General features: G+C 34.0%; 3 protein-coding genes and 6 non-coding genes across 10 annotated transcripts; 8 read left to right on the top strand and 1 right to left on the bottom strand.

Annotated features, from left to right (window-relative positions):
- Nucleotides 1-44,174: 44,174 nt before the first annotated feature.
- Nucleotides 44,175-57,540, bottom strand: LOC129901636 (ubiquitin carboxyl-terminal hydrolase 27). Of its 2 annotated transcripts, none has more exons than XM_055976887.1 (10): nt 57,207-57,540; nt 56,877-57,000; nt 52,094-52,194; nt 51,788-52,018; nt 50,844-50,912; nt 50,630-50,758; nt 50,263-50,400; nt 49,922-49,984; nt 46,447-46,785; nt 44,175-44,727 (listed from the first exon to the last, which is right to left on the bottom strand). In XM_055976887.1, the coding sequence occupies exons 1-10, from the start codon at nt 57,462-57,464 to the stop codon at nt 44,458-44,460; spliced, it is 1,722 nt and encodes a 573-aa protein (XP_055832862.1). In that variant the 5' UTR covers nt 57,465-57,540; the 3' UTR covers nt 44,175-44,457. The 2 variants fall into 2 exon arrangements, with proteins under 2 accessions (XP_055832862.1, XP_055832869.1); XM_055976894.1 differs by lacking the exon at nt 57,207-57,540 and adding an exon at nt 55,295-55,483 and having other exon boundaries at nt 56,877-56,953.
- A 34,856-nt stretch (nt 57,541-92,396) lies between these two features.
- Nucleotides 92,397-92,520, top strand: LOC129903796 (small nucleolar RNA SNORD14). The gene has a single exon (XR_008770293.1). It is a non-coding gene; the product is annotated as a small nucleolar RNA SNORD14 (small nucleolar RNA).
- Nucleotides 92,521-92,606: 86 nt separating this feature from the next.
- LOC129903813 (small nucleolar RNA SNORD14) lies at nt 92,607-92,729 on the top strand. Its single transcript, XR_008770296.1, has one exon. It is a non-coding gene; the product is annotated as a small nucleolar RNA SNORD14 (small nucleolar RNA).
- A 248-nt stretch (nt 92,730-92,977) lies between these two features.
- On the top strand, nt 92,978-93,078 carry LOC129904070 (small nucleolar RNA snoR99). The gene has a single exon (XR_008770366.1). It is a non-coding gene; the product is annotated as a small nucleolar RNA snoR99 (small nucleolar RNA).
- A 49-nt stretch (nt 93,079-93,127) lies between these two features.
- On the top strand, nt 93,128-93,251 carry LOC129903802 (small nucleolar RNA SNORD14). The gene has a single exon (XR_008770294.1). It is a non-coding gene; the product is annotated as a small nucleolar RNA SNORD14 (small nucleolar RNA).
- Nucleotides 93,252-93,465: 214 nt separating this feature from the next.
- LOC129903806 (small nucleolar RNA SNORD14) lies at nt 93,466-93,589 on the top strand. Its single transcript, XR_008770295.1, has one exon. It is a non-coding gene; the product is annotated as a small nucleolar RNA SNORD14 (small nucleolar RNA).
- Nucleotides 93,590-93,728: 139 nt separating this feature from the next.
- Nucleotides 93,729-93,852, top strand: LOC129903790 (small nucleolar RNA SNORD14). Its single transcript, XR_008770292.1, has one exon. It is a non-coding gene; the product is annotated as a small nucleolar RNA SNORD14 (small nucleolar RNA).
- Nucleotides 93,853-101,104: 7,252 nt separating this feature from the next.
- LOC129901629 (protein S-acyltransferase 8-like) lies at nt 101,105-108,483 on the top strand. The gene is made up of 5 exons (XM_055976876.1): nt 101,105-101,269; nt 105,148-105,333; nt 105,766-106,056; nt 106,676-106,906; nt 107,702-108,483. The coding sequence occupies exons 1-5, from the start codon at nt 101,222-101,224 to the stop codon at nt 108,080-108,082; spliced, it is 1,137 nt and encodes a 378-aa protein (XP_055832851.1). The 5' UTR covers nt 101,105-101,221; the 3' UTR covers nt 108,083-108,483.
- Nucleotides 108,484-112,047: 3,564 nt separating this feature from the next.
- On the top strand, nt 112,048-120,352 carry LOC129901619 (26S proteasome non-ATPase regulatory subunit 12 homolog A-like). The gene is made up of 12 exons (XM_055976869.1): nt 112,048-112,165; nt 112,251-112,445; nt 114,993-115,100; nt 115,182-115,286; nt 115,430-115,486; nt 115,608-115,804; nt 116,318-116,417; nt 117,778-117,890; nt 118,794-118,947; nt 119,081-119,158; nt 119,738-119,981; nt 120,060-120,352. The coding sequence occupies exons 1-11, from the start codon at nt 112,163-112,165 to the stop codon at nt 119,954-119,956; spliced, it is 1,329 nt and encodes a 442-aa protein (XP_055832844.1). The 5' UTR covers nt 112,048-112,162; the 3' UTR covers nt 119,957-119,981; nt 120,060-120,352.
- Nucleotides 120,353-144,179: the final 23,827 nt, after the last annotated feature.

The raw sequence follows: 144,179 nt of genomic DNA, 5'->3' as shown, positions 1-144,179 counted from the left end.
AAAAAAAGTCCTAGATTTGTGAATGATACTAGATGAATGTATCTGTTACAAATCTTTACTAATATTTGAAACAGTCATGTATCAAGTAAAAAATCATACAAATAATACATATAATTTTATGATTGACAAACTTAGGATTATGTATTAATCCTACGCTAGTGAATAATACTAGTTGAATGTATCTGGTACTAACTTGTACTTAATTTTGCAGCATTTGTGTATCTAGTACAGAACCATACACATGATACATAGAATTTCATGATTGACAAACTTAGGCTATGTATCAAAAATAACCCTAAGTTTGTGAATGATACTAGTTGAATGTATCTAGTACCAAATTTTACTTAAATTTAAAGAAGTGTGTATCTAGTACAGAATCATACACATGATACATGAAAATTTATGATTCAAAAACTTAGAATTATATATGAAAAATATTATTTGAACACGATACATTACACTATAAGTTGTAGTGTCTCACAACGCTGAAAAGTACAAATTAGACATGATTTAAAAAGTAAAAAACACTAGATACATTAGAAATCAAAACTTTTGGTAAAGAAGGACTTTTTCATAAAATTACAAATCTAGCTTTTCTACCCCCTTCCCTTTTTTTTTTTGGGGGGGGGGGGGTGAGGGGTTGCACATTAATTTTACTTCGACTTCTCCTTATCAACTTTCAGATTCACCATTGCTAATGTAACACCCCCCCAAATTCTTTAAGCTAAGACCGGGCCATCATTCATATGTGTATAAGGTTGTACCGGATGATTCATAATTGTTTGCATGTGCGGAGGTTAATTCTTTAGTTTGATAATAGATTTGGAGATAAATTAAGGTCAAAAAGATTCTCTAGCACTAACTTGATGACATTGAAGTCCCCAACTGTGCGATTTGGACGTCTTACGGCGACATTCGAGGTGGCGCACCACCTGGGGTTTGTAACCCACCTCGAAGCGCCCCTCATACTAAAAGCCCAACTCCATAGGATGACGGTGGCGTCGGCGATACACTGTCGAACTCCGACGTCGGAGTTCCGGCGACATTCGAGCTTCCAGACCAATGCCATCTTGTAGAGAAGCTCAATATGAGTACAATCATGCAAAAATCGCCAACATCCTCTAAGTCAAACTTGTCGAATATCAATTCGAATAACTCTGGCGGTGAGGCGATTTCAGGCAGTGGCGGCGCCGCCGCATGTGATGGTGAAAACTCGAAATTGTCAATGGGTTTTGTGGATGATCATACAAGGAACACCATTAATCAAAAAGCCCCATCATCCACAACTCCTAACACTTTGAATTTGGAAATTAGGGTTGCACCACCACCTGCAGGAGGTGGCGCAGCGGCGGAGCCCCAAACTCAAAATTGGCAATGCCAAATTGCTCAACACAATGAGGGGAGTCCACCAATGCAAAAACCCCATCAGGTATGCCTCATTTCAATTCGAATTTGACTTTTAGGGTTTCCAATTTGTCTAGTACTGACAGCAGTGGTGGCGCCGGAGCTCCGGCGACCGGAAAAAATATTTTTGAATTGAATTTTAATCCCCAGCATCAAACTAACCCACAAGAACAAAAATTTTCCAAAAAAGATCCCTCCAACAATTCAAACGTCAATTCTAGTCTTGAACCTAAAGAAAAAACCACCGGAACCATCTTTCCGGTGAACGCCCAAAATAAGTCTCAAAGTAAAAGTAACCCTCATACTCTTAGGAATGAAATAAACCAAACAACACAATTTTTAGGCACCTCCAACTCAAATTCTAAAATTCCAACTTGTGTCACTAGGGGCGAAAACAGTCTTATCTTGCCCGAAGCTGTTTTGGTTGATCGTATCACCACCATGGGCAATCCTAGCACCTCCACTAATCCTAAACATACCAACCACCTTCCCGTTTCAGACTTTCCCCCCATCTCATCCAATTTCCAAAAATTTGACCCAAAAAACTCTAAAAATCCGATAGTGTCCTTTACCCCCAGTGCGCTACCTCCTAAGACTAAGTCCCCTAACAACCAACCCACCACCACAAATCATCCTCCACCCCCTATAGAAAAGCAATCCATGGCCACAAGACTAAGAGCTAAACAAGCCGAGCATACAACCAGAATTGACCTAACACCTCCAAAAAGGGTGACAAAACAAGGTTGTCCGGCTATCATATTTAAGAGAGAAGACTACATGGTTAAGATGGCTGAATCATGTAAGTATACTCTCATAGGCAAGTTCTACAGTCCAATGCCCAAGATGGAGGTAATTCGAAAGAAGTTCATTAGTCAAACTGAACTTCGAGGCAAGGTCAAGATTACCCATTTTAATTCTAGACATATATATATTGACCTTGATAATGAACACGATAGAACTACTGTACTAGATAGAAAGCGAATGTATATTGATGGTGTCTTTATGAGATTTCAAGTTTGGACCCCTACTTTCGATCCAAACTATGAAACCCCCATTCTCCCTGTGTGGGTCATACTCCCGGAGCTCCCATGGCATTGTTTCCATAAAGAATTTGTTACGCTACTGCTTGCGGACGTGGGACAAGTGCTGCACTTGGACATGGCCTTCATGCAAAAGACGAGGGGGAGCGTGGCAAAAGCAAAAGTCCAAATGGACATCACCAAGCCTAGAATCCAAAGTGTATGGATTGGATTCGATGAAAATGATGATCCAAATGGAGAAGGAAGATGGCAGGACATCGAATATGAAGATGTCCCCCTTTACTGTACTTACTGCAAACACCAAGGTCATACTCCTCTTGCTTGCCCCGTCAGCAGAAGAGATACAGAACGCAACAAGGCCAAAGACAAGGAAGAAGAGCCAAAGAAAGATGCGTCGCCAAAAAACACAAGTATGATCTCTACTCCTATTGTCTTAACTAATGCTATAAGTTTCAGGCAACAGGTACCACTAGAAGAAACCACCACTACAAATCAGGAAGGAAGTCGCAAAGCACAGGAGGACTCAACCAACCAAAACAGGAATCAAATCTCAAACAACCAATGGGAAACCCAAAAACGAAGAAACTTCAAAGGTAAGACTCAAACTGTGCAAAACACCCAAACGATACAAGGCAACACTCAACAGGTATATAGACCCACTCAAGCCATAAATACAGGTATTGATTGTAATATTGTTGCTATGACTGGTGCAATTCAAAATGGACAGCATGAGCATCAACCAGGTATTGACTCAATGCTCCCAATCCCCCATGGCTCCCCCAGTAGTTTTAATATATTGAATGTTTTAACTGCTGCTGCTGAAGTAGTTAACGGAGGTGAGGATGGTGGGATTCAGGAGAAGCCAACTAACCTGTAGGAAGGGGTATCCAGAAGGGGGGTTGTGTCTCATATTTTGCATGAGAACCTTATGGTTGACCCTAGGAATGACTTTAGAGCTCCTTCTACCACTTCACATATTCAACATTCTTCTTCCCAGCATGTTAATAAAAGAGATTCTGTTGATGCTCAAAAAATGGCCTCCAAACTGACCCCTGCTGTGACCATTGGATGTGAGACCGCAGTTAATTCTGGAAGGCTTTCAAGTCCTTCTTTGAGAACTGAGCAGCAGCAGTTCAGGAGTGTAGATGTAGAGGCAAACTAGAGCCAAAAAATGACTGAACAGGTTGCTCCGAACCTGCTAGTCTTGGGAGGTTCTGCAACTGTTGGCTTGAGGGAAGCTATACATGTCCTGGATGCTACTTCAGCTGCTACTATGGAAGAAAATAGGGTGCACAATAGGGCCACTCAGATGCAGAAACAAAGACCTGCAGATGCTCCTATTCCCACCAAGAAAATGACCAATACTGCAGTCCCCTATCAGCCTCAAAACTCCCAGGAAAATAGGGTGCACAATAAGGCTACCCAGATGCAGGGATCAAGACCTGCAGCTGCAGGTTTGGAGCAAATTTTGCATGGTTTCGGCCCTATTTCAGCTTCTACTCTGAAGGAAAAGAGTGTGCAAGTTGTGGCCCCTAAACTAATATCAATTCAGCACCACAGTCAAGGTGTAGATCACACTGAAAATGTTAAAAATGACCAACATTATGGTTGCAGTTTCAGCATTACTTCAAGTGATCAAACCTCTAGTCTTAGTTCCCACCAAGTGCAATATTCTAACTCCAAAAAAAAGACAATGCAACCATTAGTGGTATAGAATTCTCAGCTAGTCCTAGTCCCTATAACCAGCAAGCTACCTCTAAAACACTACGGAAAAAGAGAACTAGAAAGAAGAAACAAGAAAAAAAGCAAGAAGCTTCAACCCCTACCCCTCCAACCACTGCTGATATAGGTGGAAAGATAACAATGGTGAGGTGTTTTCAAACTCTTGCTCACAGTATGTACTCTTAGATCAAAGCACACCAATAAGGAGCCCTGATTTTAGTTGTGAAGACCCTCTTAATCTTACCCCTTTGAATATTCAGCCAGCTCCTTTTACGCAACCTAAAAATGCCACCAACATCCTTAGCACTAACAATGATGCTCAAACTTCAACTCCTGATAGTGATGATGAATATGGGGTTATTCATTCGGAGGATGAATATGACCAAGACTTTCAAGGTGAGGTTGAACTTGAGAATGAAGAAGAGACTGCTGAACAGTCCAATAGTATAGCTGCACCATCTAAGACCACTACTAAGGTCATGAATGATGAGATGAACCAGCTAGCTAATGAGCAAGGCCTATCACCTAGAGGCATTCATCACAATCCAAAATTTACAACTATTCATGCTCCTATTAGCAGACCAAACACTAGGCTCCACAACCTTAGATCCCATCAATGATTAACACAATTGTTTGGAATGCTAGAGGTATCAATACCAAAGGAGTCATAGACAGACTTAAGTCACTCAAACATATCCATCAAACGTCCATCATTTACATCCTAGAACCTTTTTCCAACAATGCTCATCTCCAAACCTTTAGAATCAACCTTGGTATGGATAAGTCCGTTTGCAATCCTAATGGCAAGATTTGGATCTTCTAGACTCAAGATGTTGATTGTAAAGTTATTGATGTTGACGACCAACAGATCACTTGCGAGATAAAATACGTAGAGCATCAAAATACATTTCTCACGACTTTTGTTTATGGAAAATGCAAAGATTCTCTTAGAAGACCGCTTTGGGATAGGCTCCTGCACCACGCTTCCACTAACCTTCCTTGGTGCACAGTTGGGGACTTCAATGTCATCACCTCCATTACTGAGAAACTAGGTGGAATCCCTTACAACATGCAAAAAAGCTTTGAGTTTATAAGCGTTATTGAAGCATGTGGCCTAATGGATTTGGGGTATCATGGCTCAGACTACACTTGGTGTAATCAACGAGATATGCATAAAAGAATATGGAAGCGACTCGATAGAGCTATAGTGTCCGATAATTGGTTAGCCGATATGCCTCACACTTCAGTCACCCATCTTCCCTCTACTGGTTCTGACCATAACCCTTTACTAATAGAGATGAATGCTAGGCAGGATTCTGCTATTAAATATTTTAAATTCTTGAATTATTGGGTGGCTAACCCTACTTTTCTCGAAACTGTAGAGTCCTGTTGGGACAGACCCCTAACTGGGAATCCAATGTGGTCCTTCCACCAAAAAATGAAAAGGTTTTCCTCCACCCTTAGCAAATGGTCGCGAGTGGAATTTGGCGACATTTTTTCCAAGGTTAAGGAATATGAAGAATTGGTGAAAAGTGCTGAAGAAAATATGTTAGTGTCCAATAATGAAGAGAACAGGATGCAATTGCATGCTCTCAACGCCGAATACATCAGATTTCTTAAAATTGAAGAGAACATTCTCAAACAAAAAACTCAACTACATTGGTTCAAGGATGGAGATGCTAATACCAAGTCTTTCCATGCTTTAATCCGTGGTAGGAGAAGGAGATTGTTCATTCACAAGGTTACCAACGAAGAAGGGGATTGGATTCAAGACGACGAACACATTGCTAGAGCAGCATGCGATCATTTTCAGAAAATATTCACAAGTGATGAATCTCGGATTCCGGAGAACATCTTGAATTACGTTCCTAGAATGATCACAGATGCTCAGAATGAAAGCCTTCAAGCCACGCCTACCATTAAAGAGTTGAAACAGGTAGTCTTCTCTATGAATCCTAACTCTGCAGCTGGTCCGGACGGTATGAATGGAAAATTCTTCCAAGCTTGCTGGGAGATTATTTCGGAGGACCTACTAGCAGTGGTTACTTCTTTCTTCGGAGGGTATGCTATGCCTAAGTTCTTTTCTCATGCTTGTTTGGTCTTGCTCCCAAATGTAGATCACCCCAACACACTCTCTGACTATAGACCCATTAGTCTCAGTAACTTCACCAATAAGATCATATCAAAACTCATTTGCCTCAGGCTTGCTCCAATTCTCCCCGGTCTTATTTCTCTCAATCAGTCCGGGTTTGTAAAAGGAAGAAGCATCTCCGAAAATATCATGCTAGCACAGGAGATTATCCACGATATCCGAAAGCCTGTTATTGGCAAAAACGTGGTTATCAAGTTAGACATGGCCAAAGCATATGATAGAGTCTCCTGGTCCTATACTTGTCTAGTATTGAGAAGGATGGGCTTCGGTGAGACCTTTATTGATATGATTTGGCGAATCATGTCTAACAATTGGTACTCCATTATCGTTAATGGGTCTAGACATGGTTTTTTCCACTTCACCAGAGGGCTCAAACAGGGTGATCCTCTTTCTCCCGCCTTATTCATTTTGGGAGCGGAGGTGCTGTCCAGAATGTTGAATAGTCTTCATAATTACCACTTCTACCATGGTTTTCATATGGAGAAAAGAGGCCCACAGATTAATCATTTGAGTTTTGCGGATGATGTTATCATCTTTTCCTCCGGAAGGAAGGAAATTCTCCAGATTATTATGAAGACCTTGACTCTGTATGAAAAGACATCAGGGCAGCTTATAAACAAGAATAAGAGCCACTTCATGATGCATCCCAATGCACTCCAAGACAATGTGGAAATGGTGAAACAGGTTACGGGTTTCACTCAGAAGCATAGTCCCATCACCTACTTAGGATGCCCTCTGTACATTGGCAGTCAAAGAGTCATGTACTACACGGATATGGTCTCTAAGGTTGTCAACAGAATTAGAGGGTGGCACTCCAAAATCCTCAGCTATGGCGGTAGAGCCTACACTCGTGAAATACGTACTTCAGTCGCTCCCCATTCACCTTCTTTCGGCCATTACTCCCCCCTGTACTACTCTCAAACAGATTGAAAGAGTCACCGCTGATTTTTTCTGAGGGTGGAAGGATAACAAGAAAAAATACCATTGGGCTTCATGGAAGAAACTTTGTTACCCTTATGACGAAGGAGGTATTGGGTTGAGAAGAACTATAGATGTGTGCAAATCTCTCCAGTTAAAGCAATGGTGGATCTTTAGAGCTAAACCAACATTGTGGGGTGATTTCCTTAGAGCCAAATACTGTCAAAGAGCGAATCCCATCATCAAAAAATTCCATACTGTCCAGTCGCTTGTGTGGAAACACATGATGCACAACAAACACATTGCCGAACCTCACATTCAATGGAGGCTTCACTCGGGTTCGTGTTGTTTTTGGTGGAACGATTGGCTAGGTATCGGACCCTTAGCCAACTATAGGCAGGAGTTGGGAAGAGCAAACAATGCGAGGGTGGCTGATTTTCGTATAAATGGCCAATGGAACATCGATATGCTAAATCAGTTGGCACCAGCGCAGCTCGTTCCTCTCATTACTTCTTCCACACTTCAGCTGCAAGGAAACACACCGGATCAGGCCATTTGGAAGCTGAATACCAATGGGAACTTCACATGTTCCTCGGCATGGCAGCTTGTGAGGGAACACCGGACCAAGACACTTTCCGACCATTACACTTGGCATAAAAACATCCCCTTTAAATGCTCTTTTTTGTTGTGGAGGGCTTTTAGAGGCAAGCTGCCAACAGAGGAAAAGATCACTGCATTTGACTATGTTTCCACACCATGCTATTGCTGCCACAGTCCAGGTCCGGACACCATAGAGCACATTTTCAGCACTGGCCATTTCGCTAGGAATATTTGGCACTACTTCTCAAATTCCCTAGGCATAAGGCATGAAGCCACACCCCTCAAACCTCTTGTTATGAGCTGATGGCTTCGCAAGTACCGCACATAAGCTCACAAACTTATCCTCCATTCCACCCCAATATTTATATGTTGGAATTTGTGGAAGAATAGGTGTGCGAGCAAATACGAGGGGAAGAATTCTAGCTTGGCGAGAGTGAAATTTGCAGTTTTCAAGGACATCTCAAATCTTCTTAGAGTCGCGTACCCCTATATCCATTGGCCCTCGAACTGGATCCACACCATCTCCTACATAGATAAGTGTACTCATGAGATGAAGATCACTCAAGTCTCGTGGATTAAGCCACAACTCGATTTCGTCAAGCTGAACACTGACGGCAGCGCGTTGGGTAATCTGGGGGCAATTGGGGGGGTGGCAACTTAAGAGATCACATGGGTAAATTCATCTTCGCCTACACCATACCGTTAGGGGAGGGAACCAACAATCAAGATGAACTAGAGGCGGCAGTTTATGGGCTTAAATGGTGCATTCAACAGGGTTTTCAGCACGTTATCCTAGAAGTTGACTCGGAGTTGCTCACTAAATGGATCAATCATCAGACTAAACCTCCGTGGAGCCTTCACCAGGTAACTCAGGACCTTGTTGGTATTTCCAAATTATTTGTTCGCTTTTCTTGCAGGCATGTATACAGGGAGGCAAACTTCACTACGGATGCTCTTTCCAAGCATAGTCACACTCTTACCACTCCAGGCCACTACACCACCCTCCAGCAGCTACCTCGTGGTACTCGAGGTTACTACATGCTAGATAGAGTCGGCCTACCCAGCTTCAGACGGAGGAAGACCAAACGGATTAAAAAGCCTCCATGATCTACTATTTTGTGTTGCATCCTTGGATTGAGCACCCAATTGCAGTGTTTATGATTTTCCATGTTATATCTTAGCCATGTTATTTGATGTTCATCGTCTACGCTAATTTTGTTGTATATATAGCATTTATGAGGATTCATCCCCAGTTTTATTTAGATTTTTCCTTTATTTTATGTAAAGGGAGAGTCTCCCTTATTTATGCTTTCCTAGTTTCTTTGTATCGAGAGGAGTCATTTCCTTTAGGTGCATAGTTTCTAGGTTTTCTTTTCAGGTGCTTGTATCGGGGATGAGTTGGCTGTCCTTAGTAGGATGGTCGGCTTATGAACCACCATAGGATTGGAGGTTAGGTTTATGTCCCCCTCCGTGTATTTTTCTATTTTTATGTATAATACAGCTTGGGGGTGAGCGGCTCAACCTCTGGCCGCGCAAGAGAGGTGGGAGCCTCGTGTAAGGTCTGTTCCCATAAAAAAAAAAGCTTTCTTACTGATTGAGTTTCAGTAAAAAAATTACTTGGGTCAACTTCATACAATCATATATCTTATAATATTAAGAGTTGGGTGACCCACGACCTATTAAATTAAATATCTACGTGTTCTCTTTCCAACTCCACCAAGCTTGCCTCATTTGAAGTTCGGAGTAGAAAGTTATGATCGTTTTACTGAAGTATGTCCGAATAGGACAATTTGGGAGCTCACTAGCCAATTTGGCAATTCGTCGAATAGTTCGGCGAGACCCCGATATAGCTCGCCAAATGGACTTAAAAACCTCCACAAACTGTTATTTTAGGAGATCTAAAGCACCCTTTTGGTGACTCACCGAATAGTTCGGCGAGGAGACCTCTAGCTCACCGATTTGGCCGACGAGACTCATTAAAAGGACATTGTTTAAATTTTTATGGTTTTTTTTATCTTCCCAGAAGGGTATTCTTGACCTTTTACCCTTAATTAACTTCACTAAGCCTATATTATAGTCTTATAACCTCCTAATTCATTCCAAACCCTTAGACAAATTAAATTCACACGTTCTAAGTTATTTCAAGAAGAGAAAAAAGAGCTATGGTTTCAAGAGCATTCATTGAGTTCTTCAAAAATTTTCAAGAATCTAATGCTTCCAGGTATGTAAGGCTACCCATAATATGGATTTAGTCCATCAACGTTCCCTACATCTTTATTGATTTGAGTTGAGTTGAGTTTTGAGGTTTCATGAGTTGAGTTCTTGAGTTATTTATAATTTCTATTGAGTTTTGTGTATAAATCCCATGTGTGTTCTTGTATATATTTTTATATTCCTTGACGATTTTCTTAAGTTGAGTCTTGTTGAAAGTATGGATTCATGTTTGCATTCACATGAACCCTAATTGAGATTTCATTTTTTATTTTATTTTATGCATTGATGGAGTTTTTAAAGAATGATTTGTGAACGTTTTTGCATTAATTATTTGATGCACTATTTTGAGTTTAAAGAGTGAATATTTTCATCTTTGATTGGGAAAGAGTTTGAGCATGAGTTGAGTTTGAGAAACCTCTTGATTATTATTGTGAGCATGAGTTTGAGAAATCTTTTATTTATTATTTTGAGCATGAGTTTGAGAAATCTTTTATTTATTATTTTGAGCATGAGTTTTATGAGTATAAACGAGTTGAGCATTATTACATTAAAACATCTATTTTGAGATTGAGTTGAAGAATTAAACTATGTTTTTAAATGCATTTCTTGAATTGAGATTAATTGGCTTTAAAGAAAAGAGATGAGCTGATAAGAGTTAAGTTTTGAGCTAAGTCCAAAAGAGACTAAATGATGTATTTTGAGTATTTTCTCACTTGACGTATATGAGCATAATACAATATTTCGGGAGTAGTACTAAGCACCGATATGCGTTGAGCCCATAAACTACGTAGCCAACGTAGGATAGGATCATGATCGTTAATTCAAGCGACTCCAAATTAGTCCCAAAATGATGGACTTTGAGAAATTTTGGATCCAGAGATGAGTTTGCGTCCCTTATCCTGGTAAAGTATTGGACGGCTATGGCAAAGATAGCAGTTCGTTGTATCATCACTAGCTGATAAGTGTGGTTGTCGGTTATAGAAACTCCCCAAGAAGTAAAGTATTATATTTTTATATACTGAGTTACATTTACTTATTCATATATTATAAAGCACTCTTTTACATATATTACATGTTTTATTGAGTTGAGTTATTTTCAGAGTCGATTCCTATGAGTTGAATTGAGTTGATTTGAGTAAGTTTTCTTTCAGTTATTTTACATACCGTACATTTTATTACTGACGTCATTTGGCATTGAATCATTTTATGGACCCAGGTGATAGAGATCCCAATAGGTACATCGTTGGAGATCAGAATTCCATCCAGTTTTAGTGAGAGCTCTTTACATTCAGAGGCGCTCTTGAGTATTTAACTTTCAATCTTTATTTACCAATGTGAAGTAGATGTGGGCCTTTACCGATACCTATTTCAGAGTCAGTTTTAGAGGCTTTATAAGTTATTCACAGACAGAGTTTATTCAGTTATTTTTAGAGTTCATAGTTTTAAAATATTGAGTTATATTCTATATATATTTGAGTATTGAGATTTTATTTCCAGAAGTTAGGTTTGTGTATACTATTTGTGCTCATCTAAAACCTTTTCATGAGTTAAGTCTTCCGCTGAGTAAGTTAGCCAAGACAAGTGATTCGCTTGGGACCATCAATAGTATTTGAGTACCGTCCATGTATAGGGTATCCTCTTGAGGCATGACAGCTAATTGATGTAATTGATCATGCACTTGTTTGGATATGTTTTTAGCCCAACGATCATCATCATAATCATAAACACGATCAATGTTAGCTATGTTTAACTAGATAAGTGCTAAAAAAAGGAGTATCATCCATATGTATCAGAGCTTTCAATATGCAAAAAGAAAAAAAAATATGAATTGTAAGTTAAAGAAAGGAAAACACTACCTATTGAGGAAGTTGATATAGATTGAGTGGAGGGAGAACTAATTTAAATTTCAAACTTGTAATTAACTACTAAGATTGTAGGAGTAAAAATGTGAAGAAATTGAATTAATGAAAAAAGAAAGAGGGAAACGTGGGTTTGGAGGAGAGAGAAGCAACGTATCCGATGGAATTGCATTTTGGATTAAAAGAAGGAATTTTTGAAATATTTTGAAATGGTATAGAATAATAGAAAATATGGTAAATAAGGATGTGTAGATAGGTAATTTTTAAAGGGAAAACTAAGCTCATGCCCCCATAAAATAAAATAATTACAGACAAATACCCTTTTACAATTCATACCCATAAAGCATGCGATTCGCCGTCATGATACCATCACAGTATCAAAATACTGACTCGCAATCATGATACCATCGCAGTATCAATATACTAACATGGTATCATTAAGGTTTGCTTCAATCCACAATGATACCACTACAGTATATTTATACTATCATAGTATCATTGATGTCTACTTCAATCCTTTAGCGATATATCCGTGATATCGTTATATACTGACATTGTATCATTAAGGATTGTTTCATATAATTAGTAACACTACTCAAATCATGTATGATACCATCGCAGTATTTGAATATACTGATGTAGTAGCACTAAGGTTTTCTTTATTCATTCATTTATAAAACTACTCATTCATTAATGATACCATAAAAATATATTCATATACTGCTATGATATTATTAAGATTTTCTACATTCATTCATATACAACTAAGTCAATCCTTAATAATGCAAACACATTATATATATGATAACATGATATCATTGACTAATGAACAGTCTTTCAAGCTAGGAATTCATAATTTCTCAATTATGCCGTCATATAATATCATATATAATAGCATGGTATCATTCACCAATAAATAGTCCTTCAAGTATATATCATATACTGACATGTTACCATCACAAATGTTGAATGATGCCTTCATAGTATATATATACTGTGATGGTATCATAAAGGTTTTTCTAAGTCATTCGATATTATATGAATAATGCTACCACCGTATATTCGTATATTATCATAATATTGAAAATCCTTAATGAGGTACTTTAAAATCTTTAATGATACTATAACAATATATTGCATATGTTATGGTATCATTAAAAAATCAAACATTTAGGAAAAATTGCATAAATACTGAATGATATTATCATAGTATATATATACTGCGATGGTATCATAAACTCGAATAGGGCCTAGACTAAAGGTGTACAAGGGGTAATTAGTTTGGGCCGAACTGATACAGAAAAGAATTATTTAGGGGTGGGGTATGGGGTAGTAAATAGTTTATTTAAAAAGTTCATTTTGTGTATTTATCTCGTTTTAAAAACTATTTATCCAAAGTGGACCCAACCTAAACTATTTGCCCTCTTACCTACTTTCTCCTTTCTTATTTTGCCCATGACATCAGCATCACTGCTATGAATTAATCATCTATGATACTCCATCGGTATATTGATTCCATAACAGTATCATATAAAATTGAGCTTAATTCTCTGTGATACTCCATCGATATATTGATACCCTATCGGTATCATATAGAATTAGACTCTTTTTTCAAAAAATAAAAACAAACAATTAAAAGAATTATTAAAGTCACAATATTATTTATTAAACTCTAAAATAGTAGAAAATATATTCTTTGTGATACTCCGCCGGTATATTGATACCATATCGGTACCATATAGGACTGAACTTAATCCTCTCTGATACTCCGTCGGTATATTGATACCCTATCAATATCATATAGGGTGGTTTAAAATAAATTTACGTCATTTTGAATTAAAAGGAGGGTATGAAAGTAATGGGGCATGTAAAGGTAACTACTTTCCCTTTTTGAGGTATAAATATTCTTTTCCTAAATTAATTTAGAAAAAACTACCTAATTAGACAAACATCCTTACCATATCTACTAAATCTCACTATATTTTAAACTAATTACATTATTTCTTGTTCTCTCTCTTTCTCCACCCCTTTCTCTCGTTCTTTCCCTCTTTCTCTCACTCTTCTCTCTTTCTTCTCGGTGATGATGGCACTAAGAGGTAATTGAAAATATCAGATACATGTATCTTTGATCCTAGTTACATGTATCTATGCACGGATACACTAGATATTTGGTACTAAATAAACTAATGCAATCGGATACATTAAATGAAATTGATATTAGATACACCGGATGAAATAATTTTGAATTAACACATACATGAAATTGATATACACAAATACACGACATTCTGAAACTCATATACAATATGTAATTTTTTATATCAGATACATGTACACTGACGAAATTGATATTGAATACATTAGATGAAATTGTTATCGAATACACTGGATTAAATTGATACCGAATATATTAGATGAAATTAATTTTGAATACACAAATACATGAAATTGTGAGATACGAGATACATTCATAGATACAGTGTATCTAGAGGCAAATTTGTGTATCTAGAGGTATCTTGAACAAGATATATAATTATTAAAACTATTAATGCATTGAGTAATTAGCACTTTGGATTTTTATTTTTTATTTTGTTCAACCTGTATATAGTAATGTGCAATTTTTATAATTTATCTCAAGTCATTTTTTGAAAATATATTTTTCATAAAGAAGTCATTTTTGGTATTTAGTTAATAGAAGTTGTTTTTTTTGAAAAATATTTTAAGTGAGACCTCTCTTTCAGCAATTATTTTTTATAATAACATTTTATTACAATGGTCAATTTCTTTAGATTATTGCTATGTTATATATTCTGTATAACATCATTTTACTATAGCAATTAAAAAAATATGAGAACAAACAACACCATTATAGAAAAATTTGATTGTACATCAAATGAGAGAAAATGACTTTTCACACTTGTGAGCGTAAGATAATTTTCGTAAGACTCTCAAGCTTTTAACTTAACATTATTTTTTCTCATACACCCAATGGCCCCATAACTCGAATTTCATCCAAAAATAATCTCCAATCGACCCTCAAATATTCAAATTATACTATTACAAGGCTTAGGACAAAACTCACAATTCTCCAATTCAAAACATGGGCTAAAACGACATTGATATATGAAATGATGAATAATCACTAAAATGAAGGTTAGATTCTTATCCCTTTGTAGAATCTTGAAAATTCCTCCAAATTAGAAAAGTCAAGTGCAACAATTTTCTCATTGTGATATTTGGAATTCATCAGAACCCCTCAAGATCTAATTCAAATATACATTTTACTTTTAAAAAAACAAACTCTATGAACCTGTTGAAATATTAAAATCACTGATTTAGGGTTGTTTGGATAGTGGTTAAATTTTCAACTTAAGCGTTCGAATTATTCTTAAGCCCTCTTAACCTATCCAATTTAGTCCTAAATTATTATATGAAACTATAGGAACTTTCAAACCTAGAATTCAAGTTTGTTAACCCCAAATGTTGATTTTGGTCTACCCTTATTTTATTTTTAATTTTTCTTTCAACCCTCTACTTTTTATTTTCTTCTCCAAACACACTCGATTGGGTCCCTCAAGACATCTGCTATTTGTCTCTGTTAGTCACAAATCACATATGAAACTTGCAAAAAAAAAAATCATTTAGGAGAAAAGGATTCTAACACTCAAAACAATCAGATGGATCGTTACATTTAGGGAATTTTGGGTCGTGGCATATGCCATCTTATTTCGATGGAGTTTATCTTACGTTTATTTTAAATGCGGCATTATTTTTTTAAAATTCTATTTTAAGAAATAAGATATTTTTTTATTTGAAAATAAGTTACTATTAAACTTCTTATTTTATCTTTAGTGACATAATTTTATTTTTATATCAATATCATGACATGCTTAAGATCACAAATTCTAAAAAAAATTAAAAAATTCTTTCGTTCCAATCAAACATGTTCATATAAGATTTTATTTGTTTCTTCAGTTAAGATTTTGTTCAACTTTTGCAAATGCTAATATCCTAATGTTGTAGAATTCTCATAAAATCCAATTTTAGTGTCATTTTCTGATTCTTTGACATATTGAAGTGTCCATGTTAATGGGAACTCAAGACATTGAAAGGGAGGCAAATATAATCTCACATGCTTATGTTGGGGATGTACAACACTCTATCTTGACAAAGCGTGGCCAAGAAAAGACATGATATATGATATGAACTTTGTCTTATTTGGAGAAGAGACCCTTCAATGATAAGTCATGTCTACTATAAATTTTGAGCAAGTCTTCAACCTAATGTCATAGGTATATATTTGGGGGAATTGTACACACCTTTTTTAATCATTATTTAGGTATTGGCCAAATCCATCGGTGGCTCCTTAAAGTTGACACCAACTTTCACTTAGACACCTAAATCAGGAGAAGTTCATTTTAGATACCTAATGTAAGGGTCTGATGTGTCATTTTGACACTTTTTAAATAATCTGAAGTTGGAGTCTACAACGTGTATTACACTTTCCTCCACATAGATTAGTTGACCAACTATATCCTGCCAACACTATCAACTTTACACGTCATATAACTTTAAGATTAAATGGTCAAAAGTTGATTTTCAACACTGTCTCTCCATTGTCTCTTAAGTTCAAAGGTGAAACCCTCTTCAATTTCACCGATCAAAACCTAGATAAGTGTATGAAAATTCAATCTTTCTTGATTTTCATTCAATTCTTAGTTAGTACTAACTATTATGTTAGTTTATGTTGCCAATTTCCAGGTTTAAAGGTTGAAATCAAGTGTTGGAGATTGCATTTTTGTTGGGCGTTTTGACATTTCTATCAACCACTTCTTGTGTTTGTATGGTTCTTCCTTGAAGAAGAAGGTGTATGTTCTGGTTGTGTCCACTCTCTGTTAGCATTTTGTAATTAGTTTTTTTTTTGGAAATTGCACTGATAAAGTAAGGGGCTTTTTGGGTATTTCCTTTTTGAGATATGGATGACTATATATTGACATGTTTTCATCATGGGGGTCATGTTATCGCAGACCCTAACCCTACTTACAGAGGAGAGGGAGATGTATTTGCCTTTGCCATTGATAAAGATCATTTTAGACTTGTCGAGTTTCTTTCATACACTGAAGACCTTGGGTACACAAATGTGAAGGGTTTTTAGTGTCAAAATAAAATTAACAATGAATTTGTCCAAGTTACTTCTGATATTCAGTTGTTAGACTATGTGAAAGACTTAATAGATGGTGATGACTTTCATGTTTATGTGGTCCATAAAATTGATGAGTTAACAGAATTACCAACTCCAGTTGGTCTTTTACCATGGCCAGATTATGTTGATGTTGGAAATGTGGAGAATGAGGTTGCTTCAGATATGAATGAGACTGAGGATGTTTCATATGTGAATGAGTCAGATCTACATAGTAGTGACTCAGATATAAATTTCATTCCTGATGAAGATGGTTCAGATGTTGATGAAAAATTGAGATCCATTAGATCTGAAAGGAGGAACAAAAGAAATCTTAATCCTAAGAGAAAAAAAAGTACCTGAAGAAACACCAGTAGGTGAAGCTGGTATTGATAGAGGCTTTGAAGATATTAGAAGAAATAAGAAGGATAGATATATTGGCAGATTAGGAGGAGATGAACAGTATATTGATAGCTCAGACTGTGATAGTGATAATAGCACATATGTATTAGATGTAGAAGCTGTTAGGGGTGTTGATCAACTAGGAAGAAGGAAGAGTAAAAATGTCAGGTATGATGTTGAATGTGAAGTCTCTATTTTTAAACTTGGAATGATTTTTGAAACTAAACAATTTAGAAAGGCTTTGGCAAATTATGCAATAGAAAATAATTGTCAAATTAAGTTAAAGCCTAATGAAATTCATAGAGTGAGGGCTAAATGTAAATTCAAAGAAAAATGCAAATGGTTGTGTTATGGTGCAATTGATAGAGATTCTGGTAACTTTTTTGTCACGCCCCGGGAGGGTACCCTAGGCGTGACCGGCACTCGAAAGCCATTTCTGACCTTCAAGCGAACCACCTGGTTCAGTTACACTTTCATTCAATCACATTCTCTCTGCAGAAAACTCAATCACAGTAATACTATTCATAATTTAGGGCCAAAGGCCAAACAACTATCAAATCAACAAACAACTTTAATAGAACTACTCAAAAGAACAATCCAACATTCCCACACTCTAGTCTATGAAGCCTCTATCAACAATCTAGGAGGTGTCGATAACAAGCCCATGGCTACCAACAATCAAAATAAAAGAGACAAAATAATGCTATGAAGACAATCTCGGCATCCTCTGGAGACTAGGAGGACTCACCAACTAGCTGGGGGTGGGTAGATCTTCAACGGTGCGCCGGTTGATGATCTCTAGTACCTGTCTCTGCATCATGAAATGACGCAGGCCAAATAGCATCAGTAAATGAAATGTACGAGTGTGTAAAATGGCCGAATGAAACAAATACCAAGGAAGTATCAAATCAACTCGGAATCTCGACTCAAGAGAAATAACAACTCAATCAAGTGCCCTAAGTCTAAACAAGAATATGGTTTAGACGGGACCAATCACATATCATTCAACTCAATCCGACTCAGAGTACTATCAAGACCTATATGGGAGTTTCTCTTATCCGACAACCATCACTTATGAGCTAGTGATAGTACAACAAACCTACGTTGTTGCCGCGTCCATTCATACTTTGCCAGGGTATGAACGAATCAACCAATCATGGATTCAATCCAACCAAGTCCTATAATGTCAGGATAATAAATTTGGGGAAGCATCCGACTTTAACGGTTCAATCCCCTCCTACGTTTGGTGACGTAGTTATTGGATTCGAGTTATTACTTACTCTTACCTAATTTGGTGCTCGATACTCCTCCCAAGACTCAATGCTCATAAAACTCCATCCAATCAACTCAATCAAATCATATCGATAAGTCTCATTTACAACCTTGTCAACTCATCAACTCTATCACAATCAGACCTCTCCCAATCATACAATCCGATCAATCCCAATCATATCTTTCAAGAGTAGATTAAATATGCATTTATAACAACATACAAACCTATCCAATCGTTTCTCTATTCATTTAACAAATCTTTTGGGACTCATCACAACTCTAAGGTTCTAAATCAACAATTCAAAGTGAGAAATCACATATAAGAAAATTAACATATTTAGCATAGTCAATGTAGTTAAGAAACAAATCAACGAAATATATATATTCAACCTCTCATCTCAATCAACTCATACCAACATCACTTTCTTGGCTCCACAACATCAACATAAAGAAAAATTAGGATAATAGATGAAAAAGACCTAGTTGGACATAAATCTATCATTAAACTCCATTCTTAAAATCTCAAGGAAGATGTAGGGCACATGGATGGACTCAACCCATATTTTGGGTAGCCTTACATACCTTATTGAAGACTTTAAAGAAGACCTTGATGTTGGGTCTCCAATGGAAGACTTGAATTCTTGAAGCTCTTTGAGGCACTTTTTGTTGGAGAAGGATTTGGAGAAGAAGAAGAAGAAGAGAGGGAAATGTTAGGGATTTTAAAGAGAGAGAGAGGGACTAAAAATGGTCCCAAAAATGTCCCAAGGAAAATACATATATAATTCGGGAAAATTCCCAAATTGTCCTTTCTCCAAAAATCTGGAATATAGGCCAAAAACACTTTTGGCGCGATAGTGGTGCGTCGCGCCACTGCAGTGCCAAGTTGAAAGGCTTAAAAATCCTGCAACCCAATAGTAGCGCATCGCGCCAAGGACCAAACTACTGAGGCTGTTTTGTGGCGCGATAGTGGCGCGTCGCGCCCTTGTAGTGCCAAGCCCATATTTTTTGGGTTCTGGAAAGTAGGCTTTAAAACCCTGCACATCTCCTAGTGGCGCACCGCACCAGAGACCAAACTACAGAGGCTTGTTCCTAGCGTGATAGTGGCGCGTCGCGCCACTGCGGCGCCAAGCCCAGGTTTCCAGCAGTTGTCACCCAGGCCTAAAATTCCTGCAGTACCCGTCCGTCTTAGGATCATCATATATATTGACTCTGAACTCCAAAAATTACAATCTTGGCGGTGTTGGAAAGAAGACTCGAAGACCTTTAATTTAATAGGTCGTGGGCCACCCAGATCATCATATTTCAAAAGATATGGCCATTAGAAGTCGACCCTTATACAAACTCCCTCAACAACTTACCCAAGACGAATCCTTTTGGACTTAGCTTGGCTCTAAGGATCCCTTATGACCCCACATCACCTCTAACACTCTTTAATTACTTAGGAACTCATCCTAACTCATGCATACACTTCACAATAGTCGAGTTCGACCCTACACGTATACAAGAAAGGTCCGAATCTTAGGGAAAAATTTTAGTTGGTGTTACATTTTTTATCAAGAACTACCATCCTATACATAAGTGTTCTCCATCAAATAAGAAAAAATGTGTACAAGTAAATTCCTAGCAAATAAATTCAGGGATGAAATAACTAAACAATCATCCATAAAAATTTGGGAAATACAAGAATTGTGGAGGGAGAAGTTAGGATTGTATGTGGGTAGGACCATCTGTTACAAAGCAAAGCTAATGATTCTTAAAGAATCTATGGGTGATTGAAATATGGAATTTGCAAGATTATGTGATTATGGTGAAGTTATAAAACAGACCATTCCTAGTAGTTCTATTTTTTAAGAATGGATAGACAAACTGCATCAGGAAAGAATTTATTTGTATACTTCTATGTGTGATTGGATGCATTAAAAAGGGGGTGGAAGGAAGGATGTAGAAGAATAATAGGATTTGATGGATGTTTCTTAAAGGGTGCTTGCAAAGGTGAACTTCTAGTAGCAGTTGGCAAGAATGGAAATAATCAGATGTTTTCTATAGTCTGGGTAGTTGTAGATAAGAAAACTAAGCATATTTGGAGTTTCTTTATTAATTACTTGAAATAGGACCTACAGTTGGGTACTGTACAGGGTCTTACTATGAAGGAAGATATGCAAAAAGTAATTATATATTACATTTGCTAAAGCTATTAGATTATCTATTAAGTATTGAATTGCATTTTGTTTTCTTTACAGGGTTTTCATGCAGTTGTTGATGAACTCCTACCAAATGCTGAAGTTAGAAGGTGTGCTAGACATATTTGGTCTAATTGGAATCAAACTTGGAAGGTAGAGAAAAGGAGAAAACAATTCTAGAGATGTTCAAAGGTAAGTTTTGAAGTGAAGTTCAAGGATGAGCTTCGTAAAATGAGCAAACTTGGTAAGGATATTTGTGCTGACTTATTACATTATCCAAAGGTGTCATGGGTTAGGGCATTCTTTCAAGAGCATTCCAAATGTGATGTAGTTGAAAATAACATGTGTGAGACCTTTAACTCATGGATCATATCATGTAGACACAAATATATAATAACCATGTTGGAGGAAATTAGAAGAAAGATAATGACAAGAACTGTGGACATGATTAAGTTTGCCAACACCTGAATATCTGATATTGTACCTATGGCTAGACTTATCTTAGAGGAGAATAAGGACAAGTCTAGGACATGCAAGATGCTTTGGAATGCTAATATTGGGTTTGAGATTGGAGAAGGGGAGTACATGCATACAGTTAACTTGGCTGATAGAGTTTGTAGTTGTAGAACTTAGCAACTGAGAGGCATTCCATGCCAACATGCTATTGCTGCTTTGTGCCATATAGAACAAGAGTTTGAACCTCTTGTGGAGTATTGGTATAAGAAGGTTACCTTCTTAAAGGCTTATAGTCATTTCATCCAACCAATTCCAAATATGAAGATGTGGCCTGAAACTAACAATCCAAGGATTGAACCTCTTGAACCTAAACCAATACCTGGCAGACCTGCAAGAAATAAAAGAAAGGACAAAGATGAACCAAGAAAGAAGTATGGAAAAATATCCAAACAAGGGGTGAAACAGACTTGTTCCATGTGTAAACAACAAGGTCAAACAAGAGATATTGCAAGGTAACATAATTTATACTTGCTTGTTTCTTTATCAATCACTCGTTGAATTTTTAATGAACATATATTTTATGCTTAAATATTCAGGTTGCTGGTCAAAGTTCAGAAACAGCTACCCATAATTCATAATTTACTGGTCAAAGCTCACAAGGAAATAGCCAACCTGACCAAAAAACTTCAGTCAACCTGAACTAAAAAACTTCAGCCAACCTGTATCAACAACATCAAACAAGCATGCTTCTTCAACAATAGTTTGTGCTGATACAAGTAGAGTTAAGAGGGTGAATGATACAAGCTCAATCCAACCACCATCATATGTGTATAGAAGTATTTCTTTTACAAGAGGAATAACAAGTCAACTACCCCAAAGGAGAAAATAGACTATTGGACAAAAGAGATGAGTTGCAGCAATTGGAGAAGACTCTGCAAGAGGGGGGACAAAGAAGCCATCATATGGTAGATCAAGTAATGTTGGATTTGGCATATTCATAAGTGCAAGTGGAACCCAAATATTCAATGTATGTTGTTTTCTCCTTTGGTTACATACTAACCTTCACTAGTGTAGCTTACTTACTAATTTTGGTTTCTCTTTTTCTGTAAAAACAGTCAGGGACTTTAAGTCAAAGAATTATACCAATAGGTTCAAATTTTAAGGATACAAGTTCAACATGCATAGACCTTGGTTTTAAGTCGGGCCTTGAGATGGAAAAATAGAGATGTTGTCACTACCTCCTAGTTGCAGCAAATGGAAAACAAAAAGAAGAAGTAACAGCAGCTTGAAGTTTTGAATACTTTTTGCTATGTAACGTAATCACTTTTGAGAATTGTAACCTTGTTAAACCAGTCCACTGATCGTGGTATTTAGCATAATGCTAACTTTGAGTTCATTGTGGATTATGTTTTTGAGTTACATTGTGATATTGTTAAATGTTTTTGGTATTAAATTATCATGTCACATAATGCAATTGTCGCCTTGTTTCTCAAATAGAGATGTTACAGAATACCATTGATGAAGGCAATGAAAAGCTACCACAATATCCAATAATTCGTAGAATTTTGAACTTTTAATAAGTGAAATATGTATTCACTTCAACAAGATGTGAATTGTGAATTGTATACAACAATAACATCAAATACATACAAATGTGGTCTAGCTAGAAATTTACAACAACAACAACAACATGAAGATTCATTTCATCCAAACATAGACAACTTTATAGCAACAACAACATCAAAATAATACTACACCACCACCTATACCTAATGACAGACCACTACCTATACCTGAACAACATAACACATTTTAACAATTAGGCTTCAATCTCCATATTTCAAATATTACCAACCCAGTAGCGATCACACCAACAATAAATATATTTCTTGCTTGATTTATTTTTTCATCAAAAGCCTTGAATTTCTTCAACAAACCTCAGATCACCTTATTTGCTTGAGGAGGGTGTCGATCTTCATACCAATAAAAAAATTACAGCCATCCATTTTCTACAAAATCAATCAGAAAAAAAAATTAGAAGCCCACAATTAACAGAAAATACTTATTCCTCTTTTGTTGTACTTATCGAAAATAAATGGAGCTTTAAGATTCACATTGAATAAAAGTTGCAATATATGAGTAAAAATATTAACATAAAGAATTACTTTACCTTTGAAAGTTTACAAGTAAAAAATCTACGACCTGGATTTAGTTGGGTCCAAGAAGTCTTTAATAGTGCTTCATTACCACATTTACAATATCAACATTCATCCAAAGAGGCCACGAAAGAGTTGGAGAAGCTCGACATGGAAGTGTATAAGAAGAGTGACATGAAAGAGACAAAAACAAAAAAGAAGAGAGAACTGATTTTTGCCTTTTTCTTTTTCCAAATCAGAGAAACAAGCTAAGAAATTAGGGCAAAAAATGAAGAAGAAGGGGCATAAATATATAGATAAGAGAGATATGACCGTTATAGGCCTTGTTTGATGCTACATCAGATGAAAAAATAGCTTCTACGAGTCTCAGGTAGGTAAAAAACACGCGAGGTGCCAGCTGTGTAAAAAGTGTCAAAATAACACATCAGACCCTTACATTAGGTGTCTAAAATGAACATCTCCTGATTTAGTTGTCTAAGTGAAAGTTGGTGTCAATTTTAAGGGGGCACCGATGGGTTAGGCCTTAGATATTTGATATTCTAAATTCACTAGTTTAACTAATTTTGATTTGCATTGAATAGGCTTATTAAGGTGGCAAAATGCTTCATGCGAAAAAAGTTATTCATTTTCATTTCTTAGGATTTGAAATGAGATCTATGAATTAAAAATGTTTTATTCTATTTTTGAAGTTTTATTATTTATTTTTTATCTAATTTAATCACGATTAATTAAGTAATAGTAACATTTTAGGGGGGAAAAGAAGAAGACGACGACATCGTATATGTATTTATTGATTTGGTAAATACACTAAGGCCTTATTTGTTTTATCAAAGATTAAGACGACTGAATTTGAATATTGAGTAGATATATTAAGGATCTAAATATTATTATTTTTTTCAAAATTAAGGGGTAGGGGGAAGGAAAATGGGGAGGGGATTACAAAGTGGAGAATCGAACCTTCACTAACAAGGTGAAAGTTCAGGTAGCCAACCAACTGAGCTACTAAAACTCCCTAAGATTTGAATATTAAATGATTAAGAGAGTTTGTTTTTCAACATGTATCTGAATATATAAAACTTATCGTTATTTAAATTAATAAATATAAAGTCAATAAGATACTATTGACACTCAATTTTGGCCTGACTTTCTAAAATTAATATTTTTTATTTTTATTTTGTTAAATAGTTCAAAAGTGCATTTTTACAATTTTAAATTAATTTTATCGATAATTATCCTTAGATGAGGATTTTATCAGTTTATTTTTTAAAAATTTTAGTTATAGCTATTTTTTATCATAGTTCATTAATTTGCATATTTACATGTCATTTGTTATATTTGTTCATATTTATTTTAGTATTCTTAGCACAGTTTAAGAATACATTAAAATACAGATAAATATTAAATTTTTTTCACAATTATACCTACCACACTAATCACATAAATTTTCTACACAATTATACCTACCACACTAATCACACAAATTTTCTACACAATTTTACCTACCCTAATTATCACACAAATGTTTCCTACAATTTTACCTACCCCACTAATCACACACAATTTTCTACACCTATATAACCATTTTTAAACTATCTCTCTCTCCTCTCTTATTCTTTCCCAAAAAACCACACCCACCAACAATTACAACAAAAGTCCAACACATATACACTACAATTTTCTACACCTATATAATCATTTTAAACTCTCTCTCTCCTCTCTTATTCTTCCTAAAAAAATCACACACATCAACAACTACAACAAAAGTCCAACACATATACACTACAATTTCCTACACCTATACAATCATTTTCAAACTCTTTCTCTCTCATCTTTAATTTTTCCTAAAAAAAACACCCATAATATTTATTCTTCTTCTCCACTCTCTGCCTCACCCTCACAATTTTAACTCTTCTTCACCGCTTTTATTCCTTTTCTTCACATTTCTCTATTAAAACCAACCAACAACCATCAAAATTCTCTTCTTTTCCAGCCAAACACACTTCATTTCTAGTGAGGTGTTGGAGCACAAACCGACTGATATACAGTCCATGTATATCTGATATACAATAAAATTGATGGCTATATACGATGATATACAGTGTATATACAGCTATGATATACAACAGAATTGGGCTAAAAACTCAAAACGCAGGTGGCCCAACAACTTAGTCCAGGCATACAGAAACTAAGTGTCGGGCAATATTTTTATGTTTTATTTATTGTTTATTTATATTGATTCGGGTGTAATAATTTATTTACCTATGTTATTTATGTTTGCTTAGATATTAATTTTAATTTATTTAACTTAATTAGATTTCCCTAAAGATAAACCAATTCATGTTAATTTACTCTTTAAATGATTTTCTACCTTTACTTAGTCATTTGATAAACTTTTACTTTTTTTTATATACATATTTATTATTTTCAATGTTTAAGTTTGATCATTTTTTAAAAAAATAATTTTAAAGTCTTCATTTTCTTTTAAATTAATATTTTCAAAAGTTAGTCAAATAATTTTTTAAATCGTCGGATAACCGCGCGTTAGCGGCCACTTTGAATGCTTAACACTTTCTCAAAGTGGAAATAAGAACCTCGTACTTTTTTCTCTGAATTTTTAAAACTTAAATCTGTTAGGGTCTTTTAAATTAAGTTTTCTTAATTTCTTTAAAAAATTAAGTGGCGACTCTTCTTTTTCTAAAATTGATTTTTTCTCTATAAAATTGAAATTAATTTTAAACCGTATTTTTCCAATATAACACATACTACATTAATCTAATTTTATATCAACAAAATATGTTCTAAAAATTATATGTAGTTGGGGGTGGATATAACTGATAACAAATGGTGGTAATTGTGAATGCCGATTAAGAATAGTAATAATTAAGGAAAAAGGCATAAATTCCCTCTCAAACTTGTCTCGAAAAGTCAGTTACACACTTAAACTGTCATGACGATCTATTGCACACCTTTACTACTTAAAAGTGAATTTATTTACCCCCTAAAACTAACGTGGCAAAAAAATAAAAATAAAAAATAATAAAAGCAAGCGCGTCGAATAAAAATTAAAGTAATAAAAAATAAAAAAATCAAAATCCTCCTTGCATCCACTCTTGTCTTCTTCTTCTTCACACCACCCATTATCCTCATCTTCTTCATTCTCTATTTTTATCACAATTCTTTATTTTTCATCACAACTTCAAAGTGTGAGACAACAAAATTACATCGAATAATCTCCCTTTGGCCACCACCACCATCGTTGGATGAAACTCGATGGAAACTTTCCTTTTCTTCATTTACCATTTTGAATCTTGATGTTTTCTTCAAAACTCAAAAAGATAAAGAAGAAACCTAGTTGAAATTCATAAAGAATTGAACTTTAATCTAATGGGTTGATGAGAAAATCAAGATTCTTTTGTAAAAAATAAAAATCTAGTGCTTTGTATTTGAGATTTGAAAATGATGGTGGTGATATTTGGTGGTGGTGACGAAGAAGAAGAAGAATTGAAGGTGATATAGTGATGGTGAAAAACAAAGAATCGATAGTGAAGGTAGTCGGAAATGATTTTTCCCGTTAGATGAAAGATGAAGTGTGTAGAATTTAGTGATGAAGAAGATATAATGTCACGACCCGAATTCGGGTGTGATGACACTCATCTCAACCCACCGAGACAAGTCAGCCTAATACCCAGCAGAAAGTAGATACGGAAGAAAAAGAAATGAATCAAAATTTAACTTAACCGAAAATACGTAAAATAAACTCAACTCCCCCAAGATTGGTTGTCATGTGTACAAGCCACTAATATATTATCAAAGTACAAAAAGAAATACAGTCACAATGTCTTTGTCTCTAGAATAGGACTAAAACATAATAAAAGAGTAAGAGGTGTCTACTAGATGGATGTAACAACTACCTCAATATTCGAAATGATAACCTCGGGTGTGGTGGAAAACATTAGGAGATCAAGCAGGTCCGGTCTCACAACCTAAACAAGTGTAGAAGCAAGGGGTGAGTACCAAACAACACGGTACTCAGCAAGTGGATAACTAAAACTAAGCAAAGCTCAATAGATACAAGTACTCCTGTCATTCCAATCGAACCTCCTTAACTACAACCTGCATAAAATCAGCCCAACTCTACACTCTACACAATAATAATAATACAGTCGACGAATACTCATCAGTAGTCTCATCAAGTGAATCATATCAAGTCAAGTTCAACATATACAGAGCAATAAGTGGTAAACACGAATTCACAAATATCAACAAAATGCGATGCAATGCAATAAAGATGATGCATGTCTGTCCTATCGATACACGTCCGCTGAATTACAGTCCGAAATCCATGGGGTACATTTTTGTCCATGGTACCTGCCACGAAGCGTGTGGCCCGACCCCTTTATTTCATAATACCTGCCACGGAGCGTGTGGCCCGAGTCCTTTGTTTTATATCATTTTCAGTCTCAGCACAGTATGTCAGAAACAATAATTTTTTTATCTCACATCAACATAGTCATTTCAAATGTCCAAAATAAATACATAATCTCATCACATCAATTCCACCAATACATGTCATTAGATCGTCATTTTATACCCTTAATCTCCACTTTTAAGGTCAATCCTACAGTCAATAACTTAGTCAAATTTTCATTACTCCCCATTGCATGTAACAAGGAAATACAAGCATCTACAAGCTTAAACTAAGGTTTAGAAATTCACATGCCTCAAATAATCAAGCAATTACTTCGGGACTTGAGTCTTCCTTTATCGTTGGGTTTCCAAATCAATGTAATCTAGTCAAATAAATAATCACGATAAGATTTCGAGACTAACAACACCATATTACTATATGTCTAGCCTAGACCCAAAACTCACACAAATCTATAATCAAGTTTACAAATCTTGATGCAAATTAATAAATCAAATATTGTATTTTCTAAATTTCAAGCCTAGGGTTAAGTCTCAATTTTCTCCAATATCATAAATTTAATGAAATTCATATAACACAATACCTTTATTATTTAATTACCTATCTCAATATATTAAAACTTGAATTATAATGTGATAATTAGAAGAACAAAATTTAAAACGGAAACTACTATTACGAACTAACGTGCAGAACCTTACCCCTAGCACGAAAATAATACTTTACTTCTAGCAATTGCAGACATGAGCCACTATCATAATTGTCTCCATGATTAATAATCATAAAAAAATTCATCACGTATGACATAATTCTTATTCTAATTCCTATCAATTGCTAAAGACACTAGAAAGAATAATAAGGCACACAACTCCCACATCCTAACTTCCAATCACCTTCTCATTGGTATTGATACAATCGTAAGAATAAATTCATTTAAAGTAGAACCTGTTGTTGTCGAGAGCTTTGGTGCGGCGCCTTAGGTATGAAAATAATGTTGTAACCTCCGTTTACCATCAATTAATTTTCATATATATGGGATACGTGGTATAAGATATTAAATAAATTATCAATTTAGCCCATCAACTAAATTAATTTTCTAAAATTACCCCTCAACTAAATAAGCGGGATTATCAAATTGTCCAAAATAACCATGAAAAATTTATGGACTGAGTCTTTTGTGAAAAAACAGGATTGGTTCTCAAAATGACCTAACAGGTCATTACATATAATTATTAGAGAATTTTAATAATTAATTAAAAATTAATTAGTGTAAAATATAATTAACAAAAGAAAGTTAATTAATAAAGAAAAGAAAACAAAAAGAATACAAAAAATTATAAATTCTGACATGGCGCTGACGTAGCACTGAATATTGTGAGAGTGGTGTTACATGTTTTAGGGTGGTATTAAATTCACTTTTAACTTTTTGGGACAAATTCAAAAGAAAATTTATGTTTTTTCCCTAATAACTAATGATGTTGTTATGAATAGTAACTAGTGATATTAATGATGACTTATAATAGTGAAAATGTTCCTATTATCTCACCACAACCATTGAGTTCCCAAAAAAACTACTCAACCTGAATTGGTTATTAGTTAACATCAAGGATGATATTGGGCACGTGACAGAGCATGGCCTCTGTCAAGTTGATACACTTTGATAATTGAATTTCTCTGTTTTAATTAATACTATTGTTATTAATAATTAATATGTGATTATTTTGGCCTTAACTGTGTTTGAAGAGACAGCTCAAGTCTGATGGCTAATTAATATTAATTTTTCAATGTCTATAAGATTTTTATTTACTAGTTGATATGAAGTAAAACTATAATTATTGTAACTCTGTTTTACAGAAGCGATTCTCTCGAGTTTTCGTCATTAAAGTAACATTTTATCGCCCTCCAAAAAAGCAAGTCACAATCAATTGGGTGATGATTTTTTTTTATATATATATATATAAAGTCTAGCTAATATGGAATTAATAATTAATGTCTAATCACAAGATAATTTTTGTATAATCAATATGTATATAAATTATATACTTCATATAATATTTATTATATATTGAGTATATATCATCAACGGCGATCCCTTCTTGTTTTTCTCCTTTTTCTATGGAGGCTAGATATAAAAGTTTGTGCTAACACAGGTTCAATATATGTTACTGTATATTTTTGTGTCAACTTATTGACATAGATAGAACTTGGAGAATCAATCAAAAAAAATTAATATGATTTTTAGATATTTTAAGTTGTTACTTATTGTGATTTATAATATTTTTATGTAATTATTTCAAATAATATATGTTACTCCCTCTATCCTAATTTATATGACTGTAACATCTCAAAAATTTCTATGCCAAGACTCGAACCATTCTTTTTAGGCGTATAGGATCGAACTCGATGACTTTTAGTTGTATATATGAGTTGGAATCAATTCCTAAGTATTTTAAGAGTATTAGATGTGTTTAAGGGTCATAAGGGATCTCTAACACCAAGCCGATTCCAAAGATTTTTTATCGGCTAAGTTTTCAAATGAGTTCGTATAAGGGTCAACTTCAAACGACCATATCTCCTAGAATATAACGAATTGGGTGTCCCATAATCTATCAAATTAAAATTCTTTGAGTCTTCTTTCCAAGCCACCAAGATTGCATTTTTCTGAGTTCGGAGTCAAAAGTTATGCTTGGTTGACCAGAGAGGTCCGCGACAAGTCCGCGTCGCAGACCTGCAGCGAACTTGAGACAATTTTTCCAGATTTTATTTTTTGTCGACCAGAAAGGAGCGCGACACGTCCGCATCGCAGACCTGTCGCGGACTTGTCCAGTTTTTCATATTTTGTAGGGATATTTTAGGAAAATTACCTAATATCTATATATACGAACTTGGACGCGTTTTGGGTCATTTCTTTTCAGTCTTTCCTTCCCAAAACCTTAAACTTCATCCTCCTCTCTCTCTAATCATCCTCTCCAATTTTTATCTCAAACTCAAAGGATTCAAGGCTCCTCATAGAAGACCAAGAATCAAACTTTCTTAAAAGCTTCAATCTAAGGTATGTGAGTTTTCATTCATGGGTTCTTCCACCCATGGAGCCCAAATATTTTATCAACTTAGTATATCAATTTTAAATGATGAAATCTTATGAAATTTTACATGATGGTTCCAAATGCATAGATTATGGTATATTTTAAGTTTATTTACTCCTATTGATATATATATATATATGTATATTGACTCTTAATTTCAAGTGATGAGTTTCTATGAATTTTCATGCTACGATTCCAAATGCATAGATTCTTGAATATTTGAAGTTTATTTACTTATATTGACTTATGTTGATTCTTATTTACATGAAATGGATGGATTATCAATGTTCTTATATGAAGGTTTGAAAGGTAGTTTTAAAGTGCATATGGTGGGTTGTTTTTAAGATGTTTGATTGGATGCATTCATATCACTCTCATGCATACAAGTATCCTTTAAATGTATTTGAAAGTCTTTTTGAAATGAATCCACCTGGTTTCCTATGATAAAGTAAAGTTGAAATGAAGTTTGACTTCAATGAGTGGTATGAAGTAAATGCTTAAGAAGGGGAGTCTTTATGAAATGATTGATTGATGAAAGGGTTTCTTGACCAAAGTAAGGTTTCAGTGTGAAAGGACAATTCTCACATTGAATCAAATGAAATGTTTAAGGTTATGATATGACATGTATGACATTCCTATAGGCCGTCAACGCCTTTGAACATTTTTTCAAAAAGAAAGGTCTGATTAGCATGGTACCTGAAATACCATCACTAATTGTAGACCTAATTTTCTTATAAATCAAGGTTCATTAGTAAAATGGTAAATAGGGCATGGAAGCCATGATGATATTATAAACCAAAGGTTTTAATGAGCTATTCCATGGAATGATGATTTTATGTTAGAGTTATATAAATGCTTATGTTATTATGATACTTAAATGTTATTCTGCTGAGAGCTTACCTAGCACCGAGTTGGACTAGAGGCGAACACCCACGTCCCAGAACTACGTACCACCGTAAGTATAAAGGAGATAGAGGCGAATACCCAATCTCTAAGAGGTGAGTACCCGAAATATCAAGGCTTAGTGGTGAGTACCCGAAATATCAAGGCTTATAGTGAGTACCCGAGTCTAAGAACTAGGGGTGAGTACCCGGTTTACACAATAGCTTAGTGGATCCACTTAGTCATGACGGAGTCTACCTTGGCAAGTAGTCTCCCCTTTTTCTTCAGTGTAGGGGTAACATCGGGATTCCATGTTATAGCTCACATGGTTTATGTCGGTTAATGGTTGCTCTCACAAAGGTACAAGGTCCCTCTTTCAATGTTTAAGATATATCATATGATGTCTACTATGTCTATCACAAAGCAAAGTATATGCTCTCACAAAGCTATAGATTCCTTTCAAAAGGTTTATGGTATATTTACTTACGATTCATGGTATTTTACAAGTATATAGTTTCTTATAATGACTCATGATTTTCTCTATAATGTTTAAGTTTCTTTTATGATTCATGATAGTTTCTATATTTTATTGACTAAGTTTCATAACTCCAAATGGTATTTCAAATGAATACAAGGTTCTAGCATGGTCCATTGTATCACCTTATTGTATAATGATATATTGCATAACATGCTCACATACTTAGTACATTCAAAGTACTAACGCATACTTTTGCCTACATGATATCACCATGTAGGAACCGACATCGCTCCTCAACCTCCTCCACGTGGCTAGCTCGAGTTAGTTTAAAGATTGCTTGCGGTGAGTTCCCATGGTTCGGGAACAACATCCATTTTATTTTAAGCTTATGTTATGTAGAACATGAAGACTCTTATTAAGGCTTTTCTTGAAACTTATTTTGAGGGTGAGTTAGGGACATGTCTTAGCCCCCGCCAAGTCTATTAGTAGAGGTATGTTTGGACACAAATAGAAAAATATTTTTATTTCCGCTTGTTATGGTATGTCATTGCTTATGAAAAGCTAAATGAATGCTAAGAGGCTTGAATGAGGTACCTCCAGGTGTCTCATTCGCCATTTCACGTCTAGGCCCTAGGCTTGGATAGTGACAATGACACTGATGAAATTTCGAGAGTCAATTAACTTTTTTATATGCCTTTGAAATTTTTAAGTTGTTAGTTATTGTCATTTACAATACTTTTTATATCATTTTCAAATAATATATATTATTTCTATTGTCCCAACTTTTGTGCAACTGTTAGAATTTCGAAAGTCAATCAAATTTTTTATATATTTGTAAAATATTTTAAGGAAGAATGAATTAAAAATATTCTATGTCGTTATTTTGAAATCATAAATAAAACATCTAAGGTCACAAATTAAATCAATACAATAATAGTTACGATGGATTGGTATTGTGAGCCTAGATTATATTGCAAAAAATTAAGGCTGCATGGAGATTTGAACTCAAGACCCCACTCAAGATGGGATTTAATTAGAAAATTAAACATTTCATAACAGATTTTCCTAATCATCCAATAAAATATTATATGGTCCATAGCTAATGACAGACTTCAAATTAAATTATTGGTCTCAAATTATTGGAATCAAATGTTCATTCATCACTTACAATATTCATACGTGATGTGCCACAAGCAAAACCATACAAAAAATTGTATCATTGGATGACTCTACACAACAATTAATTATTTGGGAAAATTACGCGAATAATTAAACATATACTAGTTAATTAGTTAACATAGTTATAGTTTAGCTAATTTACAATTCGCCACAAACATTTAGCGTTAATTACGGTTCAAGTTTGTATAATTCGCACGTGTATATAATTCAAAATTTGTATAACTTTGGTATAATATAATTTATGTAACTGTATAAAGTTCAGATGTTTGTTTTTGTATAAATTCGTTATTTTGAGTTCATACAAAAATAATTCAATTATCCGCGAATCATACAAACCCATGAATTATATAAACGAGACAACTTAAATTATAGCTACGGCTCATAAATATGCAAACTATAATTAAGAAGCCTAAATAAATTTATTATAATGGTTATTTGCGAAATTTCCTCTAATTATTTTAGCTCTCTCCGCTTGAGTACTACAAGCTCTTTACATTGTTTACATAAAATCACCTTTTGTTCGAGAAATCATATCATTGTGACAAGAAAATACATGTTGGGTTTTCAAGTTGAAAAATTGAGTTTTTGTAATTTTTGGAATTTGAAGTTATATTTGGACATATATTTTATTTTAAAGTTTTATTAGTGAAAGACTCAAAAACTCAAAAACTGGTTTGGGCCAATTTTTGGAAACTTAAAAGTATCTGAAGATCAGATTTCATGGCCAGACGGATATTTAGAAATAAATTTTTGAAATCTGATTCAAAATTTATGGTCAAACGCTAACTAAGTCAAATTCCAAAAGTATATAAAAAAGATCAATTACTTTAACACTTTGTTTGGATAGTTGTTACATATTATTTTATAATGTATCGTATCGTATTGTATTGTGTTGTATTATATCATACTATATTATTTTAATGAATACAGTGTTTGAATAGATTGCATCATTCTTTGTCGTTACATAATATCACACTCCCATGATTTGAATGATAAACTTACATGTTTGATTGAGATAAAATCTTGAAAATAACTTATTCCAGAATTAATTATTTTGAGATTGTAATATTATTTTTAACCCACGAGCCACATTAAATTTGGAATATCAATCCTAAAATATTGAGTATATCCTTTAAATTCAGTTGGGAATAAATGCAGTGATTCTTCCCTTTTCTAGCTTTTTATTTACTGGCGCAAATATAGAGATCATTTGACACATGTGAATCTTTAATAGCACAAATTTTAATATTTAATTCAATTGTAGTTTATGCAATTAACGTGTACATATTAGGTAATTATGGAAATTTTCCATTATATTATTCTCACATGAAGGTGTGATCGACTTCAACGAGTTTTGGCCAAAAACATTTTAAAACTATACTCCCAACAAAAACTACATCTTTATATTATTCTTTTTTGCAAAATACATTATCTAAGTAATTAAAACTTATAAGTTTTTATCCTTCTATTAAAATTTGTCAAAAAATTAACGGAGCAGTTCACACCACACATGCTTTTTTGTGGAATTCGTTAACTTTTTTGACAAATTTTAATAAAAGAATGAAAGTTATTAAGTTTTAAATATTTGGGGGATATTTTATATGAAATAATATTTTAAGAAGGGAAACTTACATAAATATACTATATTAAGAAAATATTTACCATTTATAGCAATAATATTTTTTTCACTGGACATTTATAATACAGTTTTAATACATATTATCGAGAATAATTTATAAAACACATATAATACATGTTTTATTTATGGATAATATATTTATCACACACTTTAATACACTTATAATACATTGTGTCAATTTCTTACCAAACAAGCATAATATATTTTTAAAAACTTATAATACATTTATATTGCATGCATAATTCACTTTTAATACATAACAGATTTATCATAGCATTGTTATATGTTGTTATAAATGATAATAAATAAAAAGTATCGCTAAAATCAATAATTTTTTATTAAAAAGTGATCACCCATTTAAGAATGTATTTTAAGTTGGAGGCTTAGTGTAATGATGTTTTTGGTCAAAAATTCGACTTGCAACATCTCTGCAAGCTCAGGCGTGATAACCCGGTAAGAATAACATATTATGAGGGCTCAAAATTGGATAAATGAAGAATTATGATGAGCTTATACTCTGTTATTATGATAAGAAAACGTAAACTTTGAACCTAGCTCAACTTTAAAAATTAATTAATGAGTGAGAACTATACAATATCATTAAATGAGTGTTTAAATTTCATGAGTGTCATTTTGAATTCTTTGTTTTGAATTTCATCTTTTTACTCCCTCAGTGACTCGAATCTACATTCTTAAAATTGGAGGTAAATAGTGTTTCCATACTTAGCAGCTTAATAGAATAATTACTTAAACTTTTACTAGTGAGGATTTGATTTTCCACTATGTAATCCCTTTATCTATTGCCCTTTCCCCTGGCCCAACTTTTTTTTAACAAAAAAAATTAAAACATATTTTTGGACCTATGCGCTACTTTTCGGCACTCCATTTTCGATCAATTTATGTCGATTATAAGTCCAAAATAACGATCATTTTTTTTCCATCGATAATAAACATTTTTTAAGTCCTTGTCCAAGATGGTCCACAGATAACAAATGTCTAGGGAGAGGGGCGGAGGCACCTAATGATCAGTGGGTTCATCCAAATCCCATTCGATAAAAAATTATACTATTTATATATGATTAAAAAAATTATGTATATATAGTAGATGTCAAACCAATTTTAACAAATTCATATGTCTAATTCTTTAAATTTTGAATTCTCTTAGTTAAAAAAACTGGCTCCGCCACTGTCCAGGGATTGCATGAGTTTCACTGCAGCATGTTAAAAGGAAGCAGTATGTTGTAGCCATATATTTTTGAAATGATTGAAAGGAAATGTTTGTTGATGTGTATGTCGTCCCCTTTAAATCCTACGTCTATCACGTGAAACTCACAAGGGTAGTTAGCCATATATTTCAGAGCATGCATGACCATGTCCAAGATGGTCCACCGATAATAACAAAGGCGGAATATTTAAAGATTATGAGTTTGAAATTTTACTTCTACAACAACAACAAACCCAGTATAATCCCATAATGTGGGGGTTTGGGGAGGGTAGAGTGTACGCAGATCTAACCCCCACCTTGAAAGGTAGGGCGGCTGTTTTCGAAAGACCCTCGACTTTAAGAGAGGACAAGATAAAAGGTCAGGGGCAAGCATATAGAAAACAAGATGAGAACAGGAATAGCAGAAGGTTAAATATATTTTTAAGATTAATAAATTACACATAATATATATGTATTTTTCTTTTTAAAAAATTAGATTATTGAAGAAGATAAATTATTGTAATGTATAAATATATATCTCTGCAACATAGTTATACATTATATATACATGATTATACAATATCGATATATTACATATACATAAGACCATTTTGTTGAGTTTTTTTTTTTGTATGTATGTATGTAACAAGCCCTAATTATTCAGTCAAGTATAATTAACCACATATTATTTTTACTCACAAGAATAATAGTACCTTTTTGGGCAAAAATTAAAAACAATCAAGAAATTCGCATTCGCTATTTATATTACATTAATTAATAAATATACGGTACACGTTTTCATATATAATATTAAAATTAGAAGTAATAATATATTTTAATTTAAATTTATTACTTAATCATATTAATAGTAAGTTGTTGCCTTAGGATGTGTAACCTTGACATGGATTTGATTGATAGTAAGTTCTTAATGTATTGATGGAAAAGGAGAGATGTAACGTGTGTATGATTATTATTATTATTATTAGCTTAATTAAGCTCCTTTATATGATAGGAATAGAAATTAATTAATAATTGTGGAAAGGAAATTTCTTACCATTTTCCCAATTAAAATACATGTATGTATCTTAGCAGGGAACATACTATTTTGATTTTCAAGCCCCCCACCCCACCCCACCCCACCCCCCCAAGAAAAATCAACTGGTTGTTTGCCATGTGAAATTTTATACACTTCCTTTTCAATTGCCTTATCTCAAAATAATAGAAGGTCCCTTTTGTACAATTTTATAATCTCTTCTCAAATAGAAGTAGAATATGATGAAAAGAAAATGAGTTGTGATTGGATTTGTAAATGGAATTGAGTATTTAAATTTAGTGATGAGTTATTTATTTTTAAATAGATTCGCCAGGTAATAGTCAATTAAAGACAAGGGTAAATTAGCATAAAAGTATAATAGTGAAAGGGGTATATTTGAATCGAAAGTACTATAATAGGCTAAGTATAAGATAATTATAAGTCACGACGAAGCTAGAAATATCAGAATAGATGGTAGGGTTCCAAACCTCGCCTGATTAGTCGAATGAGCCCATCTCTCTGACCTATCATTTGTTGGTCGATCCGGCTGGCGGCTCCTGCATAAGGATATATAAAATTACATATATACACTTTTGGCCTATATATAGTATTTTTCAATAGACTTAGCATAATTTCTTCATGAACGTTGTTCAATTGACCATCATTCACTCTATCAGCACGGCTACACTAATCACTACTAAAAAAAACACTATTTTTCTATTGAAATTTCACATTGAAAAATGTTTAGTAGTTGTCCCTATGAAAAAAATAGTAGTGTTTTCATATAGAAAAATTAAGAAGCTTCAGTGTTTCAGCAAGAATTTTTTTTTCATCATGCATTTGTGAGTTGATTCAATGGTGATGTCACAATCCCGATCCGCCGTGACTGACACCCACTCTAAGCCTTCGGTGGGAGAACCATTTTTACATCCCAAACTAACACTGGTGGGATATACACAATTTAAAGATTGTGGAAGAAGGTTCAATCAATGAATAATACTGAGTTCCATAAACTCAGAACAATTTAGTCAACAACCCAAATGTACGCGAAATTTAATTCATAGGAACTGAAAGTCGAATGTACCAAAACTCTAGTAACATCAAGTCTAACAAGGGAATGCAATCCCAAAAACATAGTCATGAAAACTAAACCAATGTTTGACATCTTAATCCTGAAAAAAAAACTAGAAATAAAGAAATAGTCCACGGCAGCCTGAAAGAATAGCTCACCGTTGAACTCGAACACAACTGCTCCTCTAGACAAGGTCTCTCCGTAGCCGGCTGAATATGTCATATCTTCAACAAAAGACAAAGCAAGTGTAGTATCAGTACACAAAATCAAATTCAACAGTGTACTGGTAGGATCACGTAGCTAGCCAGTAAGTGGATCATGGACAAGTAAACTCAACATAATAAGCACATATATACAAAATAACTTAACCAGTGTCATCTCAAACAATATTCAGCAAGATCATAGTTCAACAACCTCAAAATCATATAACATCACATAAGGGTCCTCTCATGGGACCTACAAACACTCAACTTATGTCGGAACGTGACACCCGGTTTAAGATTTGTGTCGGAATGTGACACCTGATTCAAATATGTGTCGAAATGTGACACTCGATCCAATCTATGTGTCGGAACGTGACACTCGATCCCAAAATACAAAACAACCATAATTATATTCAGTATGCAACATCATGTTACCAAGAACAAGTTCATCATAAAATAGGCCAACAAGTGATCATTTCACATAAAATCTAGCACATTTTCCTATTTATATACACATATGCATATCATGAAGCAATTTAGCAAGTACATGAAACACATATGGGAAACAAAAACATCACCTACCTCAAATTCGAGCTTCAACAACTCTAAAGTGTAAGAGTTTTCCGGATCTGGGTTCGTTCCGCTTGTTCTTGATCTAAAAACATTAAATACATGTAAAGAATCAATAAAATGGCCTAACTAACATGAATAATAACACAATTATCATCCTAGGCCAACCCATGATCCTAACCCCCATTCTAGGGCTACTTTTCACCGTTAGTTTTTCAAACTAAAACCCTCCCTCAAGATCACCCGCCATAGATTATGGGTTCTAGGAATCAATTTACAAGTTTAGGGAGTAAATTACTTACCTTTGGCACAAATTGGGGTGGAAGCCAGTAGGAAATTTCCCTAGGTCGTTTCAGGTTCTTCAAAAATGAAGTGGAAATGAAATAAATCGTTATAGGATTTTTTTCCGTCTTAAATTCGCAACAGTCCCGCTCTGGCGAGAATAATCTTGCCCTGGCTATATATGCGAAAACAGTGAGCTCGAAACTTGAGCTCCAAACCCCCATTTCACAACACACCCTCTTCCAAAGACGTATTAAATTATATCTTTCACGCCAAGTCCAATTCCGGAAGTTTTACTCGTTTGAATGCGATTCCGCGAAGCCTTAAATGCTTCTATCGTCTTGGCTATCAGCTTACCCAATCAAATTAGAGATTCGATCCCCCATCATTTACAAGGTCATCCTAGACCTCACCTGACTCAGAATTTGTTCAAGTCTGGCCTAGACTAAATTTTTCCGAAGTTACTACCAGAAGTTTTTTGGCCCAAAATCCTTCCCCATTGGTCTATCCATAACGACGGAGACAGATCATTACAGATAAATAAATTTAAAAATTATGTTTTATAAAATAATATTTTCATTAATTCGTGGCGAAAAAACCATCTAATTCCTTTTCTTCTTTTTTTCAACCCCTTACAAACAAGAACAGTACAAAGAGCAGACAAAGCATATGGGTGGTCTTCTAGATATTGTTTTTAACCTCATTATTCATTTGCACAAACAATCCCAATTACATGCAAATTAAGATTAATTTCTCATGCAAAATGTTGATATTGATTATTGACTCCTATTGTCACCCCCTAAAGGGCCCTCATGTTACTATCCAAGTACAAAATTTGCAACATGAATTGACTTCTTTACATTGATTGTCCAATTTTTCGAACTAGCTATCTTGTCTGTCTATAAATAAAGCAAGAGAATTTGTATAAATCCCACAATACACACAAATCTATTCCAAGTTTCATAAAAAATTTACAACATAAAAAATGGCTATTGTTTACCACAAAACACATTGGTTCTTGGTCATTGCTTTCATCTTCTTCTCCTTGATCACTTGTCAAGGTAAATGATTAATTATCTCTTTAATTAGTTTCTAATAATCCATTTATATTATTTTTTTACCTTATTGTTCATATACTAATTTTTTTTTCTCTATTTTTGCAGCAAGGAATTTGCAAGTGGATCATTATGAATTAATTCAAAAGAGTGGCAACCAACAAGTTGTTGTAAGGAATAAAGAGCAATCAAAGTATGAAGATTCAGTAGCAATAGACATAGATTATACTCCTGCTCGAAAGAAACCTCCTATTCATAATTAGGATTTAGAATTATCGAGTTGACGAATTCAAAATTTAGAGTGAGTGGATTTTGTTTGTTTTTTCATGTGTCATTTTTATACACATATATATAGCCCGTTTGAGAGAAAGATGCAATTGAATTCTGTCAAATTCGTTTCTAATCTAGATCCCTATGTCACAAGTTTTATATATGATGTAATACTTTCGTTTCTAAAACACACATTGTAAGAAAAACTAAGAATTAAAATATTATATATAATCATAGAGGGAGAAGATTTTTGAGAAATTTCTTTGGGAATATATATAGAGAGAGAGAGAATTAATGTTGAGACTTTGTACATATATTATACAGTTTTATAAAAAGCTTCAAATGATAATGTTGTGAGATGTTTGTAATTTGATATTCCCTCTGATTTATACTTACTACGCAGTTTAAGAAAGTACAAAAGATTTTTGAATTTTATGATCTCAAACTAAAGATGTAGAATACGTACCAAAATACTCTTTAATCTTAATGGTTGTAAATATCTCATGAGAAAAGTTAAAATTAAGGAATTGTTAAGAAAAAAGATATTTTTTTTAAAATGGGTTAAAAAGAGAAATAAGATAAATAAATTGAAACGGCGACTATATAGATTTAGGAATTTCAATTTATAATGTAACTTTTAAGTTTGGTGATCTATATTTTGGGCAATGGCTGCAACTTTTTTGAGTAATTTTAGATTTATTTCTTATTTCATCCCTTTTTTTTGTTCTCGTTTTTAATTCCCTTAGGGGCTGTTTGGTAGCTAGTTAAGGTCAAGGTAATATATAAATAACTTTGGTTATTCATGTATTAATTTTACACAATGTTTGGTTGGTAGGTTTCCAAATATTGTATAAAAATTATTCATGCATTAATTTTATATAGTGTTTGGTTGCATTTTTTGTTATCCTACATAATTAATACTTATATAACTGAACTCTGCATAACTAAACCCTATATAACTAATATTTGCATAATTTTAATCAGTAACCAAATGTCGCTTAATATTCTTTTTATCGGTACGATATTCACGATTAAAAAAAAAAAGCGATCCTATATAAAAGTAAGTTTTATTCTTCAATCCTTTTCTTTGTCATCTTTTATAATTAATTTCATTCTGTTTATTCTGTACTAGGCATAAGTGAAATTCGAGTTAAGATGCAATATTTTTTGTTTTCGGATCCAATGCATGAATAATCAAAATTATTTATGTATTAGCTTTGATTAATTAATTGATTGTTGAGTGAGTACTTTTTGGTTTCTCATTCTTCGATCTTGTGCCTTCTTTTATTTGCTTGTCTTCACAGATTTTCCTTCAATCTTCAACTTATGCATCATGTAATATTTAAGGGGTCAAGTACCCCTTAACTATAATCGAAATCATTAGGATATACTTTAATTATATATGAGTCTTATTACTTTTCTAAATTATTTTAAAGTGTAATACACACCCCCTAAACCTATATAATCACTCACATGAAGGGAGGTGTTTTATACTCGCCTCCACATCATTCTTACGTCAGCGCCCCATCACTAAATCGTCAGATCTAAAGATAAATTAAAAAATTCATGAAAAAATCATGTCATTTAATTCCTCCTCCTCCATTACTATCACTACACCCACCATAACCACTAAACCCACTATTTCTACCATTAAAACTTATAATAACCACCATGAAAATTGTAACCCACCTCCAAATTCATTCCTTCACCACTACCGAAATTCTATATTTTATCACATCCAAATCTACCACAAAATATCACTCCAATGGTAAAAAATTCAAACTATTTAATTTGAATTTAGAAAGTTGGATCTCTTGTATCCAACTAAAATATGTGACCTAACAAAAAAAGTAAAAAATAAATCTCATAAAATTTGATCTAAAATCTCCATCGAAGAAGTTACCTCAAAATTGAAATTCCAATTTGAGAAAAATTGAACATTGGGGTCCTTTTGTTGATCGAATTTAGGTTATGAAACACAATTATTCTCATTCAAAAATTATTTGGACAAGATGAAGTAACTGACCAATTGAAGTGGAAAAAAAAAAGAGAAGGAGGCGAGGTGTCACTATATTAGAGAATCAGACCGGAACTGGAGTGGGTTGGAGGTGAGGGTGGGGGTTCTATATCAACGAAGATTTGAAACGGGGGTGAGGGTGGGGCTAGGGGTGGTGGTGGGGATAGGTTGGGATATGACGTAGATAATTGATGAATGAGAGGATAATTAAAAATTACTTTTTTTCAAAACGGGAATTTAATTTAAATGTGCACACTATATATTGCCTAAACTAAATCTCTAATATGCAAATTTTTTTCGAATTTCATGTTAAGTGTTTGAGTAAAAAATAAAAAGAAAAAGAAAAATTCTTCCGATATTATACAAATTGATGAAATATCTGAAAAAAGATCACCGGCAATTTAAGTATGTTATGAAAAAAATATTTATATTTCTAAAAATGATAAAATTGGACTCTATTTCATAATTAAAAAAAGAATTTTTTATTAAAAAGATATCAACTTAAGTTTTAATGTTAACCACTTATGTGTATTAATTAATAATGAAAATGTCCAATTGAAAATGAACATGTGTCCTAATTAATCAAATTTTAATACTTCATTTTCGTCTCTCACATGCCTCAAAGAAAGTGGACACGCTCTCTGTGTCACCTCAGCCCTGAAGGGTGTGTTTATTACACTTTAAAATAATTCAAGGGAGTAATATGACCCATATATAGTTAAAGTGTGTCCTAGTGATTTCAATTATAGTTGAGGGGGTACTTATGTATTATCCCTTATTAGAATGAAAGGTTTATCATCACATCATTGCATGTAATGGGAGTTTGTTTGATTCGCAGATTGGTCTGACTCGTAATTCACTTTTGACCACGTGTTTGATAGCCTGACCGTAGTGATATTAATTGTGGTTGCATTCACAAGTAGCTTGGTCCATCTTTATTCCATTTCATATATGTCTGAGAATCCACTTAGCTCTCGATTATGTGTTATTTATCTATTCCATACTTTTTTATGTCAATGTTAGTGACTGGAAATTAATATGGCGTATTAACTAGTAATGTTGAAATTATTTCTTATGCAGTGTTTGATTTAGTGTATTAGAAATAATGCGCATGCTTGCATAATTTTCAAAAAAAAAATTGTTTAAAAAATATTTCCCACAAATATGGTGGAAAGGATGTGAAAAAAGTTTAGAGGCAATTTTAACCATGCTAATACATGCATTAAAACTCCTTAAATTGCTAATACCATGCATGATTTCCCATGTATTAGTTATACATAGATTGAAAAAGTATTCCAAACAAATTACTATAATTTTCTAATACTGCGAAACGACCTCTAAAGAAAACAAAATAAAGTATACTGAAATTTGATTATACTCAATTGGTCTGCCAGAGCCAGTTCTCCAGGCAAAACACAAAATGCCCTTAACAAAAGACTCACAGCTTGTGAGTTGCTACCACAAATTATTCAATTCAAGCTACTACAAACAGCTATAACACAACAAAAGTTTAGCAATCAGAAACTTTTTCATAGAAAAGTAAGGTTGCTTCAGCATCTAGAACATCTCTCTCGGAAACACTATACACGTCGGTGTCTGAGATGCAAAACCACTTATCAACAGCAGATCCCAGTAGTCCTGCAGGATTGTCTTCACTTATTTTGGCTGTCACTCGTCTGTAAACGGTGTAATGCCCGCTACCAACTATTCCAAAGTGTTGCACCACAGAGGCTAGTCGGTACTTGTGACTTTTGGAAGGTGTTATCCGGGAACCTCCACCCTGCAATGCAAAAAAGGATAGAGGAACAACATCATGTGAAGTTCAAATTACACGAATAAATGCAGCATTGTCCTCCATGCTCTAAGATTAGTCTCCATCTGTTCCCACGAGGTTTGTACTATGAGCAGGCAACACGGTATTCTGTCTGATCCTTAGAATGTGACTATGTTCGTTCAATCAAGGAAAGGAACCAACAGAATGGATGAGAACAAAAAGAAGACGGAAGACAATAGGACATAACATGGAAAATCTTCCCTGCGACTATATTAGTGTCCATCTGTTCCTAAGAAGTTAATACTGTAATTAAACACAGTGAAATAAGTGATCAATTATCTTCTACTGGTTTCCTTCACAAAAGCTTTATATGCCTAATTGTGAGCAAGATTCACAACAATTTTGTTGAATAAAAAGGATGGTCTCTACTCTAACTTACGACATCTGTAGAATCATTGCATAAGCACGCTAGTCCAAACCATGTAGCACATGTCCATTACAACTTATAATTTCCATTTTCACAAACTTCACCTTAATGATTTTGTCCAATGGTTAAATTTAACAAATACAGACTTGAATAAACCGCCTGCTATCAAATATTGACACTGATCTTTGATTGCAAAAAGAAGTCACAATGATGGAAAATAAAAGTTCAGGGGTTCCAACGAGCACATCTAATCAAATAGATTATTAGGGAGAATGACTTGGCTGGCTACAAGGTAGAAATGCTGATGTCTAACGAGCCAACTGAAAATCCTTTTTTCACTTGCAGTACTTACACCTACATTAAAGTTTCCCTTTATGTGCCCCAACTTTTCTAGATGAACAATATAAAGAATTTCTATCATCTAAGAGTAGCTAAAGCAGAATCAGCTGCCAGTCTACAGACCTATAAGATCCCGAATCCAGACAGTAACTAGAACTTGATACTCACGCATCTGCCATTTTAACAAACATGGAAACTACAGTAATATATTGTACGTAAATGCATGAACGATTTAAGTCGCTTTGGCGTGCATATCATGAATGCACATATGCCACAGATGAAAAGACATTTTAAGAGTAACAACGTCGTGCAACAAACACTAACTAGTACTATATATATTTCCCTAATCTTTCTACAACAGCACATTGAAAGGTCTGGCCCTGCAGTTTGACCAGTCTTTCACAGCATTGCTTAATTTCAAGAGAACTTATGGCTTCAAACCTGAAGTTACAAAAAATACCATGACAAGAGGGACCCCTGTACGGCTGTACCCTTGAACTGTTTTTCATATCCCTCCCTCCCTTCGTAGATTCTCTATTCGTTCCTCAAACTACACAAGGCTTAAATGAAGTGGACATGGACGGTTAGGATTCAAATAGCGGATCCCAACTTGCTCGGAATGAGGCATCGTTGTTGTTGTTTGTATTCCTCAGACTATCACAAGAAACAATAAGCAACCAGCATGTAAGTAAGAGACGCCTCAGGGCCTGATCTGGGTTTTTCTGGATGGCTAGGAAGAGATATATGAGTACTTTACTCAGGAATAGGACTACTTGTAAGTTTTCCTTCAGCAGTAAAATCCTGCTACACAACTTATGTTCACTTCGAGAGTAGGTGAAAATCTCCAGTCATGGAATGGATAAAATCATTATACATATGATATGTTATGTGAGAAAGTTCAAATACGAGTAAATACCATGTTGCCCAATCATTAAGATTATCTACCTAGAGAAACCAACCTGATTGCCAGAATGTGGAGGCAGCTGATTTAAGCTGACCTCCTTGTAGCCTCCAGCCTCAAACAAACTTGATTTTGACTTTGGTGCTTTAACATCATAATTATCTGAGACACACAAAGCAGCTGTATCTTCTACTTCTGTAGAAATTTTTCTTTCACTTCTGGTGATGCAAGTCAACATCTCCTTATTATCTTGCAGATTTAAGTTATTGAACAAAGGGAAAGGCTGCTGCTGATGCTTTATTTGCCCGATGTGCAGATTCTCTTCCCAACTCTTTGTTCCCACTCCATTCTTCACGAAGGGAGCCAAGTCCAAAATCAATGGAAATGAAATATGGCCCTGAACACAAAATTCAAACATTGAGGGTTTACAGCGCAGCAGAATGCACTAAAGCATAGAATAAGATTTGAATATCAAACAACTCATCCATATTAGGTTGTCCATTAGGTTCAGACGAAAATTACGTAGTAATTGAAGTCATGTAGGTCCAAGACTACAGTCAAAATGTAGCAGCCAAAAGTTGTAGTTCTGATAGTCTGACGTTGGTCCTATTCCATTAATATGTTGATTTTGCATTCAAACAAAAGAATTTGATTAGGCAAAATTGTGAACAAGAAGTTGGTTCTTGTCTTGGATTTTCTGTCTGATAGTTTGATAAATGCTCAATAATCTACTACAAAGAATCACATAATCTTGGGACAGGCAAAAGTAGAAGGGTGTCCTCACTATCTAGTGGACGATTCAATTTAAAATAAATTGTGAAATAGGATACAGAAAATATGCCCCCAGGACTATGGTTTAGTGGTAAGAGTGCAGTGTGAGATGGATGGGTTAGGCGTGCGTCAAGGTTCAAATCCTGCCGAAGTCTAGTATTTAAGTGGAAAAGGGTTAGGGGCAGACCAATTATCCACCAAATGTGAATCATGCGCCATTGACCCTTGGTGATTTCTCAGTTATAAAAAGAAAATCTAGTATTAACATACTTTTTTTTGATAGGTAACTACAGTTTCTCATTAGAAACATCTCTTACACAAGAAAATTCTTTAGAAAATGTATATAGAGTCATTCTCTTAGATAAATTGCAAATCTGAAAAACATAGCTAAGGGTAGTGTTAAATGTTAATGTTAATGTATGCAGGGGTGAGCTCAACCCTTTTTTTGATGAGCAGTGAGCTCAACTTGAAACACAAGAAAAAGAAAAAGAGTAAATAACATGACATAGTGAACGCAAATGGACAGGCGAATATAGTCAGCTAGGAAAATGGTAACTTCATAGATTCTTGATCAGAGAGACCGTGAGACCTGTAAGTTAAAGGTGGCCTGTTTTCAAAGAGGACCGCTGTTCTCTGTACCAAAAAGAAGATAGTCCTTTGTGAGAGGCATATTGCAAAGAAATAGGAAAGGTATCTGAATGCTTGAGGAACATTGGGTACTAGTACACACCGCTTTGGTGATTCAAGCAGCTGATACAGACGAATACTTGCATGGGGAAGGCATGTGGATGATTTTACTAACAGCGAGCACTCAATGAAAAAAAATTCATAATAAACATAATCCACCTCAACCAAAATGGATTTATAACATTACATGACATGTCCACCAATCTCAAGGTCCATTACTGAACCAACTATCAATAAGTTTGAGATTTTTACAAGCTGATGCCTAGATAAAACAAAATTGGCCATGACACTATTAGTCTGTTTGGGCAAGATTCTCAGTAGCCAAAATTCTTTTTCTTTTTTCTTCAAAAAGTGCTTAGTTTAGCAAATTGGTTTTATCAGAAATAACCTCTCTACCTTACCCAAGGTAGAGGTAAGGTCTGCGCACACCCCACCCTCCCCAGACTCCGTTTATGGGGTCACACTGGGTATTTGATGTTGTTTCTTATTTTAGCAAATTAAGGTGCTTGGCCAAGCTTTTAGGGGGAAAATAAGTGGTTTTGAGTAGTAGTAGAAGTTATATTCCATTAGCTAAAAAACGTAGCTTCTCCCCATAAGCATTTTTGGAACCTTAGCCAAGCACAAATTACTACAAAATATTGGCAAAGTGCCTTTAAGATTGATTTGACAAACACAAACTGCTACTCTCCAAAAGTTTTTTTTTGAAAAGCACTTCCCAAAAAAGACACTTTCCAACATAAGCAGATTTTGAAAGCTTGACCAAACAGGCTATAAAATGACATGGAAGAAAGGACCAGAGTTCTAACTAAAGGTTCAAATCAGTCTAAAAAGAGTGGAGATGAGGCATTGGACATGAATTAGAACAAAAAACAATAAGATCAATCACGGATGGCACTGAAAGTGGCAGAAATGAATCAGGACTAAGAGATGATCAAAATAAAAGGCAAAGTACATGATGCATGCAAGCTGCAAATCAATCCAAGTATATGCTATATGATAAAATCAAATAAGCTTTCTCTTCTAGTCTTGGTAGAACGGAGTCGGCCACAACAAAGTCTTGCCTTCTTGCCAAAGACATTAGCTATAATGGGAAAAGAAGGAATGAAACTCACTAAGTAGAACGACGGAGATGGATAGTTATGGAGACATGTGATTCATTAACCAAGACTGAATACAAATTGATTTTAGAGAGAGATGTTATAAGAAATATGGAGACTACTCCACAGATGAGGATTCTGATGATTCCAATTATACACTGGAAACACAGAAAGCAGCTATAATGGGAAAAGAAGGAATGAAACTCACAAAATAGAACGACGGAGATGGATAGTTATGGAGACATGTGATGCATTAAGCAAGACTGAATACAAATTGATTTTGGAGAGAGATGTTCTAGGAAATATGGAGACTACTCCACAGATGAGGATTCCAATTATACACTGGAAACACAGAAAGCAGCTATAATGGGAAAAGAAGGAATGAAACTCACAAAATAGAACAACGGAGATGGATAGTTATGGAGACATGTGATGCATTAACCAAGACTGAATACAAATTGATTTTGGAGAGAGATATTCTAGGAAATATGGTGGCAACTCCACAGATGAGGATTCTGATGATTCCAATTATACACTGGAAACACTGAAAGCAGCTAGCTCAGATATGGAAGATAGAAATTTAAGGACTTGGAAAGTTCATAGGCATCTCGTGGGGATCTGACAAGGAAGGGCAGAGGAATCAGTGACGCAACTAAAAATAGATGGCAAACAATTGAACCGAAAAAAGGAGGGGAAGTAATTAACAGGAACAGGAATTAAAATGGTTGAAGTGGAGAATCAGCAATGATGGGAAATAGGTGAATGGAAAATAAAAAACAGTGAATGAAATCGTACTTTGAAGATAGGCTTCCTATTGCTTCTATGGTCAAGTGCATTATGTTTTCTAGTGTCTACCAGAACCTCATCCGGGGTATTTTTTAATTAAAGGTGAAATTTACTTCATCTGGCAGCGTTCTTATCTAATAAAATCTACTTAATTATGTAAAGAACACAACCTGGTTGCAAAAATATCAGTACCTGAAGTTTGTCCTGTTCTCCAAATACATTTATAGAAGCGCGTTGTAAATGAAGACATAGAACCTGCAAGGTGGCACAACTGTAAGCACATGCAAAAAAGTCAACAAATAAAACACATGACAAAACCATTAAATCACAGAGCGCTGAAGCACCAAGTGTTGAAATTGAATTCTAATTGCACCAAGTGGCATGTAAGCATGTAGAAATGTTACTCCTTCCCCGCCCATTATTTTCCTCATTTTTTAAATTTTGTAGGCAGCTATATGGTTAATCCTTTTAATTAAGAAGAACCTGATTCTAGCACCTTTAATTCTTGAAGAAAATGATACTAATAATCATACCTTAGGACTCCGGCCAATACTGAGTTGCTTGAAAGTGCGTGAGAAGCTATTTGACCATGGAAATCTTGCAAGGCACGCTAGCTGTTTGCAATCACATGAATCTTCCTCGTTGCACAGCTTAAGTTTTTCAACAATAGCCTGATAACAAATTGCTTCTAATTATACAGATACTAGGATGGCCATAAATATGTTAAAAACAGAAAAACGGAGGTGACCATTGACCAAATTGCTGCCAAATCGAGAAATATTGACATGATGACACATAAATTTTGCCTAAACCATATAAGCTCTCTGAACCTATAGACTACAGCAACAAGCTTCAAGGTTAAGGTAGTATGCTAAACTACGATTTGTAAACAGAGATTACCTCATTTTCATCCATGGCAGAGATATACATTACGGCAGCAGTATGCCAACAGTGGCTGCATTTATAGTTTTCAAGTTGTTCGGCAACAAAGAACTGCTTCAGACAATGCTCCACGGAACACCCAGGCATCTAACATCATGTTTCCAGTATACATCATCGTGAATATGGAATCAAATTAGGGAAATAACATATGACAATTGAGTTTTAAACGTACAATAACCCCACTGCTGCTTGACACTGGCACAAGATGCAAGCTATGAAACAACTGAAAATCCAGAGAGATCTGAAGAAAAACAACACAATATGAATAATTCAACTATGAATGAAGATCCAGAAGATAGAGCGCGAACCCAAAACTGAAGAGAGCATATTACATGAATACAAAATATCACCTATTTACTGCTTACTTTACAAAGTAAAAGGTCCAAACTTGAACTCATACAGCCCCACAAGCAAAATAATGATCTAAATGATAGAGATTTGCCATATATTATGCATGCGAGGACTAAAAACTAGTGAAGAGACATGTTGATAAGAATATAAGAGAACTTGCATGATCATATCCTCCAAGAAAGTTAAAGATCAAAGCCAGCAAAACTAGAGACAAAATCATCAAAAAGACCTAATAAGATGGTATAACATGTACTCCCTTTGTTTCAATTTGTTTGTCGGGTTTTGACTCAGCACGGAGTTCAAGAAAGTAAAAAAGACTTTTCAATGCTGTGGTCTTAAACTAAAGATACGTAGAATGTACCAAAATGTCCTTCAATCTTGTGGTCTTAAACATGTCGTGTGGTAAGTTGAAATTAAAGAGTTGCCAAAAGAGGAAAGAGACATTATTTTTGAAACTGACTAAAAAGGAAAGTAAGACAAACAAATTGAAACAGAGGGAGTAAAAAAGGACTTCTCACTTCAATGTACAATAGATAACAATTAGTTAATTGTTTTAAGAAATTATCCATTAGTTAATAGTTTATTCATTTTTACAGCAACTTGAAACCAATAGCACAGATTGCACACGTGCCTAAGCTAGCACAGCAAAGCAACTATAGAATTTTCCTTGTAAATGTAGCAAACAAGTTCTATGATGTGCAAAAAGATACAACAGTCAATAATTAATTCGTATGATTGTAAATGTTCTTTCAAGTACCATTCAACCTGAAACGAACAACTTTGGCAGGTTAAAAAGCTACCAAGAATCCCATCAAAAGGCCCAAGAAAACTTTGCCTCCATCTCTCCTGTTCACTTTCTCCTTTCATCCTTTGTGTAACAATCCTACAATTAGGAAGTGTAATTACATCCGCCAAAGAGCTGGGATCACGAACATAAGATTCTGACAGTTCGGCTCTTAAAGAAGATAAAAGATGGGAGAGTGCTTCCTCTGCATCCTACACTTGGGAATTATGGAAGTTAAAACACTAGTACCAGTGACGATTGTCCGCACACTGTGAAGAAAAGAATACCTGCTGGCTAGTTAGATTGAAATTAGGAATGTGACTAGTCATGGCATGCATCAATCTCCTTGGACTTAGAACAGCTCTTCCATGTCGCGCAGTACATAAATCTGCAGAACATCACACCAATCTTCTCGTTGAGTATTTAGACATTACTTGTAATAAGGAATAGTCCTCCACTTCACGTTTATTTCTTGAAGAAAACATAGTTCTTTGATTAGGACTAACATCACTCTTCCATGGGTAAGAGTGAGCATGTATCTCTAATACTTTTTAAATCAATATACCATGTAGGGGTCTATGCCTAACTACCTTACCCAAAACCTCAAGGCGGCTTTTGCTAAAAATTGACTTACACATAAGAACAATTGGTTCCAACCAGTGTTATCAAAAGCGAAAAGCACAAAAAAGCTCTAAGGTCCATTGGGACTTTAAGCGCAAAGCGAAAATAAAACGTAGACATATTAAAAAAGGCACAAATGGAGAAAAAGACAAGCATACATGTTTGGTTCGAAACTAATAATTATAAGCATGAATAACAAATATATGGATAAGAAAATTGAATTTTCTACGATAATGTAAAATATCAATTGTTTAGTGTCGCCTCTTCAAAAACCGCTCATTCCCAAGGAAACGTTTTTCTTAGAGCCTTGATGACGACACTTAAGAGCACATTAAGCAAGGTGAAGCGCTCAACATGTTTTAAGCGTCGCTTCAGGGCTTAAGCGCGCTTTTGAATCACTGGTTCGGTGGTTCCAACTTATATAGCAAAGCAAATGCAGATTAAGTATTACAACCAAAAGATAAAAGCTTTCAAATTCCTCTCCTGAATCTCAGAGAACTAACAAATTGAGATAAATCATATCATATCATCATCGTATTATACTAAACGTGGAAAGCAACAAAATAACCTTAAATTGTTGATGGACATTAATACCCTTGGAATGTTGGACGCTTTTACCCATTCAGCATGCATTATTCCCTTGGCTTTAATGTTCAAACACGGAAAATTATTTAGAAATAAATAAAATTAGGTAAAATTAAAGTTAATGTATCTTTAACATGGAATCAAATGTCAATAGCAAATTTACTTCCAATCTAAAGACTTTTGGATAAGTGCAACGTTTAGGAATCAGTATTGTTTACATAGTCTTTTGTTAAAATAACTGACATTGTAGCCATTATTTAGATTTAATAGGATTCCAAATTAATAGCCAACTTAATTTTTTGTGCATTTATCTTGCCAAATGATCAATGACCATATTTGTGAATTGTGGAAACAAAACTTACATATCTGAAGGGTGGAGAAGGTGAAAAATTACTAAAATTAGATAGTAGTCTGACATTAAAGTAGGGCTAAAATCATTCAATGTATGTTTATCATAACATTTTGGCTAAATACGAATATTAATTCAAGATAATTAATAGCAAATAAAAACTAAAATAATAAATTAATATTGTTTGTAATATATATTATCTATTATTTTCTATGCTATTCTAAAAGTGGGAACCTCCTAATGTTAAACTTGAATTACTAAATTACCCATTAATAGTTGAGTGACTATTTCATCCTTTACCTAAAAAAGGCCTTCTATTAAACAAATATTTTCAGCAATATTTTCGAATATAATTAGGAATACAAAAAGTACCATCAGTTTCTAATGCATTAATTAGTTATTGAAGTTACAAATTTGTAGAGAAAGACGCTTAACAACATAATTAAGGCAATTATTATTTATCAAGAGTGCTATTAGTTTCTTACAATACATACAATGATTAGTTGTTGAAGTTAAGAATACATATAGAAAGTCTTAATTAGTTGTTGAAGTTTAGAATACATATAGAAAGTGGCTTACCAACATAATTAAGGCAATTGTATTATTTATCAAGAGTAAGAAACGGTAAAATTTGAGGACCCATTAACTAATTAAATATAGGCTAATCCAATTAATAAATATGTGAAAAGGGAAATCCAAAGAACATTAATCAAGAAACAACTATATAAAGGCAAGAAATGGTTTCCATTTTCCTCAAGGATGTTTTTCGGCTTAGCATATTCTTTTAAATCTTTCCCTTTTGTTTTTTTTAACTTTTTCCTTTCCTATTTTTCCCTAGAAGAAAAGTTTGCAAAAACTAAATGACATTTAAGATGAAGAAATATGTAGAGTTAATGGATGATGGATGTTGGAATAAGAACAATCGCCAGATTCAACTCCCATCATCTTCAAACTTCACAAATAATGAAGATCACCATCTCCATCGGTGGCGCTAGCGAAGATTCGTGAGCTATGGAAGGGAGGGGGTTGGTTTCTCTAAAAGATTGATTTTAGGATTGACACAAATTAATTCGTCCTTTATAGTGTATCATGATTATAGTTTTTTTAATGAAAAGACAAATATATGATATAATTATATAACTATTTACAGCCAAAAATGGTGTTGTTTGTCCTTTTCTGTATGCTATAAATTTGGGTTTTAAACTCAAATACTTTAGAATATGCATACAGTTTAAGTAAAAATATTATTTTTGCTACACGTAAAGTATGCATGTTGTGGATGCGTTTGTGGGCAAGACGTATGCCCCAAGGAAAGCCAATTAAATTAGTATTTAATTATATTTTTAGTAGCTTTTTTTACTATTATAGAATAGGATTTATGTTTCCTATCTTCATACGGATTAGGTTTCGCTATCATTATTATTCTAGAATAGGATTTATGTTTGCTAATTTCACAAGGATTAGACTTCCTATTGTTGTAATAAGACTCCCTATTTAAACGGGGATTTGAGAAATCAAACAGCAAGTCGTATTTAACCAAAAGCAAGAAATCAGAGTTCTCTCTTCTATTGAACTCTAAAGTTTCAGCTTCCCTTTAACGAGCTGAAGTTATATACAAAATAGGTTGATCTAGGAATTCAAACAAAGGCAAAGGAAAGTTGAAGTCAATTGATTTAGATTTTTTTGTTCATCGTCTTTTGACTCGATCCTTCTCTAAAAGTTCTAACAATGCATGTGTCCAAACTCCAAAACTAGTTATCTATAGATACCTCCTATATTCCCTTAAGGACAACAACTCCCTTCATCATAATAACTATTTCAGAATAAGAAGATTATCTTAAGAGTTAACACCAATTTCAATGACACAAACTCTTGTTTTCCTGATCAAAAATCAAACATAAAATGCTGGAATGAGATAAACAGTAAAGCTTACATGTTCCAATTTGCAGCTTTTTGGTCCTCATATAACCACAACTCCACAAGCATTCATTCTCATCTTTGTAATGCTTGCCATACCTTCGACGTATAACCATTTTGTGCATATTCAGTTGTGCTTCATCATACCATAATCCACTAAAATGGATGGCTCAACCCGTTTCTATTTGTCTTGGCAATGGATAAACTGACATGGCATATCCAAGGAGAGATGTGTCATGGTATATGTTATTTGCAGATGACATAATTTTAATTGATGAGACACACGGTGGAGTTAACGATAGGTAGGAGGTTTGGAGACAAACCTTGGAGTCTAAAGGTTCAGGTTGAGCAGGAATAATACTGAATACTTAGAGTGCAAGTTTAGTGACGTAACTACTGTGACAGATGTTAAAGTAAGGATTGAAACACAAATCATCCCCAAGTAAGGAAGTTTCAAGTATTTGAGTCAATAATCTAAGAAAATAGGGAAATTGACAAAGATGTTACACATTGTACTGGAACGGGGTAGATGAAATGGAAGCTTGCTACCAATATCTTTTGTGATAATAATGTGCCACCAAGTTTTAAAGGTAAGTTTAATAAAATGATGGTTAGACCAACTATGTTGAATGGGGTAAAATGTTGGTTGGCCAAGAATTCGCATGTCTAGAAGATGAGAGTAATGGAAATGAGGATGTTGAGATGGATTTGGGGGCATACAATGAGAGATCTAGAAAGAAGCTATTCAAGAAGAGATAGGAGTGACCTCCGTAGTGGACAATATGAAAGAGATGAACTGAGATGATTAGGGCATATGAAGAGAAGATGCAGGATGCCCTAGTGAAGAGGAGTGAAAGATTGGCTATGATGGGTAAAAGGAAAGGTAAAGGTAGGCCGAAGAAGTCTTGTAGAGAGGTGATTAGACAAGACATGGCTCAGTTGCAACTTGCCGAAGACATGACCTAGATAGGAAGATATGGAGGTCGAAGATTAGGGTAGAAGGTTAGTAAGTCGAACATTCTCTAGTTTCCTTTTCAGTATTGTTATTATTACTCTCCTACTATCTTAATCTTCAATTTCAATTTTACATATTGTTTCCTTTGCTTCGGTGATCGTATTATTTTGTCATCGCGACTATTCTCTTCTTCATTGTTTTCGGCATGGCTTTTTTGTTGTTGTATTTGATCTACGTACTTATCTTTTTAAATGTTTTTTTTGAGTGGAGGGTCTATTGAAACAATTTCTCTACCTTCACAAGGTAGGGGTAAGGTTGAGTACACACCACCTACCTAGACCCTACAAGTGGGATTACAATGGGTATGTTGTTGTTGTTGCAATTAAATTATCTTAAAGTTCATGTTTTATTCCATAAACTCTACCTAGCTATCAGTTCTACCAACACAAGCTCTTCTTCATTTTCATTTAGTATCCACGTTTGCATTAGAGTAGAGCTTAAACAGGTATTTATCCATTATTTTTCTTTTAATAAGGATGGTGTCCAGGCCATCTTGCGAGCACCTCGACTGATTCCACAGGACATAAACCTTCCAATATTTATTCATACGACCAAATTCTACCATGACAGATTTCAAGCTCACCTTCAACAAGCGAAGCCAAAGCAGCAATGACTGGCAAGTCTTCACTTCCTTCCATTGATGAACCCTCACATTCCTCCACAACTTGCTCGAGAAAATTGCTAAAGCTCTTACAGCTAGCCAAAGCCTAATCCAAAAATCAACATATACCAAAAACAAAAAATCATCAAAAAAAACCTCATATCATCAAACATTGAGACCAATCACCAATCAATTTACAGAATTCAAGAAAGTCTGAATTAAAAAAAATGACATTAAATTTGCTAAAGCTCTAACATCTGATCTTAAAAAAACAAACTATCAACAAAAATCAAGAAAAGATGTTATCTTTACCTGTAAAACAACATTCAAGAAGCAATTGTTACCAAGATTTTGCAATCCAGGTATTGTCAAATGATTTTTTGAACTACTTTTTTCTGATGTCACCATGATGTTTCTGAGTTTTCCACCATCTTTCATTGCAAATATTAAACCACCAGCAATACTTAGTAAAGTAGCAGCAAGTGAAACTTGAACCCCATGATCAGTAACCCAATGGGACTTAAACCCATGTTTGAATTTTTGTACAAGTGAAGATGAGTGAATTTCCATTGCTATGGTAGGCGTCAATTTCAAGAACTCAGAAAAGTAACGCCCACAGCGGCTGCAACTCTCATGGCCGCTTCATTTTCCCCTTTTTCCGCCTATTTATAGTATAAATAGTATAATATAATATAAATAGTATAAAGAAACATTTTCTTTTATCATTTTTTTATTTATAAGCAAAAATATCACATAAGTTTGTGTTGAGATTAGGGGGTCGTTTGGTACCTGGAATAAGTATATACTAATAATTTTGAGATTAACTTTATGTTTGATGAAAGATATTAGTTAATTTTGAAAATATTTTATCTCGTTATTTATATTAAAATGATAGAATTATTATCTCATATAAAAAGTGGGATAAAATAATTATGTTGAATGTCCATACTTATCTCATCACGTAGGGATGTGCAAAAAAACGAACCGACTAATAAACCGAATCGAAAAAAATATTATTAGGTTATTTGATATTGGATTAATAGTTTTATTAAAAAAAAATTATCGGGTTATTAATTCGATATTGATTTTTTAATATTAGGTTATTAGGTAAACTGATAATCCATTAAGACAATAGTAATTTATTACCTTATTCCTATATAAATATCAAAGATTAATATCAATACCTTATTGGTTACTACCTTTGCCCTTTAACCATCAATTCACATTATTATCCTAGCTCTTTTATTTGTATTGCACTTGTAAAGTTCTTTTCATATTAGTTACTACTCTTTTATGAGCATTTCATAAAGTTACATTATTGTCTTGTCATGTCAAATTGTTAGAGAATGCAAGATAGTCAAAAAGGGAACAAACGCGTTTTGAACGCGTAGTCAAAAAGAAATGTGCAATACGCGAATTTTACGCATTTCTAGTTTCCTATAAATAGAGGGTCTCTTGCCCTCATTTAGATTATTCCAAAAATCCAAAAGAGTAAGAACACAAAGAGAGTTATACATCAAGATAAATATTGTAGTCTTGAGTATCCTCTTTAGTGAGTTGTTTCTTTTACAAGAGAGAAGTGTTAATTGTTGTTTTCTCCTTGTATTTGAGAGCAGTGTACTCCCATATTATCATAGTAAGATCCTTCTAACCCGTGGTTTTTTTTCTCTATCTGTTGGAGAGGTTTCCACATAAAATTCTCATATCCAATTTATTTTCATTATTTATTATCATATCAAATTTTAGTTGTAGTGTTTCCTCCCTCCAACAGTGTTATCAGAACCCTCAGTTATTCTGTCTGTTTAATGCAAAGATACTATTTGTGAATAGTAAATTTTCGTAAATAGTAAATTTCAATGACGGTACAATTTATCATGATTGTTCGCAAAAATATACAAAAATTATCTAGAAGGGTGTGAAGCAAATAACAGTGTCGAGTACAACAAAGTTTGACGTTGAGAAATTCAATGGGACTAATTTCTCATTGTGAAAAATGAAAATAAGAGCGATATTGAGAAAAGACAATTACTTAGCTGCAATTGAAGGCAGACCCACAGAATTTACTGATGAAAGCAAGTGGAATGACATAGAAAGCAACGCAATTACTGATCTATACTTGGCACTAGCTGATCAAGTGTTGTCTAACGTGGCTGAAAAACGGACGGCGAAGAAAATATGAGATACTCTTACGGGATTATATGAGAATAAGTCTTTGCATAATAAAATCTTCTTAAAAAGAAGATTGTATACTCTTCGAATGACAGAGTCCATGTCGATTACTGAACACATCAATACTTTGAATACTCTGTTTTCGCAACTTACAATAATGGGTTGCAAAATAGAGGGGACTGAACGTGCGGAGTTTCTACTTCAAAGTCTGCCTGACTCGTATGATCAACTCATCATCAACCTGTCAAACAATACGGATAGTCTAGTTTTCAATGAAATTGCAGTCACTGTCTTAAAAGAAGAAAATCGGTGCAAAAATAAGGAAGACATACAAGCAAGTTCGTAGCAAGCTGAAACTTTGATGATGGTGAGAGGAAGACCAACGGAATGTGGCCTCAGTGGGAGTCACAATCATGGTAGATTTCAATCAAGAAGTAAGAAGAATATCAACTGTTACAACTGTGGCAAAAAAGGACACTTCAAGAAAGATTGTCGGTTCAAGAAGAAGAGTGAACACCTTGAGTCATCAAATGCTCAAAGGAATGTTGCAAGTACCTCGGGTGATGGCGATATTTTATGTAGTGAAGTAATATCAGATAATAAAGGCAGAAAACGTTTCACTGATGTCTGGATCATGGACACAGGAGCAACATGGCACATGACTTTCCGGAGAGAATGGTTCCATCAATATAATTCTATCTCAGGAGGGCCTGTGTTCATGGGAGGGAATCATGCTTTGAATATTATTGGTATTGGGTCCATCAAAATAAAGATGTATGATGGCACGGTACACACCATTCAGGAGGTACGACATGTAAAAAACTTGAAGAAGAATCTATTGTCTATGGGACAATTAGATGATAATGGATGTTCATATATGACTCATGATGGAGTCATGAAAATATCAAAATGAGCGCTTGTAATGATGAAAGCAGAAAAACTTGCTGCAAATCTATATGTGCTTAAAGGTGAAACACACCAACAAGGAGAAGCATCAACCACATCAGCAAGTTCATTTGAAGAATCAACGATGATGTGGCATCGTAAACTTGGTCATATGTCGAAATGAGGTTTGAAGATTCTTTCTGAGCAAAAACTTCTTCGAGGGCTCGAAAAGGTTTCACTACCCTTTTGGGAGCATTGTGTTACCAGTAAGCAACATAGACTGAAGTTTAGTAGTTCCTCTATTAAAAACAAGAAAATATTAGATTTGGTCCACGGTGATGTCAGGCAAGCACCGGTGGAGTCCCTTGGAGGAGAGAAATATTTTGTGTCATTTATCGACAATTACTCCAAGAAAAGTTGGGTGTATCCAATCAAAAGAAAGGCTGATGTTTTTCCGATTTTCAAAGAGTTCAAAGCGCGGGTGGAACTTGAATCTGAGAAAAAGATTAAGTATTTGAGGACAGATAATGGAGGAGAATACACTGGTGATGAATTTGATAACTTTTGTAAACAAAAAGGTATTAAAAGACAGTTTACGGTGGTATATACTCCACAATAAAATGGAGTAGCAGAGCGGATGAACAGAACCTTGTTAGAACGAACAAGAACTATGTTGGCAATTGCAGGGTTGAAAAAACCATTCTGGGCAGAAGCAGTCAAAACCGCCTGTTATGTGATCAATCGATCACCATGAACCGCAATTGATCTGAAAACACCAATGGAGATGTGGATAGGAAAACCAGCTGATTATTCTCGCTTACATATATTCAGAAGTCGTACTTATGTTATGTACAACACCCAAGAAAAATCAAAGTTGGATTCAAAATCCAAGAAATGCATTATCTTAGGGTATGTTGATGGAGTTAAGAGGTATCGCTTATGGGATCCCACTGCCCGCAAGGTGGTAATCAGCAGGGATGTTGTGTTTTTTGAAAACAAGATACAAGCAAAAGAAGGTAGCACTTCAAAAAAAAATCAGAGACTAGTACAGTTGAAGTTGAAGAAATAAAAAAAGCTCAAGTTTCTTCTAAGGTAGCACCAGAGCACGAAGAACAAGAGCAAGCTGAGATCAAAACTCCACAAGTTCAATGGTCAACTAGGGAAAGAAGAGAACCAGCTTGGCACTCAGATTATTCTATGGAGGGCCATGTTGCATATTGTCTATTAATAGAGAATGGAGAGCCTTCAACTTTTCACGAGGCTATGAAAGGCCAAGAATCATCTTTGTGGATGGCAACAACGCAAGAAGAAATTAAAGCTCTTCATAAAAATAAAATATGGGATCGTATTCAATTTCCACAAGGAAGGAAGGCCATTGGAAATAAATGGGTCAATAAGATCAAACGCAATGAAAATGATCAAGTGGAGAAGTATCGTGCAAGATTGATGGTGAAAGGATCCACTCAAAAAGAAGGTATAAACTTCAATGAGATATTTTCTCTGGTGGTTTGACTCACAACAATTCGAGTGGTACTGGCGATGTGTGCTACAATTAACTTGTACTTGGAGCAGTTAGATGTTAAAACTGCATTTCTTCATGGAGAGCTTGAAGAAGAAATTTACATGCTTCAACCAGAAGGTTTTGAAGAATAGGGAAAAGAGAACTTGGTTTGCAGGTTGAACAAATCTCTATACGGTCTCAAACAGGCATCGAGATGTTAGTATAAGAAATTTGATTCCTTCATTATAAGCCTTGAATACAACAGACATAATTCAGATCCTTGTGTTTATTACAAGAGATTTGGTATGGCGATTTTGTTATTTTACTGTTGTATGTTGATGACATATTGGTAGCAGGCCCCAACAAAGATCGTCTCATGAATTTAAAGGTATAGTTGGCTAGGGAGTTTGAAATAAAGGACTTGGGACCAGTAAACAAGATTCTAGGTATGCAAATTCATCGAGACAGAAATAATAGGAAGATTTAGCTTTCTCAAAAGAACTACTTGAAGAAAATCTTGCGACGCTTCAAGATGCAAGACTGTAAGTCAATTTCTACCCCACTTTCTATTAATTTCAAGTTATCCTCAAGAATGAGTCCTAGCAATGAAGCAGATGGAATGGAGATGTTTCGAGTACCGTATGCATCAGCAGTAGGAAGTTTAATGTTCGTCATGGTATGTATAAGACCTGACATTGCACAAATAGTGGGAGTGGTTAATCGATACATGGCTAATCCTGGTAGAAAGCATTGGAATACCGTTAAGTGGATCCTGAGATATGTCAAGGGTACCTCAGATGCTGCAATGTGTTATGGAGGATCAGACTTTACTGTTAAAGGTTACGTTGATTCAGATTATGCAGGTGATCTTGATAAAAGCAAGTCCACCACAGGTTATATGTTTACTCTTGCTGGAGGAGCTGTAAATTGGATTTCAAAACTGCAATCTATCGGGGCTACATCTACGACGGAAGCAGAATACAAGCTAGCAAAGAGGCAATATAGATGCAGATGTTACTAGAGGAGCTCGGGCACAAACAAGAGAAGGTTGCTCTATTTTGTGACAGCCAGAGCGCTTTGAATCTTGCAAAGAATCTGACATTCCATTCAAGGACAAATCACATACTAGTTCAGTTCACTTTGTTCATGAGAAGGTGGCAGAAGACGGTGTGGATATTCAAAAAAATCACACTAATGACAACCTAGCAGATATGTTTACGAAGCCGATCAACAGTAACAAGTTTATATGGTGTCGATCTTCTGTTGGCATAGCAAAAACATAACATTGCAGTAATTGGGTAGAAAGGATAGTGTGAAGACTTAATTGATTCTCAATTAAATCTTCAAGTGGGAGAATGCAAGTTAGTCAAATACTATAAAACGCATTTTGAACGCGTAGTAAAAAAGGAAGGTGTAATACGTAGATTTTACGCGTTTCTAGTTCTTATAAATAGAGGGCCTCTTGCCCTCATTTAGATTATCCCACAAATCCAAAAGAGTAATAACACAAAGATAGTTATACACTAAGATAAATATTGTAGTCTTGAGTGTCCTCTTTAGTGAGTTATTCTTTTTACAAGAGAGATGTGTTAATTGTTGTTTTCTCCTTGTATTTGAGAGCAGTGTACTCCCATATTATCATAATAAGATTCTTCTACCCCGTGATTTTTCCCCTCTATCTGTTGGAGGGGTTTTCAGGTAAAATTCTTGTGTCCAATTTATTTTTATTATTTATTATCATATCAAACTTTAGGTGTAGCGTTTCCTCTCCCAAAAGAGAAGTCATATGATTATTCTATGAGCATTTTTTTATTGTTAAACCAAAAATCGAACCGACCAAAAATCGATAAAAAATATTTTATTGATTTGTTATAGATTAAACATATTTCAAAATCGAAAATCGATAAACCGAATCGATAATATATAAAATTAAATCGAACCGACCGATTCACATCCCTTAATCACGTGCATCAAATATTTTCTAGTGAAAAAAATTGTCTAACTAAAAAGACTACATGTCTCACAGCTCAATGTTTTTGTGTTATAGTGTATTTTTTTATTGAGATATTTTCTTAAATGACATTATTAGCGCTTGTTTTTATAAAATATAATGACACTTTATTTTATTTTCAAAATATAGCAGTATTGTCCTTTTAAAAGCTGTAAAATACATTATATTTGTGTGCGTATAAAATGGGATAATTATTGTTATACCCAAAAAAGAAAATTATTTATCATTAGATATTCATTACTTTCATACCCCTTGTCTTTAACTACTCGCACATTTGATACCATGAGAGTATATAAAATACTCTGATGGTATCAAACAATTTCGCTGAATCACTGTCTTTTCCTTCTTGATATCATCAGAGTATATTATAATCTGATGGTATCAAGAAGAAACTGATTGATACCATCATAGTATAATATACTCTAATGGTATCAAAGAAGAGTAGTGATGCTGATGTCATGCGCGAAATTAAAAGGGAAAAAGTGGGGTAAAAGGATAAATAATTTGGGTCATGAATCTATTAAGAATAAATAATTTGGATTGAGTCCAATTTAAATAAATAGTTTCACAATTGATCTATTAGTTGTAATTTTTCCTAAAATTTAATTCTAACTGAATCACTTGAATATATTATTTGATTGTAATTGTATGTGTGTGCGTATTTTCAAAGAGGAAACTGAATGTACTTATATGATCAACTGCATGTGTATGTACTTATTTTTAAAGTAGAAGCTTGAGATGTATATGTATATATGTGTGGTCAATTGAACAAGGCTGCGTCTTTAAACTCTATGTCCACATATTGGCCAATTGTATATGAAGTGTATTGTTGTAAATAGTTTTATGTATGGCGTACAAGGTAAGACCGCATATAATAGATCCTTGTGGTCGGGCTCTTTTATACAAAGTCAAGTATTTGTTCTTACATACGGTCATACAAAGGAATCATAACTTAGTGAACAGTTGATGTGCCGATATTTTATAAAAACCTTCAAAGATGGTGGTCTCCGGTGACAGAAACGACGACGAACTCCAATGATGGCAAATAGGTGAGGTTGGATGGACAATGACGACTAAATTTTTTAGATAAACGAATGTGTTATATAAAAATATTTATGCTATAAAATTACATAATCTCACTTTTTTTTATGATTGTTTAAAAGTATCACTGAAGAGTAAAATTTTTGCATCAAGTAATTTTTCTATTTTATTTGGTATATACTAGGAATTCAATTTTCACCGAAACAAAGTTAAGTTAATATTCTCATGTGTTTGGGTATGGAGGAAAATTTTGGCAAATGTTTTCTAATTTTCTCATGTTTGATTGGTTTAAATGTTTTGGAAAATATTTTTCAAATCAACTTACTTTTCTCAAATTTAAGGAAAATGACTTGCCTTTCAAAAGTAAGACGAACATTTTCCAAAACTCTTTCTCTATCTCACACCTCAACTTTCCACTCTAACACAAGTCTTGGATATCGATTCTTGATACTAATCTAAAATTTGACTCCTGATTATTGATTTGGGACCCGATTTTTGACCTAGATTCGAGACCCAACTCCTAGATCCCAGATTGAGTCGGGATCAGATCCCGAGTCAGGTGTTAGAATGAGGTTTTGAGTTAAATTTGAGATCGAGAGTTGACGTCAAGTCCAGGTCAAAGATCGAGTCCCACGTCAGGTCCTAGATTGGTTGGCGGTGTCAGGGTCGAATCCCATTTTAAAAGTTGGGTCCCAAATCAAGTATTGGAGTCGGATCTCAATTTGGAAGTCTAGTTCCAATTTGGGTGTCGGTCCCGGTTTGAAATCAGGTGTCAATCTCGATTTTGGTGTTGGAATGAGTTACGATATCGAATCAAGGTTTAGATGTTGGGTTGGGTGTCAATTTGGAAGTCGGGACCAGGTCAGGAGTTAGAGTTGAGCCCCGATTTAAAAACCAAGTCTCGGATCGACGCCGGATCTCGATTGGAAAGACAAATCTCAATTTTGGTGTTGAATCTTGATTCAGGTATCGAGATCGGTTGTTGTGTCCTAATTTGGTTGTCGGTGTCGGAGCAATTAAAGGTTCAAAAGTTGGGTGCAGAGGTCGGGTCCTGGTTTCGAAAAATGGGTCTTGGTTCGGGATCGGATCTTGAGTTTGATGTCGGATACTGGGTTGGGGTTGGATCTTGAGTCGGTAATCGATATTGGGCCTGAATCAGTCATTGGGGTTGGGTGTCAATGTCGACTCTAGTTTGAATTTTGGGTCTCAGGCCGGAAGTTAGGGTCGGGTCTCAAATAGAGGTCGAATCTTGGGTTGGAGTCGGGTCCAGTTCAAAAGTTAAGTCTTAGTTCTTGTAACACCCTAAAAATTTTTAAGCTAAGACCCGAGCCATTCTTCATATGCGTATAAGCCCGAACCCAATGACACTACAAGAAAATGCACTTAAAGCTACAAAACACATGGTAGCTAAATATGAAATTTTTCGTAGTTAAACAGTTTAGCTACAATATTTTGTTTTGTAGCATTCGTAGCAAGATGTAGCGTGGCTAGAAGTTAGCTACAAACTTTACATGGCCCGTGACTAAGAATTCATACTTACAACTCCAAATAAAAATTATTTGGAGCTTCAATGGAAATAAGTTTCTGCCACGAAAAATATACTTATAGAAAATTATTTTATCTTATGCCGCGATAAATAAAATTTGTAGCTATCTTTATATATAATAGCCACAAGGTATTGTATTGTAGCAAAATGATCTAATTTATTTGCCACAAAAATTTAAATTTTATAGCTAGTTCTGTGACTTATCTCGTGGTAGTACTCATATTTAGTTATGAATTTTAAAAATTCATAGCTATAACTTAATATATTTGCCATAAATATTTTCATATTGTAGCTAAAATTCATATCTTTAGCCATGAAATATATAGCATTGAAGCTTGATAAAAATTATTTGCTACGAAAAGTAAATTTTTTTAGCCATGTTCTTTATACGTGACAATTACAGGAACATATGTATACTTATAAATTCAAAATTTCGTAAGTAAAATTTCACACCTCATTGTCACGAGATATAAATTGTAGCTAAAAAAGATCTTCATTTGCTATGAAAATAGTATACATATTATGTGCGTGGCAATTTTATATGGCTTGTTATAAATTCAAAAAAAAAAGTATAGCTACTAATTATATAATGTAGCTGGAATTTGGCACGAAATTCATTAAAAAATTGGGCGGAGTATATTAAATTGTGTAATGAATACAATATTTTAGAGAAAAGACTTAATAAAGATTCAACAATGTCACTCATAATAGTGAAACATCATTTTACTCAAACATATCAATATTCTTTACAAGAGAAAATAGTAATTCTTGTTTCGTCAATTTTCATGCTTTCATCACTTGTTCAGAAACTGCAATAAAAATTAAAAAATCAAATAAGAGAATGACACAATAAATATTCAATTTAATTATTAATATGAATTTTATAAAAATAAATCACATATTTACTAAATTAGTGATATGAAAATATATATATATATATATATATATAAAGCTATTTAGGTTGGAGAACCATCTTCTTATCGATCTTGAGCTGCAACCATTATTCAAAAATTAAAGAAATAACATCAAGTAAAAATGTCTATAAAAGTAAAAAAAGATCAATAACATTTGTGCTGGTTGTAGCCGTACATATGTGCTACATCTTGTTTGACATGTGGGTTGCTTAAATTAGAGAGTATTTTTTTAAAAAAAAATTCCAAATACTTGACCGACTGCGTCTATTTGTGTAATGTCGGAAAAAGACGATTTAAAATTAATTTTAATTTTTAGAGAAAAATCGATTTTAGAAAAAAGAGTCGCTACTTAATTTTTTAACGAAATTAAGAAAACTTAATTGAAAAAACATTAACAGATTTAAGACTTAAAAAATTAGAGAGAATGGGTAAGAGTTCCAATTTCCACTTTGAGAAGGTGTTAACACTCAAACAATGGTCACTAACGTACGGTTATCCGATGATTTAAAAACTATTTGACTAACTTTGACAAAATTACTCGTAAATGGTAAAGATACATAAATTTATTTGAACAATAAATCAACTTGAAATACTTGAGATAATTTATCAAGAAAACAAACTCTATTAAATGACTAAGTAAAGGAATTTTAAATATATTTAAAGAGAAGTAGTAGATCTAATGTATTTTAACTAAATTAAAAGCGATTAAGACTTTGATTAAATAAGAAAAATTACTTGAGCTATTTAGGGAAAATCAATTTAGAAAAAGACACTTTAAACTCAATTGATTTGAAAGAACATCAACTTGAAACCTTTAAGATAATTTGAAAGAAAATTCTATTTGTCAAAATATCTAAGTAAAAGAAAACACTTAAATAAAATCATTTTAAAAGAATAAATTAATAGAAGAAATGGTTTCTCTTTTAGGGGAGTTTAATTAAGTTAAACCAAACTAAATTAACCTCTACGCAAGTATAAATAAATTATTACAACCTGAATTAAATATAAATGAATAAAGTATGAACTAAGTTGTTGGGTCACCTGCGTTTTCAGCCTTAGGCCCAATTTCACTATATATCGCGACTGTATATATACTGTAGATCAGTGTATACAACACTATTTTCATGTACACTGTATACATCCAATTTTCAGCTCATTCGGAGAATTCTGAGGATCCTTGAGGGTTGAACCTGGGAAATTCTGAAATAGCTAGAAAATTTTGTAGTTAACTCTAAACTCTGACGTTGCTGAGGATTATTGAGGATTACTTTGAACTTCTAACAATGCAATGGCTCATTTGAAGTTAGCTTTGAACTTCTGAAGTTGACTAAGATCTTCTGATGATGCTACGGATCATTTGTACTTAGCTTCAAATTTTTGAATTTGACTAAGATCTTCTGATGATGCTTAGAGTCGTTTGAAATTAACTTCAAATTTCTGATCATGTTTTGATGAAATTTTTGAGGTCATAAAGAACCCCAAGTCAGTAAAGTAGTTAACCAAAAATATTTGTCCTAGTTAAATGTGTTAATGAATCTCGAACTATTGATAGGAGATTCGTAGAATTTTTGAGACCCTCTCATAAAGTCTGTCCCATTTACTTTTTTCGATGCACCTTTAGTCTTGACTTTTCTATAGAAAGATCTTCTTAAAAAAATTTGAGTCCCCCTAAAAACTTATGTAATGACCCGTTAGGTCATTTTGAGAACGAATCCTCCTCTTTTCATACGAGATCCTTTCCGTAAAATTTTAATGGGTTATTTGGACTATTCGGTAACTTTGATTAATTAGTTGAGGGATAATTTTAGAGAATTAATTTAATTGATTGGCTAAAGTGTTAATTTATTTAATACCCTATACCACTTTTCTTATATTTATTAAAATAGGTTAGTAGAGTTTGTAAATTTTAATACATAATTAGTTTGGAAAAGGAAAAAAAATAATAAAAAAAAGAAAAAAAAGAATTATATATATAGATAAAATCTGATGGCCTAATGCCATCAGATATAACGAGGAAATCTGAGAACAGCGACGAACAAGAAAGAACGCAGGAACAAAAAAAAATACGGAGAAAGAAAGAAAAGAAAGGGGAAAAGAAAAATAAAGAAGGAGAGAAAAATAGAGATTTTCATTCTAAAGCATCAAGGTAATTATTCTCATCCTTTTCATTAAATTTTCATGTGATTATGAACATATTTTTAGGGTATATTGGTGGAGAAACAATGCTGAAATAAGAAAATATGACCCTATTGTTTTTCACATAAAATCTTGATTTGAGGGTCGAATAACGATCCGTTTTAGCTGAAATTTGACATGTGATTTTATTTTATCATGAGTGAACATAATCGGAAAGAAAATTTCAGATTTGACTTCAATGACGTAGAATGAGTTAGTTCCCGAATTTTGATATATTGAGATAGATAATTAAATATTAGGTATATTATATTTTATGAATTCCATTAAATTTATGGTATTGAGGAAATTAGAACCTAACCCTAGGCTTAAAAATTTGGAAATATGAGAGTTGACATGTTATTTGACATCAACATTAGAAACTTGATTATAGATTTGGGTAGGTTTTGGGTCTAGGCTAGACATATAATAATATGGGTGTTGTTAGTTTCAAAATCTTATTGTGGTTATTTATTTAATTAGATTATACTTATTTGGAGGCCCAACAAAAATGGAAGGCTCAAGTACCGGAGTAATTGCTTGATTAATTAAGGCAAGTGAATTTCTAAACCTCAGTTTAAGCTTATAGATGCTTGTATTTCCGTGTTATGTGTACTGGGGAGTAATGAAAATTGAACTGGATTATTGACTGTATAATTGGCCTTAAAAAATATGGAGATGAGGGGTAAAAAATGGTGATCTAATGACATGTATTGGTGAAATTGATATGTTGTGATTATGGGTTTACTTTGGACATGTGAAATGACTATGTTGATGTGAGATAGAAAAAAATATTATTGTTGTCATGTTATTATTGTGAATTATATGAACATGAATTGATTGCATTGGTTCTGACATATTGTGTTGAGACTGAAAATAATATGAAACAAAAAGAGTCGGGCAACACACTCCGTGGCAGGTAATATGAAATAAAGGGGTCGGGCCACACGCTCCGTGGCAGGTATTATGAAACAAAGGGGTCGGGCCACACGCTTCATGGCAAGATATATATATTGAGGGGACAGGCCACACGCTCCATGGTAGGTTACATAGACAGAAATGTCCCCCATGGGTTCCGGACTGTAATTCAGTGGATGTGTACCGATAGGACAGACATGCATCATCTTATTGCATTGCATCGCATTTTGTTGATATTTGTGAATTCGTGTTTACCCCTTTATTGCTTTGTATATGATGAACTTGACTTGAGATGATTCATTGATGAGGTTATTGATGAGTATTCGTGGACTATGTTGCTGTTGTTATCGTACAAGTGTAGAGTTGGACTGATTTTATGCAGGTTATAGTTACGGAGGTTCGGTTGGGAGGACATGAGTACTTGTGTCTATCAAGTTTGGCTTAGTTTTAGTTATCCACTTGCTGAGTACCGTGTTATTTGGTACTCACCCCTTGCTTCCACACTTGTGTAGGTTGTGAGCCGGACCTGCTTGATCTTCTAGAATTTTCTACCACTTCTGAGGCTATCATTTCGAGTGTTGAGGTAGCTGTTACATCCATCTAGCGGACGCCTCTTACTCTTTTAATATGTTTTAATCCTATTTTAGATACAAAGACATTATGACTGTATTTTCTTTCATATTTCAGAAATGTATTAGTGGCTTATACACATGACAACCAATCTTGAGGAGTTTGAGTTTGTTTTACTTATTTTCAGTTAAGTTAAATTTGGATTTATTTCTTTTTCTTCCGCATCTATTTTTCATTGGTTATTAGGCTGACTTATCTCAGTGGGTTGAGATGAGTGTCATCACACCCGGATTCGGGTCGTGACAAATTATGTCCCAATTTTTATTATAAATAGAAAACTTACGGAAGATATGATTGAGCCGCGCCTACGTATCCCGTTGAGGAAGAAATCAAGTCAAACGTAGTTTCCCTCTCAGAAGGCAAATGATAAATAGAAAATTTAAATAAAAAATGACTGAGACCGACATAGGCCGCCTACGTATCTCATTCTTGAGAATTCAGGTCAGACGTAGTTCAAATATCCAAAAGGGATATTGAAAATAAATAAAAGGGTGGGCGAAGCCGACAGAGGCTGCCTACGTATCTCATTCTTGAGAGTTCAGGTCAGACGTAGTTCATTTAAAAAGAGAATGGTTAATTTAAAACAAGCAGCCATAGAAATGATTACAAGCAATGACACAATTACAAAAAAAGAGATAAAAGGAAACTCTGAGTCTTCACACATTGTATCTTTTGACAACATCTGAGTTGATTGGTTTTGGCCACTCTTGGCCATCCATTTCTGACAAAATCAGGGCACCTTTGGACAATGTACAGTCCTTTCCAATTTGGTGCAAATTTGTCCTTGTACTTATCTTGATGGGTGAAAATGCGTTTGAGGACCAATTGTCCTTATTTTAATGTTCGGGGCTTACTCGTTTGTTGAAAGCACGAATCATTCTCTGTTGATATAATTGACCATGGCAGACAACGGTTATCCTCTTTTCATCAATCAAGGCTAAGTGTTCAATCCAGTTGCAAACCCAATCGGCATTACTCAATTCGGCTTCTTGTATGATTTTTAACGAAGGTATTTCAATCTTGGCTGGTATTACGGTCTTTGTTCCATAAACTAGCAAGTATGGAGCGGCTCCGATTGATGTTCTGATAGTTGTAAGGTATCCTAGCAAAGCATATGGTAACATTTCATGCCAACCTCTGTGATTGTCGATCATCTTTCTCAAGATCTTTTTGTTGTTTTTGTTGGCAGCTTCTACGACTTTATTCATTTGAGTGCGATAAGCAGTTGAATTTGGTGGGTAATCTTGAATTGCTCACACATATCTTTCATCAAATGACTGTTGAGCTTTGCACCATTGTCTATGATAATTGAATCAGGTATTCTATAACGACAGATCAAGTTGTTACGGACGAAATCAACTATGACCTTCTTCATCACAGACTTATAAGAAGCTGCTTCCACCCACTTGGTGAAGTAATCAACGGCAACCAAAATGAATTTATGTTTGTTAGAGGCGATTAGCTCTATTGGACCAATGACATCCATGCCCCCAGCTACGAATGGCCAAGAAGAACCCATAATATTGAGTCTGTGAGAAGGTACTTAAATCAAATCACAGTGCACTTGACATTGATGGCATTTTTGCACATATTTACAACAAACATGCTCCATAGTCATCCAAAAATAATCGGCTCGAAGGATTTTATTTCCCAAGGTAAGTCCATTCATATGAGTACCACAAACTCCAGTATGAATCTGTTCAATAAGTTTCGTAGCTTCAATATCATCGACACATCTGAGAAGTCCCATATCTGGAGTCCTCCTATACAGGATTTCCCCACTTGAAAAGAAATTGTAGCCATTCGGTGTATTGTCTTCTTTTGATTGAATGTTGCTTTTTCTGGATAAGTTCTAGTTTCTAGAAACTTTTTTATGTCAAAATACCAAGGCCTTCCATCTAGCTCCGTTTCGACATGTGAACAGTGAACGGGTTGTTCTTTCAAATATATCTCGAAAGGATCAATATAACTTGTATCCGGATGTTTGATCATTAAGGAGATAGTAGCAAGAGCGTTAGCAAATTCATTCTGCAACCTTGGAGTATGCCTAAATTCGATCTTACGAAATCTTTTACACTTCCATTGCACTAACTTTACGTATGGTGTAATTTTTGAATTCTTCAAAGCCCATTCACCCTGAACCTGATAAATCAGCAATTCTGAATCTCCAATTACTAGTAATTCTTGAATGTCCTTATCGATGGTCCTATTTAGACCCATGATGCATGCTTCATATTCAACCATGTTGTTCGTGCGATGAACTTAGAGTTTGGCCGCCATAAGATAATGTTGGCCAGATTTTGATATTAGGGCCGCTCCAATTCTGTTTCCTTCATGATTCACCGCCCCATCAAAGAATACCATCCAATTAGGGTAAGCCTGGGAGTACCTTCTCCTACAAATGATACCTCTTCATTGAGAAAATAAGCTTTGAGCGGTTCATACTTTTCATCGACTGAATTTTCTACAAGATGATTGGCTAAGGCTTGTACCTTTATTGCCTTTTGGGTCACATACACAATATCAAATTCACTCAACAACATCTTTTATTTAGCTAATTTTCTCGTTGGCATCACTTTTTGGAAAATATACTTCAGAGGATCCATCTTGGAAATGAGGTATGTAGTGTTTGAAGACAAATAATGTCTCAAATTTTGAGAAATCAAAGTTAAAGCACAACATGTCTTCTCTAAGAGAGTATAGCGGGACTCGCATGGAGTGAAGTTCTTGCTTAAGTAGTAGATTGCTCGCTCCTTATTTTTGTCTCATTATGTTGACCTAGCACACATCCAAATGTGTTATTTGAGACAGACAAATATAGCTACAATGGATTTCCTTCCCTCGGAGGAACTAACACGGGTGGTTTATATAAGTAACTTTTGATAACATCGAAAGCGGTTTGACACTTGTCGGTCCATTTTGTCAGTGCATCTTTTTTCAACAACTTAAAGATAGGCTCACAAATTATCGTGGACTAAGCTATGATTCAACTAATGTAGTTCAATCTTCCGAAGAAGCTCATCACTTCTTTCTTGGTCTTTGGTGGAAGTAATTCTTGAATCGCTTTGATTTTAGCGAGATCAAGCTCGATACCCCTTTTACTAATTATAAACCCCAATAAATTATCGACTGGCACTCTAAAAGCACATTTTACGGGATTTAATTTCAAGTTGTATTTACGGAGACGACCAAAGAACTTCTTTAAGTGAGTCAGATGATCCGAACTCTCGCAGGACTTGATGATGACATCATCCACGTATATTTCGATTTCCTTGTGAATCATATCATGAAAGATGGTCGTCATGGCTCTCATATAAGTCGCACCGGCGTTCTTGACACCAAATGGAATCACTGGATAATGATACACACCCCATGGCATGATGAAAACTGTCTTTTCAGCATCTTCTTTATTCATTAAAATCTAGTGATAACTCATGTAGCAATCCACGAACGACTGCATCTCATCCTTGGGACAATTATCAATAAGAATGTGAATATTTGGCAATGGGAAGTTATCTTTAGGGATAGCTTTGTTCAGATCTCTATAATCAACAAAAAAATATGATCTTGCCATCTTTCTTAGGCAGCGGAACAATGTTGGCTAACCAAGTCGGATACTGCGTCACTTCCATAACCTTTGTTTGAATTTGTTTGGTAACCTCTTCTTTGATCCGCAAACTCAAATTTAGCGTGAACTTTCGAGTCTTTTGTTTTACCGGATGGCGATCCTATTGATCGATAATTTACGAGAAACAATGTCTATATTCAGCCCTGACACATTATCATAAAATAAGAACATACATCGATGTATTCTCTAAGCAAACTGATAAGTTCCTTCCTCTGAGCTCATTTCTGTAACGTTGGGAAAAGACGCTTTAAAATTAATTTTAATTTTAGAGAAAAAAACATTTTTAGAGATAGAGTCACCATTTAATATTTAAAAAAATTAAGAAAACTTAATTTGAAAATCTTAACATATTTAAGTCTTAAAAGTCAGAGAAAATAGGTAAGGGTTGAAATTTCCACTTTGAGAATGTGTTAGCACTCAAAATTGTTGCTAACGTGCGGTTATCCGTCAATTTGAAAACTTATATTTTTGACTAAATTTGAGAATAATTTACTTATAAATAGTAAAAATAAATAAATTTATTTGAGCAATAAATCAACGTGAAATACTTGAGATAATTTATCAAGAAAACAAACTCTATTAAATGACTAAGTAAAGGAATTTTAAATATATTTAAAGAGAAGTAGTAGATCTAATGTATTTTAACTAAATTTAAAGCGATTAAGACTTTGATTAAATAAGGAAAACCACTTGAGCTATTTAGGAAAAATCAATTTAGAAAAAGATACTTTAAACTCAATTGATTTGAAAGAACATCAACTTGAAACCTTAAAGATAATTTGGAAGAAAATTATATTTGTCAAAATGTCCAAGTAAAAGAAAATAACTTAAATGAAATCATTTTTAAAGAATAAATTAACAGAAAAAATGGTTTCTCTTTTAGGGGAGATTAATTAAGTTAAACCAAACTAAATTAATCTCTACGCAAGTATAAATAAATTATTACAACCTGAATTAAATATAAATGAATAAAGTATGAAAAATTGGCTTAACACTTTGTTTCTGTACGCCTGGACTAAGTTGTTAGGCCCAATTCCACTGTATATCGCGGCTGTATATATAATATATATCATTGTATACAGTACTATTTTCATGTACACTGTATACATCCAATTTTCAGCTCTAATAACCTGTAAATCAGGGTCCCTTTTCATTTTTTTTGAAGAGGATGACTCGAAAAAAAGGTATTTGACCCTCCGTAGCTCAACGATGAAATGCAAATAATGGAGAAAGTCCATATTGAACTCGGACGATGGTTCAAACAATAAACAAAAGAGATAAAATTAGTAAATGAATAAAGAGAAAACAATTGAGATATGATTCTTATTAATTGAATAAAAGATATTTAGACATCTTATTTTTAAGTGCAATCATTAGGATCTAAAGTAAACCAATATGAACTTGCATCTAAGCATGAGATACCCCATTAATTCTAATTAATCATGTGTTGTACGAAGAGACCGATTCATGCATGATATTTAATAATACAAATATGAGCTATTGTATATTAATAAACAAACATATATATGGCATATGCATTATAACTTAACAGTAAATGTATAGGGACAACACAACTCATAATCCAATTGACACTAAATTCAACTTGGTATGGTTAGAACTCAAGGCATAAAAATGAAATATCAAGACACACATATGTATATATACATAACACTAAAAAAGATCACACATGAACACAATGATATAACATAGTGACTAACAACATGCATATATGTAGGAAAAAAAGAATATAGAAATATATTCAAGTATCTAAAGGAAATGGAATTAACCTATACATTATACTAACATAAATCTTAAAGCAAGATTTAAACCAATTAAGCCATGAAAGTTTTGACTAACTAGTAACTTAAGCATATATTTATTATCTAAATCATGATAAAAGAAGAAATTGAAAACATGAAACTTATATCGTCAAAGAAAACTATTTGAAAAAATAATGAACAAAACTAAGAACTTTCACATAATTGATAAAAATAGCACTACACTTCAAGCAAGCCAAGAAATTTCTATCATTAATCTAATTAATCTTAACACATGCTAACTAAAAAACAACATTACGAACCAACTAAATAGAAAACATGAAATAATTAAATAAAATAATGTTGAGAAAAGATGTTACCTCTTTTCGGTCAGCGACTGAGACGAACGAGTTGAAGCTTCTTCACTACCACAAATGGAGTTCCGATGAAAGCTTGAACTCAAAAATAAAAGGACTCAAAATCTTTTTGTTATTGGAATATTTTTTTAAAAAAATTGCTTCTCTGTTCTTATCAATTTTGTGTAAAATCCAGCTCCTATTTTTCTTCTCTATTTTTCGTCCTCTTACAGTGATTACGACGATGAAAATTTATAGAAAAAATTATGTCAAAAAATAGGGGAAAACGGGATGAAATTTTAGATAGAAATTAGGAATTTTGATGATTTGAAATTCAAATTTCTCTCTGCGAATCACGACATCAATCACGCGTAGAAGAATTATTCTTTCTCCTCTCCGTCTGGTTTTTTGTTGCAGTATTTTTGTGTTGTTTGTTTTTGGTATTGTTGATTGTTGGATGATTTGGCGTGAAAAAAATGAAGGAATATTTTAAAGGGAAAACTGTACAAAATGGACCTTTTAAATAAACTATTTACCACTTCATACACTTTTCCTAAATAATTCTTTATATACCCCTTCAGCCAAACTAATTATCCATATACCCCCTTTAATTATTTTTAAATTCATGCGCTGACGTCGTATTGATGTCAGTGTCCACCCTACATGATACCGATGAAGTATCACAAAAGATTAAGCTCAATCCTATATTTACTAATTAGTTAATAAATAAGATTGTGATTTTAATAAATTTCTCTTAATTATTTTATTTTTATTTCTTAAAAAGAATCTCAATCCTATGTAATACCGATAAGGTATCAATATATTGTTATGGTATCATTGAAAAATTTAAAAGTGTCTCGTTAAGAATTTTCAATAGTATTATAATATACAAATCTATTGTGATAGTATCATTCATATAATATCGAATGATTTAGAAAAATCTTTATGATACCATCACAGTATATATATGATACAATGCTATTATATATGATATTATGTAATGGCATCATTGATATTCACATACTACGATGGTATCGTAAATGATTTGAGGAGTGTTACTGATTATATGAAACAATCTTTAATAATATCATGCCAATATATGATGGTTTCATGGAGATGTAGCTGAAGGATTGAAGTAGATATACTGTGGTGGTATCATTAAGGACTGAAACAACCTCAATGATACCATGTCAGTATATATAGATATACTGTGGTGGTATCATTAAGGACTGAAGCAGCCTCAATGATACCATGTCAATATATTGATATTGCGATGGTATCTTACTCGCGAATCTCATGCTTTGGGGTATGAATTATAAAGGGGTATTTATTTGTAGTTATTTGAATTTTATGGGGCATGAGCTTAGTTTTTCCTATTTTAAAAGAGTGTATTTGGTAGGAGTAATGATGAGTTTGGAGGGATGAAAAAAAAAAGGAAAAAGGTGGGGTTGGAGAATAATGATGGGAATTTTGAAGAAAAAAAAAGAGAATTTGGGAGGTGGAAAAAAAAAAGAAAAAAGGGGTGGATTGGGATGTTTGGAAATTAATTAAGAAAAATTTGGGTGGAATTCGGTGGAAATAGAGTTATAAAAATTAATTGTTGGGAAAAAAGAAATGGGTTAAATGAGAAAAGGGATTGATCCGAAAAGAGGCTAAATTTGTAATTAGGAAATAACCATATGGATTTCAATTATAGGCAATTGAATGAATAAGTTAGCCAAATTGAGTTTAAGGGAATTCGACTAGAATTGAAATAAGATGAAGTAACACAAATTAATTAACAAGCTTCTTAATCCTAACAAGATAAAGTAAATAACTTAGTTATAAACTAAGTAATGCAAAAATATAAGCTACTAATTTACGAAATGATTAATAAAATTAAAATCTTTTGAGATCATTTTTGAATATTTATAAAAGCTAATAATTATACATAATTATGTATAACTATATATATCATTCAGAGATTATAAAAAATGATAAATTACTTCAAATTGTTTAAAATTGAAGAAACTTGATTATTAATTTACGTTGTGGATGGTCAAAATTGAGTGTCAACAATTAGTCTGTCAATTTGTTGAAAAATGATAATGGCTCTCTCGGCAATGATATGATAATGATGATGACCCTCTTGGCAATGATATGATAATGGTCCCCTTGACAATGATATGATAATGGCCCTCTCGGCAAAGATATTACTACTTCCGATAATATAATATGAATGACCCTCTTGACAATGATATTACCGCTTTCGGTAATATAATATGAATGGCCCTCTTGGCAATAATTTTATCACTTTTGGTAATATAATATGAATGACCCTTTTGGCAATAATATTATCACTTCTGCTAATATAATATGAATGACCTTCTTGGCAATGATATTACTACTTCCGATAATATAATATGAATGACCCTCTTGATAATGATATTACCACTTCTGATAATACAATATGAATGACCCTCTCGGTAATGATATTACCACTTCCGGTAATATAATATGATAATGACCCTTTTGGCGATGATATTACCACTTTTTGTAATATAATTTGAATGACCCTCTTGGCAATTATATGATAATGACCCTCTATGTAATGATATTACCACTTTCGATAATATAATATGAATGACCCTCTTGGTGATAATATTACCACTTTTGGTAATATAATATGAATGACCCTTTTGGCGATGATATTATCACTTTCGGTAACATAGTATGAATGACCCTCTTGGCGATGATATAATAATGATGATGATGTCCTATTGATAGGATGATGATGCTTCATTAGTAGGAACGATGATGCTCCATTGATAGGATGATGATCGATATTTTTCAGATGTTGATATTTGATTGATTTTTGGCATGATATCGGATATTTTGGCTAGTTTCACTTCAAACCCTCTTCGGTATTTGATGCGACTTATGTACGCCCATCAAACATCTTTGACGCTGGAAAATATAATTTGACGTCATTATAGATATTTGCATGTCTTGAAAGTGGCTCTTTCGCCTGTTCCTGTACTCAAAAGGAAACAAGTAATAGACCATTGTCGTTCTTACTAGCGACTGGTAAACAAAAACTTTTAAAGAAAAATTCTTGAGGATGTGTTCAAAGTGCCTGATCACTTCGACATTAGTGTGCGAATATCATCCTTATTTTCTAACACTTTATATTCTTTGTGACTTATTATTTGCTAGGAATTTGAATGAGGCATTGTTGCTCGTATTTTGAATTGCTTCTTTTTAGCTGATGAATCCTAATGACTTTTCTTTTTTCACTAAAAATTATCACTTTTGAAAACTCTTTGTTCTTGCTGAACGGAGGGATATGATGATCCTTTATAAATCTGCATCCGCAGAAAATTTATTAGTTATGATTGAATTGATTTGTGTTGAATAATTCGTTTGTTTGCTCTTTGTCTTACTATCTTCTATTGCTTGCTCTGATTCTCCACTTATCGGTCTATACAACAACAATAACAACCCAATGAAATCCCACAATGTGGGAACTTCTCAGTCTATTTAAAACGAAAATGTATTTATGCAAAAAATATTTGATGTATTAAAAGCTTTTAAGAAAGATGAGTTTTTGAAAAGCAATTTGTAAAGGGTCACTGCCATATGTCATGTCACGCATAGCTTAGATGAGCGTCCTTGGTTCAAAGCTTTAAGCATGTCTGATAGCTTGTTAGAAGAATTCTGAGAATCCTTGAGGGTTGAAATTGAAAAGTTTTGACTTAGCTGAAAATTTTTGTAGTTGACTCTGAACTCTGATGGTGCTGGAGATTGTTGAGTTTGACATTAAACTTCTAATAATATTGGGGATCGTTTGAATATAATCTTGAACTTTTGAAGCTGACCAAAACCTTCAGATGATGCCGAAGATCATTTGTAGTTAGCTTTAAATTTCTGATCATGTTAAAAATATTCAAAACTACTATTAAACGTGTGATACTGCTTGATAAATTTTTGAGGTCATCCTAAAAAAATTCTGTCCTAGTTAGATGTCTTGGTAAATATCAAACTACCCAAAAGATAATTGTCAAAATTTTGAGACCCTCTCAAAAATTCTGTCCCAATTTTTTTTCTTGATACACCTCAGTCATGACTTTTCTATAGAAAGATCTTCTTTGAAATTTTTAAGTCCCTATCAAAACTTTTATCTAGTTTTTATTATAAATAGAGAACTTACGGGAGACATGACTGAGCCATTGTGGCGCCTACGTATCCCATTAAGGCAGGAATCAGGTCAAACGTAGTTCCTCTCTAGGGAGATAAATGAGAAATGGGAGATTTTAATAGAAAAATGACCGAGACCAACATAGGCCGCCTACGTATCTCATTCTTGAGAATTCAGGTCAGACGTATTTCAAACTCCAAAAGGAGATATTGAAAATAGATAAAAGGGTGACCGAAGTTGACATAGACCACCTACATATCTCATTCTTGAGAATTCAGGTCAGGCATAGTTCATTACAAAGAGGAGGGTTAATTTAAAAATAAACAAGCACAGAAAGGATTACAAGCAAACGACAAAATTACAGGTAAATGATAAAAGAAAACTCTGAACATTCAAACATAGTATCTCTTGATGGCATCTGAGTTGATTGGTTTTGGCCACTCTTGGCTATCCATTTCGAACAATATTAAGTCACCTTCAGATAATACTTTGCGAACCATGTATGGTCCTTGCCAATTTGGCGCGAAATTTCCTTTATACTTATCTTAATTTGGAAAAATGCGTTTGAGAACCAATTGACCAACTTCAAACATTCTTGGTCTCATTAGCTTGTTAAAAGTATGAATCATTCTTTGTTGGTACAATTGACCATGGAAAACGACGGTCATTCTCTTTTCATCAATCAAAGCCAAATGTTCAATTCGATTACGAACCTAGTCTACGTTGCTCAATTTAACTTCTTGAATGATTCTCAACGAAGGTATTTCCACTTCGACAGGAATTACGGCTTTTGTCCCATATACTAGCAAATAAGGGGTTGCTCTAATTTGTGTTCTCACAGTCGTTCGGTAACCTAACATAGTATATGGCAACATCTCATGCCAATCTTTGTGATTGTCAATCATTTTCCTCCAGATCTTTTTAATGTTCTTATTAGCAGCTTCTACTGCTCTATTCATTTGAGGAAGATACGTGGTTGAGTTTCGATGATTAATCTTAAATTGCTCACATATCTCTTTCATCAAATGACTATTGAGATTTGCTCCATTATCGATAATGATGGAATTCGGTATTCCAAATCTACAAATCAACTAGTTACGGACGAAGTCTGCTACTTCCTTCTTCGTAATTGATTTATATGAGGCTGCTTCCACTCACTTGGTGAAGTAATCAATGGAAACTAGAATGAACATATGTCCATTAGAGGCAGTTGGATCTATTGGACCAATGATATTCATACCCATAGCCACAAATGACCAAGGAGAACTCATAGCATTGAGTTCGTGAGAAGGTACTCGAATCAAATCGCTGTGCACTTGACATTGATGACATTTTTGCACATACTTACAACAATCATGCTCCATAGACATCTAAAAATAACCAACTCGAAAGGTCTTCTTCGCCAAAGTAAGCCCATTCATATGAGTTCCACAAACTCCCTCGTAAATCTATTCGAGAAGCTTCGTAGCTTCAATGGCGTTGACACATCTGAGAAGTCACATATCTGAAGTCCTCTTACAAAGGGTTTCTCCACTTGGAAAGAAATTGTTAGCCATTCGACGTATTACTTTCTTCTGATTGAAAGTCGTATTATCTGGATAAGTTCCAATTTTAGATATTTTTTATGTCAAAATACCAAGGTCTTCCATCTGGTTCTGCTTCGACATGCGAACAGTTAGCGGGTTGTTCTTTCAAATATCTCTCTAGAGGATTAATGTAACTTGTATTCGGATGTTTGATCATTGAGGAAATAGTAGCAAGAGCGTCAACAAATTCATTCTGCAATCATGGAGTATACCTAAATTCGACCTTACGGAACCTTCTACACAACCTTTGTATTAACTTAACGTACGATGCAATCTTTGAATTTTTCATGGCCCATTCACCTTAAACCTGATGAATCAGCAAATATGAATCTTTGATTATCAGTAATTCTTGAATGTCTTAATGGATAGCCATCTTTAGACCCATGATGCATGCTTTATACTTAGCCATGTTGTTCGTGCAACGAAATTAGAGTTTGGCTGCCATTAGGATAATGTTGGCCAGATTTTGATATTAAGACTGCTCCAATTCCATTTCCTTCATGATTCACTGCCCCATAAAAAAATACCCTCTAACCAAGGTATGCCTCAGAGATATCTTCTCCTACAAATGATACCTCTTTATCGAAAAAATAAGTTCTTAGCAGTTCATATACTTCGTCTACTAGATTTTCTATTAGATGATCAGCTAAGGCTTGTGCTTTTATCGCCATTTGGGTCACATACACAATATCGAACTCACTTAAAAGCATTTGCCATTTTGCCAACTTCCCAGTCGGCATCGCTTTTTGAAAGATATACTTCAATGAATTCATCTTGGAACTGAGATATGTAGTATACAAGGACAAGTAATGTATTAACTTTTGAGCAATTCAGGTTAAAGCACAACAAGTTTTCTCCAAAAGAGTATAATGATCCTCGTATGGAGTAAACTTCTTGCTTAAATAGTAGATTGATGGTTCCTTCTTTCCAGTCTCATCATGTTGACCTAGGGCGCATCCAAATGCATTATTCGAGACAGACAAATATAGAAATAATGGAATTCCTTCCCTCGGAGAACTAATACCAGTGGATTAGACTAGTAACTTTTGATAGCATCGAAAGCTATCTGACACTCTTCAGTCCATTTTGTCAATGTATCTTTTTTCAGCAGCTTAAATATAGGCTCACAAATCAACGTGGACTGAGCTATGAATCGGCTGATGTAGTTCAATCTTCGTGAGAAGCTTATCACTTCCTTCTTAGTCTTTAGTGGAGGTAATTCTTGAATCGCCTTAATTTTAGTGGGATCAAGCTCAATACCCCTTCTACTAACTATAAATCCCAATAGCTTGCCGGCTGGCACTACAAAAGCATATTTAGCGGGATTTAATTTCAAGTTGTATTTACGCAAATGATCAAAGAACTTCTTCAAGTGAGTCAAATGATCCGCACTTTTACGGGATTTGATAATGACATCATCCACGTACACTTCAATTTTCTTGTGAATCATATCATGAAAAATGGTCATCATGGCTCTCATGTAAGTGGCCTCAGCATTCTTGAGACCAAATGGCATTACTCGATAATGATACACACCCCACGGTGTGATGAAAGCTGTCTTTTCTACATCTTGTTCATCCATTAGAATTTGGTGATAACCTGTGTAGCAATTCACGAACGACTGCATCTTATGCTTGGCACAATTATCAATGAGAATGTAGATATTTGGCAATGGAAAGTTATCTTTAGGGATATCTTTGTTCAGATCTTTAGAATCAACATAAATTCTGATCATGCCATCCTTCTTAGGAACTGGAACAATGTTGACTAACCAAGTCTGATACTGTGTCAATTCCACAACTCTGGATTGAATTTGCTTGGTAATCTCTTCTTTGATCCTCAAACTCAAATCTTGCTTGAACTTTCTAGTCTTTATTTTATCAGACTGCAATCTGGAATGATCGGCAATTTATGAGAAATGATGTCTATACTCAAACCTGCACGTCATCATAAGAGCAAGCAAATATATCGATGTACTCTCTAAGAAAACTGCTAAGTTCCTTCTTTTGAGCTTTTGTTAAATGGACACTGATTCTGATTTCCTTGATACACTCATCATCTCCTAGATTCACAACCTCAGTTTCTTCTTGATTTGGCTTATATTGCTCCTCAAATTATTTCAATCCCTCGGCGAGGTACTTGGGTATCGTAGCCTCTTCATCATAATCCTCGAACCCATTACCATCTATCTCATTTTGTTTATTTAGCTTGTGATATGACATGATATTGGCAGGTTTTAAGTTATTTTTACTGAAATCATAAGCAAACAAAGTTAGATAAGTAAACTATATACCGATAAGCAAATAATAAGTAAATTTCGCAATAAAGAAGGTCTTCATATAAACCAAAAGAAATACAAACTTTGGCCATGATTGTGGGGCAATCTGTCTTTTTTCAAACATCATAGGGGGGGATTTAAAGCATAACTAGATTAAAATAACATAAAGGGTGGGTCTCAAGCCTCCTCCGGACTCCCACCGATTTAAAAGTAAGTAAATAATATGTCTTTATCTACCAAGATGAGCAAAGAACTAAGAGCGGTGTGGACGTCCAATTAGATAATTTCTCCTCTGGCTTAGCATCACGGATGCCCGATGTCTCCGTTTCTTCCTCCAAGATTGCGTCAACTTCCTCAGAAAGATCTCAGATTCCTTCCCTAAGATCATCATTATTGACATATTCTCGCACTGGAAATGACATATACAAGCAAGGTATTGGCCTAGCCAACACTCGATCAACCTTTCTGCTTGTCGCCTCTGTGTCGTCGTCTTTCGTGTGGACATACCCCAAACCATACTTTAATCCTCTATTGGGAATATGAATAGGCTTGATGATACCTTGAAAATACTTACCCAATTTGAAACTTGGCTCAAAACTGCTTCGGAGCATGACAATGGCTATTATTTTATAAACAGAAGGCATAAGAGGTTGTGGGGCCAAATCATCACTAGTGATATTTACCAGCTCCACTGTGTAGAAGTTGGTACCTACAGTAATATCATCAACAATTGGTGCATAACCATTTGTATAACTTTTTTCACCATAAACAACCACCTCACGATCATTCTTCACGAACTTTATCATCTGATGGAGAGTAGAGGGCACGGCTCCAGCCATATAGATCAATGGTCTTCCTAATAGTAGGTTGTAACTAGTGGTGATGTCCATCACCTGACATTCTACAACAAAATCAGCAGGACCTACTTGAATACCTAAGTTCACAACTCCTAATGTATCTCTTCGACCCTTGTCAAAAGCTCTAACATTAACTTGGTTCTTTTGAACCTTTCCCAAATCAAACTTCAATTGTTTGAGATCAACACTTAATAGTGATATGAAGAGCTTTGTTATGCATCACACCTTCAAAAGGCAACTCTTTATCACTGAAACTGATGCGGTGTCCTTAAATGACTCGACTCACCATATCTCCATTTGTACCCACGGGTACGTAAGTATCATCCAAAGCTTTCATCAAGGCATATCTTTGCTATTGCGAGCTCATCAACAATGCCCACACTGAGATTTGGGTAGGTACTTTCTCCAGATGTTTCACTATAGAAGACTCTTTTAGCAGCATCTTCCACCAAAACTCTTCAGCCTCTACTTCACTGATCGGTCTCTTTTATTAATCTTTCTTATGCCATCCTTGAGCCAATTCTTCTGGGGTGTAACACCTATCAGACCATGTCATTCCCTGAGTTGCTGCAGTCTTGATCATGAACTTCTTCTGGTTAGAAATTTTTTACGGCACCAAAGAAACAACCTTTTAAGGTGTCAAAATCACAAATTCTGATTTCTCATTTATGCTCATTGAAGCCACAACCTTTTCAAAACCGTTAGGATAGGCTGGGACTATGGCCTTTGTAACACACCAATCTTCTTTCATCTCAATCATATTAATTTTAACCCGCCATGATTCGACAAAGGATTACTATTGACATTAGGAGCGGCGGTTTGGAGAGTGACGACCTCACGATCAATCAAATCCTGAATCCTATGCTTCAAATTGATACAAGTTTTGGTGTCATACCTGGCACTGTGGGAATGATACACACATGTTCTATAAACGTTGAAGAATCTAGAGCTTGTATCAACAAGTTTAGGTGCATGGGATAAATAATACATGCATCTCTCAATCTTTCGAACAACTTAGTCCGACTTTCCACTAGAGGAGTAAAAGTCCAGGCGGGCTTCCTTTCAAAATTGGGTTGAAAAAGGTTATAGTTATTTTGCGGAGGTGGGGGTACATGACGATAACTCAGACGATTTTGGAGGAAAGGTGCAGGAGTTTCGAATCTTGGATACAGTTGGGTTTGGTAATTTGGTTGTAGGGTTTGGTAGTTTGGCGGGGTCCTTTGGTATTATGGAGTTGGGTAATTAGAAGGCGGAGTTTGATAACTTTGAGGCGGGCTTGGTAGTTTGAGGGTGGAGCTTGGTAATTGGAAGGTGGGGTTTGGTAATTCGGTTGGGTATAGTAAACTTGATATGAACTTTATGAACTTTCCGGGGTCGCTGTTGGCGAATCTCTTCCCTTCAGGCGTGTAGAAGATGGCAGATACATCAACCCAGTTGAGGAGGCTACACGGGCTACCTTTCCAGTCTTGATCCCATCCTCGATAGTCTCACCTACCTTGACTATCTTGACTAATTTTGCTCCAATGAGCAACATTAATCTCTCATAATATTCAGGCTCCTGCATGCGTACAAATACTTCAACAATCTCTTTCTCTATCATGGGAGGTCGAACTCTGGTGGATTCTTTCCTCCATCTTTATGCATATTCGCGATAGATTTTAGTGGATTTCTGCTTGATTTTCTCCAAGAATAGCGGTCGGAAACAATCTCTATGTTGTAAGCAAACCTCTCAATAAAATCTTTGGCCAACGCGTTCCAATTAGACCATTATTTCATTTCTTTGGAAGTGAACCATTTTAAGGACTCCCCACTTAAACTTCGGCTAAAGAGCTGCATTAGCAAATCTTCGTTCTTTCCAACTCCTACTAGTTGATCACAATATGCTCTTAGATGAGACAAAGGATTTTCGATTCCTCCGAAAGTGTCAAATTTTGGCACTTTGAACCCCTCTAGAAGGTTCAAATTTGGGTGGATACACAAATCTTCATAATTTAATCCTGCAAAATCCGGTGCGTAATGAAACTCTTTCATAGCTTTCATGATCTCCTCTTTCATATTCAATTTAGCTGTCTGTTCCTTTGTCCTCCACTTCTTTCTTATTCCTCATAGTGATCAAGTTCGAAACCATTGGCATAGGGTTCATTTTGGATTGAGATTTGAAAAGTTATATTTTGAGGCAAGTGTGGGATAATGGAAGGATTTTATGTATTTTGAGGGGCTTGGTAATTTTGGGGAAATGTCAGAGGGTTAGTATGCAGATTTTGGTGTTGGGGAAAGGTTTGTGGATTGTTAACATTTTGGCTTCGTGAGGGAGGACAAACTTGCGTATTGACATTTTGAGGAGGAAGAAAGGTTTGAGGGTTGGTATTTTGTAAAGGAGGGAAGGTTTGAGGGTAAAGTGACGTTTGATAGGAAGCAGAAGCATGATGGAGATTTGAGGCAGTGAGATCAACAATGGAGGGATTTTGAGCGGGGTTTGAGAATGGGTTTTTAATGTGTTCCATATTGAAATTGGAGAAGGTAAATAGAGTGGAGGTCTTCCCGCACCTAGAACCGGCGTGTTGGCAGCGATAGCCAGATTTGACAATTTTTGATTTTTCTATATCTCAACTCTCATATCGGCGATCTGTTGCACCAATTGTGCAATCAGCTCATTCGGTTCAGCAACGACATGGCCTGTCACAACAATCTCTGTCAAATCAGTGTTCTCATTGTTGCTAGTCATTTTCCTTTTCTCTATTAACTGATTTTGATCAGAGAAGAAATCTTTGAAAGTTTTTGATCTCGTAAAATAAGGATGCTCAGCCAGTTTATCAACACAGAGCAATTCTAAATACCTGATAAAAGAAAAATAATTCAAAAACAAATAAACCATAAGAGTATCATATAAAGTAAAACATAGGACTAATCATTTAAAACATAAAAAGGACCATACATATATGGGATAAGAACCATAACCGACAATAAGACCATGCGAGCTATAACATGAAATTTCATTGTCTCCCCATCGAAGGAAAAAGAGAATCTACTTGCCAAGATATACTCCTACATGCCTAAGTGGATCCACTAAGCGGTTATGTGAACCGGGTACTCACCCCTAGTTCTTAGACTCGGGTACTCACCTTCAAGCCTTGCTATTTCGGGTACTCGCCTCTTAGAGATTTGGGTATTCGACTCTAATCCCTTTGTACCTATAGTAGCACGTGGTTTTGGGACAAGAGACTTTATATAAAGACCCATATTTCGAGTCACCACCTCAAGTCCACTCGGTGCTAAGTCAAATCCCATGGAATACATGCATAGCATAGAATCAAATTTTCATATATCATAGTCATGATTATAGGTTTGAAATCATAGAGTAGCTCATTTTCATAACATAAGTGAAATATTGGTATTGTTCTTCCACATTACAAATCATACATACATAGTTCATATCATTAGGCCTTAAGGTACCACATTGGGACCTAACTCACCCTTTCCATAATTTGCATGAAAATCATCATTCGAAACATACTTATAGTGCATGATCATAATTGAAATACATAATCATAATTCATACTTGTAAAATTCATGATCATAGCTTATACTTGAAATTAGGGTAAAACATGAATGCATGATCAATTGACTTGAAAACATGCATGATTATAAACTTTCTTTCAACCCATACATAATTCATATAGATAATATCTTTTGGAAGTATAATTGAAAATACTCATAATTTACATCATGAACCCTAGAGATCAATATAGGAGAATTCATGAAAAAGCTCTTCGATTCAATGCAATAACCATCAATTTATATCTAAATAGACTCATAATCATAATTTGAATCATAATTAATGCAATTGGAATAGAGATCATAAATCCCATAAAATATCATACTTTAATTTGATAGAAAACCTTGAAAAATTGATTGGGCTTCATGGATGAAAGAATCCATGAATCAATACCCATATACCTTAAGTGAGAAAATAAAATAATTTGAAAGAACTTGAGAGTTTTGATGGAGAGCTTGAGTGAATTTACTCGAAGTCTTCAATGGAGCCCTTGAGAGTCTTTTGTAGAGAGAGAAATATTTGAGTAGGTGAATTGTAGAAGAATGAATAGAATTAGAGGTTTAGGTTAATTTATAGAATTGAATTAGGTCCTAAAAACGTCTAGGTTCATTAACTAACAATTACGAAAAAAGTCGAAAGTGGCCTTACTAAAAATTAAATTCGGCTAGGAAACCATTGCCAGGTCCGCGATGCGGAGGCAAGCAAGTCCACGATGCAGACTTGCCGCACACTTTACTATTTTGCGCATTTCCTTTAAAAAAATATATCTTTCGATATACGGGTATTAAAAACCCACCGAGACTATTTTCTGCAGGTTTTGACCCCTGATTAATATTTCGAACTCAAATTTTTCAAAAAGATTAAGGATAATCAAAACACAACTCATGATCAAATTACCACTAAATTCAACTCCCGATCGATAACACAACTCATGATCAAATTATCACTAAATTCAACTTGGTATGTTGAGTACTTGAGACATAAGAATGAAATATCAAAACACACATATGTATATATGCATAACACTCAAAAGAATCATATATGAACATAATAAAATAACATAGTGACTAACAACATGCATATATCTAGAAAAAAGAAAAAAAAGGAGCATAGAAATATATTCGAGTAAATAAAGGGCATGGAATTAACATATACATTATACTAACTCAAATCTCAAAGCAAAATTTAAATCAATTATGCCATGAAAGTTCTAATTAACAAGTAACTTGAGCATATATTTATTATCTAAATGATGATAAAAGAAGAAATTAAAAACGTAAAAATCTATATCGTCAAAGAAAACTACTTGAAAAAATAATGAACGAAACTAAGAGTTTTCACATATTTGATAAAAGATATTACTACACTTCAAGCAAGACAAGAATTTTTTGTCATTAATCTAATTAATCCGAACACGTGCTTACTAAAAAAAACAAGATTACAAATCGACTACATAGAAGACATGAAGTAATTATTCATTAAATAAAATAAAGTCGAGAAAAGATCTTTACCTATTTTCGGGAAGCGATTGAGACGAAAAATTTGAGGGCGATAAACTCCTTGAACCCACCAAGAAATCAGCGAAATAACTAAAAAAAAGAATAAAAAAAATGAGACTAAATTTTTTTGTGAATTTTTTTTCGTCTATTTTTTTTTGTAGTATTATGTTCTTGCTTCTTTTTTTTATATTCTTCTTGTATTTTTTTGAATGTAGATTAATTCGTCTCTTTTGTGATATTCTTGTTCTTTCTTTTTTGAATAAGATGAAGGTATTTTTTTTTAAAAGAGTAAGGTTGATGAGAGTAATAATGAGGTTTTTGAATAATGATGAATTTGGTGGGGTGAAAAAGGAAAAGAAAAAGGATGAGGTAGGAGAATGATGATGTTTGAGAATTTTTAAAAAATGGGGTTTAGGTGGAATTGAGCGGTGAAAAGGAAAAAAGAAGAAAGGGCGGGGTTAGTATTGTATAAGTATAATTTATGTATTGTAGTGAGTTGGTATTGGGCCAAAATTATTATAAGAATTGAAATTTAGGTATATAGGTGTTAGTATATTGTAGTAGTGTAGATTGTTGTTGTTATTGAGTTTGTAGAGAGTGGGATGACAACATTGGGTTGGGATGACTTTGAACCCGAATTTTGGGCTAAAAAAATGACTTAAAATTTGGTTAAGGGTGGAGTGAAAAAATGATTAGATTTGTAAGGAAAATAACTACAAAACAGTCAAATTAATTTAATTTGTGAATTCAACTAAAAATTAAATAAAACGAATCGACAATAATTAATTAACGAGCTTCTTAATTCTAACAAAATGAATTAATTAACTTAGTTATAAACTAATTAATTCAAAAATATAAGCTACTAATTTACGAAACAATAATTTTTTTTTCTTTTATCATTTTTGAATATTTATAGAAATTAATAATTATATAGAACTATTTATATATCATTAAAAATTATAAGAATGATAAAAATTTCTATAAAAATACACTTGAAAATATTTTGGTATTTTATAAAAGCAATTACTTCAGATTGTTTAAAATTGAAGAAACTTAATAACTAATATACGTTTGTGGAGAGTCAAAATTGGGTGTCAACAACTATTATTATTACTATTACTACTATCATTATTATTATTAAAGATTATTATTATTATTGATACCATATCTTTATTTTTTATTTAATATTTAATCAAATGTAATCAAATATATTTTATAACAACTTAAGGATAAGTTTATGAAATAATTTGTCGTGGATTTTTATAAATACCTATTTTTGTACGTTATTATTGAACATAAATGGTATCTTTTTTTTCTAATTGAATTGTATTTTTTGAAATTATACATACTCCCAAATTTAAATTTAAATATATTAATATTCAAATTAAATATATTTATAATATCTGAAAAAGAAAATTTATGAAATAGTAAAAGTTTTAAAAGTAAGAGTTCATTTAGGACTCTTCTATTGTGTATTTTTATTTTTAAACTAATTATTTTTTCTTTATTTTCAAAAATCTAATGTATTTTCTAATGCAAATATTATTAATCTATCAATTCAAAAATTTTATTACTAATATTTATTAATTTTGTCCTACAACTATCAAATGGCTTTTTATTAACTTGTTACTTAGTTTAACCACATTACAAATTACTCTCCTTTATTATATATATAGATAAGGCCTAAAAAAAGAAAAATAATAGAAACCGGGCCACAACCCAAATGGGTATGCACGATCTGGATTGTTGCATTCCCAATTCGGGCCGTAGAAGCAGCAAAACCCTAAAAACTCTTAAACCCTACCGCTCCCCCATCTCTTTATAAATTCAAACTTTCCTCCTCTCAACTTCCATCGCAGCAGTCGAATCCTCCCTTGCCCCTTCTCTTGTCGAAGCATTTTCCTCTGTTTAGCGTTTTAGCTAAATGAAATCAACATTGAGTTTTTGAAGGTTTTTCCTCTGTTTACTGTTTTAGGTAAATGAGATCAAGATTGAGTTTTTTTTTTTTTTTATTGTGGGGTGATCTGTGATGATGAATTTTAAGGCTTGTTTCTCAAAACATTCGCAGTGGCCGCCTAAGATCTTTCGCCTTCGCCAGGCTTGAGAGATAATGCTGTTTTTATCCTTCCTTGGATGTCTGAGATCTCCCCAAATCTTCCCATGTTTTATTCTTTGAATTATGTTTTATGTTTGCTTTAATTTGGAATTGTGATAATTTTTGGTTTAATTGGTGTCTATGAAGATAAGTGTTAAGGCTTGTTTCTCAAACATTCGCAGTGGCCGCCTAAGAGCTTTCGCCTTCGCCAGGCTTGAGAGTGAATGCTGCTTTTATCCTTCCTTGGATGTCTGAGACACCATCTCTTTTTATCTAATCATTATCATATTTTGCTTTTGAATCTACTTGTTTGAATCTTGTTTTAGCATGTACTTTTGCTGTATTGTAATTTTTTTGCTTTCGAAACTATCATTTATGTTGCTAAATTTGGAATTTTTATGCTTTTCTATGGCTAAAGATCATAACATTTGGTGAAAATAAACCCATTAGCTTGTGAAATCAAGGGATTTTGGACTTTTTAAGTCTGCCTCTCTAGCAATGAAAGAGTTGCTTTAGGGATGAATAAGTCCCTGATAATTGAATCCATTCATCACTTTGTCAGCATCACAGTGTTTATGTCTTGCTGATCATTATCGGATGGTACAATTTTGTTGATTGCTATAAGAAATTGCTTTGTTTTGCGTTACTTTTTTGTTATGTCAATGATGATAGATCCTAAGGCTTGTTTCTCAAAACATTCGCAGTGGCCGCCTAAGTGCTTTCGCCTTCGCCAGGCTTGAGAGCATATGCTGCTTATATCCTTCCTTGGATGTCTGAGGCTTTTTAACTTTGTCTATGTTTTAGCAATGGTAGATTTTGTTCTTGGTTGCTGATGAATATCTGTGTATTCCTCTTAGGACTAGTGTTCATTTGCCTTTAAACTTTGTTTAAGTTTGGCAGATTTTGTTCTTGCTTGATGATGATGAATATCTGTGTAATCCTCTTAGAACTAGTGTTTATTTGCTTGTTTTTTCCCTTCATAAACTTTTTCCTCATGCCCATGATGATAGCTCCTAAGGCTTGTTTCTCAAAACATTCGCAGTGGCCGCCTAAGTGCTTTCGCCTTCGCCGGGCTTGAGAGCATATGCTGCTTATATCCTTCCTTGGATGTCTGAGGCTTTTCACTATGTTTAATTTTTATCTATGTGATTTTGCTTGTGCTTGGTGATGATTAGGAACTATAATGGCACTACTGTTTTATAACTCCTTAAAACTAGTATGCACTAGGTTTGTTTCTTTGATGAACTTTTCTTTTTTTGGCCCATGATGATAGATCCAAAGGCTTGTTTCTCAAAACATTCGCAGTGGCCGCCTAAGAACTTTCGCCTTTGCCAGGCTTGAGAGTTTATGCTGGTTTTATCCTTCCTTGGATGTCTGAGGCCTTTTAATATGTTGCTTCACCCCTCACCCCCTTTATCTTTAATTATTGCAATTGTCCTTTTATTGTCACACCATTTTGCCCTCTTAAATTACTGTCACCACATGGGCACCAGTAGTAGCTATCTGTGTTTTTGTTTCTTGATTATGACTAAAGAATCAATGAGATTTGAACTAGTGATTTTGGTGAAGATTACTCATTACATTGACATATATAATGTTGCTGTTGAGGGCTATGATTATAAAGAGAGAGGATAGAGTGAAGAATTTCTCAGTTTTGAATGAGATTGGTAGATAAAGATGCATAATCAAGTGTTTCTGATATAGTTGCCACTTTCTTTGGAAGCTGTTGGTAGCTTTATCCATAACTTTATTGTGCATCTTTGTTCTATTCTATTGATCCTTTCTGCATGAGTTTTCTGCACAATGAACCATCTATAAATACACTTGATATGAGCCCATTGCACTCGAATCTAACATAGTACAAATTTATCGACTTTAGAATTGTTGTTTTACAACTTGCTGGTACTTATCATGCTGTTGGTGGATATGGTGAAATTCATTTACTTCCCTCCAATTTTATATAATTATGAACTTCATGCAAAATTTTAAATAAAAAATCATTCTCTTCTTCATATATCAATTCAAATTTTAAATAATAGTCTTCATAAAAATCAATTGTAGTGATGGAATATTCACATGTGACAGTGATGACATGATTTAGAAATGAAAGTTTGTGGGAGTAGATTGTTCGTAGAAAGAGGAAAGGTTTATATAATCATAGTTTGTTCTTTTTCAAAAAAAGAATAGTTTGAGTGACAAAATTGAGGAAAAAGAATAATTTGTTTTTAATTCAATTAATGCATTTTTCTTGCTTATATTTTTTTGGTTGAATGTTATCAATTATGTTATAAGATTTTTTTTAACGTAACATGTTCATTATAAAATAATAACAAACAAATTTATGAGTATTTTAAATAATTTTTAGAACATGCATGTATCAAAATTTGAAAAAGATTGTGGTCAAACGCATGGTGAAATTTTAATCAAATTTCTCTCAAGAATAACTTGTCAAGAATATTTGGGAATTTGGGTCAAATTACACCTAAGTAAGCGATTGACCTCAAACTTTCAAATATTTTTGGCAAGTTATTCTTGGGTGAAGTTTCATTATGTGTTTGATCATACGTTTTTTCAAAGCTTTAAAAAATATTATTTTGTATCCATAAGTTTTAAAAATTATTTTAAATATTTATAAGTTTATATAAATATTTTATAATGAACTGTTAAAAAAAATCTTTCAACATAATTGATATCAACAATAACAAAGTAATAATATGGACAAGATTAATACATTAGTTGCTCTTTTTCGGAGTAGGTAATAATAACTATTCTTTTATAGAAATCTTTCTAATTTCTAAAATATCAGTAATAAGATAGATGTACAGTTAATGACAGAATCTTTAAACATTATCTATTTATATGGTAAATAAAATTTAAATCATAAATTTAAAAAGATTTTATTAGTTTCAAAGCAAAATTCATTTAGCATAAAAAATAATAATCAGAAAATCACAGTTAATAAGCAAGATATTGGATTATTTTAACGTGCCATATTAGTAAATATTTCATGTTTTTTTAAAGCAAATATTTGTGATTATAAACTTCAAATATGGATAATTCTATAAATATCAAATAATTAACAATAAAATCAAATAGTTATTATGTAGTATAATTTGTTCCACATGGTACGAACAATTTATTTTTGTTGGGCATGTATTTTTCTTGGGGGGGGGGGCAAAATTGAAAGGACTTTTTTTACATAATATAAACTTATGAGTAAATTTTATATTTTAATTTTTTTTAATTCTTTATTTGAAATTCCAAATTATGATTCCAAATTGATGTCTAAACATGTATTTAAAATTATGTTCATATCGCATGTCCACATAAGCTAAGACGTCTATTTCATATTAAGTGAATTTGTGAAGTGATGCATATTTTCTAAAAAAATATTCAAGGATATAATTTAAAGAGAAAAATTCGCAAATAACCACTATAATAATTTTAATTAGGCTCTTAAGCTATAATTTGCATATTTTCGGGTAACTATAGTTTAGCTGTCTTATTTGTATAATTCCCATGCGAGTTTGTATAATTCGCTGGTATTTTTATATAAACTCAAAATAATGAATTTATATAAACACAAATATTTGAATTTTAAATAATTATACAAATTATATTATACAAAATTACATTTACAAAAGTTAAACAAATTATATTATACAAATGTGTAAATTATACAAAATCAAATCATAATTAACGCTAAATATTAGTGGCGAATTATAAATTGGTTAATTAACTAATTAACAGATATATGTTTGCTTGTTCACGTAATTTTCTCTACAACAACAAGGTAGAACGGCTGTTTCCGAGAGACCCTCGGCTCAAAAGAAGCATAAAAGAGGTCAGATAAGGTTAAGAAGTTCAAAGCGTTATGGAAAAACAAATAACGAATAACGAAAGAGACACATATAAAATAGAGTAATCAAAGTACAGAAAGTAATAGAAAGATAATAACAGAAATCAGAGCACAAGAAATTATAGTGCGCTAATGCGCCTACTAATACGGAAGAATAATGAGACTATGTACTAGCCTTCTACCTTAATATGAGTCTTTCACACCCTCTCATCTAAGGTCATGTCCTCGGTAAGCTATAACTGTGCCATGTCTTGTCTAATCACCTCTCCCGAATATTTCTTTGCCCTACCCCTACCTCTTCTGAAACCATCCATGGCCAACCTCTCACACCTCCGCACTGGAGCATCTATGTCTCTCCTCTTCACATGCCTAAACCATTTCAATCGCATTTCCTGCATCTTGTCTTCCACCGAGGTCACTCCTACCTTGTCCCGAATAGCCTTATTTCTAATCCTGTAGCTCCTGGTATGCCCACACACCCATCTCAACATTCTCATCTCGGCTACTTTCATCTTTTGAACGTGACAGACCTTAACTGACCAACACTCCGCCCCATATAACATAGTCGGTCTAACCACCACTCTATAGAACTTGTCCTTAAGTTGTGGTGTCACCTTCTTGTCACATAGCACACCGGAAGCGAGCCTCCATTTCATCCACCCTGCCTCAATACGATGTGTGACATCATCGTCAATTTCCCCGTTGCCTTGCATGATAGACTCAAGCCTAACTTCCGCACCAACCTCCTGAGGTGTTTCACTGAACTTTCACTCTAAGTACTCTGTCTTGGTCTTACTCAACTTAAACCCTTTAGACTCCAAGGTATGTCTCCAGCCCTCCAGCTTAGCGTTAACTCTGCTATGAGTCTCATTGATCAGGACTATGTCATCCGCAAAAAGCATACACCATGGCATCTCACCTTGAATTTATCGCGTCAATCCATCTATCACTAAGGCAAATTAAAACGGACTAAGGGCTGATCCTTGATGCAACCCTAGCACAACTGAAAAGTGCTCTGAGTCCTCTCCTACTGTTCTTACCCTGGTTTTGGCACCCTCATACATGTCCTTGATCACCCTAATGTACGCCACAGGTACACCTTTAGCCTCCAAACATCTCCATAGTATTTCTCGTGGAACTTTATCGTAAGCCTTTTCTAGATCAATGAATACCATATGCAAGTCTCTCTTCCTCTCTTTATACTGCTCCACCAGTCTCCTCATAAGATGGATGGCTTCTGTAGTTAAGCGTCCTGCCATAAATCCGAACTGGTTCTCTGAAATAGACACGCCTCTCCTAACCCTCATCTCCACCACTCTTTCCCACACTTTCATAGTATGACTTAGAAGCTTGATACTGCTATAGTTGTTTCCAGCTCTGGATATCCCCTTTATTTTTGTATAGAGGGATCATTACGCTCGACCTCCATTCTTCGAGCATTATTGTTGTCTTAAAGATGACATTAAATAACCTAGTCAACCACTCCAAACCTACCGAACTCGTGCTCTTCCAAAATTCCCAGAAATCTCATCAGGTCCGGTCGCTCTTCCCCAGCGCATCCTACGCACAGTACCCTTAACCTCTTCGATCGAAATACTCCCGCAACACCCAAAATCATGAAGCCTCCCTGTATGTTCCAAATCTCCCACCATAATCTCTCTGTCCCCTTCTTCATTCAAAAGTTTATGGAAGTACGATTGTCATCTCTATTTAATGAGGGTCTCCTCTACCAATACTTTTTCATGCTCGTCCTTAATGCACTTCACTTGATCCACATCGCGTGCCCTTCGATCTCGTACCCTGGCTAGCTTGAACAATTTTCTATCCTCGCCTTTCTCTTGTAGTTCAGTATAAAGGCGTTCAAAAGTTATCGTTTTTGCCATCGAAACCGCCGACTTCTCCTCCTTCCTCGCTATCTTATAAAGTTCCCTATTCGTCCACTTCTCCACCTCACCCTTGCTTTCTATCAGCTTCACATACGCTATCTTCTTTACTTCCACCTTCCCTTGCACTTCTCCATTCCACCACCAGTCCCCTCGATGCCGGCCACGGCTACCTATCAAGACTCCCAACACTTTCCTTGCTACAACCCTAATATAACTAGTCGTCCTATTTCATATAGTGTTTGCATCCCCACTACTATCCCAAGCCCCCATATCCTTCAATTTCTCTTCCATCTCCAGGGCGCTAGCCGTGGTCAAACTCCCCCATCTGATTCTAGGTCGGTCATCCCCGACCCTCTTCTTCCTCATCATTTTGATCCCTAAATCCATCACTAAAAGCTTATGTCGGGTCGTAAGGTTGTCGATCGGAATGACCTTACAGTCTTTGCATAGACCTTTATCATCCTTCCTAAGGAGCAAAATATTTTATCTGAGTCTTAGCCACCGCACTCCAGAAGGTTACCAAGTTGTCCTCCTTCTTTGAAAAACTCGAATTGGCTATCACCAACTCAAAAGCTCTTGCGAAATCCAAAAGTGAAATCCTCATCCATTTCTGTCCCCGAAGCCAAAGCCTCCATGCACATCCTCATACCCTCCTAAACTAAATCCGATGTGCCCATTGAAATTCCCTCCCACGAAAAGCTTCTCAGTAGGCGGTATGCCTCCCACTTCCTCGCCTAAGCCCGCTTGCGGCGCATAAGCACTAATAATGTTCAACATGATCCCTTCAATGACCACCTTAATCGACCTCATCCTATCAGTGACTCTCCTAACCTCCACCACCTGGTCCCTTAAATTACTGTATAAAAAATGCCTACCCTATTCCTATACTTCGATCTACCAGAGAACCAAAACTTATACCCATCTACCTCCTTAGTTGTAGAACCTACCCATTTGGTCTCTTGTACACAATTTATATTAATCTTCCTCTTCTTTAGAATCTTAACTAGCTCTATGGATTTTTCCGTCAACGTCCCAATGTTCTAAGAACCCACTCTCAGTCTAGACGCTCCTTTAACCCACTTACCCCTCCTTACCCTCGTCTTCGTCTCCGTCCCCGTCCCTGAGCGAGAACATGATCCTAGTCTACTATCACTATCCAAAGCCACGAAAACTTGTATGAACTAATAAATTATTCAAAGGTTTAAAGTCAGCAAAAAATAACTATAATTGTATGAGCAAAAGATAGATATGGAAAGATATGAAAACCGGAGGTACAAACTCCAGTTGAAATGAACCTGGTTGCCGCCGGAAAACACTGTTCACGTCGGATTACTGTTCACTTCGGAGTTACTATTCACTTCAGAGTTACTATCCACGTCGGCTTGCCAAGATGCTGTTTACAGCGACCTTTGGGTTGTGTGGGTAGCCGATCTTGGGTCGAACGAATCTTTGGGCCAAAAACCCAAAAATGATAGCATTTAATATGACAATATTTCATTGAGGAATTTCGTCGAACACCTTCAAGGCACTAATAGTAGAAAGTAAATTAGAGAAGAAGAACTAGTGAGACATCAAAATTCTCTAATTTAAATCATATTTTCAATAGTTCCCCCTTTGCTTATTTCAAAATAATTCAATTTAGCTCCTAGAAAATAGATAAAACATTTATCTTGAATTTTGAATATTTCAATTATTTTGAACAATGATTTTTTTTTAAAAAAAGATTCACTTAATATAGAATAGAGGGAGTTCTATTAATATAAATATTGTGGTAAAATATTCTTATCAATTATTTTTTGATAAAAAAAAATATTTTTTCTAATTTTTTCTTCTTAAAAAATGTGCAAAATTCAAAATGGACAATTAAAGTGAAGGAAGGGAGTACATTTTAAGAAAAGAAGAAATTATATATGTAATCAAGTCATATATGTAATTTTTCTTTAAAGAAAATTCCTATTCATTATCCAAGAATTTAGCCATTTCTAGGGATCTCAATAAAACTTACTATGTTTTATTTTTCTCTGTGTTCGAAAATTACAAAATTGTGAATCATCCAAATAGCTTATCGATCATCATTGAATTAAACAGTAATGAATTATTAAGTGTCTCAAGGACAAGTTATTAAAAGAATTTTTCAAAAATATACCGTTTAATATAAAATATTACTCCACATAACTTAATGATATACAATATTATATATGGGGAATCATTACACTCAATGTATCAATCTTGTGTAAAAGTATATAATATAGAAAGGTGTTTGTGTATATGAGCTAAATTGAGCACAATGTTTAAATTGAGTTAGAAACGAAAATATTTTCTCCCAACAGACATAAAGAACATTTTCCCCTTATTTTAATAAAAAAACGATTTTGGAATTATTAAAAAACAAAACTATCAATCAAACTAGAAAGTTAGGACAAAGAACTGAAATACCGTAATAACAAACACCTAAATCATGAATCAATAATAACAAAAATTAATATGTATTGCAAAATTTAATTTTTGATATAAAAATATGCATATTTATATGTGTAATTATAATTTTTAATATATATTTATATGGTTAGTTTAATTTTAATTTTTCAATTAATTTTTACTTAAAATCAAAATAAATCAATTTTTAAAAATTAAAAAATATAATTAAACAAAATAAAAAATTAACAATATTTCATTTGATTTTCGATTTTCCTAGAACAAAATAGTTTCATAGATCAAATAGAGAAAAGGGAAAAAGAGAACTGCCCCTAATTGATTAAAACGGAAAGTAAAAAGAAAAAGAGAAGAAAAAAATTATTATATTAATAGAAAAAACTAAAGAATAAAAAAAGAAAAGAAAGAAAAAGCCACCAACCATCATTAAATCCACCTCATTTGAACCACATAGCGCCATTTAAAAGTTGAAAAAAAGCCAAAAAAGGAAAAAAATAAAATGAAAGTAAATAATTTCTACCTGTGTTTTCTTCTTGTTGTTGCTTTAGCAAAGTGACAAAGAATCAATCTTTCATGGCCAAACAGCCTAAGCGCGTGTACCAGTCTTGGAAGGCCAACAATGTAAGCACCTCTTACTTAGTTTATATATTTAGCAATAGATTTTGCTTTCTTGAATTTTTATTTTTATTTTTTGAGGTAATGTTTTTGTTTTTGAATTATTTTGATAATTGGGTGTGCTTATATTGTGTTAAAGATTGATGGGTTAGTGTTACTTTACTGAAATTTAATGTGGGGTTTACTGTTTCTAGACTTGGCTTGTGTTGAAGGGGAAAAAAATGAAAGCTTTGTACTTTTGTGGGGTGTTGGAATTGAGTTGTGTTTGTGGAATTCTCTGTCTTGAGTTTATGGTTTGTTATGTTTTATGGATGGTTATTCAAATTCTTGAAATAGCTAGTGAAGAAGTAAAATTTGGTGGCTTAGTAGTAATGAAGTGGGATGAGAATCATGAAGTCTCACGTTCAAATCCGAGCGGAGACAAAAATACTAGGTGAGTTCTTTTCATATGTTTGAGTCTTGGAGGTAGCTGATACTCGTGGTTGATGGTCAGTAGTCTCGGATGGTTTTGTATGGTCCAATGAGCTATTTATCATTAGAGGAAGGAATAATTTTTTGTTAGTTCTAGTTAGTTCCATAAAGTCTCAGCATTGATATATTATTTTTTTATGATCGAGACTTCCGCGGGGCCAACCCTTAGGATCAACGACAACCTTTGAAACTCGAAAATAATGGTCCGTCCATCTACCTTTCTCCACTTAAATATCAAGGCTGAGTTCACATGATGTAGGGGTTGGGTCACAAGTCACTCAATAGTTGCCACTTGAACTAAGCCTATGATGATGTATTCTAGTCACTTGGTCATTGTTGCAAAAGCTGTCATTGGTGTAATGTTTGTTGAGTTGAAGTATCTAAATGCTTCATGATTACTAATGGTAACTTGTAATTCATCATTTAAGAGCTTTGTGTCTCAATGCTAAGTTGTTCGAACTAGGGTGTGTGTATTCGCTACGGATGTGGATCTAGAGGTCGGATCCTTCAAGATCTAAATTCTAAGATTCGGGATACAGATTCAGGTATGGATACGGGTGCGGGAATTTGGCTAAAAATAGAGCTATAATACATGAAGGAGGAAGTATAAATAAGAGGTAAAAGGAAAAGGAGTGTCTTAGAAATTTCTATATACAAGGTATTCGATTTTCTTCAATTTCACCTTAGCTTTTGTTTTGATTACAAAAATCATTGAATCTGTCCGGAATTTCTCCTTTGATTTTGGTCAAAGTACCCAAAATCGGTTTCTCCGATCAGATACGGATCCCACACCACACCCACACCATATTGTGTCAACACGGGTGCTGCAGCGAAAGTGAAGAGTCCAAAAAACTTAGCCTCAAAGTGATAGTTATTGTTATGGTCTCAGCATACTGCATCTGGTGTGACATGGGGATACTCTTCGACCTGAAATTGTGATATTTCTAATGGGATTGTCATTCAAGGCCTAATATTATAAGTCTTTTTGGAAGATTTGGAACTTCTAGCTGTGAAATATCTCAAGGTAAAGTGGAAATTGAGAGAACAAATAGCATCCTTATTAACTTGATGTTTTTGGTATACGACTTGAATACATGATTTCTCCTTGTCACATCAATTAAACTACTTATCTTATCCAAAAAATGTTTCTTCCAATCTTCCTTGATGCAAATAAGATACAAGAGCAACCTATCATAGGTGTTAAAATCTAGGAAGTACTCGTCAGCTAGGAAGAGTGATTACATACCTTAGCGAGATCGTAGAAAATACAGAAATATATATGCGCCTGATAAAGGATTGACTGTAGTGCACTGCTTGATTGCGTGAATTGCGGTACTGGCATATTTATACAATTATTACACAACTTACTATTATAGCACTGATATTGACTTTAAGGCGGTGCATTTATTTCCATGCCTCATTAATTATCTTATATTTTAACATGACCCCTCAAGCTTAAGGTGAAGCTCCTTGAGTGACTAATAATTTGTGGCTCTGAATAACCAAATAATGCCATGGCGCTGACTACCTTGTGGTGCTAACTTGGTCCTGATTAGAAAAATGTGATTGGGCAGCGATGTATAGTTGGACAACAACATGCCACCAACTGTGTTGACTGGTAAAGGATTACCGAATGTCAATGTCGATGGTGAGAGCGCTGGGCTTGGTGCGGCAAATCAATCACGTGAAGCTACTAAACTGATGAGAAATGTATTGATGGATGGCAACGTGTTGCTGGAATGCAGCATGCCACTGATTCAGCATTGACTGAAGACGTGTTACCAGATGGTAACATGACACTAAGTATGCATTAACGGAAAGGTGTTGTTGTACATAAACTTAGCACTAACTATGTGTTGACTACAACTTGTTCACGGATGGCGACAAACTTGTCAGTTGACTGGTGCTGACGTTAAACATGTCTAGTGCTTCTGGAACAATGGCGGGAATAGACAAGAATGGGAAGTGGCAATGGTACCATTTATTGGGAAAAGGTAAATAGACATCGCAGAGGAAACACAGTGCTGTTGAAATATCAGCAGCATCAAACTAGAAGGAAGAGACAAGAAAGGCCTGACTTGAAAGAGATGAATGGTCACTTGATCGAGACAGGATGTTTTCCTCATGCACATATTCTTCTATATGTATCCATTCACGAGCTATCCTTTGGAAATATTGCTTTTGACTATCACTATGAGCAGGGAACTTTTCTCATTGCAAGAGAAATGCTGAATAATACTTTGCAAAATTTATGGACATGGTTGTACCATTTCTTCCCAAAGGAAAGAATGTTTTATTAAGTGTTTTTTCTCTGTAGTATATACAGATAGCATATTCCATAGATAGAGATACAATCATAATTCATCTGAGTAATAAATATATGACATTGTTGTGATTGTCAACATTTTAATCCTTTTAGTATAAATTTTCAATTCAAATAGATGAAAAGTCAGTAATTGTGAGCATCACAGTATTTGCAGAAATATGAACCTCCTGGAAATTTCTGGTGTAACCTGGAAGTTTTCATTCAACATAGAAAGCGTTTGTTCCTATTAGGAGAGTAGGGTCAGCTGATAGAAATAGAAACACCACTACTTGATCTCTCGTAAGTCACAATATATGCGAGCATGGTTGTGATATTGGTACTGACAGAGAACACCTTTAATTCATCTTTACTTATATTTGGGATTTGAAGTTTAAAATTTAGATAGCAATTTTGGTTTTGTTGGAGTCGGTCTACTAAAAGGCTGTGATGTCTTGAACACGAGATGCAATACCAGGGATTCGCTGATCAAACTTGCAAGTTCCTAAGGTTGAGTCATTTTTTGTAGGAATGCCATAAGTTGATGCGTCTTTTGTTTCGAAGGGGTAATATAGAATATGCCGTGGTGGTTTAAGGGTATACCAACAAGGTGATTCAGTTAAAGCACGAATTGGTGAAATGAATCCAATGCAATTCTGTTATACAAGGATTAGCTACCTGTTACAAACTCCTCGGAAACTGTAATGTAGCTGGGGATCTTAGCCTTCTTTGATTAATAAAAGAATCTTTTGGTGCCTAGTGACAATCTGGAAGGAAAAAGCTCACATCTTCTTAAACATGAATACACTTGAAATTTACAACCTCAAATTTAAAAACTGTGGTTTCTCCTTAAAAAAATGTCTTATCAAAAAAGAAAAAAAGAAGTGACTGTGACGCCCCAATTCACCTTAACACCCAAGGGAACGTCTTAACTAATTTGCTGTCTCTAAAGTAGCTTACATATTGTGATCAATTGTTTGTTTCCTAAAACAAGAATGTATCTATTGAGTTCGTAACTGTGAATATGAGTATGCTATTGTTCTCTTGGACATATGCCCTTGTACTTGACTTATTTTTTAATTTTTTTTTGTGTGGTTTATGTATTGTGCAGAAATTCTTGCTTGGAGGGAGGCTAATATTTGGACCAGATGCTAAGTCATTGATTATTACCTTCACTCTCATCCTTGTCCCTGTTGTTCTATTTTGTGTATTTGTGGCAAGAAATCTCGTGCTTGAACTCCAACGAGAAAGTGCAGGATATGCAATTTTGGTGATAACGATTGTCTTCACAATTTATGTTAGTGTCTTAACTCTTCCTTTTAGTGTCTCTTAGTGATCCATCAGACTTTGCATACATTTCAGGAAAATTCCATGTGTTGCTTCTTCAATTTTTTGAACAGAAATCTGTCTATGAGTTTCTGCCTTCCCCGTCTTCCCTCCCCAAAAGGAGTAGAGGCTTTGATTTTTGGCAATATACCCACATTATCCACCCTGTTCCTTACATTGTTGCCAGTTGCCTTTATCCCTGCTTTTTTCTTGACTTTCATAACTGCCAGCATGCTTTCTTCTTTTCTTCGCATAAGGTGGGCACTCATTGTTGAAGACACACATATATTCTTTTTTGGGGTGGGCAGGTGGTTTACAGACGTTGGAATCCTATAGTATCATAATGCTCTTTTCTGTTGTTTCTTAATATTTCAATATCCTAATGTGGTATTGGTTGCCATAGGTCTTTATACTTCTACTCTCAACATCAGCAAAGGATCCTGGCATTGTCCCTCGTAATTCTCATCCTCCAGAGGAAGTTCTAGGGTATGATTCTTCAGCTTCTGGTGAAGCTGGCAGTAGACCTTTGCCTCGCACCAAAGAAGTCCTTGTGAATGGTTTGCCTGTACGTGTTAAATATTGTGAAACGTGCATGTTATACCGTCCACCAAGATGCTCTCATTGCTCGGTATGTGATAATTGTGTGGAGCGATTTGATCACCATTGCCCTTGGGTGGGTCAATGCATCGGGAAGGTAAGTTCATCCATCTTCATTACTATTTCTTTTTCTTGATGCTCCACGAAGAATCTTCTATTTGTTGTTTTTTTTACACTTCCTAATTTATTTGGTTCGTTTAAAGATGAAACGTGCCAACTGTATCCTGGCTTCGAATTGTTGATATTGGAAAAAAGTTGATCAACTTACTTGTTGATCAGCAGTTGCATGAGAGAGGTTTAATAATCATGTCTAATAGCTTGGTGTTGAATGTCAATTTATAGACTTTGGCTAGAAACTAAGAGATCAAGTATGAGAATTATGTGTCTTTTTGTTAGTCTATCCCGCAATTTCCTTAACCAAGATGTAGCACTCATCTCTGTTCTCACTGAATGTTTTTGTTAAAGCTACTGATGATGATGTTGACATTTAACATTTTTAAATTCAGAATGTGTGTAATAAATCTTTTCTTAGATTATTGCTTTAATTTGATGGATAATACATTAAAGATGTACTGAGCTGCACTACTATGTTTACATAAGTTTCTTATGTATATATAAGAATTTTAGGAGGAGAAAAGCTTTTTTTCTGCTCTATGCTGTTTAGATATCCTTTTGAGACACTTTCCTTTTTTCTCTTCTTCTTTGTTGGTGCACAGCGGAACTATCGTTGCTTCTTTCTCTTTGTTTCTTCAACAGCCCTCCTTTGTGTTTTCGTCTTTTCCATATCGGCTTTGTATCTGAAATTTCTTATGGATGATTCTGGAACTCTTTGGAAAGCTATCAAAGAATCACCGGCATCTGCGGCATTGATGGCTTATTGTTTTATTGCACTGTGGTTTGTTGGAGGTCTTACTGGCTTCCATTTGTATCTCATTGGTACAAATCAGGTTAGTTTGGTTTAAAACCTCTTACTATTAATAATTTAACGCTTTTCTGCTGTATTGCATCTGAGTACTATCACAGTTATATTTTTTTTCCCTATACGATGACTCCGTTATTGTCATAGTGTTATTGGACACAAGCATGCATCCCTTTCAAAGCTATGATGACTTTTCAGGGAAACTTGTCCATGCATTTGGAAAGTGTAATACAAATGATTAGGAGAAACGTAGAAGATAGTGGCTCCCTTTTGGCCACTATTTGCTATCATGGAAAGAATTCTTTTCTTCTTTACATTTTGTTGGTTATTTTTCAAGGGTTGTTGTTACCATAAATGTGACAAATGTTTATATGATTCTGTTAATTCATATATATTAGAGGAAGTGGAATGTTCTATTTCAAGAATATGATCTATAGTTAAGACTTGAGATCATCCAATTTAAAATGTAAAACACGTATTTCCTTGAGTAATATATGTTTCTTTCTAATTTTTCTTTTTCTAAAAAATTTCCCTGCCAACCTGTCAGTGATGTTGTTTCTTTGTCCATGATGAACTTGTAATCTTTCTCGATAAAGTCGGTTGATTAGGGTAAAATTGTATCCCTTAGGAACCGTACATGCGCCTTTTGATGCATACAGTTCAAAAAGATCCTTTCAGATGGCTAGAATTTGTTACTTGAACAAAACTAGATCGTGTGGAATCATATTGATATTTAACAATACATTTAGTACTTACCTATTATCTTTATTTTTCCCCTCATGCTTAAATTTTGACTTGCTTTAGTTACGAATGATTTCTGCAGACCACATATGAGAACTTCCGTTATAAGGGAGACAACAGAGTGTATAACCGGGGATGCATAACAAACTTTCTTCAACTATTCTGCTCAAGGATAGAACCTTCAAAAATCAATTTTCGCGGCTATGTACAGGAAGGGTTGTCAAAGCCTCATAAGAGTAACATTCAAGAAACAGATATAACTATATCTGATGGGGATACACGAATTAAGGTGGAAGACGATCTTGATATTGGAGATGATATTATGAAGATATCCCAACGCCGTAACTCTGAGGAAGTTGGTGATGTTAGAGGTAGAGGAAGTGACAGGTCGCCAATTGGTCGTTCTGAGGTTGATTTTGGATTTGGTCTGGAGTCTCAGTTTTCCTCCAGACCCTCATACTAGCTTTGAGCAGAACAAAGTGAAAAGAAACCATAATCAATATCACCATTTTTTCCCCAGTACATTTCTATTTCCTCCTGCTGGCATTATTTTGAGCACTCAGGAGGAGTTTCAACTGATCATTTATTGAGGTTTAAGATGCAGCACCACACTTGTCTCTAGCCATGAAAGATGCATCGGTGTCTCTTTCTCGAGCTAGGCTCTCCCTGCTCTCGTGAAGAGATGAGATGGATAGTTAAGTATTTATCGGAAGAACTATAGTCTATAGCTGTTTGGATTCTTTACTTTGTATCTATCTCTGGAATTTTAACAATGTGTACATCTTGTCTTGTGGTTTGAGTTTGTTCATGATTCACACAAGGATATAAAAACTCACATTTGAACAAATAGTTATGTATTTGATACTTGAAACCTTTTTAAATTGCAACTAAAGGAAAAAATGAATCAATTAAGAAGAAGAAGAATAGGAGGGAGAAAATTCAAACAAAAACTCTTTACCACAAAAAATAATAATTCAAGTTATGGTTTAAGATAGAATAAAAAGGACAAAACCTTAAAGGAAAACTAAAAAAAATTCACAAATCACAAACCTACTAATATTAATATTCATTCAAACTTGATTTCCTTCGCAATGAAAGGAAGTACATCTTATTTTATTGGGTTTGATGCATTTTAACTGATGGTCTTTTGGAAATAACTTCTCTATCTTCACGAAGTAGTGATAAGGTATGCGTACACTATACCCTCTCCACACCCCCACTTAGTGGAATTTTACTGGATTTGTTGTTATTGTTACAATCACATTAAATATCAAAGATTTTAAAAATGAATCATTTAAGTTAAATGTTTGTGTTTCCTTAGGAAATACTTAACAAAGGAGGCTTTAACTTACCATATCTCATACGTTTTCCTATTGTTTGGAAATTGGTTATTTATGTTAGATTTACAAGTCTGAAAATTGTTTTTTGTGAAGGTTAGGTGATTTTGTTTTATTAGAAATCCATCATTTTGAGGTATTAAAAAAACTTACAAATTTAATTGTGTCTTGTTGATTTTTAGATGTTGAACTCAATTTGCTGTTGGATTTTGATAAGCTAGTTGTTTAGCTGTTGTGGCTAAATGGTAGTATTAGTGAAAACTTTCTCATGGACAACTAAACAAACAAAAAATGATATATACAAGATACACGTGAAAAATATGTAAGATATACGAATTTTTTTGTGTTCCGAGAGAATTTATCACATGAATATGACTCAAACAATCAAACTCATGAACACACTATGTATTCACGAAAAAAGTACATTGAATAATTTGAACTACATAATTTTTTAAAATTTCTTTCTCAAGTTTTAAGCACTAGGTGTTTACAACTTGAAGTAGCAAAACTCTGGCGAATTGATTTGTTTTGATATCAATTATGAAGGTAACTTTCTCCTATTATTCTATCTTTTTTGTTAATTTCAATTCAAATATTATTTTTAAAATTTCATTGGTGTATGTTATTTTTTTAGAATTCAAGTTTGTCAACTAAAAACTATGAAACAAGTTACTCAAAATTCTAAAAATAAAATAAAAAAGAAGAACTAAAACTTTAATACGATATCTAAAATGAGCTATTGATAAATCTTTAAAAACAATAAAGAAAATCCGGTAAATTTTCATTTCAAAATTTAAATTAATAAAATCTTGTTGAATCAACAATATATAAAGAAAAATTAAGCATATTAGTTATATTATAAAATAAAATCTTGTTGAATCAACAATATATAAAGAAAAATTAAGCATATTAGTTATATTATAAAATAAAATCTTGTTGAATCAACAATATATAAAGAAAAATTAAGCATATTAGTTATATTATAAAATAAATCAATAACTCTAAATACGAAAAAAATAAAAAAAATCAAAGAAAATTATATGCATGGAATTTTATTGAAAAAGCTTAAGACCCTTATAAAATTTGATTTTAAGTCATTATTTTTATTGAGTTATCCCTAATAATAATCAGAGGAAAAACTTAAATAAAAGTTCCGTAGCAACATCAAGAGGTAATGGTCAAGCTCTCTACAAACACAAAAAAATTGTGTTACTATGAGCCCGATTGACCATAAATAATTTTTACTCAAGAATTAATGGAGTGCTTGGTGAGATAGACAACATTTTAATTATCAGAGAATACAATATATCTTGATTGTTCAAAGCCAAGGTCTCGAGTAAATTCCTTCATCCAAAGCAATTCTTTGGCACTTTCAGTTATAGCAATGTATACAATTTCTACAATGGATAAAGCTATACATCTCTATAATCTAGACTGCCACGAATAAGTTCCATCTTCAAAAGTGATAAAATAATCGAAAGTGGATCTTGAATTCTCCAGATTACCTCCCAAATAAAGAGCCCGTGTAACAAAAAAGTCCAGGTTTGTCATTTTCAAAGCACAACTTCAAATTGACTGTATCTTTCAGATATCTTAATCTCCATTTTACCTAATTCTAATATTCCTTTCTTTATGGTCAAGTGTCTTTTAACTTATCTAGCGTGTCCGAGAGGTCCTCGCTAACACAATCAAGTAGATTAGTTCTCTTATTCATGTGTTGACAGTCTGAACGAAAGAAAAAAATCTCACCGCCACAGCAATAAGTTGCTTTCTCTGTCGTTGTCGGGAAATTCTTGGCGACGAGATCTTAGGATAAGTTGATAAAATAAACTGATAGAATGATCGACACGTTCAAAGAATTCTTAAGAAAGACTGTAATAACATGCATAGATATTTTTTCCTCTCTTTAGCAGACTTCGATCATTCAACTTTAGCTTCTCAAGAAGGAATCGGGTCAATTAAATTGTTGAAAAGTGAATTCTCCCTTTTAATCTGGCCTTGGTAGAACTTTTCTTTAAGTGCAATTTTGATTCAAAAATTATTAGGCTGGCTCCTCATGTGCCTAAGAAGCTGAGGCAATCTCGATTGAAGTCAATTCAATATTTTCGTACTCAATCTTATTTATAGAAATAACACTATCAAGTGGGAGTATAAGCAAATTCAGTTATAGAAACTTCTATATAATTGATGGAAACCTCAAAACTGTCTTGGGAAGGCAAAAATTCATATTAAGCAATAAGCACTGCCCTAACATCAACTGGTACAAGGAGTAGGCTCAATAGCAAAAATCAATCCATCTCAATCTACAAAAAGCATTGCCTTAAACATGCAATCCCTCCCAAAAAAATGGGTAGGGAAGGATGGACAACCATTTGACTTTGGCACATGAGGTGGTGGATGTAGTTAGGTAATATAATGAAAATATATCAGACTGCTAATCCTGAAATGATGTTTCGATTCCATCCTTGGCCTCGAAGAATTGGATTAACACTAAACCTGTTTCAATCAAATGGTATATTATTAAGATAGGAGGTTTTCGTTAAAGAAATCCACAAACAAGTTTCTAGAATTTTCAAATCAAAGAAATACAAGATGACAATGAGCTTTTTACATTACGCTTTAATAGAATGAATTTGATAAGAGTAGTAGAATAGGCCCTATGGTCGATCAAAGGTGTTGTGCAACTTGAACTCAAATCTATCCAACCTTCAATCCATCTTTGTCCAGCCACCTCATAACAAAATGTTAGACCAAGGTTGACACAACTGAATTGATTGAGGAAAAGGAATTCCCAATTATCAAACACTACTGTCACTAAAAGCGAAGATCGAAAAATCACTAGATTGTCGAGAAATATTAATCTGAAAAACTGTTTGGACATAAAATTATTACAATTTTTAGAAATTCAATTTGAGAAACTCCAAAAAGGTATATTCACAATTTTCACCTCATATTACTCACAAAATTCAAAAACAACTTCAATTTATATTCATGCACAAACATAACTCAATTTTCAATTTTAAAATAAATACTATTAAACTCCCTTTTTCACCAAGAGCATAACTATTCCTACAAGAAAACTAGACTAATAAAAACACTCATAAAGTAAAATTTAAAAGTCACTTCAAACTCGACTCTCTCTCTCTCTCTTCTAGGGTTTCAGAGAATCGATCTCAATCGAACTACCAAAAAACTCAATAATCAATATGGTAAACTTCGATTATTCTTTCGATTTGTATAATTCGTGGTCGATTTTCGATCTTTTATTCATTTGAAATGTTTTGTTGTTTACAGGAAGGTGATGGGAAATTGGAGGCGCAAATTGAGGCGCTTCTGAATGTAGAGAAGCAGATGAGGCAAGCTGGTGATGTCGCCGGTACTAGAAAAGCAGCTACAGATATTCTTCAGCTTTGCTTTGAAGCTCGCGCATGGAAAACTTTAAATGAACAGATTGTTCTATTATCTAAGCGCCGTGGACAATTGAAACAGGCATGTTCATCTATTTTATTTATTAATCACTTAACTTTTACAATTTTAAAAAATAAATAAATTTGGGTTTTTGTTTCCTTATGAGTCTGGTGTTGAAAATCATGTTATTATTTGCTAAATTATGTGAAGGAAAAGGGAGAAAGTTTTAGAAATCAGTATATTTTTTGCTGGTGCATAAGCTTTTGGTAGTACCTAAAGATCTTGATTTTTCACGTAATTGAAGTTTTGATTTGACCCGTGTTGAGTTTCATATGTAGTAAGACTTTACTGAGTAAATAAGAAAAAAATGATTTTGATGAACCCACCTGTGATACTGATGGTAGGAATGTTTAGAACTTAGAGGGCAATCTATTAGTTATCTTTCTTTGCAAGTGTGGAGCAAAAATGTTTTCACTAAATAGTATTTAGAACTTGCCAAAATTGGACTTACTTTCTTACCATCCTCTTTTCTTTCACATTTTGTTTTTCTGATCCATAGTACCAAAATGTTTGAGTTCTTTCTCTGAATGTATACATTTCAATGTATTAGTATAATATAATTGCTTGTGCAATATGTATGATATGCCGGAGCTATGATACACTGTCTAGGTTCTTCCTTGCTCTTGCAGTCTTGCTGTAAATTCAATGGAAGGAACATGGAAAACGTGCTGATTTCTTAGTGTGTTTCTCAAAACTTCATATGTTTTAGCTGATCAGACTTGTAACCTTTCCTTTAATGAGGAAGTAGGTGAGGGCATTGGATTAATGTTCTTCTCTAGTTCTAGGTGAGAGGATAAGGTCATCTCTATGCTTTTCTTGGTACAAAAGGAATGGAACTGAGATTCTCTCCCTTGTTTGGACTTTCGAAAAGCAAAAGGACAGAGTAGTGCTTAATATTTTAGTTTACTTGAATAAAAAGATATGTGGGATTACCTATGAATGCTTCCATGAACATAGCAAAAGTTAGGATAGGCTGGGGTCTACTTAGAAAAAGTGGAAAGTTATCCTCTTTGTTTTACTATTTCAGAATATAGAAATGCCGAAAACGAAGAAGGCCAATTTGCTCTTGAACAGAGTTGGTCTGCTGATAAGAAAATGGAGTTAGATTTAAGTGGTACTGGAACATCAGCTCTCGTCCCACCCACTTTAGCACTGCTAAAAAGGGGTACTACTTGATAGGGGTGTTGGATGGATTTTGCCTCTTTTAAGTTAAAAAAAAGGTCGAGGTGTCACAAGTTCCAGCCCTGCACTATAAACTAAGCTTTGTATTTAGGTGGAAAAGGGTAGAAGGGTGGGCCCATTATCCCCAAGTTCCAAAGGAGCTCGATCATTAAAAAAAAGTAGTAAAGACTGAAGAGTAAGTCTTACATTGATTTGTTCCAGCAATAAGACATGCTGGTAAGGAAAATGCATGCACCATGGTTAATTCTAAAACTTGTCATAATTGCCATGTTGCACTGAGATTTTACCTGTTCTACTGATGAACTACTTTAGAGATGGCTTCGTTTGCAATTCCCTTTTTCATTTTTTTTGATGAAGTTGTTTATTAGGATTATTATTTCAGGGCGACATTTGGTTTCAGGACTTCTAGATCTAATATTCATATTTATGGTTGTTGAAAATGAATGGTCGAAACAGGATTAGTAAGATTTATGAAAGATAGATAAAACACATGTGAGCTTTTACCTTGTCCAAAAAAGAAGATACAGACACATTTGAGCTCTCTTGGAAATGAATTTGGAAAGGATGAACGTAGGGCAAAGTTCTTGGTTAGTGACGTTGGTGGAGAGTTCCAAAAGAAAAGCTAGGAATCAAATCAAAACAAATAACAAAGAAATTTGAGGTGAGGGGTTAGATACAAGGAAAAATGTCAACTACGACCAAGATACAAAAACAGAAACCTATGTTGGCAACCAAATTGTGGGTTATCAGTTTTATGTATGGACCTTTTAAGCCATGTTTCCTATGGCTGCAAAAATTTGTCTCGGAGAATGTTGGATTTGGGGTATAAGTGAATATGTGATCATGGGTGGTCTTGGATGTGTTTGCCTAGGGGACAGGTATTTCTACCAGTCACTACTTCTGTATAGAACTTATTGGAACAAAAAATACAGATTACTTAGAGATGCAAGGAAGTTGGATGAGGCCTAGGCCACTGGAAAATGAACAAGAAGTTGGATCGCATTTGCTTGGTGCTTAATTAGAATTTTTTGCTTTTACTTGTTTTCACTTACCATCTACCTGGGAACATGCATATTGTGGCTTCATCTGTGAATGCTTGGGCAGTTCACTACCAATGTGCTTGTGTTTTGAGAAAATCAGGTAAGCATACTAGAGTATTTTGTAAGCTCCTGAGTCCCGTACATTCCGTATTTGAAATGCTTTTTAGATATTCTCTTCCTTTTTCCCATGTATATGTGTATAGAATGAGCCATTCCCATGAAAAATATACATGTGGCATTGCAGTACTTCGTCAAGTTGCGATGACACTGATGCATGATGCTACGCGTTCATTTGTCCTTAAACTTTATAATAACATGCTTGGTGTTTTTTCTGGTACTCGTGCAGGCTGTACAGGCCATGGTCCAACAAGCCATGCAGTACATTGACCAGACGCCAGATCTTGACACTAAGATAGAACTCATCAAAACTCTTAACAGTGTGTCTGCAGGAAAGGTGAGCGCATTTTCATTTTGATAAAGACATCACTGCAATCTGTTTCTCTTTCCTACTGAGCAACTATGATCTGGAATGTAGATATATGTTGAGATTGAGAGAGCTCGCTTGATTAAGAAACTCGCAAAGATTAAAGAGGAACAAGAACTCATAGGCGAGGCTGCTGATTTGATGCAAGAAGTTGCGGTCAGTGTTTGTTGACCTTCACTTTGGTGTCTTCTTGGTCTTTTTTGGCTTGTGTAATTGATGTCTAACTGCAATATTATGGTCCTTATTCTTTATCCTTTTTTTCCACTTACAATGTGATGTGTCCATGGCTTAACTAACAGGTTGAAACCTTTGGAGCGATGGCAAAAACTGAAAAGATAGCCTTTATTCTTGAACAAGTATGTGATACTCTTCCTTTTCTTTCTCCTTTTTGATGGGTAAAATTCTTCCTTTTCTTTCTACCCAAAACATAAATGAGAGCATGCTTTTGGATTAACTGTGTGATGCTGAATATTGCAGGTTCGTCTATGCTTAGATCATAAAGATTATGTTCGTGCTCAAATACTCTCAAGAAAGATCAATCCCAGAGTGTTTGAAGCTGATCCATCTAAAGAAAAGAAGAAAGCAAAGGAGGGTGAAAATGTGGTCGAGGAGCCTGCTGCGGATATTCCTTCACTGCTAGAGTTGAAGCAGATCTACTATCAATTAATGATTAGGTACATCTGGTTATGCTTTAAATGTGGATTAATCAAGGATCCAGCACATTCATTGGGAGCAGGGGACTAAACCTTAGAGATAATTATAATTCTGTTATACTTTACACTTCCTTTCAAGATGATAAGAAGTATCTTAAAGTTGTCTTCAGAATACGTGACAATTAAATAACGTGGTTATGCTCATCTACTCCCTATAAATTTGAGTCACCTAAGCTGATAGTGGGTTTTGAAGTGGTAAAGGTCTTTCAAAGTTGAATCACCTATCAAATGTGAACGGAAGTTTATTTTATTTATCGTAGACTAGTTCTTGCCACTTCTCCAAAGTTTTAGGTTGGAGGGACCTTGCATGATTTTCTTGACTGTTGATTTAGCAGGTCATCAACCCTAAGGCCTGAGATGCTTACTTATTTAGAGTGATAGAGCTCTAGATGAATAAATGGTTTCAGATGGAGATCTTTTTTTTGCATTTGTGTATCTTAAGCTGGAGATCATTTGTTTCTACTTCTGTTGCAGGTATTACTCACATAGCAATGATTACCTTGAAATATGTCGCTGTTACAAGGCTATATATGAGATCCCTTCCGTGAAAGAAGACCCAGCACAGTGGATACCAGTAAGTTGGTCCCTTTCATGCATACTCACATTCTACATAATTTATAATTTGGAGATGTTGCTTGTGGTATTATCCGATGGACAATTAGTTTTGAATTTTTAAAAGTAGTATATCTATGAAGTAGTGTTGGTTAATGAGCAATTCTTTACAGAAATATAACAATAATCATTCTGCTGCATTATATCATTTCCCTGGATGCCTTAAATGATATTTCACTTCATCAAAAAAAAAAAATTCAAAATAATGTGACAACTGAATTGATTTACCAATATAAGGTACCAAATCTGACAAAAGTAAAACGGGTTGGGAATTATTAATCTGTTGAAACGGATACGTCACTGTTGCATAACTTAAAATTAGGTGACAATTAAATTTATTTACACCTAGATGAAAATTCTAATTTCTACATCAAGTAGAGGTGCTACAAAACCATCAAATATATCATTCATAGAGAAGTAATAGGATTAGTTTTCCTGTGGTAGCATATGATAATTGTGAGCTGGGATTTTAGTCTTACACAGCTAGTCAGGCTTCTCTTCATCTCACGAGATAGGGGTCGGCATCCTTTTCATTTTTCTAGATAAAGCGGCAGGCATCCTTTTCATCTGTCAGAAAGATGATTATATGGGGGAAAAAAGAAGAGAGCTTTATCATTTGTAAGAATTTGTTTGGATGGGGTTATAGCGTATGACTTATAAGCCAAAAACTATAAGTTAAGATTTCTAACTATAAAGTGCTTGAAAGCCATTTGTTACCTTCTCAAAAAAAAGTGCTTAAAAGCCATTTTGGCTTAAAAGCACCAAAGATAAGCCAATCCAAACAGGCTCTTAGTCTACCCGTGTGGATCAGTGGACTTTGGTCTCCTCGTACTTCAAGGACATTTTGAAATATAATAGGCATCTATGCTAATTATTATGTGTATAAAAACAACTATTATATAGCTTGGGCAAAAGGAAAACAAATTTCGAACTGTGGCATAAGACTTGGCAATAATTAGATTAAGAAGAAAACAAGAATGCGTATAAATGTAGAAGTGTGAATAATACGAAGAGAAACATAAAGGCTAATGGGAAGAAAGAGTCATTAGTCTGGCTAAAACTCTTTCTACAGACCATTGATTGTTCTCCAGAATATTAAACAAATGTAATATTATTTTATTGGTTTGAGTCAAAGATTTATATTAATAGGAGAAAAATCCGTGGGATGGATGGACGTATTCTGTTTTGGTAACTTGTAGTCACTGACAAAATAAAATACAATGTATTCAATTTTGGTAACTTAAGTTGTAATTAGAGGCCCTTTCTTATTGGAGCAGGCATAATTGACCAACTAGTGTGCTGACCTCTGTTATTTCATGTAGGTTCTGAGGAAAATTTGCTGGTACTTGGTATTGTCTCCTCATGATTCTATGCAATCAAGTCTTCATAACTCAACTTTGGAGGACAAAAATCTTTCAGAAATTCCTCATTTCAGGTTTCGTGCAAAAAATTCTATTGCACTATGTTTATTGTTGCTACTTATAAAAAAAGGAAACAAGGAATAACTATGTTTATGGAGCTACTATCTTTGCATTTGTATATTTGGGTTTGTGGGGTAAGATTTCTCAAAATTTTGCCAATTGCCAACAACTCCTCATGTGGAAATTATTTCATGCTGTGTAGTTATAGAACATTTGATTATAAATATTTTATACTTGGGCCCAAGTCAAGTTCATATAGCAATTTCTATTTTGGGATGTCGAGGATATTTTCCATCCGTCCATCAACAACATCATTCTGCATCTTTCAGAAACTTCAAGAATCCAAGTTTTTTTTACTGTTCTCAAATTCATCAGATGTTTCCGTAACAAATTAGCTTTCAGAAACTGTCTTAATATTTTCTTCAATTACTAATATAGTAGAAGTGTCAACTGAGCCATCTTACACTTCCTCTCTACTCAAATTGTATCACACAAAATAAATTGGCTGGAGCAATAGAATTCAAGTCTGGTTCTTTGGGTTTTCATTGTTGCAATTTTTGCTTATTTGAAATGTGTGTTGCATGTTAAGGCTGTAGGAGATCAGAGTCATTCAATGATCAAGGCGATCTTTGAAGTCCTTGCTTTCTTAGGCTGACATTTCAAAATTGGAACTCTAAACAGAAATATCAAGTAATGAGCATGTATTATAACCTTATTCTACTACTTGACTAACTTATCTAGTCTCTTATGTTTCAATAAATGTGGAATTTTGCATGTGCAGAAGGAAGTATTTTTCATCTTTTATCCTACAACTGTTTTTTTAATTAAGTTTGCAATATTCTTCCACCCTCTACACTAGTGGGAAACCAACTTCAGGCTAATGATTACTTTGTATCTTCCTTCTGATTTTGCTTCAGGCTGCTTCTGAAGCAATTGATTACCATGGAGGTCATTCAATGGACTGCTTTATGGAATACATTCAAGGATGAGTTTGAAAATGAAAAGAATATGCCTGGTGGTACTTTGGGGGACAAGGCTGCCGAAGATCTCAAACTGAGAGTTATAGAGCATGTAATATCCGAGGGCTCACTTTTAATTCTCTGTTGAATGATTTGTCATTATGGTATCTGTCAAGTTGATCTATGCTGCAGTCCATTTTCCTCTTGAATTGTGGTTTCGCTTTTAAGTACTATTTTCTTTGCAGAACATCCTTGTCGTCTCAAAATACTACTCAAGAATAACCTTGAAGAGACTGGCAGATTTATTGTGCCTCGATATTCAGGTGCATGTTTAATTTATTGCTATTCCTAATTCAAAATTTGTTTTTAAGTGTTGTGCACAGTAGCTACATGTTCTACTTCATCTTTGGTGGTATTTTGAGAGGTCCTGGTATTCAAGGGAATGTGGTCTGACCTAAGTGCAAAGGCTGAGGGCCAGTGTAAGTCTTGGGGTCTCTCTGTGCCTTACAGCAATGTAACTTTGTGTTTGTGAAAAACATTGGCTGCTAGCTTTGTTGATTGAGAACTGGTTCAGATAGTTAAGATCCTTGTTCTAGTCTAGCTCTTGCTGATGGTGGGAAATTTGCTACACCTTTGCGCTAAAATAGTAAAGGAAGGTTAACAGTGTGAAAGATAAAATGCTGTTGGCGTAAATCAGTGGAGAGCTGCTAGATGTTCCCAATGTTATATTCTTTTTCATATTTTACCTTCTGTGCACTAATTTTCAAATTTTGGAACTGAAAACCAATCACTGGTTGTCACGTTCTATTTTTCTCTTCATTGTTGCTGATCTCAAGTTTTTTAGATGTTGCAGCTGTCACATAATCGTTCTATTTTATCTTCTTTTCTTTTGTTATTTTCAGGAAGCCGAAAAGCATTTATCTGAAATGGTTGTATCAAAAGCATTGGTTGCCAAGATTGACAGACCTATGGGTATAGTCTGTTTCCAACCCGCAAAAGATAGCAATGACATCTTGAATTCCTGGGCTTTTAATTTGGAGAAGCTGCTTGACCTGGTTGAGAAGAGTTGCCACCAGATCCACAAAGAAACAATGGTGCACAAAGCTGTACTAAAGGCTTAAAACACTTGATCGGACAACTCTACAGGTAGAGCCGAGCTTTAGATCAATTATAGTAATTCTGCTATGGAAGTTTATTGTGACAAAGTTGAAATCCTTTTCGCAGTACTCTATCCTGAGGAACAAAGCACAGCAGGAACAAAAACTCACAATCTTGATTCCGCTGCCCGTACTATCAAGATTTGCCTGCTTGCTTTTCTTGTTGTTGTCGGAGCTTCAATTTTCTTCCCCCATTTTGTATCTTTATCGATGTTTTCTATGCATGATTTTATTCAATTGTGATCAACAAGAATTTAGGTTTGATGCTAAGAGATCAGAGATGTCAGGTTCTTTAATGTTTATTTACTCACTTTCACATTCAGAGGACCAGAAAATCAGCGTTATAGTTTTATTTTGAAATTCAGCTTTCTATATGGGTTAGCAAAAGGAAGACGGGCATCGTTTCCCCTTGTAAAACGATCTCGTCGCTCAAAAACCAATTAAATTGCAATATCTATGGCCAAACGGGTCCTCAAGTGTGCCACTGTCAACACAGATTCAAATAATGTGGTACCTAATTTGACATTGATCTAATAATTCATAAAAGACATGATATGTTCAAAACAGCGCACAATATCATTTACAATTCAACTTAAGAATATTTGTTTTCAAAAAAATCTTTGCAGAGAATTTGAAAACTTAGCTAAAATTTTAAGTTTAATGGATTATGAATTTTAGAAAACATTGCATATTGATTTCTTGAATTTACAATTATTGAGTTATATTGAATTCGTTGATAAAGTTGTAACTCCACTTCAATTCTTAACTAGATGCTTTGAGCTTGAAGTTGAGAATACAATTACTTCAAATAAGGAGTCTTTTCTCTGTGCAATTTCTCGACAAATCAGATTTGTGTCGGAAACCCAAAAAAAGAACTTAGAACTTAACAATATGTTTTCTATTAATTCATGAATGTAAAAATCTCATTAATTAATAAGTATTGTCGTCAACCAAAATCTTCCACGGCGGTTAATTCTTTGCTAAGTAGCTTTTAGCTAATGATTTTTTTTTTTTTTTTGTAATTTATCACTAAATGGGATTAGCATGAAGTTTTATTATTTAACTAGGAAAGTCTGTCCATCGCTAATTCTTTATTGTCTAATAGTATTCATTGACAGTTTGTCCATAGAATATTAAGATGATTATCATTAAGCTTTTCTAACAAAGTTGATTTAGTTTATTGTTCTGAATAAAAAGGAATATTATTTGTACAAAAAAGATTTAGTTTACTGTACTGTTCAATATGAAAAGAATATTATCCCACCATAGGAAGTTCTTAAATATAAGTGGTTTATCTTGACCCCACTAATAGAATCTCTATATGGCTAATGGCCCTACTAATACATCAAAATTGAAATTGATATCAAGCGTAATTAATTCAATTTATGGAAAAGAAAGAAAAACAATAGGCAACATGAAAAGAGAAAGAAAAATTGAAGAAAATTATGTTCCCCAATATTTTGCTTCTCTTTCTCAAATTTATTCATGCTTCATATATCAAGAGTGTTAATTTTGATTGTCTCAATACAATTTGTTGAAAGCAAATAAATTTATATCTGTTAGGAAATGGATGTTGTTTTTCCAAGTGGGCCCCACTGAAAGTGGACAATTTGCCCACTTGGTTTTTACTACATTTCATGGCTATAAATATAGCCTATTCTTTGTGTAATGTTGGCAGAAAACATAGATAGAAAAACGAGAGAACAAAGTGAAATAGATACACGCCAATTCTCTGTTTCTCCTTTGTTTCTGTCCGCCTTATTGTACGAAATTTAGTTTATTTTTAACAACACGTTATCAGCACGAGGCTCCGACTATTTTTTTAAGGTAACAAAATACGGTAAGAGTTTTATTTAAATTTATTTTCATAAAATGGCAAATATTTTTAAACTTGAATTTACTGCTCTTGATATCTCTGGAAAAGGCTACTCATCATGGGCACTTGATGCCGAAATTCATCTAGAATCGATGGGTCTGACAGATACCATCAAAGAAGATAACATGGCATCTAGTCAAGACCATGCAAAAGCTATGATTTTTCTCCGCCACCATCTTGACGAGGGGCTAAAATTACAATATCTCACATTAAACCCCCCCTAAAATTGTGGAAAAATTTAAAAGAAAGATATGACCACCTTAAGTTGGTCATGCTTCCATAAGCTCGTCATGATTAGCTAAATCTGAGACTAATGGACTTCAAGAATATAACATAATATAATTCTGACTTATTTAGAATTATAGCTCAGTTAAATTTATGCGGAAACGAAATCACTGAGCAAGATAAACTGGAAAAAACATACTCCACATTTCCACCTGCAAATATGCTCCTACAGCAGTAATATCGCAAAAAAAGTTTTACAAAATATTCTGAATTATTATCTCACCTTCTTATTGCTGAAAAACATAATGAATTATTAATGAAAAATCATGATAGTCGACCAGTTGGTTCTTTGCCACTCTCAGAAGTGAATCAGACAAATTATAACCAACGTGAAAGAGGCCATGGCCCCAGTCGTGATCGTGGTCAAAGAAGAAATTTTAATCATGATACTCGATTGACACCGAAAAATGATCAGCAATATAAAAGGCAGGGTAAAAAGCCAGAAGCTTTACCCAAAAAAAATTCAGAAGACATATGTCATAGATGTGGAGGTGTGGGGCACTGGTCACGGATTTATCGGTCATCAAAGCGCCTTGTTCAACTATATCAGGTATCTCTGAAAAGGGCAGAAAATAATCTAGAGATAAACTTTATCTCTGAAGATAATATAGAGCCTATGCACCTTGATGTAACTGACTTCTTTAATTTTTTAGATAACAATATGAATATCGATAAGACTAATAATATGTAATTTTTTTTTATTTGTATTAAATATGATGTTTGTATTTTCCTAGTCAATGTAAATAAATAAAATTTGTGTAATATACTATGTGTTAATACTTATTTTATTTTTTATTGAAGAAAATATGAAAATGCCTCAAATCTTATTTGGATCAATGATAAATCAAAAGGATATTTGTGTAATTGATAGTGGAACAACTCATGCTATTTTTAAAGACGAGAAATATTTTTCCAATTTGCTTAGAAGAAAAGCTAATATTATTACAATATCTGGTAATTCAAAAATGATAGAAGGCTCCGTAAGAGATACTATAATTCTGCCTAAGGGGACAAAAAATGTTATAGAAGATGCACTATTTTCTTCTAAATCCCCAAGAAACTTGTTAAGTTTTAAAAATATCTGCAAAAATGGATATCATGTTGAGACACTAAATGAAATGAATATTGAATATCTTGGTATAACCAAGAGTGTCTCACGCCAGAAATATATTTTGGAAAAATTACCAACTTTGTCTTCTGGCCTATATTATGCAAAAAATAGTGCAATTGAAGCACATATGATCGTAAACCAGAAGTTTACCGATCCAAATTCATTTGTGCTATGACATGATCGAATAGGTCATCCTGGATCAATAATGATAAGACGAATTCTTGAAAATTCAAATGGACATCCGTTAAAGAACCAGAAGATTCTTACAAATGATGAATTTTTATGTGCTGCTTGTTATCAAGGCAAATTAATTGCCAGACCATCGACCCTGAAGGTTGGCATCGAATCTCCTGGCTTTTTAGAGCGTATACATGAAGATATATGTGGACCTACTCATCCACCTAGTGAATTGTTTAGATATTTTATGGTCCTAATAGATGCATCATCTAGATGGTCTCATGTGTGCTTATTATCATCTCGCAACCTGACATTTGCGAAATTGTTAGCACAAATAATAAGATTGAGAGCGCAATTCTCAGATTATCCAATTAAGACCATTTTTCTTGATAATGCTGGAGAATTTACATCCCAAGCTTTTAATGATTATTGCTTATCAATTGGGATAAAAATTGAATATCCTATTACTCATGTTCATACTCAAAATGGCCTTGCAGAGTCACTTATAAAACGCCTACAATTGATAGCAAGACCTCTACTAATGAAAACAAAATTGTCAATTACTGTTTGGGATCATGCTATCTTACATGCAACAACACTTGTACGTCTTAGACCGACACATTATAATAAATACTCTCTGTCACAATTAGTATTTGCTCATGAACCAAATATAGCCCATTTAAGAATTTTTGGTTGTGCGGTATACGTGCCTGTAGCACCACCACAACGTACAAAAATGGGCCCTCAATGAAGGTTGGGCATATATGTTGGGTTTGACTCACCCTCCATAATTCGATACCTTGAATCTTTGACTGGAGATTTATTCACTGCTCGATTTGCAGATTGTCGATTTGATGAAATATTTTCCTGCCATTAGGGGGAGAAAAAAAGGAACCCGAAAAAGAAAAAGAAATTGCGTAGAAAGTTTCATCACTATCACATTTTGATCCACGTACCCTCACATGTGAGCAGGAGGTCCAGAAGATCATCTACTTACAGAAAATAGCAAATCAAATGCCAGATGCATTTACTGATTTGAAACGAATAACTTAGTCACATATCCCTGCAGTTAATGTATCTATCCGGATTGATGTCCCAAAAGGACCATCTACAAGTATCATAGCTTCTGAATCCCAAACATGCCAGAAGTGTGGTAGACCACTGGGTTCAAAGGATAAAAATCCTAGAAAGAGAAGCGTGAAAAATAATAAAGATGATACTACACAAGAACTTCCTGAAGAAGGTCAACATTTGAGTAATCCTGATATTCTTGAAGAAATCAGTAAACCCGAGACTCAAGTGAATGAAGAACTTTTAATAAGTTCTACCAGTGATGAGATAAATCTAGATCGATCAAAAACTACGGTGGATAATGTTTTTGCATATAATGTTGCAATTAACCTTATGCAAGATAGTGAAAGTCTTGAGCCTAAATCCATCGAAGATTGTCGACGTAGATGTGATTAGCCAGAATGGCAAAAGACAATTCAATCAGAATTAGACTCACTTGCTAAACGTGAGGTCTTTGGACCTGTAGTCCAAATCCCTGAAGGTGTAAAACCAGTTGGCTATAAATGAGTTTTTATACGAAAACGAAATGAGAGAAATGAAATTATAAGATACAAGGCACGCCTCGTTGCACAAGGATTCTCTCAAAGACCCGGGGTTAACTATGAAAAAACATATTCACCTGTTATGGATGGAATAACATTTCGATATCTCATCAGTTTAGCTGTACATAAAAATCTTAATATACATCTAATGGATGTAGTTACAGCTTACATTTATGGTTCACTTGATAATGAAATTTACATGAAAATTCCAGAAGGATTAAAATTGTCTGAAGCATGTAATAAGTCTCGGGAGATGTACTCAATAAAACTGCAAAGATCATTATACGGTCTGAAACAATCAGGGCGTATGTGGCATAATCGCCTTAGTGAGTACTTAATAAATGAAGGCTATATAAATGATGTTATTAGTCCATATTTTTATTAAGAAAACAGAATCAGGGTTTGTTATACTCGCCGTTTATGTTGATGACATAAATCTCATTGGAACCCCTGAAGAGGTCCAAAAGGCAATTGAATATCTAAAGAAAGAATTTGAAATGAAAGACCTTGGAAAGACAAAACTTTGTCTAGGTCTGCAAATTGAACATTTAGCAGACGGGATTTTTGTCCATCAATCTGCCTACACTGAGAAAATTTTAAAAAGATTTTACATGGACAAAGCGTATCCATTAAGTACTCCAATGGTTGTTCGATCACTTGCAGTGGAAAAGGATCCATTTCGACCTCCAGAAGAGGGTGAAGAAATTCTTGGTCCTAAAGTACCATATATCAGTGCTATTGGTGCACTTATGTACCTTGCTAACACAACTAGGCCTGATATAACATTCTCTGTTAATTTGCCGGCAAGGTATAGTTCATCCCCAATGCGAAGACATTGGAACAGTATCAAACATATTTTATGATACCTGAAGGGTACTATTGATATGAGTTTTTTTTATACTAACAAAGGTTGCGCAAACCTTATTGGTTATGCAGATGCATGTTATTTATCAGACCCACATAAAGCTCGATCTCAGACAGGCTATCTATTTACACACGGAGGAACTACTATATCATGGCGATCTACAAAGCAGTCCATTGTTGCTACTTCTTCAAATCATGCTGAAATAATAGCAATTCACGAAGCAAGTAGAGAATGTGTATGGTTGAGATAGATGATACAGTTCATCAAAGAAAAATGTGGCTTGGAAAGTAATGTCAAAGTACCCAAAATTATATTCGAAGACAATGTCGCGTGCATAACTCATTTGAAAGGTGGCTTTATAAAAGGAGACAGAACGAAACATATTTCACCAAAATTATTCTTCACACATGATCTACAGAAGAATGGTGATATTGATGTACAACAAGTTCGTTCAAGTGATAATCTTGCAGATTTATTCACAAAGGCATTACCGACATCAACTTTTGAGAAACTAAGATATAAGGTTGGAATGCGTCGTCTCCAAAATATCAAATAAAGTTTTCATCAGAGGGAGTAAAATACGCGCTGCACTCTTTTTCCTGGTAAGGTTTTTAATGAGGCAGCATTCAAGGTGTATTACCAGATGTGTGTACTCTTTTTTCTTCACTAGGCTTTTTTCCACTGGATTTTTCCTAGTAAGGTCTTAACAAGACACAATATCTATGGGTGTCCAAAATAACTGTGTATATTATTTTTAATAATAATTTTTTTTACACGTGAACATCTAAGGGGGAGTGTTAGAAAATGGATGTTGTTTTCCCAAGTGGGCCCCACTGAAAGTGGGCCCCACTGAAAGTGGGCCCCACTGAAAGTGGGCAACTTGCCCACTTGGTTTTTACTACATTTCATGGCTATAAATATAGCCTATTCTTTGTGTAATGTTGGCAGAAAACATAGATAGAAAAATGAGAGAACAAAGTGAAATAGATACACGTCAATCCTCTGTTTCTCCTTTCTTTCTCTCCGCCTTATTGTACGAAATTTAGTTTATTTTTAACAACAATATCATCATAAATGATTAATTCACTATATTAAATATTTATTTGGCACTAATCATTGATGATGATATAAATTTATTGCTTTTAACAATCGTAACTTTCGAGTTTTGGTCCATTTCATGAAGTCGGTATAATTACCAACTACTATTTCGATCTAAAACTTATTTATAAGTGGTTATTATTAGGCTAAAGTGATTTTCTGATAAGAGACCCTCAATTACTTTTTAATTAGTAAGTGTATAATGTAATATTTTTATGCTTACAACAAAAATATGATAGTAATAATGCTACAAGGGTTATTTTTAGGTTAATAACTTAGCCATGTATATGTAATAGATTACCTTAGATTTTGTTGCATAAGAAATTTTACCAACTATATGAATATTTAAATAGCTTAATTCAAGGTTTAAAATATTTTTACTATTGAAAAAAAAACTTTCTTTCCTTATTTTTTTAATAAAGATTTTGTAGTTTTCCTTTTTTGCAATTTCAATTTTTTTTAAAGTAAAACAAATTGATAAATCAATATTACAATTTTTTTAGGTCCCCAAAATATTTCGTATCACATAATTCAAATGGTGTCATCATATCACAAATGTGTAAGAGGATTTAAAAATTTGAAATTTATGGGATTCATACAATGTCTTAGATTAATTTATACAAAAAAAGGTTAAAAATATTCCTAATATATGAAAAATGACTCATAAATAGTTTCCTTCAACTTTTAGATCTTAAAATACTCTCAATTTTTAATTTTTGGCTTAAGGATGTCCCTCCCTCTAATTCTGAATCTGAATCAAAATTTTGATTTTTAAAATAGTATGTGACCTATTATAATTTGTTAGTTTTTAATTTAGAATTAAATAAAAGTCATCCATATTTTAAATACACCCCATTCGCGATTCATTCTTTCTTAAATTCCGGATCCTTCATTCTTATTAGAATAAAAAATTAAGCCTTAGCAATAGTCAATCACACACTTTCGATTTATTTTTTTTTAAAAAAAATTGTGAATGTTCTCCAAAGCTATTACATATATAAGTTAACTACTTAAAACATATCACCTCCTTTAATTATCCAATTAACATCAATAAGCCATAAAGCCTCGTGTTTGTTCCAATTGACAATGATATGCATAATTAAAAAAGATTATTAATTTTATGAGGTTAATTTATGGAAAAACTACACAAAATAGACCAATTGTGAAAGTATTTATCCAAATTGGACCTAACCCAATCTATTTATACTTAATGAACCCACGACCCAAACTTTTTATCCTCTTCCTCCACTTTCTCCTTTCTTATTTCGTGCATGAAATCAGCATGACATCAGCATCACTGTTATGAATTAATCTTCTGTGATACTCCATCGGTATATTGATACCATATCGGTATCATATAAGACTAAGCTTAATTCTCTGTGATACTTCATTGGTATATTATACTCTATTAGTATCATATATGATTGAACTCTTTTTTAAAAAAATAAAAATTAAAAAATTACGAGAAAATAATTATAGTCACAATATTTTATATTAAATTCTAAATTAGTATAAACTATATTCTTTGTGATACTTCATGGGTATATTGATACTATATCGGTATCATATAGGACTGAGCTTAATTCTCTGTGATACTCCGTCAGTATATTGATACCCCATCGGTATTATATGAGGTGGGCGTTGACGTCAGCATGACACCAACGCGCAAATTTTAAATAAATCTATATCATTTTAAAATAAAAAGGGGGTATGAAAGTAGTGGGACATTTAACAGTAAATACTTTCCCTTTTGGAGGTATAAGTATTTTTTCCCCTTAATTTATTTATATAATAATCACTTGAGAACAAGCATAAAAATATTCTCAAAACTTGAATCTATAATCTCTAATAGGAAGTTAAGATACTTAATTGAAATAAAGCGTAGAGGTGATAGCTGTTGACACCCAATTTTGACCATCCGCAACGCAAATTAGCTAACGAGTTTCTTTGAATTCGAACATTTTGAAATAATTAGCTTTTATAAAAATAAAAAATAAATAAATATATATATATATATATATATATTATTCTTAACTATTTTTATCTTTATATAAATTTTAGTATAACATACATATTTCTATATAACTATATCTTTGATTACTATTTATGTGATTATTCGAAAATTATCTCAAAAGATTTTTTTTTTTACTAAATACAATTTTAGTTAGGTTAGTTCAATTATGGTTTGTATTTTTGAAATTTTTAATTTTTTCTAAAAAAAAATAATAATAAAATAAAATAAATAAATAAATAAATAAATAATAATAAAAAATAAAATCCTAAAACTAACCTCTTCTTTTCTCTTTCCATTATCAAACAACTATCGCTCTCTCAAAAACTCTCATCTTCACGATCTCTCCATAAACTCTCTTCTTCACTATCTCTCTCAAAAACTCTCTTCTTCACTATCTCTCTCTCTCTACACTCTCTTCATCTTCTCAAAAAGAGAAAACAAGACAAGTTACCCTCCTCATCATTCTCTCCTCTCATCTCTCAATATCTCTCCTCTTACATACCACCGAATACTTCTCTTCCACTCGTCTCCGGCGAGAGCTCCGACGAACCACGCGGGAAAAGCCACCAAGCCGCCGCTAGACTAACAAGACGAGAGGTTTAAGACGGATCTTTACAAATCCGTCTTGGTATGGTTTCGTTTAACTTTATTTTACTATATATGTTGTGTTCTTTAAGATCTAAAAGTTCATTCTTTTTTTTGATTATTGTGTATATGTTGGGTTGATTACATCTTGTGTTTGGTGTTCTTGATAAGTTTTCTTGCTTGGAAGATTTAGATCTTTCTCATGTTAGACTCCTTTTACTGATTTTGTTTTCATAACAAATGTTGGGCTGATTAATTACTCTAACCATTATTGTTATTTTCTTGCTTATAAGATTCATATTGTTCACATGTTACTACACCACTTTAGTTCTTTATTTTTGCTCCAAATGATTTGATAAACTCGAGATTCAAAGATTTTTGTTCATTCATAATTGATTAAGATTGCAAAGCATATTTATGTTATTTTTGTTTTTGTTGTTGTTGTTGTTGTTCATGTTCATGTTCATGTTTATGTTCATATTCATGTTCATACTCATGTTCTTACATTTTAATTATGTTCATGTTTATATTCTTGTATTTAATTAAGGTTTCATGTTCATATTCATGTTCTTACATTTTAATTATGTTCATGTTTATATTCTTGTATTTAATTAAGTTTCTTTTACGGTGAGATTGTTATTATTTGCTATTGTCTAAATGCATATCTTTTAATTTGAGTATCTATTTGATTAGCTAATTGATAACCGATATTTTATTTTCTTGATTTAGATTTGGAAAATGTTTAATATTTTGTTAATCGAGCATAATTTGTTGATTGAAATATTTGACTGTTAGGAAATTATTATAGTATATTTTTTATAAAATTTGCTAGCATGTAGTAATTATTTTGGCATTTATCACAATTAATCTTGTCTCTCTTTATTAAATTTGAAATAAAGTTATTACCCCACAACTTTAAATAAAGTTATTACCCTACTACTTTAAATAAAGTTATTACCCCACTACTTTAAATAAAGTTGTTACCCTACTACTTTAAATAAAGTTATTACCCCACTACTTTAAATAAAGTTATTTCACCACTACTTTAAATAAAGTTATTACTCTACTACTTTAAATAATTTTTAAATAGTTTTTATTATTTGGAGGAATGATTACATGTCTACTACTTATGTAACGGACTTTATTTTGGCCAATGAAAAAATCTCTCCGTCGGGTTTCGAGGCCTCTCCATTTTAAAGACGGAAATTTTAATTTTAGTTTACATTATATATTATATGTTACATATTGAAATGGCCGATGAAGAAGTTATCGTTGCTTTCCAAGGCCTCCCATGTTCATAAGACGGTTTTTATTTTTGTATTATTATTATTATTATTATTGTTATTATTTTTATTTTATTTATTACTATTCATATTATTTATTATTAACATGTTTACTAAGTATTTCTACAGGCGCTGGAGCAAAATTGACTGATATGCAATTTTATGTATATCTGATATACAAGAAAACTGTTGGTTGTATGCACCAATATACAGTGTATATACAGTTGTGATATACATCAGAATTGGCCCAAAAGTCCAAAACGCAGGTGGCCCAACAGCTTAGTCCAGGCGTACAGAAACTAAGTGTCGGGCCATATTTTTATATATTCATTACTTTTTTTTTATTATTATTATTTTATTAATTCGGTTTGTAATAATTATTTTATTTATGTCGTTCATGATTGCTTAGATATCAATTTTTTTATTTTTTTTTCTAAAAAATAATTTCAAAGTCTTCGTTTTCTTTTAAATTAATATTTCCCAAAGTTAGTCAAATAAATTTCAAATCGTTGGATAACCGCATGTTAGCGGCTATTTTAAGTGCTAAAACCTTCTTAAAATAGTAATATGAACCTCGTACCCTTTTTCTCTAAATTTTTAAGACTTAAATCTGTTAGAGTCTTTTAAATTAAGTTTTCTTAATTTCTTTAAAAAATTAAGTGACGACTCTTTTTTTACTAAAATTGATTTTTTCTTATAAAGATGAAATTAATTTTGCACTTTGTCCATTTTTCGACATAACAATAGCGATGAAGGAGGAGGTGATAATTATTGCAGCGGTCGATCGTGGTGGAGAAAAAGATGATAATGATGATGACGAAGGAGATAATAAAGGTGGTGGTGGAGGAACAAGAGAAGGTGGTGAAGGAATAAGAGGAGAAGATGACGATAATAGAAGGGGAGAAAATGATGGTGATGATGGTGGCAATAGAAGGAATGGAAATGACGATGGTGGCAGAAGGGGTGAAAAAGACGGTGGCGGCAGAGGGGGAGGGGTGGAAAGAAAAAAATATGATCTTTGTGTAAATAATAAAATTTTAAAATCAGTGTCATTAATAATAATCTTAAAATTATCACATCTACTCAATAATTAACTTGTGTCATTTTTTCTTGATTTTAAAACTTTTATGTCATTTTTAATCACACTTTTTGACTTCATCAACTTTCATACTTTTTGGAAGATATAATTTTTTTTTCCAAATTCACAGAACTACCAAACACATCAAAAGAAATTAAGTTATAAATAAAGAGTATGTGCCTTCAAAAAGCAACAAGCATTTGATACTTTTAAACATTCAAAAAGTTTTTATTTACTTAATTTATACAAATACCAAAGGTATATGAAATAATAAAGCTAAAATTGAAAGGCAGACAAATCTTTAGAAAAACGACGCAACAATTATTTGCAGGGATTCATGCAAAATTAAATAGAAGCAATTGATATATTGGTCCAATTAAAGAATAGTACACACACTACTCAATCAAAGTTGAAAGTACAATCAATTTTGAGCAAACAAATTTATAAATCGTATAATTATCGTATAATTATCTATTATACTGTATAAAATTTAATACTTTCTGAGTCTCATTTTATGTAGAATAAATACATAATACAGGCTGAGCATTCGGTAATTCAAATCGGATTTATTTTTTTTTAATTTTCGTTTTATGTATTTATTGTATCGAACATCGAACCGAAGCAATTCAGTTCTATTCGATTTTCTGCAATTCAATTCAATTCAATTCGATTTATTAAATTCGTTTTTTTCTGTTATGAGCCTGCTTAATAGATTTTTTTAGATTTTTTCTTGATTTTCAGCCTAAAATGTTAAAGCTATTACTCTATTAAATATTTAAGTGAGGAATTTTTATAAATGATTAATGGCTAATTGTTAGTCATATTTGCTTGTTTGTTTTGTTTGTTTGGTGGTTGGTGCGGCGGGTGACGGCTTCTGAGAGTGAGAAGTGAGAACGATGAACATGAAAAATGAAAAGTGAAAACTAATAGCGTAGTATAGCATGTATATTGTACAGTAGTACGTAAATTTCGGTTAAATTGAAATACAAAAATTGTGTTACATAAAATTGAACCGAAAAACCAAAATTACAAAAATATGGATTGAAAATCGAATAAATTCGATTCGATCCGATATTTTGATTTTTCGATATTTATGCCCAACCCTTATGCAGGTCTTTACATATTATTATTATCACCAATTTATGATTAATTAATACACATTCTTACTTTAATTTATAATTTAATCATGTTAAGTTAATATGATTTTGATATAAACATAAAAGTGCTATAACTTTTTTTACCTGAAGTGTAATAATCTTTTTGGGCACAATGTGAGAGATCCTTTTATTTTTTTGTATAATCCAAGAGGGCTTCAAAAGGTGTAAATATAAATACCAAATAGAACTACACAGAAATATATACTTTTTAAAGTATATAAAGTTATATACATGTCACAATCCACCATCGTGAGTGGCACCCACACTAATTTTTCAATGGGAGAACCAATACTACACCTAACTAAATCATACTATCAACCCAAAACATGCATTTAACAAGTGGAAGTGGATTTAATAATTAGTTCAAAAGTTCAGTTCCCATAAACTCACATAATGTTATCAAAACATGCGGAATTTACCTCTCTAAAACCTGAAAGTCATTGTATCGAAACAACATATAAGGATCCAGAATAAGGGGATGTAACCCCGAGAACTATAAATAATAAAACAATAGTGTAAAACTTTTGAGTCTGAAAGGAAAGGACTAAGAGCTAAGATGAATTCACGACAGCCTGGAAGAAGTGGCTCACTCTTGAATTCAAATGATCAATGATCGTCTAACTGAGGTCTCTTAACATCCGTCTGAATATGCCTTGTAGTCAACAAAAGTGAAATATCAGTATACAACTACAGTGTACTGGTAGGATCACACGACTATTTCTAGTAAATGAGATATGAACAAGAAACTACAACATAGTAAGGCAATAAAATATATAATCATATCACAATTACGCCAACTCACTAATCATTATATAGGTAACACACTCAAATCACAATTCAAAAGTCAACAATGATCCTCTCGTGGAACCTATATTCAAATTGTTAGTATACCGACCTGGTATTCATCCCAATAGTTAATATACCAACGTGGTACCCAATCTAATTATGTGTCGGCGTGACACCTGATTCAATTATACCGGCATGATATCCGATCCAAATGGACCGACGTAGTACCCAATTCAAAATGAATTCACACGTCAAAATCACAATTCAACAATGAATAGGCACACACATTTGCACAACCAAGTATACATTCATTGCATGCAATTTGATCACAAGATGTCATTTCAATTCATGTTCTTTTCTTTTCCATAATTATATATCATGCATGCAATTCTAGTGAAGTAGATAACATGCACATATAACACAAATGGGAAAAACACAACTATCACCTACCTCGAAACAAGCTTTGGAACTCTATGAAACTGAAACTTTCTCTTTTTTCAATATCTTGGCTCGTTCTAGGTCAAAAACAACAGAGAATACAAGTAATAAATGAACAATGACCTAATTTACCCGGATTATATCAAAATCCTAATCGTTAACCAATTTCATGATCATCTTTTTCAATTAGGGCATTTCCACCATTAATTTCAGATCAAAACCTTCCCCCAAGTGTATTCTTATAGATTCTAAGGTATAATAATTGAATTACACGTTAGGGGAATGAATTACTTATCTTTACCGAATATATTGGTGGAAAACTAAAAAAAATAGCCCTAAGTCACCCTTTGCTCTTCAAAAATGAAGGTGCAACAATAATAACGTTTTTGAGACTTTTCCCCTGTTATGTCCACGACTAGCCTGCTATAGAGACCCCATCCCACCACAGCGGGTTAGACGGAGGCATATAGTCGGAATTTGTGTCTCAATACACTATTTCATAATACAATCTCAAACCTTGACGTTCTCAAACAACCCTTCCATGTTAAGACCAATTTCGAAAATTCTAGTTGCCCGAATTCAATTCCATAAATAGGCTTCTTAATGTCTTGGTTATCAACTCAAATAATCAAAACCCAAAAATCAATCTTAATCCATTATCGAATTAAACTAGACCTCACATGACTCAGATTTCATCCAAGTCTGGCCTAGTCTCGAATTTCTAAATTACTACTCAAAAATTTTTTGACCCAAAGTTCTTTCCATTGGCTTATACCATTACAACAGGAATGGATCGTTACAATACACCAACATAAAACTATCTTTTCCCCATAAAATTCAGTGACTACATGTAACGACCTGTCCCCATTGTTACGATTAAGTCAATGGAGAAGAAAATCGAGCCAGAAATCTTTCGGGTAGTGACTTGAAAATTTTGAGACTAGGTCAGACTTAGATAAAATATGAGTAAAGTGTGGTCTAGTGCAATCCATCAATATATGGGGAATTGGATTTACAACTGGATCAATTGAGTGGATAGCCTAGACAACACGGATCCTTTATGACTTTACAGAATCGTATTTAGGTGAGTAAAACTCTCAGAATTGAACTTGTTGTGAAGTTTGTATGCTAAGACGTCATGGGATGAGGGTGTGTTGTGATATGGGAGACCTTGATACTCTTTACGAGATCTTTGTCTCCGCATATCTCGCTAGAGCTGGATGGTCTCGCTATGGTGGGACAGTCAAGGATTAAATTGGGGTAAAACCCCCAGAAATGATATTCTACATAAAAACAGTTTTTAAGAAGTTAGGAGGCTACCCAAGGTAGAGTTGTTCAAAACTGTCCGCTACCGATAACCCAACCGCAAAATTGGCTTATTGGCTTATTGGTATTGGATTATCAGATTAGCGAATGGAGAATGGATTTAAATTTTATAATTAACGGTTTATCGATGTGGAGGACGGATTACTCAATTTTGTTATTGGGTAAACCGTTAACCCGTTAAGAATTTATTATATTTTATTATAATTTATAAACTTAAAAATAAATCTTAATAGGTCAAGCTCATTTAACTAAATAGGCCAAACCCATTTAGTTAAATAGGCCAAGCCTAAGACATTAGAGTTTAGGTCACTATATTACATTCACAGGATCACAGTATTCTGGATGAGTTCCTTTAACCCAACAATAAGCTTACACTTTTTGCACCTTCTCTGCCCCAATACTAGAACTTTTTTTTCTATCTCATTCATCCTAAAGGATCTGCGCTTTCTTTTCGTTTCAACAATTCAAACTTTTGCTACTATTTTTCAAATTTGACGCGATGACATCTCAAGAAGCTACATTATATTTTCACATTTCATACTATTATTTCACTTGTTTATTAACAAATTCAAATCGGATAATGTTTTCAGATATTTTACTCCTAAAAATCTGCAATGCAGAATAGGTCGGATTGTGTGGAACATGAAGACCATTTTCTGTTTAATTACCTTCCTCCATTAGTTTCCGAAAGTGCTTTAAATGGATCACATTTGAGAATTGTTTGATTTAATATGATTTGTATTCATTTGTTGAAATGTGCTTCCAAAAGAAAAGAAAGATGAGCAGAAACTTGTGGACACTGGACGCTGTTTTCATTTCTGTTTTTATCTCTGTATTGAAGCTACATGAGCGTAGTTGTGTTTACTCTTCTAATCTTTTTGACTGCCATGGAAGTTTAAGTGGCGGGTTGTTCACATATTGCTTACCTGAAGTAAATGGCAGAAATTTTACATGTTACCACCGATACACCGTTCGATAACCGTCCGATAATTGCTAATCTGATACCGAACCAATCGATATATTATAGGTTGGCTAGCGGATTAGTACTTTTAAAAGCTGATAACCATTAAGTCAAACCATTAAGCATAATAATCCGTCCGAACCGTCCGATAAGCAGCCCTAACCCAAGGCACTTTTGATTATTTTTCCACAAGTTCTCACGCCGAAGATAAGATTATTACTCCCCTAATTTGTATTTGGATTCCTAGAACCTAGAATTGTGGTTAGTGATCATTAGGGGAGGGCTTTAGCTTGAAACTAATGGTGGAAAGTAGCCCTAGATAGGGGGTTAGGATCATGGATTTGGTCTAAGTTGGGAATTATGTTATAATCCATAAAAATTAGGCCATTGTACTGACTCTTTGTATGTATGTGAATGTTTATATACCAAGAACAAGCCAAACGAACCCGTAAAGAAAAAGCTCCAGCAGTTTAGAGTTGTCAAAAGCTTGGTTTCGAGGTAGGTGATGGTTTTGACTTTCAGTATGTGTTATATATGCTTGTTAATTGCTACACTGTGTGTATATATGTATATGAATAGGGAGGAATGTAATGAACCATGCGTAATGACTATTTATTGTCTATGGCTTGCAATGAAACTGTTCTTGGTAGATATGACTGTTAAACTATTTACTGCATTGGTGGTTGATTGTTTATGCTTGAATCGGATGTCACTTTTCGACATATAACTAGATCGGATGTCACATTCTGATACATATTTGGATTGAATGTCATATTTCAATACAATCTTAGATCGGGTGTCACATTCCGACACATAACAGGTGTTTATAGGTCCCATGAGAGGACCCTTTATTGAAATTTAAGGGTAAATGGGACTATTAATCGCAAGATATCAACAATTTTAAAATGAGAAAACAAATTTAATCAACAAAATATAGGTTGAGTTCCCATAAACTCAGAAATATCTAGTTAATCAATCCAAATATGTGGAAAAATATCCTAAAATCTATAAGTCAATCGTACCAAAACTCTAACAACTAACAAGTCTAGAAAGGGAATTCAATTCCTAAAAGAAAGTCATTTAAGAATGAAGCAGAGTCCGAACATCCAGGTCCCCAAAAAAGGACTAGAATAAAAGAGAGTCCACGACAACCTAAAAGAATACCTCACCCTTGAACTCGAATACTATCACTCCTATAAGCGAGGTCTCTCTATAGTCGGCTGAATATGCCCTATACTCAACAAAGACATAACAAGTGTAGTATCAGTACACAAAAATCAATGGTGTAATGGTAGGATCAAGTGGCTTGCCAGTAAGCAAGTCATGGATAAATAAACCCAACATAACAAACACATATATACAGAATAACTTAACCATTTTTATCACAAACAGTAATCCACAAGATCACAGTTCATCAATCTCAATATCATCAAATTTCACATAAGGATCCTCTCTTGGGACCTGCAAACACTCAATTTGTATTGGAACATGATACCCAATCCAAGGTTTGTGTCAGAACGTGACACCAAATTCAAATATGTGTTAGAGTGGGACACCAGATCTAATTATGTGTCGTAACGTGACACCCGATCCAAACATACAAATAAATCACCAATTACTGACAATAGTCAACATTATATCACTAAGAACAGGTTCATCACAAAACAGGCCAGTAGTGGTCATTTCACATATTTTATAGCATGCTTCCCTATTCATATACCCATGTGCATAAAATGAAATAATTTAGAAAGTATATAAAATACATACGGGAAATAAAACATCACCTACCTAGAATTAGAGCTTCAACAACTCTAAGATGCAAAAGCTTTTCCTTTTCGGGTAAGGATCAATATAACCGTCTACTTTAGTCGAATTATAGTATAGTTCCACTCTTAGACCAACCCATGACCCTAAACCCCACTTAGGGCTAATTTCCATCATTACCCACGGGCCAAAAAAACCCCACAATGATCACCTATCCTAGTTTGTGGGTTTTAGGAATCGAATTATCAGTTTAGGGATTAAAAATCTTATCTTTGGCATGAAAATCAGTGGAAAAGTGATCAATACTGCACTGGGCCGCCTCCTAATGTCTTAAGAACAGTTTTTGTTGAAGAATACCATTTGTGGTTTTTTTTTTCCGTCTTTAAGTTTGCGACTATCCCACCACAGCGGGCTATCCTGCTCTGGCGGCCCCGCCCTGGAGGCACTAATCCATCTCTAGAGGGTTAGGCGGAGACAAAGAGTTCGGAACTTGAGCTCCAAAATCCCATTCCAACACACACCTTCATCCCATGGCATCTTAAATCATACCCTTCACTCCGAATTAAATTCCAAGAGTTTTACTCATCTAAATGTGATTCCGCGAAGCAGTAAATGCTCTGTATAATCTTGGCTATCATCTAACTAAATAAGATTACTGATTCTATCCCCGACCTATCACAAGGTCACCCTATACATCACCTAACTCATAATTCATACATGTCTGGCCTAGGCTAAAATTTTCTGAAATTACAGTCCAAAATTTTCTGGCCCAATTTCTTTCTTCATTCGTCTATCCATAATAACGAGGATAGGTCGTTACAATAGATACTAATTTATCCATCACTCGTCCGCGAGTGACCAACTATGGATAACAGGGCTAAAGTAGAGATAGAGTAGTACCTGCTTTGACGAACAACTGAGGATACTTGTCTCACATGTCCTTCTCGATTTCCCAAGTAGCTTCCTTCGCCAAACGATGCTTTTGTTTCACCTTTACCATGTTGATCTCTTTTGTCCTAAATTTTCAGACATCGCGATCAAGGATTGCAACCGGCTCTTCCTTGTACTGAAGACCCTTGTCCAATAAAACTGAGTCCCTTTTAATGATGTAATCTCCATATCCATGATACTTTTTCAGCATCGACACATGGAACACCGAATGTATTCCAGACAAGCTAGGTGGTAATGCCAATATGTACGCTACTGGCCCTACACAGTCAAAAATTTCAAAAGGGACAATATAGCGAGGAATGAGCTTACCCCTCTTACCAAACCGCATTACCCCCTTAACAGGTGACACTTTTAGGAATACTTTATCGCTTTCCTAGAATTTCATATCCCTCACTTTACGGTCAGCATACTCTTTTTGAAGACTCTGGACTGATAGAAGCTTGGATGCTTCTTGTTACACCCCAGAAAATTTCGGATTACTAAGGCTACAGATGGCTTAATGTAAGCCAGAGGGGGAGAAAATATTACAAGTATAAAAAATGAAATTCTATCGTAGAAGCATGAGGATAGCAGGAGTATAATATTTGGATTTCGTATAATACGATTGGAATGATATGTTAAAAGATATATTGTCTCGTAATCGTGAGCTGAGGTAGGGCCCACATGATGGTATTTTATAAAGGGACACACGATAAGTTATATGAATAATAGATGTGAATTTAAACACAACTCAAGAAGGAACCTTGAGCCAAATCCAAGTGTAAGCCATTAAAAAAAAGATATTTTTATGCTACATTTTTGGGTGATTTGATTTGGGGAGACCATAACGATATCATTGTTTGGTAATTTCAGAAAACTCCTAAAATAAAAGTTATAGATAATTGGATTATCATTCCAATCATAGGTTGTGGAAATTTATTTGATATCGGAATTAAAAGATATGACTGTTTTACTAAACAAAGGCATTAGCCGCAAGTAGAAAGTCTGACACGTGGTGGCTTCAAGGACTTTTAATTCCAAATTTTAAAATAGCTCGACTTAGTTATAAATTTTAATCGGTGTGGGAATATTAATTGATATTATAGATTAATTAACCATGGTTGGATTCTTATGTGGGAATTTTAGATTAATTAAGATGAATTAAGCTAATAGTGGGATAAAGAAATAGTCCCCCACTGCCACATGGTCAATTTTTATTGGTCCACATTTTAGTAGAGGGCAACTAGGGATATGGGGCAGCACATATGTCTTCTTGTTGACTAATATTTCAGCTCAAAAACGTTTTTAAGGTCTAGAACATTCAAGAGAAGACTTCATGTCCAAATAGAGAAGAGAGAAGCGAATATGAGAACGTCCTTTGGCATCGAGGGAATTGTCCGATCTCAGATGCTTTGTCGGAGATTCCAGATTTGATTGCTAACCATGACACTCGACCATTTTGTTACATAAAAAATAATCGATTTGAGCAGGCCGTAAGAAATAAAATGTCACAATATTTTTTTGACACATGTAAAAGTGATGGAAAACAAAGAATATCTTTTACTTACCCGCCAAGTTTATCAACTTTTTAGAAAATGATAAAAAGAAAGATACCCCTATTGTCACTCCAAAAAACGCTCCCTAATGAACTGGACAATCAGTGGGTTTCTATCAACAAAGAAAAAAGTAATACGTTAAATGCGTTGGTAGAGGACTCTTTACATCGAAACTTCAGAAAGAAAAAGAATGGAAAAATACGGACCTCTCTACAGAGAATTAGAATTTCGATATGATAGTGGGTTGCCCGGGATTTGAACCCGGAACTAGTCGGATGGAGTAGATAAGTTCCTTGTTAAATAAAATAAATGTTAATCTTAAATTATTAAATTAAATAAATAAGTAAAGATCCCTCCCCAAGCCGTGCTTGCACTTTTCATTGCACACGGCTTTCCCTATGTATACATCAGTTCCTTTCTTATAGAAATTATAAAGACTTAAAAAAGTTGAATACTCAGTTGATTTACCCCTTATTAGTATTACAATCAACATTTCAGAATAGTTAAAATTTTTGATCTCTTCGTCAGAACTGTAATAAAAAGTATTTCAAATGCCAAAAACAAAAATGAAAAAGAATATTTACCATTCAATTCAAATTGAAAATAAAAGAATATTAACAATATTTACAATCACTATTTAATAATATTAGTATTAGAATTGTTAGAATCCGGGATGAAGACATAGACCCACAATGTGAAAGAGGTAAGAGAGTTCCATCTGCAATGTTAACAGAATCTTTGATAGGACAAAAGACAAAGAAATGAAGAAAAATAATAAAGTTTATTATCATACATATCTTTCTCATGTAGGAGATGAATAAGTCCATTTATTTAGTTCTACAGTTCTACATTCTTTGCACTTATTCTTATTATACGTACTCAGTTAGATTTAGACCTTACGTTTTCTTCCGCTTGCTCTACAGTACGAGCCTCATATAGAGCCGCGCTCCTTTAATATGAGAACACAAAATCCCTAAGTGAGAACACAAAATCTCTAAGTGAGATATCAAATGGGTGCGTAAACAACACCCAAATAAGGAGATGGAAAATAGAATGGATACGTAGATGATAAAGACAAGTGGAAAAGCATATTTTTTATTCAAACGAAAACGATTTCTACGAACGAGAAAAATAAGGCTCAAAAGAAGGATTGCAAAAAGTAGGATATTTTCGGCTTGGCTAAAACAACCACGATCAAAGTGATTGGTCTCTATCTTCATTGCTCAGGACGAAACTCTGCCTCACCTCGGATTGAAGGATTCGGCTGCGTAGCCCTCATTTTCGACTAGAGTTTCTGTATTACGGGTCAGTCCTACTCTACTAGCACTAATAGGCAGCATAGGGGAAGAAGCGCTACACCTAGGAATCAACAACACGAAAACTTTGTTCTAAGTCAGCCCTTTCCTTAGCGGGCTTGGGACTAAAAGAATGGTTGGGACAACAAACATCTATCTCGTTCGTCCTTTGGATACCCGTATAACCATCGAAGGCTATTGATTTTGTCGTATCCAGACTAATACCAATTCAAGCCATTTTATGAATAAAATGTGACCAATTAACCAACCAATGGGATACAGATTGACAAGCACAAAGTGTCATTGGCAAGCAGCCCTTCGCTTACTTCTCTGGAGTCAACGATGCTGCTTTTTCCGTCACGGAAACTGCTTGCTGTGCCCGGGTCAAGGAGATTCGATTTGCTTGGTTGGGTTCTTTGCTTGAGATTCGATTTGCTTGGTTGGGTTCTTTGCTTGCTTATTCCACTTCTTAATCATCCTTCATTTCACTAATTCGTATTAACATGGACCTAAGATGAATTAGATAGGTTTTACACTTTTTTTATTAATATTAACGACGAGATCTATTATTGCTTTTTGCATGTCCTCTAAAATTTAATGTAGGTGCAAATTCTCCCAATTTGTGGGGTGCGTTCTGAGGTGTGAAGTGGGAGAGAAGGGATGTCACAATTGGGGTTTTGAATAAAACGACCTTTTGATTTTTCATTTTTTTTTTCGTTTTCATGCTCTCATCTTTTCCAAATAGAGAGAGAGGCTCGGCCATGGTTGATGGAGCAGCTCCAAGTGTGGCGTTTTTCTTCAAGGTCATGACAGCAAGATGAATTCTTTAGGGCAACAAAAGCATTGATGAACCAAGCCTCAAATTCCAACAAAGTTGGGTCACTATAACCTAAGGTAGGATTCCATCTTTTTCCTCATTTTGGAAGCAATTTAATCTCTTATAAGTTGATGAATGTATGAAACTATGGATGTTGATGTTGAGTTTTTATTGAGCCGTGTTAGGGGCTGTTTTAGTGTAAAAATAATGAATTAATTTTAAGTAGTAGTTTGGTTGTTATTATCATGAATTATGTGATGAGAATGAAAAAATTAAATGGTTAAAGTTGAGGTTGAATTTGTGTTGAGGGTTGTTGTAGAACTTGTGGTGATATTAACATGGTTTTATTGCATATGAATGAATGATGTTTTGGTCATGTGTGGCTGTTACTATGTCCCATGAAAATTGATGGAAAAAATATGTACGAAATAAGGTGTAAAATCGTATGTAGTTTCCTTGGTGTGTTCACTAGTAATCGTAATGTTTTGAGCCTCTTTATATTGTGAGTTAGGGGCTGTTTTGATAGGTTATTATTGTTCTTGTTGATATTGGAAGATTAATGATAATTAAGGTTTTATGTTACATTATATGTTGGTTGGGTTGTTTTAGGATTATTTCAATAAAACGACAAAACTATGGATCTTTAAGGATAAGTGGAAGATGTAGTAATTGTATGTGGATTGGAATTGTTGTTGAGTATTATGAATGTGGGCTGCCTTAACTTACCAATAATGTTATAATGAAGATATTAACTTGTATTAAATAGAATTGGAAGCAAGAAAACCACATGATTAGTTTTGGTATTAAAATGGACAGATTTGGAGTTGTTTAAATTAGATGGGGTTGATTGTCGTTGTTGCTATTATTGTAATGAATTATGTATTAAAAGTGAAGGGATTGTATATGTTAATGTTTGGGACATATTGGGGCTGTTCTAAACTAAAAACAATGGATGAACATCGATTAATGTGGTGGTTGTTATTGTTGCTTATTACAAAATAAAAATGAAAGTATACAACATGTCAAGTTAAAGTTTTAATTGATTTAAGGGGGGCTTATAGTGTGTGGCGGTTTGTGTTAAGTTAAAGTTATGTTATGCATTGTATGGTTGATCGTTGGGCTGATATAGATCATTTTATTAAGGTGTGATGGCTGCAACTTATTAGAAGTAA

This window comes from Solanum dulcamara, chromosome 1, assembly GCF_947179165.1.
Source record: "Solanum dulcamara chromosome 1, daSolDulc1.2, whole genome shotgun sequence".
Lineage (NCBI taxonomy): Eukaryota > Viridiplantae > Streptophyta > Magnoliopsida > Solanales > Solanaceae > Solanum > Solanum dulcamara.
The sequence above is the reverse complement of the archived record's forward strand: the minus strand, read 5'-3'. Positions and strand labels throughout refer to the sequence as shown.

Coding starts and splice junctions, on each gene's coding strand:
- LOC129901619 (XM_055976869.1), top strand. Junction 115,487..115,607: donor TAGCCTTTATTCTTGAACAA/GTATGTGATACT, acceptor TGAATATTGCAG/GTTCGTCTATGCTTAGATCA. Junction 119,159..119,737: donor TATTGTGCCTCGATATTCAG/GTGCATGTTTAA, acceptor TGTTATTTTCAG/GAAGCCGAAAAGCATTTATC.
- LOC129901636 (XM_055976887.1), bottom strand. CDS start 57,464: ATGGAAATTCACTCATCTTCACTTGTACAAAAATTCAAACATGGGTTT. Junction 50,759..50,843: donor CAAGCAGCAGTGGGGTTATT/GTACGTTTAAAA, acceptor ACATGATGTTAG/ATGCCTGGGTGTTCCGTGGA. Junction 50,401..50,629: donor CTGCCATGGATGAAAATGAG/GTAATCTCTGTT, acceptor ATTTGTTATCAG/GCTATTGTTGAAAAACTTAA.
- LOC129901629 (XM_055976876.1), top strand. CDS start 101,222: ATGGCCAAACAGCCTAAGCGCGTGTACCAGTCTTGGAAGGCCAACAAT. Junction 101,270..105,147: donor AGTCTTGGAAGGCCAACAAT/GTAAGCACCTCT, acceptor TGTATTGTGCAG/AAATTCTTGCTTGGAGGGAG. Junction 105,334..105,765: donor CGATTGTCTTCACAATTTAT/GTTAGTGTCTTA, acceptor TGGTTGCCATAG/GTCTTTATACTTCTACTCTC.